We start from the raw sequence: 144179 nt of genomic DNA, 5'->3' as shown, positions 1-144179 counted from the left end.
AAAAATTTATTATCTTTTCTACATTTTTCATATTACTTTATTTTATAATAACTTTTCATTTCTTAATATTCTTAAAAAAAAAACTTAGATTGTTTTATTTAAATTTTATTAATTTTAATTTAATAAAATAATTATCTAATTTTAATGGGATATATTATAAATTTATATATATATTTAATGTAATAATAACATACTTTTTATTTACTATTAACTTCATTTATTTTAAATTTTGTTATTACTTATTTTAAATTTTATTTCCTCTCCATTATAAAATTAATCACATATTCATTAATACGTATTTGAAAATATTCATTACTATATCTTTCAAAGCTCTTTGAATTTTTCAATAACACAATACCACCTCCATCAATCAACAATAATAATTCTTTTGTAGGAGTATTCCTCTTGCTCCAATCTTAGTGGTTGTAATGCTCCTAGCGAAGCGGTAATATTAAGTAAAACAGTAATTTAATTGTGAACCAAAACCCTGTTGGGTAAATTATAATAACTCTGTTGTTATTACTATTAATTACTATGATAATTGATTGTGCTATCACTGTTTAATTAAGTATGTGAATAATTGTTGATTAGCAACTGTTGAGGTAGTTGAAACAAGAGAAAACTTAACTACCTCCATGAGACAGTTGAGACCCCAGATGGAAAAGGGGGAATGCCAAGTCTGGTGGGGATCAGATGGCAAAGTGTGGTTATGCGCTATGTCTGGTAGTGACTAGATAGCCTGTGCCTGGAAGTGAGAGGCTTCCTGAATCCGCTACGTCTGGTTAGGATCAGATAGCGTGACTCTGGTATAACCAGGGGGTTTGCAATCAGTGAAGATCTGCAAGAGTGCTTGGGGGTGGAAGATCGAGGAGGATCTTCCTACGATCGGGAGGTTGACAAGCGCTACGAAAAGGTTTGCTACTGTTCAGGTACGGCTTGCTAAAGCATTTAAGAATTCATTTAAAACTGTGAAATTTTTCTAAGGTCTTTGATATGCAAGTAAAGGTGATGAGAAAAGATTTAAACATTCTTTAAAGAAGGAACCTAGCCTCTGCGCAACCGGCAGAGTTTGGAGCTGGACCTTTCAAACACAAATCAACAGTGCAAACATGTCGGTCAAAATCTCTGTAGCATAAGCTATAGAAAGAACATAAAACAGGAAAGTATTACTGTGTAACCATCTTCTATAATTCCAGATGAAATAGAGCAAGAAACCATCACTGTGCGTAAGCGACATGTAAATATATGTATCGAACCGAGAACAATAGTGAACACCCAGACCTTTTATCAATATAAAGGAAGAAAAACCATTCAACCATTTGCGGAGCAGAGCAAATAGCTCGAAGTAGTAAACCATTATACATTGTAAGCTTCAACTTTTAAATATATATATATATATATATATATATATATATATATATATATATATATATATATATATATATATATATCTATATATCTATATATATATATATATATATATATGTGTGTGCAGAAAGAAAACAAGATAGTCGGACAGATATACCCTAGTCCCCGAGGAATGGAGGAAGGGCCGTGGCCGACATGCATGCACAGCACCTATTATCAGATGCCCCGGCTCTTAAAGGAATCGCCGAAAATGGGCTTAAATATTGATAGCCAACAGGGGCTTAACTGCTAGAACCATTTACATAGAAAGATTAACCGTGGAAACGAGTATATATATATATATATATATATATATATATATATATATATATATATATATATATATATATATATATATATATATATATATATATGGAAACGAAATGAACAGAGACAAGCATTCAAAACTTATATTCATAATAAAAATTGCAGAGAGGGCAGCAAGCCCAGTAGTCAACGATTACACAGCACCGGAGCCAAATAAAGGTCTTTGTACAAACCCAATGTTAACTTTTAAGTTAAGATTAAACCGAGAACGGAATCATTTAAACAAAACATTGATCAATCTGAGGAACTTGTCCGCTTTTACTAACAACAGTCCATAATGAGGAATCAAGTGATACAATACAGGGCATTCCACGCCTCTTAATGGAGGTTCCCGCCTGAGTGCTGGCGGGGAGACCCGACACTTAATAAACAACAGAATACGAAGGGAAACGTGGGTTTTCCCATGGGAAGAAACCCCTGTGTATGGCGGAAGAATTCCGAAGCTTGAGCAGACCCGACATCCTGTTTCAGACGGTCAGCGGCTCAGCCGTTACAACAGAAACGCCAAACGAGCCACGATTCTGATACATAACAAAAAAAAAAGAAAACTCTTACCTGGCCATGGGTTGGCCGGAAGGCGGAAGGGTCTTCCAACGTTGCGGGTGCAACAACCGGCCTTGCCACTGGTTTAACAGCCGGAATTGCCTCCTGTGAATATCACCATATTCTGAAACTCATAAGAATAATATCATCGTAGCTATAAACTCATAAAATGCCGAGGAAAAGACTGTATACAAAGACTGGCAGAATCGCAACTATAACCAAAGACGATAAAGCTCGAAAACCTGTGAAGGCATGAGCATTGAAACCAGAAAAGCGGAAAACTTGAATTAAGGCTATGTCGATACCTGTTCCGGAGCTGGAGGGCAAAGTCATTCCGCAGAACACCCGGTTGCTTGGAGGTGAGAAACTCTATGTAAGCCTGAGCGCATGAAACCGTAAGTGACAGAGGCGCTCGGTAATGAAAAGGAAAACAAAACTTAGAAGTAACCACACAGTAAACATTTAAAGCACCCACTTCCCTATGGTTTGATCACAGCCCTTGATTTGGGCGGGCTCTCTCCCATCGTTCGATCGCCAGTGAATGAACCGGGAAACGGCGGTGAATTGGTAAGTTCGAGACTGCCAGACTGTGCAGAGTACCGAGCACGCGGAGGTCGCATGGCAAGCCGGAGGCCGGCCGTTCATCGTGCCAAATGGACGATGCTACGCAGGCCAGCTGGGTGAGCAGCAGAGCCGGACGGGACTTGCGGCTTCGGCCTACCTCGGTGAAGTAACCAGCACGTATAAACGGAAACTGCCATAAATCATTTAAGACTGAAGTGCCACTCAAAACCCTTACGTACCTACCATTTATTTCCCGAGATTTTATATAAGTCAACTTTGTAATAATCGTCTATGAACCATGGCAGGGACAATGTTAGAATCATAAATCATATGTTGACTTGTATGAGCGGGTTATAGAACCAACCATAACATAGGAACGATTATATATTAAGTTTTCCTCATAATATTGTTTGCCAATGATAAGGTTCATAATATGAATACAATGCGAAGAACTATTGAATGTTTATATAGTCATATGTTTATATGATGGTAAAAAAAAATTTACTTTTGTATTGGTGTGTGACAAGTGGTATCAGAGCCCAGATTACAACTCTGGACCTCGGGCTAATTTTAATAGAGACAGCAATGTAAAGTAGCCTCCTAACAAGCCAGTAAGGAGTATATCGAAATATAAAAAAAATTACATCTGTTAAATGAGCTAATTTTGTTCAGGTGACAGCGGAATGAGGAGAACCAGTAGCGCTCCTCATGGAAATTTGGATCGACCAGATAACGTTGCCCACCCTCAGGGAAATCCTGAGATATGGGTACAACTGGGAGAGGAAGGCCGCAACACTGATTTGGCAATATTGAGGACAGTCCAGGAGCTGAAGGATGAAATGGCCCGTTTGCGTGAGGACAACGCAAGACTAAACATGGAACAAGAGAGGATTCTGAAAAGTTTATCTGATAAGCAACATCAACAGCGGTCTCATCCTAGGCCTGAGGAGACACGAGTATTAGATGAACAAAGCTATCACACTGAACAGGAGGAAGCAAAGGAAAGGGCAGAAGCATGAGGAGAAAAGTCTGTTAACGCTTCTGAATATCAAACTCCAAAGAAACCATGGATAGAACTACAAGGAAAGTTTCGGAAGATTAAACCACCTCATTTCGATGGAGAATCAGAAGAAGCTGCAGAGGCTTGGCTAATCAACATGAACAAGTATTTCCAAGTATACGAGTATGATCACCATCTTAAGGCACGATTGGCCATCTTCCAGCTACAGGCCAAGGCTACATTATGGTGGGAAGAAGTCAAGATGGTGTGGGGAGTGAGTGAGCAAGATGTGACTTGGGAGACTTTTCAAAGATATTTCAAGGAAAAGTACCTGACAGAACGCTTCTATGATGAGAAAGCACGAGAATTTCATGATCTGCGGCTGGGACAGCAGACCATAGATGAGTTCATAACTAAATTTACATCTCTGCTTCACTATGTACCATATATTAGGGAGGAAAAAGCTAAGGTGCAGCGGTTTGTTAGTAGCCTACCTCAGGCTATGCGGGAAAGAATCGAATTTGATAATCCGAAAACGATGGACGAAGCAATTCGGAAGGCTAGAATATGTTATCAGCAGAACAAACAAAAAGGAGAAAATTCTGGAAGACGCTGGGCAGATAAAAAGGGCAGCAGAGTGACCATAGGAGTTAAGGGAACTCGCAGCAATCTTCACAAGGGATTCTCGAAAGGGACCAGCAATAGAAATCCATCAAGAAATCAGATCAGATTTAAGCCACCTGCTGAATCTAAATACAGTGAACAGCCGGTTAGAGCTGATAATGAGGGCACAGTTAGGCCACCGGTTCAGTGCTGGGGTTGTGGCGGACCTCATTATATTAAAAATTGCCCTCACCGAAAGGAAAGCGATCAGGTGTCCCAGATTTACGAAGCCTCCACAGTGGGAGACGTGGCTCGGTCCATACCCAGAATAAATGCCGCACTCGAGGATCGACAAGCAGATTACCAGCCAACAATGATAGAATTTGAAGGTAAGATCCTTGATCGAACTGTTTCCATTTTAGTAGACCCAGGAGCTCCTTTAAGCTACGCAAGTCCCAAAGTTGTGGAAAGTTGTAGTTTGCAAACTGTTAAGTTTAAGAATCCCTGGTTAGTACAGCTTGCCACTGGGGCCAAAAGACGAGTGCTGGCTAAGGTCAGCAACTGTCCATTAAGGTTAGCCGGTCAGACAGTAATAACAGAATTGAATGTACTCCCTCTTGGTTCATATGATGTGCTAATAGGAATGGATTGGCTGGAAAAGTGGTGGTCTGTAATAAACTGCAAGACAAAAACAATCTCTTATCGAGATGAACTGGGAAAAGAAAAAGAAATTCAAGGTATCCAAAAACCAGTGCAGGTCCGACCAATTACGGCCTCACAGCTGGCTAAAAGTGTCCGGAAGAAATGTCAAATATATGCAGTACAAGTGGGGTATGCTAGATCTGAAGACAAAATTACGACCGTGGAAAGTATACCAGTTGTGCGAGATTTTGCAGATGTTTTTCCAGAAGAAATACCAGGGCTGCCGCCCAAAAGAGATTTGGATTTCACCATAGAATTGATACCTGGTTGCGCCCTAGTATCCCGAGCACCATACCAGATGAGTTTGTTGGAATTAACCGAGTTAAAGATGCAACTCCAAGAGTTATTGGACAAAAATTATATTCGTCCCAGCGTATCCCCTTGGGGAGCCCCTGTGTTGTTTGTTAGGAAAAAGGATGGAACTCTCCGTATGTGCATAGATTATAGACAGCTAAATAAATTGACAGTTAAAAACAAATATCCACTACCCCGCATTGATGAACTGTTTGATCAGGTGAAGGGGGCGACAATCTTCTCAAAGATCGACTTGAGGTCGGGCTATCATCAGATCAGAATTAAGGATGAGGACATAGCCAAAACATCTTTTCGAACTCGTTATGGGCACTACGAGTTCGTGGTACTGCCATTTGGGTTGACCAATGCACCTGCGACATTTATGTGCTTGATGAACAAGGTATTTCATCAGTACCTAGACAAATTCGTGTTAATCTTTATTGATGATATACTTATATACTCCCGGAATATTAAAGAGCATGAGGAGCATCTCAGAGTAGTGTTGCAGACACTACGGGAGCATCAGCTATATGGTAAATTTAGCAAATGTGAATTTTATAAAGAACAGATCCAGTATTTGGGACATATCATTACAAAAGAAGGTATAGCTGTGGACCCCGAAAAGATCAAAACTATAATGGAATGGCCAATACCCAAGGATGTGGCAGATATCAGATCTTTCATGGGGCTGGCTGGATATTACTGGCGGTTTGTGGAAGGCTTTTCCAGGGTTGCATACCCCATCACCTCTTTGCAAAAGAAGGGAAAGATATTCAAGTGGACAGCAGATTGTCAACGAAGCTTTGAACAGCTCAAAAACCTGCTCACCACTGCACCTGTGCTGAGTGTTGCAGACCCAGAAAAGGAATATGTTGTTTGCACAGATGCAAGCAAAGAGGGCGTAGGAGGGGTGCTAATGCAAGAGGGGAAAGTGATCGCATACGAATCCAGAAAATTGAAGGAGCATGAGCAGAAGTATTCTGCCTATGATCTGGAATTAACTGCAGTGGTTCATGCGCTGAAGATGTGGCGCCATTATTTGGTGGGAAGAAAATTCTTGCTAATGACCGATCACCACAGTTTAACTAGCTACTTTAGTCAACCAACCTTAAACGCTAGGCAAGCAAGGTGGGTGGACTTTTTGGGGAATTTCGATTTTGAAATTAAGCACCTGAAAGGAAAAGAGAACAGGGTAGCTGATGCACTGAGTCGAAAAGTGCATTGCATTTATGAAATTGGTATTAGTGAAGGACAGTCCACCCTTGACAAAGAAATTAAAGAGGCCGCTGCACAAGATCGAATTTACTTACAAAAGAAGCAGCTGGTGCAGAATTTAAATACCCACATAATACAACAAGGGTACGATTTGAATGCAGCCGGAATTCTGTGTTACCAGAAAAGAATTTACGTACCCAATCAGAGCAGTATCAAGGAAAAGATTCTGGATGAATATCATAAAAGCCCTTATGCAGGACATCCGGGCTATCAAAAATTAATTACCTCGCTTCGGAAGGAGTACCATTGGCCAGGCATGAAAAGAGACATGGTAGAATTTATGGCGTGATGCTTAGAATGTCAACAGGTTAAGGCTGAACATCAACACCCTGCGGGTTTACTACAGCCTTTACCCATACCAGAATGGAAGTGGGAGACTATTACCATGGACTTTATTACAGGGTTGCCAAAGTCCAAAAAGAACAATGACTCTATAATGGTTGTGGTAGACAAGCTCAGTAAATCAGCGCACTTCATACCGGTTCAATCTACATATCGTGCAGCTCAAATCACAAATTTTTTCATGCAGAACGTATTCAAACTCCACGGGCTACCAAAACTATAGTATCTGATCGCGATGTCAAATTCACATCAACCTTTTGGAAGACCTTGTTTGAAGGTCTGGGGACTCAATTGAATTTCAGCACCGCCTATCATCCGCAAACTGACGGGCAGACTGAACGGGTGAATCAGGTGGTGGAGGACATGTTGAGGTCATATGTGATGCAACAACCTACCCGATGGGAGGAGTACTTACACCTTGTGGAGTTTGCCTATAACAATGGATATAATGCATCCTTGCGGATGAGTCCATTCGAGGTACTTTACGGCTGGAAATGTCGTATGCCATCCAGTTGGGGTGGACCAGAAGACAAACTCATGCTGGGCCCAGAAATGTTGGAAGAGATGGAAGCCATGGTCAAGAGAGTCTGAGCTAATTTAAAAACAGCTCAGGAGAGGCAAAAAAAAATTTCAGATCGGAAAAGAACCTTTAAAGAATATCAGGTGGGAGAACATGTATATGTCAGAATCCGAGCAAGGAGAAGTACTCTCCAATGGAATACTTGTGCCAAACTGGCACCTCGCTTTTGTGGGCCCTTCCAGATTTTAGCACGAGTGGGGCCGGTAGCTTATCAACTAGCCCTACCCAGCCATATCCAGGTCCATAATTTTTTCCATGTATCTGTTTTAAAGAAATATTTTTATGACCCTAGACACATAATAAGTTGGCAGGACATTCAGGTGGAACTGGAAGAAGAGTTCCTGGTCGAGCCAGTGAACATATTAGATCGGAGAAGAGTCGAGCTGCGGAAAAAGGTCATCAACCAGGTTAAAGTGCAGTGGCAGCACTTTGGACCAGAGGAGGCCACCTGGGAGGATGAGCAGAGTATGAAAGAAGCTTATCCCAGATTGTTTCTGGGTGAACAGCAACATCGGGACGATGTTGAGCTTCAGGAGGGGGAGATGTAATGCTCCTAGCGAAGCGGTAATATTAAGTAAAACAGTAATTTAATTGTGAACCAAAACCCTGTTGGGTAAATTATAATAACTCTGTTGTTATTACTATTAATTACTATGATAATTGATTGTGCTATCACTGTTTAATTAAGTATGTGATTAATTGTTGATTAGCAACTGTTGAGGTAGTTGAAACAAGAGAAAACCTAACTACCTCCATGAGACAGTTGAGACCCCAGAAGGAAAAGGGGGAATGCCAAGTCTGGTGGGGATCAGATGGCAAAGTGTGGTTATGAGCTATGTCTGGTAGTGACCAGATAGCCTGTGCCTGGAAGTGAGAGGCTTCCTGAATCCGCTACGTCTGGTTAGGATCAGATAGCGTGACTCTGGTATAACCAGGGGGTTTGCAGTCAGTGAAGATCTGCAAGAGTGCTTGGGGGTGGAAGATCGAGGAGGATCTTCCTACGGTCGGGAGGTTGACAAGCACTACGAAAAGGTTTGCTACTGTTCAGGTACGGCTTGCTAAAGCATTTAAGAATTCATTTAAAACTGTGAAATTTTTCTAAGGTCTTTGATATGCAAGTAAAGGTGATGAGAAAAGATTTAAACATTCTTTAAAGAAGGAACCTAGCCTCTGCGCAACCGGCAGAGTTTGGAGTTGGACCTTTCAAACACAAATCAACTGTGCAAACATGTCGGTCAAAATCTCTGTAGCATAAGCTATAGAAAGAACATAAAACAGGAAAGTATTACTGTGTAACCATCTTCTATAATTCCAGATGAAATAGAGCAAGAAACCATCACTGTGCGTAAGCAATATGTAAATATATGTATCAAACCGAGAACAATAGTGAACACCCAGACCTTTTACCAATATAAAGGAAGAAAAACCATTCAACCATTTGCGGAGCAGAGCAAATAGCTCGAAGTAGTAAACCATTATACATTGTAAGCTTCAACTTTTAAATATATATATGTGCAGAAAGAAAACAAGATAGTCGGACAGATATACCCTAGTCCCCGAGGAATGGAGGAAGGGCCATGGTCGACATGCATGCATAGCACCTATTATCAGATGCCCCGGCTCTTAAAGGAATCGCCGAAACGGGCTTAAATATTGATAGCCAGCAGGGGCTTAACTGCTAGAACCATTTACATAGAAAGATTAACCGTGGAAACGAGTATATATATATATATATATATATATATATATATATATATATATATATATATCTGTATCTATATCTGTATCTGTATCTGTATCTGTATCTGTATCTGTATCTGTATCTGTATCTGTATCTATATCTATATCTATATATATATATATATATATACGGAAACAAAATGAACAGAGACAAGTATTCAAACTTATATTCACAATAAAAATTGCAGAGAGGGCAGCAAGCCCAGTAGTCAACGATTACACAGCACCGGAGCCAAATAAAGGTCTCTGTACAAACCCAATGTTAACTTTTAAGTTAAGATTAAACCGAGAACGGAATCATTTAAACAAAACATTGATCAATCTAAGGAACTTGTCCGCTTTTACTAACAACAGTCCATAATGAGGAATCAAGTGATACAATACAGGGCATTCCGCGCCTCTTAATGGAGGTTCCCGCCTGAGTGCTGGCGGGGAGACCCGACACTTAATAAACAACAGAATACGAAGGGAAACGTGGGTTTTCCCATGGGAAGAAACCCCTGTGTATGGCGGAAGAATTCCGAAGCTCGAGCAGACCCGACATCCTGTTTCAGACGGTCAGCGGCTCAGCCGTTACCACAGAAACGCCAAACGAGCCACGATTCCGATACATAACAAAAACAAAAGAAAACTCTTACCTGGACATGGGTTGGCAGGAAGGCGGAAGGGTCTTCCAACGCTGCGGGTGCAACAACCGGCCTTGCCGCTGGTTTAACAGCCGGAATTGCCTCCTGTGAATATCACCATATTCTGAAACTCATAAGAATAATATCATCGTAGCTATAAACTCATAAAATGCCGAGGAAAAGACTGTATACAAAGACTGGCAGAATCGTAACTATAACCAAAGACGATAAAGCTCGAAAACCTGTGAGGGCATGAGTATTGAAACCAGAAAAGCGGAAAACTTGAATTAAGGCTATGCCGATACCTGTTCCGGAGCTGGAGGGCAAAGTCATTCCGCAGAGCACCCGGTTGCTTGGAGGTGAGAAACTCTGTGTAAGCCTGAGCGCCATGAAACCGTAAGTGACAGAGGCGCTCGGCAATGAAAAGGAAAACAAAACTTAGAAGTAACCACACAGTAAACATTTAAAGCACCCACCGCCCTATGGTTTGATCGCAGCCCTTGATTTGGGCGGGCTCTCTCCCATCGTTCGATCGCCAGTGAATGAACCGGGAAACGACGGTGAATTGGTAAGTTCGAGACTGCCAGACTGTGCAGAGTACCGAGCACGCGGAGGTCGCATGGCAAGCCGGAGGTCGGCCGTTCATCGTGCCAAATGGACGATGCTACGCAGGCCAGCTGGGTGAGTAGCAGAGCCGGACGGGACTTGCGGCTTCGGCCTGCCTCGGTGAAGTAACCAGCACGTATAAACGGAAACTGCCCTAAATCATTTAAGACTGAAGTGCCACTCAAAACCCTTACGTACCTACCATTGATTTCCCGAGATTTTATATAAGTCAACTTTGTAATAATCGTCTATGAACCATGGCAGGGACAATGTTAGAATCATAAATCATATGTCGACTTGCATGAGCGGGTTATAGAACCAACCATAACATAGGAACGATTATATATTAAGTTTTCCTCATAATATTGTTTGCCAATGATAAGCTTCATAATATGAATACAATGCGAAGAACTATTGAATGTTTATATAGTCATATGTTTATATGATGGTAAAAAAAAATTTACTTTTGTATTGGTGTGTGACAGTGGTCCAATTGCGTTCTCATTATTTAATAAAAATGTCAAATAATGTTGGAGAATGTAACACTCTTGTTACTTGATCAATATTATTGTTGTCTTCAATATAATTCTTGGTATTAATTTTAGTGTTTTGATTTCAAATTTATATTTATGTAAAATTAATTTTATTCTTATATGTGAGTATAACTATTTTTATCATATGAAAATTTTTATGATAACCATTTTATATGAGCTAAATTTTTTTATTTTATGTTAAAAGTATTATTTTCTTATTTCCTAATTATTATTATTTTTTAATTCATTTAAAAAATATTTTTAAGTTTATTTTTATATTCTTTAAATATATATGTTTTTTTTAATGATGATGATGGTGGTTAAGATCCACTAAAATTAATATAAGAACTTTAAGAAAAAAATTGATTAATTGAAAGTTTTTAATATTTCATTTTTATGATGAAAAAAAGGGAAAGAAGGGGATAAGTGTCTTTTTGTTGATTTAACATGTCAAAAAGACTTAACATGTCAAGAAAGTTGGTAGTGTGACAATTTTTTTGAAAAGGAAATATTTTAAAAAGGAGAACATAAGTGTGTAAAGACTTGACAATCCAAGAGAAAGTGTTTTTCATTTTCAACTCTCTTAGTATGACAATAGGGAGGAGTTATTTTGTCCCAGAGTGTTTTGGGAATATATTAATGCCTGATTTCACTTAGAAGCTCATGAGAAATATTTTTTCTCTTAATAAATTATGTCATTATGTAACAATAATAATCTATAATGTAGAAAACCTTCATCAAAAATATATCATTATGAGTTATATCTCTATACTTAGGATTAGGTCAATTTAAAATGGTGTTGGGTAGATACATATCGGCATTGAAACATTGGGTTTTCTTTCTAATAGAATGAGGTTGCAATCTCTTCTAAATTATATATAATTATAATTTTTGCAGTTTGTTCTTTTTTAGTAAATTATATTATTATATAATATTAATAATTTATAATGTAAAAAAACTTGATCAAAAATATATCATTATGATCTATATCTCTATATTTAGGATTAGATCAATTTAAAATAGTGTTGGGTAGATAAATGTCAAGATTAGAATATTATATTTTCTTTTAATAGAGTGATGTTTCAATCTCTTTTATATATATATATATATATATATATATATAATATTTTCAATTTTAATATCAAAAAATAATTATTATAGTAAAATTTAATTAAAAATAATTAATAATAAATATTTTCTTACCTAATTCATTTATTACAGTGAAAAGCATTTCTTTTGTATTGGTTAAATTTTAAATCAAAATTTTATTTACTTAACTACAATTTAATTTAATTATATTTGTGACTATATAATTTATGTAGTATTATTTATTATTTAAAATATATTTAAATTACAAATATAAATTCTTTTGATATACCATTAATATTTTTATAAAAGTACTTTAATTTTTAACAATTATATAATACTTTTAAAAAATTTATAATTATTTTTAAAATTAAATAAATCTATTGTATATAATTTTAAACCAATTATTTTAAAAATACAAGTAAAATAATTTTAATAATTTTTAAATTTTTTTTATTTAAATAACCAAAATAATATCCTAAATTTTTTTATCTAATTTGAAAGATGTAAGTCCAAATAGAAAGTGAACTAATTTTTTTTAACTTATTTAATGGCCCGATCCCAGAGAAAACCATAATCTTGATATCAGAGTAACACATTACTCAAGTTTCATTAAGAGTAACATATAATTTATTTGAACTTGTGATGATTTCCAATTAGGAAAAAAGGTTGCAAGATCTGAAGGATGGTCCCAATAAAAACTAGTGTGTTCTCTATCAAAACTAGCCTGTTTTTAGCCTGTTTTCAGGGTGAGAAAATTTTATGGGTAACATGAGAAAGAGGTTAGAAAGTTTGAAATAAGATAAACATTTTTTTTTATGAGAGTACTTATAAGAGATTTGACTCTGTGACGTATTGCAACTTTTTAAGTGTATTTATTCATCATTAATTCAAAATTGTATGGATAAGATATACAAATTTTTAGCTAGGTAATTACTAAAAATATAATTTTTTAAATTAAAATAAAAATACATTAATTATTTAGAAAGTTAAATATTATAATTTTTCATGGTTAATGTTAAAATAATAGTGGTAAAAAAAAATTGTTAAACAAATGTTAAAAATTCATTAAAATTAGCTAAATTATAACTTTAGTATGATTAATGAAAAAATAACTAATATATAAGTTAAACATACATATACATTTTGAAAAAACATATAACGAGATCTTTAACAATGGATATTCATTTCTATTTTATTGTGGTGATTCTTAGTCTTTGTTTTAATATCATGGGCCAATACTATGGCTTATCAATATCGCATGCCCAAAAATCATAAGTCGTTTCATATGACACTTGTTACTATGACATTTTTTTAATTAATGAAATTAATTAAAAGTTAAAAAGATGCATGCGTGTTTTCGAAATAAATCCCAATATTTTTTTTGATATATTGCGAAGAATATTATAGAGTATTTTAAGGAGGTGAAATCCCTACCATCCACCTAATTGATGATTAAATTAATATTTTAAAAATCTTATTCCAAAATAAATAAACCTAATTAAATTAATATTTTAGAAGTCTTATTCCAAAATAAATAAACTTATAGAATAAGTAGCTATGTAGGCTATCAATGATATTTGAGGTCATTCAATCAAGTATATGTTTGCATCATTAACGTGGAAGTGTGTGGATTTGATTTTCACTCTTGGTTTGTTATTGCACAATAAAATTTCGAAAAACATCCCAGCGTTATCGACCGACTGTTTTGGGAGGGAATACCTCTTCAGATCCCCCTTTTCCTTTTTGAAGAATTCAACGAAAACGGTAAGTCGACATCCTATGCGGTATCCTAAGTCTATACGACTTACCAAGACAATCGAGGGAGCAGCAAAATTATTTTTGGTCACAACATAGCCTGACTGTATTAAAGGTCTACACAAGTTGCGTTTTGAACTCGTCCAATTCACCGATATGGCATCGCACCGACTATAGGTCACACCCAACTGTGGTCGTATTCATCTTCTCTATTTTCGCCAAACCTCTATGTCGACGAACTCCGCCTTCCAACTACTGACTACACCCACAATGTGAGGTCGGGTTTAGGACGCACTCCGACTTTGAGAACGAAAGGTTTTTTTTTGGTTCCTTGGTCGGAACTGACTTGCAAATTATGGGATCCACTTCCCATTTTGAGTGACAAAGGCTGAAAATCGCACGTGAAATGGTGCTTGTGTCCTCCAAATGGGCTCGTTCTTCACAAATCAGAATCTCAGGCTCTCTTCCTCCAGAGCTTCAACTGACTTCACCTCATATCGTTAGGTTTGTTCTAGCCTCAAGGATCCCCACTATACGATGACTAGAACCAACAAAATAACCATACCAGATTCCCCTCCTTTTGAAATCACCTCTGTATGGGACTTTTACCGTACATAGAGATAAACCGGCCAATCACCTTCAATGGGAATCCGGATAGGAATTGATCATATAGCCACAATTACTTACAACGCAAAAAGAAAACCAATTTTTTTCTTGTCCTCTATCCTTCGGACCCATAAAGCTTCGCAGTATATATATATATACATATATATATATATAACATTAAGCTAAAAATATCGATTAACGGAATAGGGTAATGATGGAAACAATAACCTTTCTAATTTCGACAACAAGCATAGTTTAGAAGCAAAATATTAACAAAAGGAACACTTGTCCCACAAAAGGGACACGTCTGTTAACCGTAAAAGAAACATGTTATCCTAGTTGTCCCTCCGGGGACATATAAACAAAAACCAAGTACGAGATATTTACTTGGTTTTTGATGTCGGAACAAGAAGTGGAGTGATGCTGCTACATCAAACTCCCTTGGAACAAAAAGGTTTTATGGAATCCTATATATGACATCTACAATAATGCTGTCACATTTCAAGATCTCTGATTCATCTATCCAAACTTCCTCTTTAATTCGAATACCCTTCCACTTAACCAAGTATTCATAATATTTTTTGTTTATGGATTTCTTTATGAGCCTTTGGTTAAGAATTATTTCCATATATTCTATATGTAGTTTCTGAGCTATAGGTAACTATTTTTGCTATGGAATATTCTCCTCTTCATTTTGTGCCTTTTCTATAGGTTCCTAATAAGGGTACAAATTTGCGACATTAAATATAAGGGAAATCCCTATATCGAGAGGAAATTCAATCTCATAAGAATTCGCTAAAAACATCTGCAAGATTTTACAAGGGCCAATCTTTTTCAGCTTCAAGTTATTGTACTTGTGCTTTGGGAACCTTTCCTTAAATGACCTAAAACGATATCCCCAACTTCAAAATTCACCTCCCTCCACTTGAGATCAACTCTCTGCTTATATTTAAGAATAAAATCTTTTAGCTTCCCTTTAACTTGTTTGTGGATCATCTACATTGTTGTAGCAAACTCCTATGCATCAGCACTTCATTCTTCTCCTTTTCCCAAATTTTTGAGTTTGTAAATGCCTCTAAGATGCATGCCATACAAAATCTGAAAAGGAATTTTGCTTGTGATCCTATTAGAAGAATCATTATAGACAAATTCAACTTGTATGGTAGCTTGATCCCATTGTTTATTATGCTCATGCGCTAGACATCTTAGTAAATTTACTAGACTTATATTAACCACTTCAGTCTGCCCATTTGTTTGGGATGATAGGGTGAGTTGTAGGTCAAGTTAGTCCCCAATTTGTTCCATAAATTTCTCTAGAATTGTCTAACAAACATGGTGTCTCGATCTGAGATAATGCCCCTAGGCTATTGATGTAGACTCACTACTTCTCAAAAAAAATTATAATATGGGAAGAATCATTTTTTTTCGAATAGGGTATGGAATGTTCCATTTTAGAAAACTTGTCCACTCTTACAAAACTAAATCATGACTCCTCTAGGTTCTTGGAAAACCTAGAACAAAATCCATACTAATGGCTTCCCAAGCCCTGTTTGGTATGGGAAATGCGTGATATAGTCCTGCATTTCACTGTATCCCTTTAGCATGTTGAAAAGTTATGCATCTCTCCATGATCCTCTTAACATATTCCCAATTACCTGACCAATAAGAAAAAGGGATTAATTGTGCATACGTCTTGTAATGGCCAAAATGCATAACAAGCCCTGCACTATGTTTTGCTTTCAACAAATTATCCCTCACTAGTCCTCTTGGGATAGTACAAAATTTGTTTCCGTTGAACAAAATCCATCCTAAACCAAATAATCAAGCCATAGGCTTCAATCTCTGATCACACGGTTTTCATAGGCCTCATAGATTTCGTTAAAATTTGGATCTTGCTTATACAATCTTAGAGATGCTCATATCCGTGAGTGTTAACTTGGAACTCCTAGATAATTAAACATCTCATGCTCAGACCAAAAAACTTTGTTATCACGTCCATTTGTATGTTTTAAAGAAAAAAAAATTATGCATGTACTCAACCCATTTTGCATGTCTTTGGTTTAGCTTGTCTTGTTTGCTTATAAATTGCATTCGTAGTTGTTGGTGTACAGGATGAACTGATTAGGCTTAAGATAATGTCTCCACTTCCTGAGAGACTAAACTATTGCATACAACTCTTTGTCATAAGTATAATACTTTTGTTTGGACTTATTCAATTTCTCACTGAAATATGCATCTAGTTTATTGCCAGGGCTAACGACAACTCCAATCATCATTTTTGTGGCATCACATTGTATCTAGAAAGGCTTATCGAAACTGGGAAAACGTAATATAGGTTTCTCAATCATTTTATTCTTCAACAATTGAAATTCTTCTTCTATTTTTGTTGTCCACCTAAAAGGTTGGTGTTCCCTTTTAATTGTCTCTATCATTGTTGCACAAATGCAGTTGAAATTTCAAATAAATTTGCTGTAAAAGTTGGCCAACCGATTGAAGCTTCTCACTTCATGTATGTTGGTTGGGGAAGGCCATTGTTTAAAGGATTCTACATTATCAAGGTCCATTTTCAGCACTTTAGTATTAATTACAAATCTTAGATAAAACAACACTATCTTTAGAAAAGAACACTTCTTCAAATTTATTAGAAGTTTTTTGCGTGTTGCAAATTATTTAATACTACATTTAAAAATATGAGGTTTTCTTCCTTTGTCTTGTTGTACAAAAGGGTATCATCCAAATAAATAATCACAAACTTGCCGATGAATTCATTCAGAACTTCATTCATGAGCCTTATAAAAGTATTAGGTGCATTGGTCAAGCCAAAATGCATAACCATCAATTCATGGAAACCATCATTGTTTTTTAATGTTGTCTTCCATTCATCCTCTTTCTCATGCGAATTTCATGGTACCATCTCTTTAAATCTATTTTTGAAAGGTATCTTGCACCACTAAGACAATCCATTATATCATCTATGCAAGGTAAAGGAAAGTTTCACCTAACAGTTATTTTGTTAATAGGTCTGAAATCAGTGCATATTCTCTGACCTCCATATTTTTTTGGACTCAAGATAGATCGTATAATACAAGGGATCACACTCTCTCTAACTAGCCTTTTGTCCACAAACTCTTGGACTTGTTTTCTGATTTCTTCATTTTCCTTAGGCGTCATTCTACAAGTTTCCTTGTTAGGTAGACTACATACTGGGATTAAATATATATGATTTCTAATGCTTCTTAGAGGAGGTAACGTATTTGGAAACTCATCAATAATAACCTCAACAAATTAATCTAATAATTACTGAATTTCAACGAGAAACTCATTTAAATTCATGTGTGTAAGGATAGTTCAAGGCTTAACAATTACAACAAAGTTCACCTCCTCCTCTCATTTGACTTATTATAAGATCTCTTTCCCAGTCATCATTAACACACTTGGGCCTGGATCCTCTTTTTCTCTTTTCTCTTCCAATGGTAACAACACGTGTTTGTAGTTGTCCTTCTCGAAATAGCAAGTTTTCCTTCTCCCGTCATGAATAACACCTATGTCATCTACCACATCCTACCTATTTAGACATGAAAAAATTCCATGGGCATATGATGTCACACAATGCCTCGTCCATGTAGCTTCCAATTTGGAATTCCACCTTGCTCTGTTCATTGACTAAAATTTGATGCCCGTTTGGCATCCATGTCACTTGATAAGGAGTGGGATGTGCCATAATTTTCAATCCCAATTTCTCCACCATTTTCTTGAAAACCAAGTTGTTAGTGTCGTCACTATAAATAATTACGTTGCGACACTTTCCTTTACATTTCCAGATTCTTCTAAACATATTTGTTTGCTGGGATGGATCTCTCTTCACCTTCTCTCCTTTAATTAAAATATTCTTTAGGATTGGAGACTCACCAAACTCAGGGGTTTCCTCATTTACTTCTGTTGTTTTTGCCTCATCGCTACCCCCTTCAATGCACACTCCTCTCTAGCCTACTAATTTATTTTTAGGATAGTTGCATCATAGATGACCAGTTTTTCCACATATGTAGCATTTGACTTCCCTAACTCTGCCTCTACCTCTTGCGAAAAATATCTTGCCTCTTGGTTCTCATGCTCTTGGAGATTGACTAATTGAACTCCCTGCTTCTTCTCTAGGAGTTATGGTTCTTCTCCTATTTGGGGTCCCTTTCCCTCTATCTAGACTCCTTCCTCTTATGTGTTCTCTCTTCTTCCTATCCAACTTTTCTTCTACCACTAGTGCTCCTTAATAGGCATCCTCTAGAGTCTTCAATTGTAAGAATATGACTTCATCTTGCATATCAAATATCAGGCCATTTGTATACTCATACATCTTCTCCACATATTCTTCGATGTGACCAACTCTTATATTCAACTATAAAGCTCCTTTATATATTCTTTCATTGTCATGAATTTATGCTTTAGATTTTGAAGCTCACCAAATAGATTCAGTTGGTAATCCTTGGGAATTAATTTTCTCTTTAATTTAGCAACCATCCTATCCTAAATTTAAATCATTTCCTTTCCATTTTTTCTTTGGTCTACTTATAACACATCCCACCATAGTGTTACATGTCCTCTTAATCTTGTCATAGTAAACTTGGCCTTTTGGTCCTCCTCAACATCCTCATAGTCAAAACACTTTTCCTCAATTTTGATCCAATCTAACAACTCCTCCACGTTCATATTGCCTTTATATATTGAAAATTCCATTTTCGGTCTAGATCCAACATTGGTGACAAGTTTAATCAACTACTCATTTGATTCCTCTTTTCCTTGAGTTCTTTTCACCTCTTCCTGAGAACTTGTATCCTAAATCTCATTGTTGTCTCTTGCATCAAGTTATTGTATCTAGGTAGTTTGCACGACCTTCATACTTACTTGGATGTGCCTCAGCTTTAATCTCCAGTCAGCATCCATTCCATGCCCTTTTCGGTTTCGTCTCCCTGGGGGCTTATTAACTGCACCTTCTTAACAACTCCTTTAAATTCTCTAGCAATTACAGGCTTTGTTTTAGAGGAGCATGCTACGATTCTCTAGCAATTACAGGCTTTGTTTTAGAGGAGCATGCTACGATACTATAAATAATGTAAAAGTGTGCGGATTTGATTTTCACTCTTCGTTTATAATCGCATAATAAAATCTTGAAATACTTCTTGGCATTGTCAAATGACTCTTTCAATAGGGGATACCTCTTTGGATCCCCCATTTTTTTATTTTAAATAATTCAATGAAAACGTTAAGGGGACAACCCACTTGCTGTCCCTAGTCTACCTGAATTCCTAAGGTAGTCGAGGGAGCAGCAAAATTAGTTCAAGTCACAACATAGCCTAACCCTGTTAAAGGTCTACATAAGTTGGGTCTCAAACTTGTTCAATTCATTGATATAGAATTGTTTTGACTATGGGTCAGACCTGACTGTGGTCAGAGTCAACTTCTCTCTATTCGCAAAGCTTTTACGTTGTTGAACTTCGCCTTCCTTCTGCCAACTACACCCACAATATGAGGTCAAGGTCGGGACTAGACGTCGACTTCAAGAAAGAAAGGATTTTTTCTTTCTTTGGTCAGAACTCAATTCCAAATTATGGTATCCACTAATCATCTCCTCCACAAGCACTCGTTCTTCAAAAATTAGAGTCCCAAGCTCTTTTCCACTAGAGCTTTGACATGCTTCACCTCATACACTCAGGTTGGTTATAGCATCAATTCTACCCATTCTATGACGGCTGGAACAAAAAAAAATAACTATACCAGATTCAACTCCTTTTGAAATCACCTCAACATGCGACTTTTACAATAAACAAAGATAAACACAAAAATCAACTTTAGTGGGAGTTTCAGCAGAAATTTAACATACAACCAAAATTATTGCAGATGCAAACAAAAAAATATTTTTTCCCTGTCCTCCAACCTTCGTGCCTGCAAAGCCTCTGACAACATATATATATACAATATTATGGAAAAAATATCATTTAACATAACAAAACAACCTTTCTAATTTTAACAATAGTCTTCGTTCTAAAGGTGGAATATCAACAAACAGAACACATGTCCCCATAAAAGGAAATGTCTATTAACAATTAAATAAAAAAAGTAACCTAGTTTTCCCTCTAGGGACACTTAAGCATAACCAACTATGAGATATTTACAGAATTTTTGATGGCGGAATAGGAAGTGGAGTGATTCTCATGGATCAATCGTAATCTCTTACTTGGAGGAGTGTGAGAATGTTTCTCAGAACTTCATTGATAGACGACAATCACTAACGACCTTCGTTTTTTATTTTTTCTTTTACTACTCACACTATACCATTCATCCTTCTTTCTTCTCCACTTTGCATCATTTTTCTTTTCCTTCATAATCTAAAACTCAAAAATATTACAAGTGGTATATTACATTATGATTGATCTTTGCTTGGTTTTTCCTCATCGCATCATTATCATATAGTTTACGAATTGCTATAACTTTTAGTAAATTGCAATTGATATTACCAGACGATACACACAATGTCAAATTCATTTCTCTTAATGGTTTTCATTTCTTCCTCATGCTCCCCTTTTTGTATCATTACCAATGTATCAATAATCTATATCAATATGTGCTACTCAAGCATTTCCTCATATTTCTTGTATATCATCACTAAATATCTTATTAAAATCACCTATCACTAAATATCCTATTACAATCACTTTAACTTGATGCTACTTTTGTTCATCTATCTTTTTTACGTCAACCCTTCCTGCATATAAGTAGTACATCCTTTCTTAATTGTCCATGATACTTTATGTTCCTACAATACACATTTAACTTCACCTACACTAAAGTATCCACAAAAGTATCAACAAAATATTATGGGCATTTGACATCCATACCTTCTTCTTTTCCATTGTATCCACAAAATATTATGGGAATTTGGCATCCATACCTTCTTCTCTTCCATTGTTACATTAATAATGTCATCATCTCCTTGATATCACACTACTACATCACCACTCTCTTATGCAACCCCCTATTATGTTGTAGAACCACTCATTGTTACAATAATACGTTTGGCCTACATAAACATTCTCAGGAAAATTTCTACCCATGAATGATTTTTGAGTTTTCTAAAAAACGTATTGTAGTGAAAATCCTTATTTTACACTCCCCTTTGACATATTATCCAAAATATTTACTTCACAAACACTTTCATCATCGTTGTCCTTAAAAAAATTCACCCAAGTTTCCCAATCCATACTCTCCACAACCATATTTGAAAAGGATTTATAATTTTTTTTCCTTCTCTTACTACCTATAATTATGAGTAATGTACATACTTATCTTCCTAATTGTTTTGAAATGGATATGAACAAAATTGACTAATTCTAATACTAAAAAGATAACTAAAATAAAATGAAAAAAAATAAATGAACATGTAAAAAAGGTGAATTGAAAAAGATATAAAAGTTAAGAGATAGGAAATGATAGGACAAGGATATTTGGCCTTCCCATTCCACAACTCTCTTATTTCTTCCTATATCGAGACTCACAAACGATATTTTCTCGGCAAGATTGGATGATTCAAAAAATAATTCTTTATGTGATTTTTTGAATGATTAATGAGAATACAACCTACATTATTTAATGTTAGATCACATAATTGAGAAATTTGCAATTCTTCTTGATTGGTTTCCTCATTGTCGCCCTTCAAGGTAAACATGGTATCCGTTATGTTTATATTTTATTTTAGATATCTCTATTGTGGTTTTGAGGTAGAGTTTCATTTGTGATGTTGTTTCTATTCATTTATGATTAGTTGTTGATATTAGTTACAATTATGGTTATAATGGAGGTTCTCATATTATAATTCTACTAACTTCAAACCAGTTTCCATTACGAAATTGTGGGGCATAACAACTCTTGGATGGAAACTATTCCTTACACTTAGAGTTTTGAGATAAATACATAGTATATGGTGACCATTCCAAGTATTTGATTACTTTTTTAGTTTTGGCACTATTGTATGGTGTTTTGGATAACAATGACACTACTAAAAAGTTAGCATAGCATATATATATCATTTACATGAAGGCCACATGAACTTTTAATAGTTACTTACAAAATCATATGTTGGCACTTATTAATGGTACCTCTACAACCCATATGTCGATTGTATGACTCAACTAATGTCCTCACTCTATGCAAATCATGGTATGTTTACATTATGGGTACATATTTTGCTTTGTTATAGGTAGTCATAGAATAAACATTTAAGCTCTAAGTTGTCTACTTCTGCCAGTACACCATATTTTTGAGAAATTTTGGATACTTTTGTCTATATTCATTAATTATTATATCTATTCAATAATATATATGCATATAACTTGTAATGCTAAATCATTATAATGGTAGAAATTGTGACATGTATTGGATCATTATTGATGCTTTTAGATTGGGAAAATTGAACGAATCAAGTTCTAGGAGAAGTTTTATTGGTGGGACCCAGTTTGGAGAATTGAGGTTTGAAATCTTCAAGGGCTAGTTTGAGGCCTTATATGACATTGTTTTGGGGAAGAAAAGTATTTCTTAACAACGGTCTCCTATATTTCCTACACTCAAGGTGGTGTAATAATAATTTCAATCAATATTTGAATGTAAAAGTTATGCCTCTTGGAACTTCAATTGATTGTGGTTAGCTGCCATAATTTGAGATCATGGCATGTCAGCCCCCGTTATTGATGAAAAATGGGATAAAGATATGGAAAATATAAATAAGACACTAGATGATTCAAGTTAGAACTCATGTGGAAGGTTGAATGGGTCAAATACAACCCCTAGTTGGCTATTAGATTATGTTATAATTGAGCCACAGAGAGGAAGATGTGTTCCATTATGTTTGATGGAATTTTTTTTCCATAGTAGAGAAGAGTAGTTGATTGTGGATAAATAAATAGAATAAAAAAGGGGGGTTTGTGTTCTGTAGCATCTCATGGGCCACAAGTTCTAAGAAACAACATTGAGAATGTGCTCTTCTTTGTAGTTACATCTTTCCAATTTTAGACAAAGGTGAGTAGAGAAACCTCACGTTTTAGGTTTTTTCCTCTAAAACCAATTTCACAAAGCATATTTTGGTGTTCATTATGGTTTGTGAGTGATTATATTTAATTTTTCTATACAACTCATATTATATTTTATAAGCATTAACAACAAATCAATAATAACATATCTAGAATATATAGGAATTAACCCTATGTCATATAAATTTCAATTCATTTTCATAGACCTATAGAGATGAATTGTCTAGTGGAATACACATGGAATTTTACCAATAATATTGGTGTAAAAATTAGGATTGTTTAGGTATTTTGTGATAATTTGTAAGGGAACAAATATGTTTAAGAAGAAAGTCATAAAACCTTGTCCATGGTTGATTAATCAATTTATGATAACCATCAACATGTGACAAAAGAGATCTTTTCATGGCTAGAAGTGCAAGCCATAGATATAAACCATAATGTGAACCACCTCTTGGAGGCTTTAAGCAATAATATTAGATATTTGGAGAAGACACGGGCTCCAATTCAAATGATAAATTGAACGGGGGATAAGGGTTTGAGGAAGAACTAGAGAAGGAGTCAAGGAAACCTAAAAGTGAGCAACCAAGCTCCAACATCATGAATGATTCACACTGTCTCTTCAAGATGCAAGTGAGGGTGGATATCAATTGATATCAAGGTGAAATAGATTACATTAAATTGAGTCATTGGTTGCAATGGTTTGATGTTTATTTTCATCATCACCATATAGAGGGGAAATATAAAATTTCATTTTCTTATTGAAAATAGATATCCATGGCATGATCAGGTGGGAAATCCACATGGAGACACGTAGGGTAGATGAGGATCGTCTAGTAACTAAGAAGGCACATTTTAGAACTCTCATAATGTCCCAATTCTACTGTATTGGATATGTAGAAGACAAGTAGATTATGTGGTATTACCTAATGAAGAGACATGGGTAGAGTTTATAGGAGTAGACTATGGAATTCAAGAAGATGGCAATAAAGTTGTATATCTCTCTCAGCAACCCAAATGTACTCCTCAAGGATTTATGTGGTTTACATAACCATTTACGAAAGTAGGAGATGTTGGTCAAACATTAAATAGTGGACGAGGCTTGTGTATATGCATAATACCTAGAAAACATAAGCTAGAAGAAAGGGTTGTTAAGTGGATCCACAAAAAAGGAACAATAAAAGTTTGTAAGGAGGGTAAGAAGGAGCAAAAAGGGGAAATTGATAAGAAAACAATATAAACAATACATAAGTACAAAGGTCCTAGCAACCACTACAACTAGTATGATATTAATAGTTACATAGAAGACAACGATTGGAAATTGCATCCAAAGCTAAAACTAAAGAATCATAAGAAGGATATGAAGAACAAAAACATCATAGTCATATATTATATAAATTAGGTGGAAATATACGCAAACATGGACGATAAAATTACTTTCACGTCACTATCTAAGGAGGTGAATCTCATTAGCTTTGATCAATAGGAAGAGAAGAACATTGCTAAACTGCTCCACATAAATATGTAGGTAAAGAGGGAAAGATTAGATGTTTCGTTTGACTCACGATGACATGAGAATCTCATAGTGGTATATTTTGTCAGCAAACTAGGACTGGAGTTTCATGACTATCCTAGACCATATCCATAGGGATGGGTCTACAAGGTGGTAGAGATAAAGGTAACCAAATAGTGTGAAATGAAATTTGCAATACTAATTTTATTATTGAAGAAGAATTCAATATCGTTCCACTTGATGTATGTGCATTTTTTTTACAGAGTTCCTATATACACATTTGCGATGAGATCTTCCTACAGAGAAATATTATATCTTCAAGCATAGAAAATATTTCATCATCGAGCAAAAGATAGAGATTTGAGTAGTAATAATGAAAGAAACTAAACAAATTAATGAATTCTAATAACAAATATCTTTTGTTATTCTTAATAGAAACTAAATTTATAGAAGTGTCAAAGAGAACAAAATAATCCTTAGGAGGGGTGCACTAAGGATTCGTCCATGAAATAGTGTTACAGATTAGTGAATGGATGAAATAGTGTTACGGATTACTGAATGGTGTTTTGTCTGTTCTGTGTTCAATTATACTCCATTTCTATAAATAAACCCTAAAATATCATGGTAAGCACATATGTTTGGCCATAGAGTTCGTTTGTCATGTCCATCTAACCCACGAAACATATATTATGGGTTGTACCTGTCAATGGTTCTGATAATTTCTATTCGAATAAGGTAAAAGTGAGTCTCTACAAATATAAAATTTGAGCCTTGTTAATGTGTCTTGTTAAATTCGGATACGGTCCATTGGCCCAGATTATGTAGCCACGCAGCCGATAAAGATTCTACAATATGACTTTTGGCAATAATGAAAGATACGGGAGATGGCAGGGGCTCCCACCACCCATGTTGCAACGCCTGTCTGTAATGCACAATGTGCATTAAATTGTCCTGCCCCCTTACGCCTCCTCGATGCATATCCTGTCCAGAAGCAGGGCGAGGCGGCCCCTTCATATATAGAGAGATTACTAGGGTTTGGTCATATACAACCGTAGGAGGTCCGGAAGCATCTGTTTTTCTGCACAATCAACTGGCTTGTTTCGACAGATGACCTAATTAGGTTTCATTCCGCGTGCAGCACGGTGGGAGGTGCGGAAGCATCTCTTGATCTTTTCCAGCACAATCGCTTCGTTCTGTTTCGACAGATGCCCTAATCAGGTTTCATTCTGCGGGCACCAATCACATTACTATTCTGTTTGATTAGCCCTTGTGATTTTGTAACATTCATAACGTTACTCTTATCAGGGGGGCAATTCAACTCTCTTCGAGCCCTTGTGTTTTTGTATCTGAAGAAGATGGGCATAAGGAGGTGTTCGTGTCGATAACAGAAGATAGAGAGCACAACCGCTCACATGCCGGCACTCTGCGTTTGAGGTGTATGTGCTCTCCATGATTTTGTCATCAAATTAAACCTTCAGCTTGGTAAGTATTTCGTATCTGAAGTTCCTTATGTAGATCTCTATATTCACATATTATTATTGGCACATAAAAATCTACTTCCCTTTGCAAGTTTTACCCCTTCTCCACCCACACTGAAACAGAGCAACAATACTTCGAAATATTTTATCTGTGTCGTAAAAGGAAAATGCCTGAATCGCGCCATTTACTTCCGGATTCGAAATATTTTATCTGTGTCGTAAAAGGAAAATGCCTGAATCGCGCCATTTACTTCCGGATTGTCCTTTCACGACTTAGTGTTCCTTTCTTTTAATTTTCAAAACCATTTTATTGTAACTATTACTAGTTAAACCAGTTGATTTTTATTTTTATTTTTACTTTTTAGGGTGCTTTCGATTTGCCGCTCCTTGTTTAGATGTCATTCTTCATGCATCATACTCTTTATGTACATGTTGATATGTTTATTTAGGTACATGCTTTTTTTAAATGTAAACTTTATTTAGTAAAGTGATGTTTAGTTGAAAGTAAAGTAGATTACTCTTATTACTTCTAATTGAAAATTAGTCCGATAGGAATATCACAGGGTTTTTAACTAACGGATAAAAATTACTCAGATAGGACAATCATAGGGTTTTTAACCCATGGAAATTATGAAAGTACCTTGCACGGTCGATTTCTTTTTTCCCCCAATATTATTGTGACTGTGCATGAAAATTTTATTGTGAATTTGGGTAGATATAATGGAAAAAATACCTTTTTCCCTTTAAAGCCTTTCCAAGGTTTTGATATTAACTTGTTTTTATCAATGATGTATAACAGAATTCTACCTGTTCTCTTCCCAATTTCTTGGATCTGAATGCCCATAACGAAGGACAGGATAGACTCTTTAGAATTAATAGACAGCCTGGGAAGAAATATACAAAATTTAACTAGTTAAGAAAATGGAACGAAGTTACCAGCAACACGATGTATTGTAGACGAAAACTGAACTCCGGAATTTTAATCTTACAAAATAAATTGAAAAACTAGTTACAATCCATTGATGAGGAATGAGTCGGTATTACTTCTCTGGACGGGATAGAGACTACAGACAACAAAAAATTGTTACCGACTCCTTTCCGAAACAAACCAAGTTGTCCAGTAAACACAAAGGTGTAGATCAAACCTATCTACCATTTAGGATTCTGTTACTCATCGTTCACGAAGTTGAGTGATTTAGTTCTTGCAAAACATCCACCCTAGCTATTGAAAACTAGACAGCATCTGTACCAGCATGTGAACCATTTAATTAGCTTTCCTCTAAACAGAAAACGACCATCTTCTGAGGCATATAGATTGCCTACATGGCATCAATGACTATGTAGAATGACTTTGTAGAAAATATAATTAGGAAAATGCTAATATAACCAAGAAAATGCTACTCAATCAAAATTTATATTTTAAATATAATTTTTATTAAATTTAGTAAATATAATTTTTATTAAATTTAGTTTGTTAGCCTAGCTATATAAATTAAATAGTTATATAAATTAAATGGTTAGTAAGCATATTTATTTATCAGAATCAATATGTAATAAACATTACAACACTTAACCCATAAATAGATATGTTATTTCTCATATTAAAAGAAATCATAAAAATCAACTATAATATAACTTTGAAAATCAACTATAATATGACATTTTCTTTAATTAATTTTTTTAAGATGAATTAGTTAAATAAATCTAACTTGAAGAAAAACCTTAACCCTTATATATATATAGATATACTACACCATCTCTATTACTTTATTTTATCATAACTTTTAAATACTTAATATTAAAAAACAAAAATTTACATGTTTTGTTATTTTATTTAAATTTTATTAATTCTAATTTAGTAAATTTTAATAAAATTCTCTGATTTTAATTACATATATTATAAATTTATTATTTTTTATTGAATAATAACATATTTTTTAATTTACAATTAACTTCTGATTATTTTAAATTTCATGTTTTATTTATTTTAAATTTTATTCTCTTAATTATAAAAATAAATCGCATGACAGTCTACTAATATGTCTTTGAAAGCTCCTGACTTTTTGAATAACACAATATCACCTTCATCAGTCAACAATAATTACTTTCTAAGAGTGTTCCACTTGCTCCAATCCTAAGGTTCTAATTGCGTTCTCATTATTCCATAAATATGTCAAATAATGTGCAGAATGGAAGATTCATTTTACTTGCTCAATATTATACTTGGTTTTGATTTTAGAGTTTTGATTTTTATTATAAATGAGTACAATTAACTTTACTATTATACGTGAGTATAACCATTTTTGCGAAAATCTTTTCATATAAGCGAAATTTCTTATTTTCATTTGCTTTTATATATATATATATATATATATATATATATATATATATTATATATATATATATATATATATATATTTATTTATTTATTTATTTATTTATTTATTTATTTATTTAAGAAATAACTTTAAAATTTTAATTTTTTTCTATATATATAAAATAATCTAAAATTTATGATGATGGTTAATTTCCACTAAGAACAATATAATTTATTGAACTTTAAAAAAGATATATAAATTTATTTAAGAAATAACTTTAAAATTTTAATTTTTTTCTATATATATATAAAATAATCTAAAATTTATGATGATGGTTAATTTCCACTAAGAGCAATATAATTTATTGAACTTTAAGAAAGAAGGAAATTCAATTAGACTTTTTAATATTTTTTTTTGTGATAAAAAAAGGGAGAGAAGCTTTTTGAGAACATTGTAGTTTTCTTGACTTGACAAGTTAAGAACGTTGGTAGTGTGGCAAATGTTTTGAAAATGAGAATCTATGTGAATAAGGTTTAAGTGAAAGTGTTTTTCAACTTCATAGGTATTTTTTTTGTTCCGCCTTATTTTGGAAAGAAAGAAACCCCAAATTTCATTTCAAAATTCATGAAAAGTATTTCTTATTTAAAAAAATAAATTATTATATAATATTAATAATTTATAATATAAAAAACCTTAATAAAAATCATTATAAACTTTATCAGTGTGTTTATGATTATATCAATTTGTTTATGATTATATCAATTTGAAATGGTGTTTGGGTGTATATATAAAAGCATTGGAACATCGGCTTTTGTTTTTAATGAAATATTGGTTTTTCTTTTTAATAAAGTGAAATGGCAATCCCTCATCAATATATTATATATATAATAGGAAAAAGATCATTATTATAATTTAATTTAATTTAAAACTATTAAAAAGATATTTATATAATAAATATTTTTTTACATAATTTTTTATGATACTATTTTAAATAGTAATTTATTAATTTACATTATTTTAATTATATTTGTAATTATTAATTTTGGTAATATTATTTACCCTTTAAGATAGATTTAAATGTAAAATATAAAATAAATAATTATTTTAAGATATCATTATGAAATGTTTAACCATATTTTTATAAAACTGTTTTAATTTTTATAAAATTTATAACTTTTCTAAAACGTGTAACCTTTTTCCATTAAATAATAACATATTTTTTAATTTACAATTAACTTCTAATTATTTTAAATTCCATTTTCTATTTATTTTATATTTTATTCTCTTAATTATAAAAAAAACCACAGGCCGGTCTATTAATATGTCTTTGAAAGCTCCTGACTTTTTCAATAACACAATATCACCTTCGGTCAACAATAATTCTTTTCTAAGAGTATTCCTCTTGTTCCAATCTTAATGATCTAATTGCATTCTCATTATTCCATAAATATGTCAAATAATGTTGCAGAATGGAACATTCATGTTACTTGCTCAATATTATTCTTCGTTTTGATTTTTATTATAAGTGAGTACAATTAACTTTACTATCATACGTGTGTATGACCATTTTTGCGATAATAAGTTTTCGATAATCTTTTCGTATAAGCTAAATTTTTTATTTTCATATATATATATATATATTAATTTATATAAGAAACGAATTTCAAATTTTATTTTTATTTTTGATGATGATGGTTAATATCCATTGGGACCAAACTTTGGTCTACTGGACCTAAAAAAAACAAATTATGTAGTTTGATTTAAGATTTTATTTCTATGCTTAAAAAACTTGGAGAGAAGCCTCCCAAGCTCACTATAATTTTGACTTCCTAAAAGGCTAGGAAGGTCAGTGTATTGCGACAAAGATTATGAAACTCATATCTAATGTGGTCATAGGCTGGCAATCTAAGAGGAACTAGTTTTCATCCTTAATGTTCTTATTATCACAGAAATGGTAGATTCTTTCCATCCATGGTGTTTTAGGAACTGTCTAACGACCTGTTTCACTATGGAGTTCATGAGAGTTCGTTCTAAACTTTGCTAAATTAATTTTCTTCTTTAAGCTAGCTAAAAAGAGAGATACTTTTGATCTTCTAAGGTGGGGTTGATGACCTTCTTATAATAATTTAATTTTCTTTTAGCTGTTAAATCTTTCTCACACCACATTTTTTCTTTGAACTTAGAAGTAACAATATTTTAATTTTATTAATGTTTTGTCGTGCATCGTTCTAGTTGATCTCCCAATAGTTTATCCAGGCCCTCGTGTCTTTATAACAGCCCCGTTTGAGCCTTAGATGGTTTTGGCTGGAATTTAAAGCTAGCTTGGGAAGTTTATGATCTCCTATGTTATTGAGCTTGTGCTTGTACAACAGAAGCCTAGTCATAGCTAGGCTTTGGGGAAAGACCTACTTCTATAAGGAGAATAGGGTAGGGTGTATTGCTTTTAATTTTCAGGTTATACGTTATACTTTAGCCGCTATATACATCAGTATTATTTTCTAAAATTCACGATGATTGTTAACCCCTATTAAGATCAATATAGTTTATTGGACTTTAAGAAAGAAATAAATTAAATTGTACTTTTTAATATTTTATTTTTGTGATAAAGAAGAAGGGATAAAAGCCTTTTGAGATCATTGTGGTTTTTTTTAACTTAACAAGTTAAGAAGGTTGATAATGTGGCAAATGTTTTGAAAATAAAAACATATGTGAATAAGGATCAAGAGAAAGTGTTTTTTATTTTCATGAGCAATTTTTTTCGTTACATAGTGTTTTGGCAATAAAGAATCACCCAATTTCATTTCAAAAGTCATGAAAAATACTTTTTTACTCTAAACAATTAAATTATTATATAATATTAATAATTTATAATGTAGAAAAACATGATAAAGAATAATGAGTGTATTTATGATTAGCTATGGTGTTTGGGTGCATATATGTAAGCATTGGAACATTAGCTTTTGTTTTTAATGATTTTTATTTCTAATAGAGTGAAATGATATATATACAAATAATTTTAATAAGAAAGAGATAATAATTATAGTATCATTTAAGTTAAAATTATTAAAAATATATTTATATAATAAATATTTTTTTACATCATTTATTTATGATACTCTTTTAAATAGTATCATGGGACTCCCCAGCTCAAGCTCTGATTCTTCTAATAAATCCGCGCGTGAAAATGGATTATGCTTACACCGATAGCTCTAAGCCGACACACAAATTTGAATGTTTTAAGACTTTTTGTGTGTTAAAGAATTTTTATGCTGTATATGGTTGTTATTTATATTGATCAGTACTCTTTAGTGGTATAGAGGTGGTTGGGTTTGAATTTTATTTGAAATCCGAATTTTTTTTGTAACATAGGTATATAAATTAAATGGTTGGATGATCAGTACTCTTTAGTGGTATAGAGGTGGTTGGGTTTGAATTTTATTTGAAATCTGAATTTTTTTTGTAACATAGGTATATAAATTAAATGGTTGGATAAACATTAATATGTAGTGTAGTCCCTTCGAATGTCATTGATAGTTGTTGTTTATATAATGCTTAGCACAATCCATAAGCATAAAGCATTAGGACATTAGGACATTGATTGCGATATTCAAATTTTGAATTGTGTTAGATAAATTATTATAAGTTTTGATTTTATTTTTGTTATATTTTTATATTAATTTTGTTTGAAATATAGTGACGTATTTTGGGAACGGTAAATTTGAATTTTTTAATTTATATAATAAATGTTTAATTTTTTTGAAAGAAGTTAAATTCATTTAAGTACATAATATTTAAAAAAAATATTGACTCGTTTCAAACCAGAAAAGAAAACATTTCTAAAAGAAATAAAACTATTTCTATCATATAAAAATTGGCAACACTAACCTCAACACGGGTGTATGAATGGGGAGTAGGGAGCTCGGCTCATGGAGGGAAATGTTATGTCACATGACACATCCACTGATGTGGACGGGCTTCCAAGCCAAATCTTGTCGGCGAGAGTGAAGCCTCGAGAAGACGAAGGCTCGTTATATAGCAGGGAAGCTCAGAGGTTTCATCTGTTTTTTTACTCTTGGCATGAGCGATAGGGAGTGCGGCTTCTTTAAAGTTGAATGTGCACAAGCTGTTTACCTGTGCATGCCATTTGTGCAAGAATTTCTGCAGCGAGGGATGTTGGTGGTGAGGGTTATGCTTACAGTTCTAAGTTTCCTTGAGTGACTCTCATGGTGGTGTGGGATCCAAGTGAGAGGGTACATGGGTGAACGCAGCGTGCTCCTGGAACATGGACTGAGGGTTTTACATTGCGATCTCATTTTGCAAAGCTCTACCTTGAGGAAAAACTTCAAGCCCTCGATAGAAAATTAGTAAGCTGGGTATTACCTGTCTGGTCAATTACCTTCATATTTATGTGCTATGTAAGTGTTTAGTTGTTTCATCTCAGTTCCTTTCTAAGGAGAGTGAAATTATGTGGAAAAGCATTGTTCTATGGAGCTAAAGCAACAAAATTGGGTGGCCCTATTGTCTCGGAGGCTCTGCAGAGAACCATCTCTACTCGTGTCAGTGTTAACTTGAACCACAACTCATGCGTTGGAAGTAACAGTGGGCATTGGACTTATAGTGTGGCTGTGCTCCTTCTAGAGGGATATAATAGAAGGGATTATGGTAATGGGATGTTTGACTATTCCTCTTTGGCACCTCCTCCCTACTTTTTAGTAGGCCTAGTTGCTATTTTATGCCAGCATAATCGCACCTGGTGAAAAGCAGGGCCTTGTGGCTAGCCTGAGCAGCTTGCCAACCGGGCAAAGCCGATAAATGAGAATGCAATGAGAGGCGTATACATGGAGGGGGAAGTTTCTTAAGCATGAGCTCAATCACTAGGGCATGTCGAGCATCCACCCACATTAGATTCTATAGCACCCAACTGAGAATTATCTTAGACACCTTGGAACTTATTCATCAACAAAGGTATGCAGATAGGAATGAGATCATTGCATACATAAATTATATTCAATACAGTCAGGGGGACATTTTGGATGATCTAGTTTCTATACGTTTGGGTCAATGTCTGCCAACGAACAACTAGATGACATGGAATCACATTTCACCCATATTGGTTTTCACGTTCATGAAGGTCCTGACCCGAGTGCTTCTCAAGCATCATATCCTTATCCTTGACTTTTGTTTACTGGTAGTTGGCTTTTGGTTCTCCAAGTGTTATGGGCTATCTTGCTTGTTTTTCTATGGGGTTAATGTAAAAAATGGCACTTTCTTCTCAATTTTTGCAGTGCTCTCCTGCCTAACAAATATGGTCAGAATGAAGTTGGGATAGTAAGAGACTTCTATATTATCTATTGTGTCTTTTTTATGAATTAATTAAAATATTTTTGCTAAAAAAAAGAATGGCAACACTATTTATATCCTCGGGGAAGGATTCTATTTCTTGGCGATACACTTTTAAGAAAATATGTGCAAATATTAGAAATTCTTCAACTCTCACCCGAAGGTTAATTGGTTTGTAGTTCACATAAAAATTGGTTCAATGTATACAAATATTAGAAATTCTTATTCAATCTGAACATCCACTAGTTTAGTCCCTCACATCATGATCCATTATTGTAATAGTCATTAAATTACAACAATACAACACTAGTAGCAAGAAACTATCCTAATATCCATTGTGATTTATGATGGCAGTAACCATGAAGTTATTAAATATCATATTCTTATTTGATAAAAGATGTTGAGTGCAAATAATATAGAAATAAAAATAAATGAGTTTCCATTTTTATATTTAAACCTGTGGAGAATCGCATTCATATATAAGACATTATGAAAAAAAATGTATTCGAAGAAAACATGGTTCTATAATAAAAATAATTTGTATATGGACCATGTGCAATCAGGTAATTGACATATATCATATTATATATTTCCATATTATGTACTATCAATCATCTAGAACATAATGCCTGAGTAATCTATTACTCATCCATTCACGAGGACTTCAAATTCATACTAAATTTTTTTCACGAAGAAGCATGCTAGTTGTTCCATACATTTGATCTTTTAGATTTTCAAACCATCTCCCTCTCGTAAGCTTCAACAATGTTATATGTCAATGGGAAAAGTGTCGGCCTGGAAAAATACAGTAAATTGTTAGATATAATTGTCAAAAAGGATTGTGTATCAACATGACAAATCATTAAGATTTCATGAAATATCCCCTTGAGTCATAGAAGTTTGTCAAGTAGTTACCTTAACCATATTTCTCATGGGAAGACATGATTTTCACAAAATATTGTCCCATCATTCTCTTATGGGTGATAATATCATTTAGATTACGGATGCATGCAAAATTTTCCTCTCTATTAACAGATGTGTTGCCAATAGAATCGAAGGCTGAATTGGCTTGTAAGTGTAAATAATTGAGACTTCCGACTAAAAATACCATTGCAAGAATCTGGAGAAGCACTCAAAAAGAAAATATAATACTGCAAAGAATTCTCCTTATGTGGAAATAAAAGTTATATTGGGTAATAATCAATAAGGTATGAAAAGCTACACTAAGTAGCATCATTTTTCAGCAAATGAGTTGTTCCTTATTTCAGTCTCTTCCATCCTTATCCAAATGTCATTTCATTGAACGGTCACAAGATTTGGTTCTTCATCGTATATAGATGATGATTTCAAATTAGAAAAGACTTATATATATATATATATATTAAATTGTATCAATTTGTTTAATCAGGTTACACGATCCCAAGTATGATCTCTGTGAAAACTGACAAGTTTTTAGGGTGAGAAAATTCCATGATTTGCGTGGGACACATGTCAGGAACCCTAAATTAAGAGATACAATTTTTTATCCAATCAATCATTGTCAATTTTTTTTTAAATTAAAACAAATACCTTAATTATTTATAAAGTTAAACATTATAGCTTTTCATGGTTAATGCTAAACTAAGAATTGTCAATAGGTAAATCGATTATTAAAATATGTCTTCGGCAGGGACTAATAATCTGTAGTAAAATACCCACTTCATACATATCAAGTTGCTAAAATTAAATAAATTATTAAGAATAACTAAATTACAACTATATTATGATTACTCATAAAAACAATTAATTTATAAGTTAAATGCGTGCACACACACACACACACATATATTGAAAAAACATAGAAGAAGATATTTAATTATGGAGATTCACCCTCACTTTTATATTGTTATTCTTATTTTTTAAGTTGTACTTGTTACAACTTCATGGGCCAATACCATGGCGTATCAATACCACATGCCCAAAAAATCATAATTCATTTCATATAACACTTGTTCATTTGACACTCTTTCTAACTAACAAAATTAATTAGAAAGAAAAAATAAGCATAACTACTTTGGAAATAAATCTCTACATTTTCTATGTATATTCTACTAAGAATATTCATGAATATTCTATAGAGGTGAAATCCCTACCATCCACATAATAATTACTGATAATTAAATTTAAATTCTATAAATCCTATTATAAAATAGACATGCCTATTGACATAACTACCTGTTCCAGCTACTTAATAAATTTGATATATGCCTCCTAGTTGTATTAATGATTTAGAAGTGGAATTTTAGTATCCTATGGTATTCGAGATTGTATTTGAGATAATTCAATCAATATACTTATACATCATACTTTCTTAGTTGGAGAAGTATAAGAATATTTCTCACAAATTCATTGATAAACAACAATCATGAAATACCTTAATTTTTTTTATTATTATTCATAGATCACATTATACCACTCATCTTTCTTTATTCTGCACTTCTCATCCTTTTTCTTGTCCTTCGTAATCCACAACTCCAAAATCCTCCATTATAGGTGATATATCAGGCATATGCTTGATCTTGTTGTCTTCTTTACTTGGATTTTCTTTATCACCATCACCATCATTTACTTTCTCAGTTGCTATAACTTGTTTTAAATTTATACTAATATTACCTAATGAGTCACACAATGTCAAATTGAATTCTCCTAATGGTGCTCATTTCCTCCTCATGCTCACCCTTTTGCATCATTACCACTATCTCAATAATCCCCACCAATATGTGCTACTTAAGCATTTCCTCTTCTTTCTTGTATTTTGCAACAAAAGATCCTATTATAATAACCTTTAACTTGATTTTACTTTTCTACATCTATGTTCTTTTGCATCAACTCTTCCTACCTATAACTAGTGTGTCCTTTCTTTTGTCAATGCTACTTTCCATTCCTTCAATAGAGATTCAACTTTACCAACAATAACATTTCCACAAAATATTATGGGAATTTGGCATCCATGCCTTCTTCTCTTCCATTGTTACATTAATAATAACATCATCCCCTGATATCTCACTACTACAACACTACTCTCTTTTGCAACATCCTATTATGTTGTAAAACTACTAATTGTTATTGTAAAAACTTTGATTGACATAAACCTTCTTAGGAAAATTTCTACCCTCTATTGCTTTTTGAGTTTTCTGTACAAAGTCTTGTTCCACATATCCTTATTTTGCACTCCATTTTGACACATTATCCAAAACATTCACTTCAAAAACACATTCATCGTCATTTTTCTTAAAATCTCGCACCTAAGTTTCACAATCCTTACGCTCCACAAGCATATTTTAAAATAATTTAGAAGATATTTTTCTCATTCTCCCACTAACTATGTTTATGAGTTATATTCATACCTATCTTCCTAATTGATTTAAAATGGATATGAACAAAGATGGCTGATTCAAATACTAAAAAAACTAAAATAAAATGAAAAAAATAAACAACCATTTGAAAAAGAAATTGAAAAAGGAGATAAAAATTAAGAGCTGGAAAATGAAAGGAAAAGAATATTTGGCCTTCACATTCCCCAACTCTCTTATATCTTCCTATAATGAGACCCACAAGCAATTTTTTCTGGATAAGATTGGATGATACAAAAGACAATTCTTTATGTGATTTGTTGAATGGAAAATGAGAATACAACGTACATTATTCAATGTGAGATCACATAATTGAGAAATGAGCAATTCTTCCTTGTTGGTTTCCTCATTGTTGTTTTGAAGGTAAACATGGTATCCATTATGTTTAGATTTTCTTTGATATTTCTCTATGGTTTTGGGGTAGAGTTCCATTTGTGCTCTTGTTTCTACTCATTTATGATTAATGGATTCTTTTAGTTACATTTATGGTTATAATGGAGAATCTCGTATTATAATCCTATTAACTTCAAACCAGTTTCCATTACAAAATTGTGGATTATAATAACTCTTGGATGAAAGTTATCTCTTCTAATTAAAATTTTGAGATCAATGGATAACATATTGTGACCATTGCATATATTTTAATACATTTTAAGTTTTGTCATTGTTGTATGGTGTTTAGGATAATAGTGATGCCATTGGAAAGGTAACATAGCCTATAGCTATCACTTACGTGAAGGCCATATATACTTTTAATACTTACTTACAAAGTCCATATTTCGATCATTCCTAATGATAACTCTACAACGCATATGTAGACTGTCTGACTCAACTAGTATCCTCTCTACGCAAATCATGGTATATATACATCATGAGTGCATAGGTTGGTTGGTTATAGGTAGCAATAGAATAAACATTTAAACGAAGTTGTTTGCCTTTTCCCTTGCAACTCAACTTTCTAAGAAATTTGGGATATTATTCTCAATATTCATTAACGATTATAACTATTTAATAATATATATATATATATATATATATATATATATATATTATTATTATTATATTGGTGTCAATTGTGACATGTATTGGGTCATTATTGATGCTCTTATAGTGTGAAAATAGAAGGAATTAGGTTATCGGAGAAGCTTTATTGGTGGGACCCAATTTGGAGAATTGAGGTTTGAAATATTTAAGGGCTAGTTTGAGGCCTTAGATGCCATTTTTGTTGGCAAAAAGGTTATTTCTTAACAATTTTCTCCAACATATGCTACACTCATGGACCTTTCCAATGGTTTAAGAGTCACGTCAATCAATGTTTGGATGTAAAAGTTTAGCCTCTTTGTACTTGGATTATTTTTGCTAACTGCCATAAATTAAGATCGTGGCATGTCAACCCCCGTTACTAATGAAAAATGGGATAGAAATGTGGAAAATATGAATAATACACTAGAGGAGTCAATTTATAACTCGGCTTGAAGGTTGAATGGGTCAAATATAACTCCTACTTGGTTGTTAGATTGTGTTATAATTGGGAAACTGAAACGAAAATGGTTTCCATTATGTTTGATTGCATTTTCTTCTATAGTCGAGAAGAGTAGTTGATTATGGATAAAGAGAGAGAATACAAAATGTTGTTTCTATAACATACCATCGGCTACAAGTCTCAAGCAACTTTGAAGAGAGTGTGTTCCTCTTTGTACTTACATATTTTCCATTTTAGAAAAAGGAGAGGAGAGAAACCTCATGTTTTAGGTGTTTTCCTCCTAAAATAGTTTCAGAAATAATATTTTGGTGTTCATTATGGTTTATGAGTGATTACATTTACCATTTTTGTATACTATGCATATTATCTATTATAAGAATAAAAAACAAATCAATAATCATATATCTAGAATCTATATGAATTAAGCCTCCGTAGTATATATTTCAATTCATTTTCATAGATTTATAGAGATGAACTATCTTGTGGAATACCCACAGAAATTTACCAATAATATTGGTATGAGAGTAGGATTCTTTGAGCATTTTGTGGGAATTTGTAAATGAAAAAACATATTTGAGTAGAAATCCATAAAACCCCATCCATGGTTGATTAATAAATTTATCATAACCCCTAGCATATGACAAAAGCAAAATTTTCATGGCTATAAGTGCAAGTCATAGATATAAATCATGATGTGAACCTCCTCATGGAAGTGCTAAGCAATAATCTTGGATATTTGGAGAATATGTAGGCCCCAATTCAAAGGATAAATTGAAGGGAAAATTAGGGTATCGGGAAGAAGTAGAGAAGGATTCCAGGAAACCTAAAATTGAGCAACCACATTTAAGCATTGTGAATCATTCATTGTCTCTCCTAAAGATACAAGTGAGCATGGATATCAATTCATATCAAGGCGAGATATAATAGTTTAAATTAACTCATTGGTCATAATGGTGTCATGTTTATTTTAGTTATCACCATATATAGGAGAAATAGAAAATTTCATTTTCTTGTTTGAAATTAGATGTTCATGACATGACAAGGAGGGAAATCCACACAAAAACCCTTAGGATAGATGTGTATCCTTTAGTAACTATGTGGGAGCACTTTATAACTCTCATAATGCCCCAGTTCTATTGTATTGGATATGTTGAAGACAAGTGGATTAGGCAGAGATAGAGTCTATAGGAGTAGACCTTCAAATTCAAGAAGATGGCAATATATTTTATATATATCCCATCAACCCAAATGCACTCCTCAAGTATTCATGTGGCTTACATAGCCATCTATGAAAAGCGGTGATGTTTGTGAAACCTAAGCGGTGATGTTTGTGAAAACTAAAACAGTGGATGAGGCTTGTGTATATGCAAAATACTTGGAAAACATAAAATTAAAAAAAATAATTTTTAATTGGGTCAAACAAAAAGGAATAACGAAAGCTTTCAAAGAGGGGGAAAGGGGGAAATTGGGAAACCATAAGAAGACAATATAAACAACACATAAGTACAAAGATCCTAGCAACCACTACAACCAAATATTGATGGTCACAAAGAAGACAAATGTTGGAAATCACGTCTAAAGCTAAACCTAAATAATCATAAAAAGAAAACGAAGAGTATTAAAACATCATAGCCATATAGTCTAACAATTAGGTAGAAATTTGTTCAATCATGGATGAAAACATTATTTTCACATCACTATATAAAGAGGTGAATCTTATTAACCTTGATTAATAGGAAGATAAGAACATTAATGAACTCTTCCATATACATATTTAGGTAAAGAGAGAAAAAATAAATGTTTTGTTTGACTCAAGATTGCATGAGAATCTGATAATAGTATATGTCATCAGCAAACTGGAATGTATGTTCGGAGGTTCATGATGATCCTAGACAACATCTGTTGGGATTGGTCAACAAGGATGCAAAATAATGGTAACCAAATTGTGTCAAAATAAAATTGCAGTGTTATTTTTATTGTTGAAGAGGAATTCGATGTCTTTTCACTTGATGTGTGTGGATCGATTTGAGGGAGTTCCCATGTACACATTTGGGATGAAATATTCATCCAGAGATTGAGGCAATGTTATCATTAAGCATTGAAAATATTTTAGCGTCAACATGCACAAAGAAGAGATAAAGATAAAGATTTGAGTAGTAAAAATCAACGAAGCTATGAAATTTATTAGTTGTAATAACAAATATGTTTTGTTATTCTTAATAGAAAAGTAATCTATGGAAGAGTCAATGAATCTTTTGAAGGGTGCACTAAGGACGTGCTATGAATTAAGGAATGGTGTTTTTTTCTATTTTGTGTGCAATCATACTCTTTTTCTATAAATGAACCCTAAAATATCATGGTAAGCACATATGTTTGACCATATTCGTTTCTCACTTCCTTCCAAAACAATGAATATATATTATGGGTTGTAGCTATCGATGGTGCTGAGAATTTCAAATATTTCTATTCGATTGACAAAAAAACCAAAAGTGAGTCTCTAAAAATACAAAATTTGAGCCTTGTTAATGTGCTTGTTAAAGCCAAATACGCTCTATTGGCCCAAATTTTGTAGCCACAAAGCCGATAAAGATTCTATAATATCACCTTTGGAAGTAATGAAAGATACGATAGGCGACGGGGGATCCCAGATATTGCAATGCATGTCTGTAATGCACAATGTGCATTAAATTGGGCCGTACCCTTACAACTCCTCGATGCATATCCTGTCTGGAAGGAGGGTGAGACAGCGCCTTCAGATATAGAGATATTACTAGGTACTTTCCCAATATACAACGGTAGGAGGTCCGAAAGCATCTCTTGATTTTTTTCTGCACCATCGCTTGGTTCACTTTCAACAAATGACCTAATTAGGTTTCATTATGCACGCACCAATCAATTAGCCCTTGTGATTTTGTAACATACATAAGATTACGCTTATATGTATTCAATAGCCCTTGCAATTTTATGCTTTTCCCCAGGAGGGAAATTAAACTCTATTGGAGTATCTGAAAATGATGGGCAGATTGAAAAACATATGGAGGTGTTGTTGTCGATGACAAAAGATAGAGAGCACAAGATAGAGAGCACATATGCTGACATGCCGGGACTCTACGTTTTAGATGCATGTGATCTCCATGATTATGTCATAAAATTAAGCCTTCAGCTTTCTAAAGCTCGGTAAGTCTTCCATATCTGAACTATCAAAAATTAAAAAATTATTTTATATCGGAAGTTCCTTACCTAGATCTCTATATTGACATATTTTTTGGAGAGATACAGAAGACAAAACAAATAATTCACACACAAATCCACAAGATGCGACTCTTCTATTGATCACACAAAACATGATAATTACATTGAACGCAATGAAGGGTATCTAACCTTTTCCAAATAACGACTTGCCATATCTTGACATGCAACCACACACTAAAATTCGTCTATCACTTAACTCGACTTGACTCAACAATCAAACACTCAACCCTCAACACTCAGTCAACCATTCTGTTGCGGTGTGTACCTGTTTGTAAATTGTCTTCTAATTTCATGTTGTTTACAATAATCATGGAATGCCTTTGAACCATATTCTCCATCATGATCTGACCTCAATGCCTTGATCTGTCGGTCACTTTGGTTCTCTACTAAGGCTTTGAATTCCCTAAACTTTGCAAAAGTTTCAGACTTGTGCTTCAAGAAGTAAACCCAAGTCGTTTTGCTATAGTCATCAATGAAAGTAAAGAAGTAACAACTTCTACTAATCAACTGTGTCCTCATAGGTCCACACAAGTTTGTATGCACTAGCTCAAGAGGTTTCTTTGCTTTGTATTCAACTCCCTTTGGAAAACTTTCACGGTGTTGCTTTCCCAAGATGCGACACTAACAAGTAGTAGTAGATTCTTTGATGGGAGGTAATCCTCTGACCATCTGTTTCTGCTGCAACAATCTTAAACTAGAAAAGTGCAAGTGTCCAAACTAAAAGTGCCATAACCAATAATCATCAGAGCATGCAACTGTAAAATAACTGACCTGATCATTGTAATTCATAATTAGAGGAAAGAGTTTGTTCCTCGTTATCTATGGATTTGCTATCAGTTGCTTGCTAGGGATATTTTCATATATAACACATTCTTGACGTTAAAAGATAGCTCTATATCCTTTCTGTGTCTATTTACCAACACTTATCAAACTATGTTTGAGACTAGAAACATAATATACATATGAGATTGTCTTTGGCTTCCCATGCTTGGTCAAAATGTTGACCACTCCTTTTCCATCTACTTCCATACTCTTGTCGGTCTGCAACTTTACCTCTGTTTTCATAGATTGACCGAAATTTGCAACCAAATTCTTGTTTCTTATCATGTGGTTATTGCAACCACTCTTTGACAACTACACACTAGAAGAAGGTTCATGCATGGTATGGCAAGCTAGGAACATGGAGTTAGTACTCTCTGTAATGACATTAGGTCTCGGGTTCCCTTGATAAGCTATCTTCTTCCTGTAATCATGAGCATAATGACCAAATTTATTGCAATAATAACATCTCACATTTGATTTATCAACTCTTTGATTATTGTCAAGGCTTCTATAGTTGCTTCCACTTTCATGTTCATGCTCTTCTCGGCGATCTCTCTGACCACCATATTTTCCGCTTCATCCTCTTCGTCTCTATCTACTTCTGCCTCGACCTCTATCTCTTGAAATATAAACCCCACTTTTGAAGGCGGTCTCTAAAGTTGAATCCTTATTTCTCTCTATCCTTGCCTCATGCGATACAAGTGATCCCATCAACTCATCAACTATTAATGATGCCAAATCCTTGGCTTCTTCTATGGTTGCTACCACAACATCAAATTTGGTAGACAATGATCTCAGGACCTTCTCAACCACTGTTTAATCTTTAATTTCTTCACCATAAATATTTAACTGATTTACGACGGTTATGAATTGATTCATGAAAGAATTGATATCCTCTATCTCCTTCATCTGCAGACTTTCAAAATCTCTCCTAGTATTCTGCAACTTAACAATATTGACTTTGGCCATACCTTTATAATTCGTCGCCAAATTATTCCATGTTTCCTTTGCTAAAGACTTTATCATAATCTTCTGGAGCACTGCTCAGTCCACTACCTGCTAGATAAGCTGCAAGGCTTGTGCACTATTTTTCTTGTCTTTCTTCCATTGTTCCCTCTTTGTATTAATGAGAGCTCATTCTGCTGCTTCATCATTATGCTCTGAAAACCCAAGCCAAACATAATCTCAAACATCATGTGACTGCAACGTGGTCACCATCTTAATGGCCCACACATCATAATCTTTCCCAAATTGGACAAAACCATGTTTCTCCAAAAATTTCTCTTTAAAAAACACAAAAAATTATCTTTCTATAAACTTTGGAAAACTTTCTTTTTAAAATAAAATCAATAAAACCCTAAATTTTTATTTCATATTAAAAAAACTTAAAAAAATTCTTTCATAATTTTTTTTTATATATAAAATCTTTTAAAAAAAACAATCACAACTCTTTTCCCATAAAACAAAGGATGGTCACCTATTGAAAAAAGAAATTTTAATATAAGTTCTAAAATTAACTTTTAAACCTTTGACTATGCCGATTTTCGTTTTGAAGGTTTGACTTTGCCGACGTTTGTTTGACGACTTTAATAAACGGAGGCATGCTGGTTTTATCTCACAGTTCTCTTAACAACGAGCTACAACTAGACTTGAGATATAACCACAAAGTATCAATCTTTTTTTTAATCTTTCGGCTGTGTGTGGACACAGCTCTTTAAAAAAAAAAAATTCCAAACCTTGCCCACGGACTGTCTTCGGAGAGTCGGCTGGGGAGGCGAGCTAATTTTGCGACGAGAAAAAAATTCAAAGTCGAGCTTGTGGCTGTGGCTTTTGCTTCTGAAAAAAGGGAACGGCGAAGGTATTTAAGTTTTTTTTAACGGGCCATTTGTGTAAATTTTGACATGCAACCACACTATAAAATTCGTTTATCACTTAATTAGACTTAACTCAAACGCTCAATACTAAATTAATTCTATAGCTTTAAGCAACTCGTCTTACCTAAATAATTATATCAACCAGATTTTATTTTTAAAAGTTTTACACCCTTATTCACGGACACAACAGAGTAACGATACTTGTCTAGGTCCGTAAATCGAAATATTTTATTTATGTCGAATCCCTGAACCGCCCCCATTTACTTCCGGATTGTCTTTTCATTACGTAGACTCGTCAAATTTTATATTTTTTTAACGTACATATTTGTGGGGCTGAACATTTTTCGCCTGAGTCTTATAATATGATTAAAAAATAAATACCTAGGCCAGCGTGATATAACTTTAATATAAAGTAGATTAGTCTCATAGTTTCTAATTGAAAATTGGACAGATCGGGCACTCATATGGTTTTGAACACAGTCAATTATGAAAGAAGTATCTTGCACAGTATTCCCTTCTTTCCCTGGATATCATTGTTACTGTGCATGGAGATTTTATTGTTATTTTGTCTAAATCTGATGGATAGGATAGCTTTTTTCTCTTTAAAATATTTCCAAGGTTGATTTATTAACTTGTTTTCATCAATTATGCATAACGCAAGTCTACCTCTTCGATTCCCAATTTATTGGATCTGAATGCCCATAACGAATTACAGGATAGACTCTCTAGAATTAATAGAAAGTCTGGGAAGAAATATGCAAAATTAACTAGTCAAGAAAACGGAACAAAGTTACAAACAACACAAATAAAAACTGAACTCTGAAATTTTAAATAAATTGAAAAACTTCTTACAATCCATTCATCAGGAATGAGTCAGTATTACTCCTCCTGGACAGGATAGAGTGTACAGATAACAAAAAGTTGTTGCAGACTTCATTGCAAAACAAACCAAGTTGTCCAATAAACACAAAGGTGTAGATCAAACATATCTATCATTTAGGGTTCTGTTACGTTTCGTTCTTGCAAAACATCCATCCTAGCTCTTGAAAGGTATGATGACAGCATGGGTACCATTTAGTTTTCCTCTAAACAGATAACGATGGTCTTCGGAGCCACATAGATTGCCTAGCTGGCATCAACGAGGCTGCAGAAAATATAACCGGGAAAATGCTTCTGAATACATTGTTTAGCTAAAAACCAAACCGATGCCCTAGCTTAAAGAAAGTTCTGTAAGTCGAATTCGTTGAAGGGAATGTATTCATATTTTGTTGGTTTTTTAAAACATTCTTAATATAATTATTTATTGGTATTGCTGGCTGATAAAAGGATATAGGTCATTTAATTTATTCATAATGAGAATTTAATTGAAATTGATAAATCATATATTTTTTCAGATCGGAAATTTATATTTAAAAAAGTCATTATCTTTTCAGTATCATAATCAGAATTTAATTTAAATTGATAAATTATATATTTTTTCAGATCACAAATTTATATTTTAAAAACTCATTATCTTTTGAGTATCATAATCAGAATTCAATTTACATTGATAAATTTTATATTTTATAGAGAGAAAATTTCTATTTGAAATATTGTTTCTCATTAAAATTAATAAATTATATATTTTTATGAAGACTATTTTTATATTTGAAATATTGTTTTTTAATAAATTTATTTTATTAGCTCAATTATATAAATTAAACAATTAGTAAACATTTATAAGAAATATTGATAGGAATCAATCTTTAAAAAGAATCATTATTAATATTAACTATAAGGATAATATAATATATAAGTTTAGTTTTTAATGAGATTTTTTTGACTATACTGTGGACATTATTAATTATTAGATAATTTGTGTTACAATACAATGGGCTCAATATCATGGTTTATGATATCACATTTCCTTTAATTAATTAATTTGAGATAAATTAATTAAAAGAATATAACTAACTTATATATAAATCTCAATACTTGATTTACCAATATTACTATGAATATTCATGTGTTGTCCATGAAGGTCAAATATTTACCATCCACATCCACTTAATAATTTTTGAGAATTAATTTAAAATCATGGAAAGTCTATTTATCCACTTAATAATTATTGATAATTAAATCACACACACTTTTCTACACTTTTTCTCTTACCTTATTTAATAATAACTTTTAAATTTTTAATATTCTAAAAAACATTTTTCTTATTTTATAATTTTAATTAAAGTTTATTAATTTTAATTATATATATTATAATTTAATACAATAACATTTTTTTATTTTACATATATATATATATATATAACTTTTATTTATTTTGAATAATTTTTTTAAATTTAAAAAATAATTTAATGCATCAATAGGTTTTTGGAAGGTTTTCACTTTGCCAATAACACAATATCACCTCCATCAATCAACAATAATCTTTTTCTTAAGAGTATTTTTCTTGCCCTAATGTTAATGATGTAATTACCTTCTCATTTTCCCATAACTAGCAATTGGACCACATGTTGCAATGGAAACACCGTAAGGCAGTAGCATACGAAAGAGTAGCATAGAAAAAAGAAGATGTCGCACCAAAGGAGCCATCATGAAGGAATGAGAGGTGAATTTTTCTTCCATGGAAGCAGATCATGGAAGTTTCAAATATATTTATGACAAGTGTGATCAATAGGTAGACAGTCCAAAATTGCTAGGAAGAGGCAGTTCAAGGGATGAACCCTCATGTATCACTAAATTGGCATATATATATATATATATATATATATATATATATATATATATATATATAACCAACATAATATGTTCACATATATAAAAAACATAATATGTTCACATATATATAAAAAAAAATTGTTGAAAATCATTTGGTGATTGATATGAGATGGAAAATACTGGTGGAAACTGATTGTTCACAAAAAATACCTCCATTCAACTTGCCTGCATGGTGTATACAGGAAGCTTCATGTTATAAAAGTTGCACTAATTTGGAAACACTACATTAATCTCTTTTGTGATACAACTTAAAATGGTCAAACATATTTAGTTCACTAAATAATCCTCTTTAGATTCAAACTTGGTACTTCTGAGCCACTCAACAAATGGATTAACATTTTTCCACATTGAAGAGTTATCTCCATGGGAAACCAAAGTATGGTTATCATACCAATAAAAAATAACATTTTCTAATATGTCATCGTCATATAAAGTTTTCAGAACCAAAGCAACTTCCTTGATCACATTTGCACTAGCATTCTTTCAAAAAGAATCAATTGAATTCCACAAAAACAACTGGGAATCTTCATTATGAAGAGTTTTGGACAAGTAAATATTTCTCTTTGCATCCTCCTTGGAAAATCCTTTCATAAAACTTTCTTAAGGCCCTCAAAAAATGCAGTCATCACTTCCTGAGTAGAACCACTGAGAGATTGTATGTACTCTACCAACTGATTAGTAGATTTTCTCCTTTGAAGAAAATCATGAAAATCAACATGAAGATTAGCCTTAATGCTTAACCTTTTAATTCTCTTCAAGCTTGTGTCATCAACATCACTCTCTTCTTCCTTATCACCACTCTCTAGCATAAGTTCTATGGATTTCCTACCATTCTAAGTAGCAGGCATGCTCTCAGGCTCAACCATTTTGTTCTCTAAAATCGTCTTCCTTACAGCCTTCATTCTTGTATATTGCTTTGTACCTTTTCAGGTATAATTAACATCACCATTTCACTCGTAGCAAGAGTTGTTTTCTCCTTGACTCTCTTCTGAGTAGCCTCAATAGAGGTGTTAGTTTTCCATTCCACTTTGCCATCATGGCCGTCATTGCTCCCTCGAGGAGAATGATCATACTCATCAAAATATTTCTTCTATGTTACTCTTCCCTAGGCTACTTCCTTACGACATTTCCTTTGTAACATGTGGTGCAATTTATAGTCATACAATTTATAGATGTAGCTGTTAATGTATAAGAATAATATATATATATATATATATATATATATATATATATATAACACAAGTATGAAAAATTCCCAATGACTTTGTTATGATGTACTAAGTAAATCATGATATTCAATGTTCAAATCCTATGTGTCAAACAAAAAAAATCATAAATATTAAAAATATGATATTTATTTACTGTGAATAGAATAAAGGAGTAAAAATATGCTTGTTAAAGTTCTAAGTTTTAAATCCTGTAGTTACACATCCAACTATATTAAAGATTGTTAACTTAAAAATAAAAGAAATAGGAAAACACTATAAATTTATTATTGTGGCCGAGGTGAGATACAATCCCAACATTGTAAATTCATTGTTTCATTCTAACAAAATCAAAATCGATAGATCCCCATTTGAAAATGATCATCATACTATTTGATAGATGAATTCACTCTGTGCACGATTTTTTCATTCATCTAGATGTAAAGTGCCTCCATTAAAATCTTATTTCCAAAGAGATTAGGGTACTATTTCCAAACTGCGGATGCTTTCATATCTTGAAGTTGCCTCAATATTTTCCATTTTGGCTCATAAAAAAAATTGACTTGTTTTCAAACTCTGCAGACATATAACCTTGGATATAGACTATAATGTGGGGTATGGTAGATTGTCTTTGCGTTGATATGTGATCAATTATCAATGTAGAATGTGAGCTCCACTAGGCCTTACGTTGGTGTCATCCTAGGTCGTGTATCTAACATAATAAAGAATGCACAATTTACATCATATGGGAAAACATACCATGTTCCCCAGTATGATGGCAAGCACAATGGCTCTCCAAAACATTTGTGCGATCAACTGTGATGATGCTTTCTATAGATATAAGATGTCAAGACTGCTTACTAAAATAGAAATACGAGGAAATGTCATCCAAACCAATATTATTAATATGGTAGATGTGGAAAAAGCTCTTGGAAGGAAACCTTCTTACACAATGAAGTTCTTTGGATGTGAATTGGGTGATGAGTCAAAGATTGACGAGAAGACTAGAACTTTTACTGTTAATGGCTCCCATGCCAATGCAAAGATGGTTGCTTTGCTAGAAGTTTTTATAAAAAAATACATGTTCAGTGCTATGGATGTGGAAATCCAGAGACAAAGATTCTAATATCAAAGACAAAAATGCTATCGTTATGATGTGTTGCATGTGGGTACATTACTGATGTAGATATGAGGGATAAGCTAACTACTTTTATTTTGAAAAATCTTGCAGAACAAAATAAGGGAGGAAAATATAAGTAGTCACTGAAGAGGGAAAACATAATAAAGAATAAAGAACACAATAGTTTACATCATATGGAAAAACATACCATGTGCCAAAAAATGATGGCTAGCATAATGGCTCTCCAAAACATTGGCACAATCAACTATGACGATGCTTTCTATGTTTATAAGATGCCGAAATTTCTTACAAAAATAGGATGACGAGGCAAGACCATTAATGTTAATATGGTAGTTATCGTAAAGTCTCTTGGAAGGAAACCCTGTTACATGACAAAGGTGATTGGATGTGAATTGGTTTTCGAGTCAAAGTTTGATAAGAAGAGTGGAAATTCTATTGTTAATGTCTCCCATCGAAATGCAAATATAGTTTCTTTGTTGGAAGTTTTTATAAAAAGATATGGTCCAGTGCTATCGATGTGGAAATCGAGAGACAAATATTCTAATATCAAATACACAAATGAGATCCTTGGAATGTGTTCCATGTGGATACATTAATAGTCTCGATATGAGGGATAAGCTTACTACTTTTATTTTGAAAAATCCTCTGGAACAAAAGAAGGGAAGAAAAGATAGAAGGACATTGAGGAGGGCTAAAAGGGAACACATTAAACAGTGGAAAGCTTTAGATGAAAGACATAAGAAAATCAAGAAATATTCAAACTAGAAGAAAAACAATGATGTAAATTGAACAGTGTCAAAGAAAATTGACTTACTATGAGAGGATAAAGAAATATGAAACAAACTTGTGTGGAAGGAAATCAAACTTTTTCCACTTTTTCGCAATAGAGTATGCTTTCTAAGGCATAAAAATCCTTTTGCCTTATTTATAGGCCCATTCTTGGTCAAATAAATAGCCAAGTCTCGTAGAATATCATGTTGACTAAAGGAAATTTTGTGGTTGCTACCATAAGAGTTTTCCATGGTACCAATGAATAGTGAACTAAAGTTCTTATGATAGCTAAAAGAGTTATTTAATCAATTTTCAACAAAAGATCCACTTATCTCCCATCAAACATTGTGAATTTGTTATGTGAGTGACTAGATTTATTGATATATCTATTTTGTAGCTTTGCTTTAAACTGGTTCATCCAATGGCAAATTTTGAATTTGTCATTTTGGAAAAAAGAACTTTGAATATAATCCTCCTATGTCACAAACCAATCCAAATGCCTAAAAGAAGTTAAGAAAGGATAAGAAAAGGAAAATGGTATCACCTTAAGATAAAGTGGTAAAATATTATAAGCTTTTGATCAAGTGAGATAATTTAATATTAAAAAGAGCACCCTTTTGATCAAATATTTGTTATTGGAAATTGAAAGAGCATATTTGAAGATTGAGAGAAAAAACTATGTTGGAAAGGTTATAGAATCTGTAAAATTTGACATAATTTAAGTGATTTCTCTTTAACTTCTGGCCACCTTTTTTTGACCTGGGAGTTGAGATGAAAATTTTAGGCCTAGGAGTGGGAAAATTAGGGATTGCGCTTGTAACAGTGGTGCTCGGATTTAGCTTAAAATACAACAACATTCAAAACAATATATAACTCACAGACTTTTGAATTGGAAGACCAAAATAGGAGCAAATTCTAGTAATTTAGTAGAAAACAAGAATTTCATAATCCTGTGTTAAAATGCTATTGTTGTCGTCCCATATATCATGTGGATTGAAGTTTATGGAACAAAATCGTACTCACACCCATCATGGCCTGCAATGCAATGACCAAATGGCCATCCCAAATCAAAGTCATAATCAAATGAAATATTAGATGATTTTACTGTGCAGAGATACAATCAAGAAAAATTATAGAGAAACCACTTACTTGGATCACTTTCAGAGATGAAAGTTACAAAACTGAAATAGAAGGAAGCCCCATTATGCTTATAGTAGCTGTTGAGCACAATGGAGGCATGGGAGACCATAGTATCTCACTATAAGCACTCTCGGTTGTGTTATATTTTTACTACAGTCTGCTCCTCCATAACCGCATAACCAATCTAATGCACTTTGGAACATGTCATGAGGTGCATTTGGATCTATTATACACCATCATGCTACAACTCCCTCTACTCAACACTCAACATACCAAAATACTAATTCATTATTCTAGAAGGGGAAATGACTGTGTAACTAATACAGGACAGATTTTCCTTCCACCTGAATTCACAAGTACCATTTATAGTTTCTTTGGGGAAAAGGAAGAAAATTAATGGCCATAGAAAAGACAAACTGAATCTTACCCAAACCCATGGGAATCAAATTATTAATTCAATTCCGAAGAAGAGAAGAAAATCAAGATTCAGACCTATGAGAGTTTGTGCTGAGACAAATATCATGACTACCAGCAACAGAGGGCCAGGCAATAGACTCATTGTTGTACTCTTTACCATGTGAGTGATATGATGCCGATGATTCCCAATGGCTTCCAAGGAGCTAGCAAAAACTTTACCAATTGGGTAGATGTTTTTAATAGTATAATTATGGAAGATGTCATAAAATTTAATGGTATCAAAAAAACGGTTTAGCAAGAAGTAGTTGTTTGATTATTTGTTGAAAGTGCCAATTACGTGTTTTACCTATTAGTTTTTTTCTTAACTATTTACTTGATAATGTTATGATATGTATAGAATATCCCATGTCATAATTTATGATATTGTTTGTTACATCCTAAAATTTATGTGGTAAGTTTAAATAAATTGAATTAATTTGTTTAATTAAAAATATTTAATTAAAGGTGGTGTACTTTCAGTAGTACATACTTTTATTTATGAAGTGATATTACTTTATCATAATTTAATTATTAATAATCAAAATGATAACTATTATTTTCTTACAAATTAATATGAATTCATTTTTTATCTTTATAAAATAAAGATAATAGATTTAAAATAAATTTATGATCATTTTTAAGTAAATATATTTTTACTTTATTAAATATAAAGAAAAAGCTAATCCTCTAATTAATTATAAGGTTATTACACTCATAGAATTATTAGAAAATTATAAACATAATGTAAGTGATTTCTCTTTATCTTTTGGCCACATTTTTCTTTGACCTGAGAGCTGAGTTGAAAAATTAAGGCGTGGCAGTGGGAAAATTAGGGATTGTGCTTGTAATGGTGGTGCTGGGAGCTAGCTCAAAATACAATGGCATTCAAAAAAATATAACTCACAGACTTTTGAACTAGAAGACCAAAATAGGAGCAAATTCTGGCAATTTAGAAGAAACCAAGAATTTCATAATCGTGTGTTAAAATGCTATTGTTGTCATCGCATATATCATGTGGATTGACGTTTATGAACAAAATTTTACTCACACACATCGTGGCCTGAAATGCAATGACCAAATTCCCATCCCAAATTAAAGTCAGAATCAAATGAAATATAAGATGATTTTACTATGCAGAGACGCGATTAAAAAAATTTGTAGAGAAACCACTTGGATTGCTTTCAGAGATGAGATCTGTAGAACTGAAATAGCAGGAAGCCCCCTTATGCTGCCAGTAACTGTTTGAACGCAATGGAGGCATGGGAGGCTAGAGTTTCTGGCCAGAATCACTCCTAGTTGGGCTACATTTTTCTACAGTCCACTCCTCCATAACCTCATACCAAATACAATGTGCTTTGTAACATGTCATGAGGTGCATGTGGATCTATTATACAACATCGTGCCACAACTCCCTCTACTCAACGCTGAACATATCCAAATACTAAGTCATTATTCCATAAAGGGAAATGACTGTTAACTAATATAGGATAGATTTTCCTTCTTGCCTGAATTCAAAGGTACCACCCATAAATTATTCAGGGCAAAGAAAGAACATTAATGGCCATATAAAAGACAAATTGAATTTTACCCAAATCTATGGGAATCAAATTATTAATTCAATGTCAAAGAAAAGAATAAAATCAAGATTCATAATTGTGAGAGTTGATGTTGAATCAAATATGATGAGTAAAAACAGCAAAGGGCGAGGTGAGAGACTCATTGTTGTACTCTTTGCCATGTGGGTGATATGATGCCAAAGATTCCCAATGGATTCTTCACAATGGCTTCGAAGGAGCTAGTAACAACTTTACCTATTGGGTAGATGTTTTTAATAGTATAGTTTCATTGAATGTTAATGGAATGGAAATCATAACTATGTGTAATAGGAAATGATTGAGTGATAAAAGATTTGAGATACTTGGAATTTTCTACTTTATTAGGTAATATAGTACCAAAAAAATTACGGTATAATGGAAGTATGTTAGGGAGATTTGGGATGAGGAAATTAACAACTCAAAAATTTATGGAAGAATTCAAGGAAATTATTTTTACATACTATAGAGAATCAAGATTTCTATATAAGTATAGGAAATTCAACCATGCCACATGTAGAAACCTAGTTTTACACAATTTAGAATGCAATATATGGAAGATAAGAAGTATGTATCTCTTTAATCAATCTGAGGAAATAAACTTCAAGCAAAAGTCCTTCTCCAAGAGCAACTTGCATCATAAAATCACATTGCGATCAAGTAAGAAAATAACAAAGAGTTCATGTGCACTTCCAAAGAGAGAGAAGAAGTGAATAATGCTATATTCTATTTATATGTTGGTAAAAAAGCCTTATTTCATTAATTTTACAGGTAAAACCAGTCAAAGGATGTAAGATGAATTGGAAATAGATTTAAAACCTAATAAAATGTGAAAAATAACTAACACATGTGGGAGAAAAATGGTGGACACCATGACCTCATCCTTCTAAATATGCAATAAGGCATCAAGGAACTCATACAAGTGTCAAAGCGTGATTCTCACTCCAAGAATGTCCCAAAGTGTATGTGTACTTCTCCAAAAGTTACCTTGTCCACCATCACGTCATCCAAGATAAATTGTACATCACTATTTTCAAGAAAATGGGAGTGGCATGGCATATTTAATCATGAAAATTTGAATCAAAGTGGGATGTGATAGCACTACCAAGTCATCTCACTGATAACCATCTATATCTAGGCTCTAGTTTAGGTATCATCCATAAAACAAGGTCAAGAATAACCCAAGGGTATCTTGGGTCCATCTATATGCATCATCAAATAGTACCATGCCCAATCTTTTCGGCTCATTTTTTCATCATCTGGAGGATCATAAATAGATTTAATATCATGTGAAAACTACTTGATGCCCAATTCTCTTCCCTATAGGGAAAACATTGAGGCCTCAAGGTTAGTAATTCTCTTAAAAAAGGACCAAAGTACCTCTTGGTAGGTGTTTAAAAAGATTCAAGTTGTCCCTCAAGGTATATCTGTTACAATGTGAAATCACCTAATAACACCTATCAAGATATAGTGATATAAATTCATTACGGACATCTAATCATTAAAGAATCATAGTGAACCATATATAATGTTAAGGACATATAAATACTTAAAAAAAAACTCACATTTAATTGTATAACTAGATTATAATTTGTAAAAATTTTAAACTCACTTATGTTAGGGATGATTGCAAACACGAGGCAAATTCTATAGCCCAGTATGAGGGTGATTTTTATTTTCTTCTGTGCTCGATTTAGAGTTAACACATGATCAATAATGTTGGACTAGAAAACATTTAATCAATACAAAATAATTTCAGCCTTAAAAAATGAAAATAACCATACAAATAAAAAAGATAATAATGAAACAATACAATAATTACAATTCATTGTTGGATTAACTTGATTTATTCAGCTCATATTTTCTAAAATTATTCATACTTGCTCGATTTTTTTATGAAAATTATGTAGAGAAGGATATTCTCAGTGAAATCAAGTTTATTGAGATGGATCTAATAAATGCAAAACTTGAAGAAAGCTTTTCACCTTGAGAGATTTGATCCCTCTCGATGCTTGAGAGATTTGAGGTTAATATGGAACTAGCCCAGTTAGGTCAACAACCCTATTTGGTGCTTCCATTGCCCATGGGGACTTACATACCCAAGACAAGCCATCAATTCGTTGGTGTGTGTGATCATACTTATCATGGAGTTAGAAATACTTTGGACAAGGCTCCACAAGAATAAGGCTACCTAATGGGTATCCAACATCCTAGGTGTAACAATGTAAGGAGAGAAAAGATGGGGTGGCATGAGTTACCACTTTTCTGAACATGCTTTTTCCACCCCTTTTCTACTCCCTTTTATTTAATTATGTTCCCTTATTTGTTGCATATTGTAGGAGTTGAAGATTGCATTATGTTTTTCCAACACCCCTTTAAGAGTTATTAGTTTCTTTCTCATTAGGGCCAAGACATTCAAGGCCTCCTTTATTTAGATAAAGAATTGAATATTTGAGGAACTAGGTGATTGCTAATGAAGGGGGAAAACCTCATACTAGGATGTTTTTTCCAATTCATTAACTATTGTCCCAACCATATTTTACATTTAAATTTTATTTCATTTTGGATTCATATTATTTTATCTTTCTTTTATTTTTTTTAGCCATTGTAGGCATTGACTCAATAACAAGGATATAGGGTTCCAATCAGAATGACTAATGAATACTTACCTGTTGTGGTAAAAACGAAAACCCCCTTTTTTCACTAATTCTCACTATGGGGACCCTTTAATTGAATGGTTGGTCATATTTGTTGGGCATGGAATCCCCCCCCCCCCCCCCAGGGTGGGTTTTGGGGCTTAAAGCCCGTGTTTTGACCCAATCTTGTTGTAAAGCTCTATGAATTGCGGGCGCAGGGCGCGAAAAGTATGATAAAGTCATAGGGTTGTCCACCCTAGTTTTGTAATGTAATGTCGACTGGATAAACCTACCCATGGTTCACGGACCATGGGATTGTATAAATAGAGTGAGGCTCTAAGTGTAAAAGAAGAAGTAGGGAGAGAGGAAGAGAGGCTAAGGCAGTAAGGTGAAGTGTGTCTTTAGGGTCGTAGAATAGGAGATGGCTCTGTAGTTGATTGCGCAGAGGCCTAGTAGTTCGCAGCTGAGTGTGAGGACCCCTGTAGCTGAGTGTGCAAGGCGGAGTCGAGTTTGTAACCAAAGAAGGAATTAATAAAGAGATGTTTATCATAATTTTGTGTATCTATTCTTGGGTTAATGCATGTTTCATATAATTTGCAAATATATTGTTTATTTACTGTGCACACATGTATGAATGGTTTATGTTCTTAAGTATAACTTAAAAGCACACAAGTAGGCTAAAATAATCAACTAACACTGGAATACCAGTAAGGTCTTGGGTAATAATGCATAAGCATAGCATTCGGCCCCCGAGTAGGACTGCGTGAAGGTAGTATACCAGGATGCGAGGTATGGGAAAGTGCGTGAAGCGACTTATGCACAAGGTCAAACCACAGACCACTTGAACTCATCAGACATCTCCAACATCTGGAAACCTGGTTCTACCACCCTCCCATACTACTTCGGGTGAGACCTCAGTTTGCGCTCCATGGACTGTTTCCAAAATGGCTAGTAGTATTGAGATTTGTTTGGCTAACTTAACTCTGAACATGGGTCAGGCCCTAATAAGCCAACAAATGGTTCCATTATCAGGACCGAGATCTACATAGAGATGTCTGATGTTGTATCATTGGAATCTGACAAAGAAAGGAATTGAAGAGTGGTTGGACAAAAAGATTCACAAGTTCGCAGCGCAGGAAAAGAAGAATCCATGATTATCAAAGGAAGAGTGGTTATATTACTACTTATATATGGAAATCCATGAAATATTATTTTCATCCTTCCCCTTTGATTTGTATGAGTGGATCATGAAGCTAACAAACAGTCAAGGAAGGTGTAGGCTCGATAAACCTAATGTGTGGACTGCCGAGTTGGTATGCAGAGCGGGAGCATCAGAAGATAAGATTGTGTGCATTGTGGACCATTGGATTGATTGAATTATTGGGGGATTTATCACTGAGTTCACGGTAGATACTTCAATCAGCTATAGTGAGGAAAAACTACACTTCCTCAAAGGACCGCGAGGTAAGTACGTCAAATCTTTGAATACTTGGATTAAAATGCTACTGTGTAAAAAGTGGGTTATTTGAATAAATTGATTTTTGGGGCTATGTGGAGTGGGAGGATCTACATAAACGAAGGTATCAAAGAACTAGAATATAGCCCCTTGATTTCACCTCCGTGGGAAAGCTAGGAAGAGCTCGCAAAGGTTTCACCAAAAAGTGTGATCAGTCTGATAAAGCAGAGAATTCCATGCATACCACCCCCACCTACACCACCACCAGTTTCACCATCTTCACCCACACCACCTCCGCCACAACCACAATTCAATATGGTGAGTGCGATAATGTTGCCAGTGTTCAAAGGAGTATGGAACGAAGATCCAAACTAGTTTCGGTTCGTGGTAAGGGCTGTACAGGAAGCACATGGAGTCACAGATGACAATATAAAGAAAGCAACGCTGGTCAGTGCTTTGTAGGATCACGCACTGACGTGGTACATTAAGCATCTAATGACAATCTGAACACAGGGATCCTGGATATCCAAGTTGTGCTAAACAAGGAATTTAGCAAGCCAAAATTAGAGACACAGTCAATCAATGGATTTAAGGAAATTGCGATGCTTCCACAAAACCCCCTGGGAGTTGGATCAGAAACTGAAGTGTATGATTCATGAAGCCAACATGACCTTGACGGATGGGCAACACCACGCATGATTTGTAGCATTGCTAATGCTACATCTAAGGAATGCACTGTCATAGCAGAAGCTATCCACTCATGCCGAGGCCTTGGAGATCACAATGAGACTGCATGAGACCCCGATACAAGATCCTAACGTGGGATTTCAAAAAATATACACACTGTTGAAAAACTTGTGCCTTGAGATGCAGAGTTTGAAACAAGACAGGACAGCTTGCCCAAAAGCACGTGAGGAGGAGTGGTGCATAAAGTGCAAATGCCAGGGATATGACAAGGACCATTGTACAGTCTTCGCGAACTACCTGGCGGGAGGAGGACCAATGCCATTGAGACCAGAGGCACAAGTAGGACTAAGCATGATGCCTGCATTATGGTGCGTGATTTGTTAGATATGAGGAAAACATGCTACAGATAACTACCATCTATTACAGTAATATACACAAAATTCCCAGTAGTTGTTCTGTAATTTCTGCAAGTCAGTAGGCCACGATGAGCACACCTATAGAAGTTATGAACTGATGATGAATCAGAATCCTACCTACAGAGTTCAGACCAAAATTGTTGGATGTGGAGCCTGATTATCTTCTGTATTCAAAGGTCTCAGCTGGATGTATACCCCAGGAAAACTATACACCCCTTGTAAAAGCCTAGTAATTTATAGTCAATCTGGGCCTTCATTAGGCGAATGATCTGACGGTAGAAGTTATGTTTAATTTAGGGTTTTTTTTCCCTAGAAGGAAACCCCTCACTATGTATGAGGGAATTGTATTGCGTCTATGTATATCTTTATTCTAAGTGAGGAAGAGAGAGGAGATTGAGAGAGAAGAGGGAGTTACAGCGAATCTGTTGTAGGTTGTCTCTCTTCAATTTGCTGGATAATATAATAAAAGAAGGACTTTTTGTTTCTCTATGGATGTAGCCCAAACTAGGTGAACCACGTATATTTGTGTCTCTCTTTTTTTATGTGTTTTCTATGTTTATATTTCTGCAATATTTTATGTGTTCCATTGCTCTGTAATATATAATTTTCTAACAATTGGTATCAGAGATAGGTTTATTTTGTTGATAAACTCGCAGTAGAGAAGTGCTCTTGGTTCGAGTGGGAGAAATAGCAGAAGATGGTAGGTTTAGGGTCGAAAAATTGAACGACCAAAACTACCAGCTGTGGAAGATGCAGATAGAAGATTATCTGTATCAGAGAGATCTGTACCTACCATTGAGCGAAAATACAAAGAAGCCGAAAAGTATGACAGACACGGAATGGGATATTCTCGACAGAAAGGCACTTGGAACAATACGGCTGTGCCTAGTGGTGTCGGTAGCATTTAATATTTCAAAGGAAATGACAACAGAGGGTGTAAAGTCAGCATTGGGACAACTATATGAAAAACCCTCGGCCTCAAATAAGGTATTTCTTATGAAGCGTTTACTTAATATGAACATGTCAGAAGGTGGATCTGTTGCAGACCATTTAAATGATTTTAATACAGTTACAAGTCAGTTAAGTTCTATAGGGGTAAATTTTGATTATGAAGTTAGGGCTCTGTTACTTCTATGCTCATTGCCAGAAAGTTGGAATGGTTTAGTTATGGCCATTAGTAACTCTCTCTCTCTGGATCTAGTACTTTAAAATTTGATGATGTTGTCGGTGCTATCCTTAGCGAGGAAATGCAACGGAAAAGCTCTGGTGAGACATCAGGTAATGCTTTAACTGCAGAGACTAAGGGAAGAAAAATGGAAAGAGGAAAGAGCCTAGGATATCGCAGTAAGTCAAGAAAAGTTAGATCCAAGTCTAGATCGGGAATAGTGTGCTAGAAATGTGGGTGGAAACGACACTTGAAGAAAGACTGCAAGTCTCGGAAGGGAAGAGAAGGAGACGCGCAGTAAGAAACTAATCATGAAGCGAATGTAACAGGTGATGCGTTGCAAGATGCTTTGATTCTTTCATTAGAAAATATTATTGATGCCTGGGTGGTAGATTCAGGGACCTCATTCCATGCCACACCTGATAAGAAACATTTTCATGATTATGTTCAAGGAGATTTTGGACAGGTTTGATTGGGTGATGATAAACCCTGTAAAATCGTTGGAATGGGTACAATTTTCCTAAAATAATAGAATGGAAATCAATGGATATTGAAGGAAGTAAGGCATGTTCCAAATCTGAGGAAAAATCTGATCTCAACAGGGCAGTTGGTAGGTGAAGTTTGCATAACCACTTTCACAGATAAAACTTGGAAGGTCACTAAAGGATCCCTGGTAATAGCGAAAGGAGGAAAGGTTGGTACATTGTATTTATGCAATGGTATTTCTAATTCTGTTAATGCTTTAACCTCTACAGGAGAAGATACAACATTGTGGCATCATAGGCTCAGGCACATGAGTGAGAAGGGGATGCAAATTCTCCACTCAAGAAATTTGTTACCGGGTTTGAAGCATGTTGATTTAAAATTCTGTGAGAATTGTGTTTATGGAAAACAGAAGAGAGTCAAATTCCTTAGAGTTGGGAAAGAAAAGAAGAGTGAAAAATTAGAGCTTTTTCACACAGATGTATGGGGGCCTGCTTAGGTATCATATCTTGGTGGCTCTCATTATTATGTTACTTTTATTGATGATGCAACCAAAAAAACCTGGATTTATTGTATTCGAAATAAATTTGATGTATTTGATAGTTTCAAGAAATGGAAATCTTTGGTTGAAAATGAGAGGAAAAAAGTTGAAGTGTCTCATATCAGATAATGGAGGCGAATATTGTAGCAAAGAGTTTGATAGGTACTATTCAGATAATGGAATTTGTAGAGAGAAGAAATTTCCAGGAACACCACAGGAAAATGGCGTGTTAGGAAGGATGAGCAGGACAATCATGGAGCGTGCAAGGTGCGTGAGATTTCATGCAGGATTGCCTTTACAATTCTGGGCGGATGCTGTAGATACTGCTGTTTATCTAATAAATAGAGGGCCTTCAAGTTCCTTGGATGGTGGTAATTTGGAGAAGGCATGGATAGGCAAAAAGGTAAACTACTCTTTTTTAAAGACTTTTGGTTGTGAAGCCTTTGTCCACATTAATAAAGAAAATAGAACAAAGATTGATGCAAAATCAAAGAAATGTACATTTATTGGATATGGTGTTAATGATTTTGGTTATCGCTTATATGATTATGAAAATCAAAAAATAATTAGGAGCAGAGATGTAATATTCAATGAAAAGGTCTGTATAAGAATCAGTTGCAGGAAAAGAAACAGGAAAAAGAAAAGAGAGAATACACAGTGCTTGATGATATCACAAAAAAAGTGATGGTGCCTGAAAATCATAATGATCAACAGCCAAAACAACAACCACAACAGCAACAAGCAACTAAAACCCCTGAAAGTGGTGTTAGAAGATCTGCCAGGATAGGTAGACCTCCTTAACGATACTCTCCTTCATTATATTATGTATTGTTGACTGATTCTAGTGAACTGGAATGTTATGAAGAAGCAATGCACGTAGAAACCAGGAAGAAGTGGGAGCAAGCCATGAAAGAAGAGATGGACTCCTTAGCACATAACCAGACTTGGCGCTTAGTCAGATTGCCTATAGGTAAAGCAACATTACAAAATAAATGGGTTTTTAGGTTGAAGGAAGAAGATGGAGGTAGAAAAAGGTATAAAGCTAGAATTGTGGTGAAAGTGTTTGCATAGAAAAAGGGTATAGACTTTGATGAGATATTTTCTCGTGTTGTGAAAATGACTTCAATTAGAACTATTATAAGTCTAGTAGTAGCTGAAGATTTGCATCTTGAGCAATTAGATGTAAAGACAACCTTTCTCCATGGGGATTTGGAGGAAGAGATATATATGCAGTAGCCAAAAGGATATGAGGTAAAAGGGAAGGAGAAACTTGTGTGCAGGTTGAAGAAGAGTTTGTATGGCTTAAAACAGGGTCCAAGGTAGTGGTATCTAAGATTTGACAGGTTTATGTCTGAACAAGGTTGTACTAGATGTCACTCTGATCATTGTGTTTATCTCAAAGGGCAAAATGATGGAAGCTATATTATATTGTTATTGTATGTAGATGACATGCTTGTTGTAGGTTCTAACATGCAAGAAATAAATGTGCTCAAAATGAAATTGGCAAACTCATTTGCAATGAAGGATTTGAGTGCTTCAAAACAAATCCTTGGTATGAGAATAACTAGAGATAGGAAGAATCACAAATTAACATTGTCTCAAAGTGAGTACATAGAAAAGGTGTTGAAAAGGTTTAATATGCAGAATGCAGAACTAGTTAGTATACATTTGGCTAGCCATTTCAAATTAAGTAAGGAGGTCTGTCCCATGACTTAGGAAGAAATGGCTCATATGTCTAAAGTTCCATATGCATCAACAGTTGGAAGCTTAATGTATGCAATGGTCTGCACAAGGCCTGATATAGCACATGCAGTGGGACTTGTAAGCAAGTACATGAACAATCTAGGAAATGGACATTGGATGGCAGTGAAGTGGATTCTCTGGTATTTGAGAGGTACCACAAATCAAGCGTTATGCTTTGGTGGTTCAAACATTTCCATACAGGGATATGTTGATGCAGATATGGCGGGTGACAGAGATAATAGGAGGAGCACTACAGGAAATGTATTTACTGTAGGTGGAACATCTGTCAGTTGGGTTTCAAAAGTCCATAGTGTTATTGTACTTTCAATAACAGAAGCAGAGTATGTTGCTGCTATAGAGGCTAGTAAAGAAATGATTTGGTTACAAAGGTTTCTGGATGAATTGGGTATGAAGCAGGAGTTGGACAGGTTATACAGTGACAGCCAAAGTGCCATACATCTTGCAAATAACTTTGCATTTCATTCCAAGACTAAACATATACATCTCAAGTACCATTTCATACGGTGAGCATTGGAAGATGGACAGTTGAAGCTGGAAAAGATACACACTAGCCAGAATCCTGTAGATATGTTAACAAAAGTTGTAACCAGGGAGAAACTGAGAATCTACTCAATTTCAATTGGTCTTCAAGTATGATGAAGAAGACGAGAAACGGCCCGGTCCAAAGCGGAGTTATTATCTAGCAAATGAAGCAGTGGTGAAGTTGCTATAATCAGTCTCCAAGTGCGAGATTGTTGGGTGTGGAGCCTGATTATCTTCTGTAATCAGAGGTCTCAACCGGATGTATACCCCAGGAAGAGTGTACAACCCTCCATGTGGGGGGGGGGTTGCCAGGGGGCTTGTCCCCCCCCGTGGGGGTTCAGGGGGTTTGATGCCCCCCAGCTGGGGGGTCCGGGGGCCAACAGTCCCTCGGCGGGGGTTCGGGGGTAACGCCCCCAAAGCTAAAAATAGATGTAAAATTTCCTTGTAAAAGTCTAGTAATTTCTAGTAAATCTGGGCCATTCATTAGGAGGATGATTTGACGATAGAAGTTATGTCTAATTTAGGGTTTCTTGCTCTAGCAGGCAATCCCTCACTATTTATGAGGGAGTTTTATTGCGTCTATCTATATCTGTATTTTGAGTGAGGAAGAGAGAGGAGATTGAGATAGAAGAGAGAATTACAACGGATCTACTGTAGGTTGTATCTCTTCAGTTTGCTGGATAATATAATAAAAGAAGGACTGGCTATTTCTCCGTGGACGTAGCCCAAACTGGGTGAACCACGTATATTTGTGTCTCTCTTGTCTTATGCATTTTTTGTGTTTATATTTCTACAATATTTCATGTGTTCCATTGCTCTGTAATATATAATTTTCTAACAGAAACACAGGCCCTTGATCAAAATACAGCGATGGTGCGCACTGGATTTTAGGGGTGCGGAGGATGTTGATGAGGAATGGGACCAAGAAAGGGTTGCAGACAACTGATTTGTTACAATTACAGAGGGCCAGTGCATTATGCCCATGATTGTACAAATCCGACGAGACCATCATGCTTATATTTTACCTAGTTCAATCATAAGATGGAGAACTGTCCCACGCTGATAGCGAGGTTTCATGATAAAGGAGCACTTCAACCTCCCCTGAGTCAAAACCTACAAATGATGAGGTCTGAGCCACGCGAGGAAGAATCAAATGTAAATATCATGCTCCCAAGTGGTATCAAGATAGGAGATGACACATGAAAGCAGCCCGAAGAGAGTGCCTGGGTTTGCAAGGCTCCAACAAAGGAACCAAAATTTGATTTAGAGCTCCCTAAGGAGACATTCATGGAAGCTAAGAAGAGTTTTGTGGATGCCTCCACTTTAGGAAGTAAAGACAAACTAGAATCGAAAATGGACCCATCAATGCTCACTATATTTTTGGAGACATGCATGAAGCTATTGTGTGACAGCAAAGCGGTGAAGGGACTGCAAGAACTCATCACTAGATGTATTGGACTAGGAGAACTGCGCATAGTCTGAAATCTCGGGAAGCACACAATGCAAAAAAGAAGGGAGATGAGATTGACTGCACAGATCGGGGAATATGAAATGGATCAATTGATTTTGGATCTAGGATCAAACACGAACATCATGCCAAATCAAACATGGGAGCGAATGGGCAAGGTTCTGTTGCAATAGTCTCTTGTTCAGTTGCGAATGGTGAACCAGCAAAAGATCCTACCTATGGGAAGATTGCAGGGAATAACAGTAGATATTGAAGGTGTGAGCGCACTTGCAGATTTCGAACTGATAGAGATTTTTGATGATAGCAGTCCCTATCCCATGCTACTGGGAATAGATTGGGCCACTGACATGAATGGAGTGATAAATATAAAGAAGCGCAAGATGATTTTTGAGAAAAAGTCAGTGCGCATAGTGATACCTTTAGACCTTGTGGAAGGATCGCGCTGCATAGAGCTAGTGCGCAACTATGACAACAACGATGATCTAGACTGTATCTACAAGATAACTACGCAAGAGTAGGATTGGGTGAATCTAACAGCGAATGGTAGGATTTTGTGGGAGCGCGAAAGCTCCTGCACTTCAGATTCAGAAGAGGAGATAAAATGATGGTAGAAATGATTACACGAGGTAACCACGCTCAATTGCAACATGATGATAAGGTCATTGTGCTGCGTGGCAATAGAGGTAAGATATCTACCTGTGTATGACAGATTGACTGAGGTGGATGATTTCCTAAACCAATTTGAAAGAGAAGTACCAGAACAATAGCGTTTTGATGCTCTGAAATGGGTACTATGCACTATGCCCGCAAGATGGTGGGGTACGCATCAAAGAAGTTTTAAGGATTGGCGCGAATGTAGAAGGATGATGTTCATGCAGTTTGGAAAGCCTCAGATACTGCTAACGGACAAGTATGACAAACAGAATGGTCCACATGCACACCTCGCGAAATGGACCAAGGCCTACAGAGAAGAGCCACAACCTGAGTTGGTGCACCTGTTCTGTCATACACTAGATATCATACCCATGAATTGGTATATTAAGACGGAGCTCTACCATGGCGCGAGCGAATGACATATCTTACGCGAAGGATTCCTGTTAACCTTCATGTTTTGGGATTGTTGGTGGGATACTATTGATGATGCGCTGCAAGCAGTAAAAGAAACTATCTTCAAAATACCTCGGGAGCTAATGGAAGTGTTGCAGCCGGAATGCGCAACCTAGTTGAGCTGCATGCTGGAGTGTTACAATCTAAACATTGAGGAGGAGGAGGAAGATCCATGAAAAGTTAACATTCCAGAAATTGAAGGCTATCTTGAGGTTCAAGAACCATCGATTGAAGATCCTGACATCACCGTGGCAGTAAAAACGAAGCAAGTAAACATTGGGACGGAGGCTGAACCGAAATATGAAATGCTTGGTGACTATTTGGATGATGCCATGTTGGATAAGGTCGTTGAGTTACTCCATGAGTACCAAGACTTATTCCTGACCAAGATTACAAAATTAAAGGGGATAGTTGGCGATTTAGGGATAATGAATATCACCCTAAAACCTAACACAAAGCTAGTTAAGCAGAGGCCTTACCGCTTGAATCCAAAGTACAAGGAAAAGGTCCTCGTAGAACTAGACAAAATGCTCGCAGCCAGAATTACTGAGCCGATGGAAGAATCTGACTGGGTAAGCTCTATGGTAGTGCAGGAGAAAAAGCAGAAGGGAGAGATAAGAATATTCATGGACCTTATGAAGTTGAATGACACCTGCATACATGACCCATTCCCAACCCTGTTCACATATGAAGTATTATAAAATGTTGGCGGGCAAGAAGCATATTCTTTCACTGATGGGTTATCAGGGTACCAAGAGATCAAAATCGTGCCAGAAGATAGGAGCAAGGCCACCTTCACCACTGAATGGGGTTGCTTTCAATACACCATCATGCCGTTTGGGTTAAAAAACACGTCAGCCCTCCTTCCACGCATAGTTGTTGCCGCCTTCAAAGAATATATCCACAAATTCCTGGAGGTCTATCTCAATGATTAGACTATCTTTGGCTTGCTTAAGCACCGCATAGCAAGATTACGCTTGATGTTGGATACTTGCCGACGACACTAGATTTCACTGAACCTTAAAAAATGTACATTCCTCATTCCCTTTGGGAACCTACTAGGACATGTGGTCTGCAAACAGGGACTAATGGTAGACCCCACAAATATTGCAGCAATTCTGAATTTGGAAGCACCGCGAAGTGTTAAATAGTTGCGCACTACCTTGGGACACACGGGACACTATAGGAAGTTCATCAAAAGCTATGCCCAGATCACCACGTCGATGGAGAAATTATTGAAAAAGGATGTAACATTCTGCTAGAACGATTATTGCATGAAGAGCCTAGATGTCCAAAATGGGAAATTGGCCTCCACCCCAATCCTGCTCTTCCCAAAATGGGATGTGGAGTTTCATGTCCATGTTGATGTGTCATGCATAGAACTAGGAGTGGTGCTAACACAAAAGGGTGGAGAGGGCCTGGATCACCCTATCACATTCGCAAGTTTCCAAATGTCCAAAGCAAAAAAGAACTATTCCACAACCAAACACGAGGGGTTGGCTATGGTGTACGTACTCCAAAAATATTGACACTATTTAATGGGAGGAGATTTCAATATGTATACAAACCATTCCACGCTAAAATACTTGGTCAATAAGCCTGTGTTGGGGGGCCGCATCTGTAGATGGCTCTTATTGTTCCAAGAATATGACTTTCAAATCATGGTAAAGCTTGGATGGCTGAATGTAGGACCAAATCACTTGTCGTGTATTAAGACGGGCGAGGAACCTACTAGGTTGCAGGAAGGATTACCCGATGCAAAACTCTTTGTTGTGCGTGTCGTGGACGGACACTCCAAAGATATAATCCACTTTCTGACAACACAAACTGTGATGAAGGAATACTCTGTTCAACAGAGGAAGGCATTGGTAGTGTGCACGACAGATTTTTCTGTCATCGCAGGGTACCTAATACAAAATGGGAAATGATGAGATATTGTGAAGGTACGTACCTGAATTTGAACAAATTCAGATCCTCATGGAAGCACATGGGGACACTATGCACAACGAGCAACAACATAAAAGATACTATGTGTAGGGTTGTGGTGGCCAAGCCTTCATTAGGATTCAAAAGTGCACTGTACGGCCTGCGTTATATGTCGAAGGACTGTAAACCATCGTGAAGGGACAAAATGACTTTGAATCCACATATGATGCTATAGCCCTTTGAAAAGTGGGCAATCAACTTTGTGGGACCTGTCAAACCCCAGAGAAAAATAGGCACACGATACATCATCACCATGACGGAGTACCTGAAGCATTGGGCAGAAGTGTAGCTGGTCAAAGACTGCACAGCCGCTACAACTGCGAAGTTTTTGTTTGAACACATGTTGACCCGATTTGGCAATCCAAAAATCTTAATGAGTGATTGCTGTACACATTTCCTGAATGAGACCATCAGTGCGCTCACGGAAACGTTCCAGGTGTATCATCATAAAAGCACACCTTATCACCCACAAGCCAATGAGACAGTAGAAGTGTTCAACAAAATACCAGAGATTGTGCTAACCAAAGTATGCAACGTGCAGCGAACCAATTGGGACCTACACATACCTGCAGTACTATAGGCTTATAGGACAACGTGCAAGAAAATGATGGGACAAACGCCTTTCCGATTAGTTTATGGTGTGGAAGCTGTCATTTCGACGGAGTATATTGTACCTAGTCTGCACATAACAACGCTCACAGGTATGACAGACTGCGAAGCTCTGGAAGAAAGGCTTGTGCAATTGGAAGAACTTGAGAGGAATGGTTCTTGGCTGATTTTAATCAGTAGCTACAAAAGCAATGTGAAAAAGCTTAGCACGATCGCCATATTAAGTTGCGCACCTTGAAGGTAAATGACTTAGTTTTGCTGTATGACAATAAGTTTGAAAAATTCTTGGGAAAGTTTAGAATGCATTGGCTGGGACCATACATGGTTAAGGAGGTCACAGACAGAGGTGCAATACAGCTAGTCAAACTAAATGGTGAGCCTTTCCCAGGAAAGGTGAATGGCAGCCACTTGAAGCCCTACACGAGTAGCTCGGCTATCTGACTAACCAGCAGAATCACAGTCTTCACGCTCCAAGGATCCAGACAAAGGTGCGAGACTATAAACATATGCAGCAGATACTGGTATAGATGTAGAAAAGCAGTTTGGACATAGAGGTCTCGAAATAGCACTTGCAGCAAATCTAGTAAGCAATAGCTCAATGCGCTGCTGACCTTCCCGCAGTTCGAGAACAACTGGAGGGACATGCATAGATCACTGTTCCGACAAAGTGACTCGAGGGCGCATCATGATGTTTGTGTAGGGGGGCTGTTGGGCATGGAATGATCCCCAAGGTAGGTTTTGGGGCTTAAAGCACAAGTTTTGACCTAATCTTGTTGTAAAGCTCCACAAATTGCGGGCGCGTGGCACGAAAAGTATGATAGAGTCACACGGTTTTCCGCCCTAGTTTTGTAATGTAATGTTGGCTAGATAGACCTACCCATGGTCTGTGGCCCATGGGATTGTATAAATAGAGCAAGGCTCTAAGTGTAAAAGAAGAAGTAGGGAGATTGGAAGAGAGGCTAAGGAAGTAAGGTGAAGTGTGTCTTTAGGGTTGTAGAATAGGAGAAGGCTCTGCAGTTGAGTGCACAGAGGCCTAGTAGTCCACAGCTGAGTGCATATATCCCTACAGCTAAGTGTGCATGGCAGAGTCGAGTCTGTAACCAAAGAAGGAATTAATAAACAGAAGTTTTATCATAATTCTGTGTATCATTCTTGGGTTAATGCATGTTTGATATAATTCGAAAATATACAGTTTATTTACTGCACGCACCTATATGAATGGTTTATATTGTTAATTATAACTTAAAGCACACAAGTAAGCTAAAATAATTAATTAACATTAGAATACTAGTAAGGTCTTGGGTGATAACACAGAAGTGTAGTGTTCGGGCCCTGAGTAGGGCTGCGTGAAGGTAGTATATCAGGTTGCGAGGTACTGGAAACTGCGTGAAGCGACTTGCATACAAGGTCGAACTACGTACCACTTGAACTCATTAGACATCTCCAGGGTGCAGAAACCTGGTTCTAGCACCCTCCGATTGTACTTCGAGTGAAACCTCACTTTGCACTCTACGGACTATTGCCAAAAGGGCCAGTAGTACCGAGATTTGTTTGGCTATCTTAACTCTGAACCTAGGTCTGGCCCCAATAAGCCAATAATATTACTATTCAATTTTGAGAGTTTAGATTGCTTCAATGAGTTTGATATGTTCTTATCTTCCTATTATAACTTATTTGATCTCATTTGGATATTTAGTTTGTATATGGAGTCTAATTGTTGATTGAATGTTTTTCAGTGCCTTGGTCTAATGATATGTATATAATGTATTTTAACATTTTGTATTGTATATTTGGTTTCTTTATTTTTACTTTTATTTTAAAAATATTTATTTATGTTTGTAAATAGTATTTTTATTTTTATCCCTTATACAGCCCCCGACACCAAGAATCATACCTAGGTTCTAAGCCTAAATCTTTAAACAAGTGACACATATATTAATACCATATATCAAAGCTATGGGTGATCAACATTTTGATATTTGAAGAATCCCTTTGAGAATCCTTGAAATCAAAGTGTGGGCCATTTGATATGAGGGTTTAATACAACAAATCACCAAATTCTAAACCATATAAAAATTGAAATTATTTAACGGTTTGAACTTCATATAAACCAAAGCATGACCATATTATAATATAGCTGAAGGGAACACCCACCTGCCACATCATTACTTCCACCCCTGACTATCAGTAATCAAATATTTTCAACTCAGTAATATTTTAAAAGCTTTGATCTCCAATAAGAAATATCCATATCTCGCTAATATTCTAATATGGCATTCCGTCGATTTTCTGATATCCAATCCTTCCAACCTCCGATAATCATCTCCCTTCGATCTCTGATCTTTGATAATCATACCCCTTTGACTTCCGAATTCTGATAATCCACTCACCTCCAATATCGAGACCTGATACACTATTTAAAGGGAGTTCAATAGGATATCACATCGACTACATATCGTAGCCTCCCAATATCAACGAACCAAAGTTTTTTGTTTATGTTCATTATAAAAAGTTTTGATGGGCTTACCTCTGATACCAGTCAGCTCTTCGCACATGTATCATCCTTCGGCCACTGTTATAGCCACTGAATTAAAATTAAGAGGGCTTGGGGCATAATTAAAAGGCATATGTGCATTGAGTCTTCTGTCATTTTAAATGGCTAATTTTGATTTCTCTCTTATAGGGAAGTTCTTGGGCTGAATCAAATATATCATTTGGTCAACAAGTACTCAACCACGTGTCGAGATCCAAAACAAAATAGATAAAAGCGATTAAAACAAAATCTTAAACGAGGACTAATACTATGAAGAACATGATCTTATCAACAATCTTCTTAGACGTAATCAATATAAAATAAATTGAACTCAACAAGAAGCTAAACTAGTCACTTTATCAAACAAAGGAGATCTACATTTGTCTTGTGAGTCAACGAAATAAAAAATCACCTGATTTAGTTCTTTAATTATGTCGGTTGTTGAGAGATACATGGAGCTATTGTTATTTTCACGATCTCACCTTAATCTTTGTACAAATACAATCTCCTCGAGAGAGACTAGGAAAAATGGAAAAAGAGGCATGAGATAGAGTAGAGAGTAGAATAGAGATGCATTATTAGAATAGGAAATTCCTTCACAGATCTGTAATTTATGTGATTGGAGTTTGGTATCTTTCAATTCTGATTTGTGTAAAGAGGAGCAAGATTTGCACTATTGTAATTGTTGTTTCTATCAGCAGAGTTTGTGACTTGGAGGAGGCTTATTGAGGATAAAATCTTGTATTGAGCAGGAGAGGAGGTTTGATTAGTTTGTATAAATATACTATTATTTTTAATAACAAATTTCATTCCTTTTTGGTAACATAAAAATATCTACGGAATTTATATTATGCACTATTGTCAATATTAATTCTTATATTGTAGATTAGATATCTAATCTTCACTACATAAATATGTTGAAAAATGTGTGGAATGACCTGTTAAATACTTTCTAAACCCAACGTTTTGGACTTCAAAGTGAGTCCATCATCAGGGGAACACCTAATATCTTGAGAAGATTTAATGAAAAGGAGATAATGATTTATATGTATATGTATTTAAGTGAATATTTTTTTGGGGAAATGACTTGGCTAAATATTATTATGAATATTATATTAATTAATCTAATATGTAATAATGTATATAACCTTTATTTAAATATTTAGTATTTAATCTAATATGCTTTCATATTAGCTTATGTAGTCTATGTAGTTTATTGATGCATATAATATGTAATGGGAGGAATTTAATTATCATATTTCAAGAAAGTTATAATTATAAATATTTACGTATCATGATAAAGGCTATGCTAATCAATTTTAATTAAATGTTTTTTAATAAATAATGAAACCTATAAATATTTAAATTGTAATTAATTGAAAATAGGAAGAATTAGTTAGTTTTATGTTATCATTTATCTCTTTCCATTACTTATTAAGATCATATTTTTGAGTAACTATTTACTTAGAAATATCCTATCTTATCCTGATTTAATAACCATGTTATGTGAACTAATTCCTAATGTTATTTGTTTCATTAATTGTTGTTTTCATTAACATTATGTGAACTACTTCCTAATGTTAGCGATCCAACAATTCTAATTAATTGATCTCTTAAACATAGCATGATAAGTAATTACAAGGTTAGTTAAATGAACGATTTCTTTAACCACATATTCATCATACACTTTTCATAATGAAACCCCAATTATTATTAGTCTTGCTCTTGATTGCATATAGGACTAATCTTTCATCCAATCGGGATAGTCTAAGTTAATGTAGAGTTAGATCTGCATTTAGTTTAGAGACTGCATTTCTAGAAGTCCTATTTTTAAAGAGGAAAAGCATTAGAAGTGGTTTAGTTGAGCTCCAAATCAGATTAAAGGATCACTTTCTTGCCAAGCTAGAAGCGAGAGAGTCATGTTGATTTCTCTTCTTGTGTTGGTGAGTGAATAGAGATAGTATAAGCCAACAACGATATATAGAAAGGGTAACTAGACCCAATAGAACTAGTTGTAACCACCATTCAATGGATATTGATCTAACTTATAGATATTGATCGTGTGGTATCCTTAAAATGTTGATTATGAAATTTTTTACAATCAACAAACTAAAGAATGGAAATGGATAATCACTAGAGATGGAAACTGGTAATTATGGATTACTGGCAATATGCTATATAATTAGTGTCTCCATAGATGTGCATTCATAAACCCTAATGTCTGATAGCATGTCCCATAGTACTAGAGTCAAATATTAACCTCCCAAATGAAGTGTGGGAACAATAATATAATTGTGATTGTCCAATCATCCAGCTTCCCAATGATCCATAGCAATATGTCCATAACATTTTATGAAAGCACACAATTGTAAAAATGTTTCAAATACTTGTCTATAGATAACACACATTATTTCAAGAATCATTTCCCAATGGGAGAGAGATATGTACATAGAAATGGGTGGATAATTTTAGCATAATGCTATGTGCTAACCATCTTAGAGATAGTAGCTAGTTGGCTATCTAGTGAGGAGAAAATATTTCTCCCATGGGTTACACACATTTTATGGGTAACATCAAGATCCAATATGGAGACATTTTTTCACTATAGATCACACAATTAATGTTCTCAATTGAGGAGTGCTGGGGAATTAAAAAACTCCTTGCTACTCTTAGATATATTACTTGGACACTCATAATAGCTTGTTAATAGCAAATGAGAAAGGTGTTGGTCATCACCCTTGCAATAAAGAACTAAAATAGTACCTTTATTTTGTTATATTATCCCATGGTGGATTTGAACATTTAATCTCATGATTTACATTATACTTCATAACACGATGATCACCAATAGAGCTACACCCAATGGGATAAGAACAAAAATAGTACTAAATTAAAATATTAGCTAAAGTAAATCACATTATCTAAGTATTATGCAAGAAAAAAAACATGAAAAATATCAAAGTGGTGATGAACACATCAACGCAACACATACAACCCTATGCTAACTACCTATGACTAATCAAATCAAGAGACACTAGGAAGGAAATGTTTTAGGAGTTTTTCATTCACCACCAGAGCAGGGTATTTTCCTTTAATGTTTTCTAATTAGTAAGACTTAATTCAAACTTCGTTTGAAATTTTGTATTGTCCTTGACAAAACTTATCAAACTTTGTGTTGATCCATGGCTTTCTTTCCTCTTGTCCCATAACACGACTATAATTCCCTCTTCAATTTCCCAAAACCTATCATTTTAATAAAATGCATCCTTAATATTTTCCATGTTCTTGCTTATTTGATTAATGGAAAGACAACTAGACTCATCTATCTCAATCAACTTATCAATATTGGCTTTTCTGGAATTCCTTTCATCAAAATTTTATTGAAATAATTGTAATATTGCCAATTGAAAATGTATCAAGAGATTTACATATATTCCATATACAATATCAAAAGGAATTTTTCTAGTATATGCTTTAACATTTTTGTATCCTTCCCGAAGAGCATACTTTATCTTGTTTTCCAATATATTCTCTTTCTCCTCAACCATCCTTTTGATTATTTTTGTGAGTTACGATTCTTGGACTTGGCCAAGTTGTTCCCTTATGGATAATAATTAGAGGAATGTTCTAATATTGTCCCATATTACAATAGAGGTAAGAAACATTTATGGAACTAAATGCCTTTTCATTATCAATTACAATCTTATATGAGGTTTCAAACCTATTAATAATACTACCTTCAAAGAAACTTATCAAAACATCCTGTTAGCCTTCTTTATTGGTATGGCTTCCACATACTCAGTGAAATAGCCATTGGCAGCTATAATCCTCTTGTGCATGTGATGAAAATTGATTTATAGGGATTACAAATTTCATCCCTATATGGCTTCATTGTAGAATCCTATGGGTTATGAGCCACTGATAAATGGATAACTCTTTCCTTTCTCTACAACAATGAACTCATTCTCCTCTAAAACTAGAAATAAAACATGGTGTGCATGATTTCTTTCCCTTATGGTCTACACAAGACATAATGTTTTCTGCTTTGATTCATCTAAACCAGGAACCAACTTTGTGCTTCCCACCATAAGGTATGGAGTCAAGTCCCGGATATCTTATCCAATGCTTAGTGTGCTTAGGGCCTGACTAGTTCCTACCTCAACTTTCCCTCAACCTCATAAATTCACTACGGCATTTATTTATGGGTCCCATAAATATTTGGGGCTCAACTCTCAGTCAAAATTAGACATGGGTTGGATATTCTCCATGCCCTTTCTTTATACCTTGGCTTTACTAGGTTCCTCCCTTCTCGGTTGGAGCTTCCTTTGACCTAGGTTACGCGTTTACTTTCATGGTTGGATTCTATCATTCTCATCTCCGTGGAGATGGTTGTCAAAGACTCTTGATATAAATATCATTCATTATTTAATACATAATAATACATGACAATAATGATAATACCCATAATTCGCACCTACAAAAGAATACAACACAAATAAAATAAAAAATGAAAGTTTCTTATATATTCCAAATAAGGACAATTACATATATGGCCTCTTTGGTTTTGGAACCATTTGACATGTTTTTTTAATGGATTGGAAACCTTACTTGACATCTAGCAAGAACTCCCCTATATAAACACGAACCTAACAAAATGATGGAATATTTCCCTCACCAACTCGTGCCTTCTAGAGGCTTCAAACAATTAAAAATTACATGAAAATAGAGGAAATGGTGTCCTCTCACCAAGGTTGGCACACTTCCTTTGTGTAATCTTTATAAAATAAGATTTGATATGGGGTGGGGTCTATGCCCTTACATAATACTCCTACACTTAAAAAATTTCATGATCTCCTCATCATGGTCTGTCACGTTGCATCTCATTTATCTTCTTCTTCTTTGATATTCTCCCTTCTCTTTTAGAATCTTGCTTATTTCACTGAGTTTTGTCCCTAATTCATCTATTTCCTTATCAAGCTCTTCTTAGCTTAATTTCCTCTTAATGCCATTTCTCGCAGTATCCTTCTCTCATATCTTGTGGCTTTTACTCAAACATTCATCATGACCATCAATGGTCATATCCTTCCTCCTTTGTACGAGCTCCTCCATTCTCATCATAAGTTACAAACTAGCTTCCATATGACACCTCAACAAGTTCTCTCCTCTAGGATTTGGTCTTATGGTATCATAGATTCTCCTTCTATGGAATGTCTCGAGCATCCTCACCTCTTTTGGATGTTGCTCCTCTACTCACCTCCTGAGAAATTTTCTTGTTCTCATCTCCTTGAGGAGTTCCTTTGTCCTCTCGTTAGTTGGAATTATTTATGTGTATAATCTTTGCTACATGGTTCTCTTCCACAATTATGTTCACCTCAAATCTATATAAAATCCTCGTTGTGAGAAAAAATTGGCATGCTCATCTTCCTCTTGCACAACACCTCTCGTTGTATATTTTGCTACCAACACATCATAAATTTCTTAGTTAGTTTTAAAACACAAAAATAATTACCTATCAGTCTCTTCACCTATGAGATGCCATAAACTCATTTGTGCCATTAGATCTATTCTAATTCCCCATGATCCTAGTTCTAATGTTTCCTCTTTGAGTAATATTACTTTCCTCTATGTTATCATAGCTTCAAATCCTCCTATATTTTTTGTCTTCAAAAATTATTAGTTGTGGGATGAAATCTCCCTTTATATGTCAATGTTAAACGAGGGAATTTGGGCTCTGATACCACTTGAAAAAAACCAATTCAGGTGGTACACCAATTTCAGCACTAGATGGCTTCATTCTAGAAGCCCATGAGTCATGGGCCCAAGAAAACTAGATAATTCTTTACTTTCTCTATAATAATTAACTCATGCTCTCTAAAACCCCAAATAAAACACACTATACAGTAGGTTTTCGTTCTCCTTTGGTATGGAAAAAAACAATGTGCACTCCTTTCTCCAGCCCATCTAAATCAGCACCCAACCTTGTGCTTCCCCATGTGACTTTTGGAGACGTGTCTCGACTATATTCTCCAATGTGTAGTGAACCTAGGTACCCTATTTGTCCCTTCCCAAACATTCCCTCAGCATCATAATTTCACTCAAGCTCCAACTTGTGAGTCCCATACCAAGTTGGGGGTTGACTCTGCATCAACATTCGGCTTGGTCAAGGAATTATTGACATCCTTCCTTTTGACCTTCTATTCATGAGGTTCAACCCTTGTCAGTTTGAAATCCATTCAACCTAGGTTTTGTGTTATCCTTTGGGCTTGTATGTTGGCATCCTCGTCTCCATGGTGATAATTTTGATAGACTCTTGATGCACTCTTATTTTGCATTTAACACTTAATAATACATGGCTCTAATGATAATAATAGATATTTGTTTGAACAAAAGAAAATAACATAGAGTCAAATCGAGCATAGGATTCTTGTATATTCAAAATAAAGATAATTACAGAGATGGCCTCTTTGGGCCTGGTGACATTCAGCCCAATTTTTCAATCGAGTGGTTACCTTACCTAAAATCTCACGAGCTAACCCTTTTAAAAACACAAACCTTAAGGAAATGATGGAATCATTCCCTCACCATCTCATGCCTTCTAGGGGCTTCAAATAATTAAAAATTACATGAAAATAGGGTAAATGGTGTCCTCTCTCGAAGATTGGCACGTCGAATTTCGGGAAGCTTCAAAAAAATAGACTTGATTAGGGGTTGGGTCTATCACACTGGATAAACATGTTACTTTAGTTATGTTTTAAATTCTTGTTGCAGTAAAGACTCCATTAGTGAAATGATTTGTCAAATAGCATGGACATCAGAGGGGAAGGAAGTTGCTTCTCTCTAGTGAAACATTTACATGGTTGGCATTCCCCTGAATGTTCATATGTATTGCGAAGTATTGTATTCCACTAATATCTATCCCTTAGGATTTTTTAGGTTTTTTCCCTGGCCAAAAAATATCCTCCATGAAATACCGCATGAACTTTTGTGATCATCATTTTTACATCTTTCTTGTTTACACCCCTAGAAATGACCCCATCTAGGATATCCCAATAAACAACATATTGTGTTAGGAAATGCTTCATGGCTTTGTTTCTTAAATCCCTTCTCTTATGTTCAACCATATTGGTAGATAATATAGGTTAATTACGTAAAATATTATATTATAATACCAATCATTAAATTCTATTTCATTGGTAGTATCCCATATTTGATAGCTTTGTCACAACATGCATGCCTTTGTATTTTCCTTGGTTAACATCTCAAGCAGCTATTGGTGTTTTACTATTCTATTTGGTCTAATGTCTATGTCATGTTCATAAATAATATATACATATTTTCCCCTACATCTAAGGGCATTAAGCTATGTTAAAAGATCAATGGATATAGTATAGGGGACATATGTAGTACTTTTATTGTATCCCACATGGGTCTTGAGTTGCTTAAGGAACTTGACTAAGGCACAAGAATTATTTTTAGTAATATTATATATAACATCATCTTCCCTAAGGGCCTTGATCATGAATGGAAGGGGTCATTCATTCCCCTCTTCATATTTTTTCATAAGGATTCTTATTATCCTATCCTTGGATGCAAAAATGTAAATAATCAAATATTTTGGATAATCAAGAGTAATAAAAATAGGGGTTTTTACTATTATTTCCTTTATTTAATCAAAAGGTTGTATTATCCTTTGATCATGTATGGAATATTTTTTTAAGGAGTCATTCATTCATTTGAATATTTTAGAAAACTTCAAGACAAACCTTCTTATGAAATTTATTTTTAGAAACAAGGACAACAAGGATTTCTTGTCCTTTAGGTGAGAAAAGGCCTCAAATTATTTTATTCTTTAGAATTAATTATGATTCACTCCTTCATGGCCACATTCCCAATTATATTTTCTTAGTCAACTTCAATGATTAAATTATTTTGGTGCAAAGAGATTCCATATTTCTTGCATCACTCAAACACTTTATATAGGTGTTATAAATGATATTTTCTTTCCCTGGATGCAATATTTAGGTCACCATGGCCCATTTACATGGTATTTGTGATCATGTCTTTAAAGGGAAATTCCATGAATATTTGGAAGGTAGATCCATAATTAAGGAGACCAAATGGTATTTTTAAATACTTGTAAGTTACCTAAGTGATGATAGTGGTTCTAAATTGATATTATACCTTAACCAATACTTGATCGTAGCCAAGAAATCCATCCAACATACACATCATTCTTTTCCATATTTCAATATGTTTTCCATGATAGATAAGAATCAATTACCATTAAGAGATGTTTGGCTTAGTTCTGTAAAGCCCAGACACATTCTAATATTTCTAGTATTTTTCCTAGTAATTATGAGATTATAAAACCATGAGGAATGCCTTATTGGGGATATGATATTTTCATCAATCATATTTTGCAACTCTTGATTAAATGAAGGGTTCAAATTCATGTTTATGTTTCTCAACTATTTCCTAATAGATTTGGACCCATTCTTCAATGGAATGGTTTGTTGGATCTCATACTCATTATAATATTCCAACTCCTAATATTACCATGTAAAATACATCCTTAAGTTGATACAATAGCTTCTCAAGCATAGCACTTTCACCTTAGGTTGTTCCCTTTCCCACTTTCATCTTTTGGGGATTATCTTTTTATCCTATGCTTATCAAGATAATATTATGTGATTCATTAGTTATCATGACAGTTTGGCAACCATCATCTCTAACAAAGGAATTTCCCAGGGAAAATGTTTTTTACCTTAGATACCTCATGCATATCCGATATCATTTCATTCTTATCATTTGGAAAATTAGATTTATTATTCTTTTGTAGTAAATATGGGATATGGACATAATCCTCAAGGACCTACTAATGCTCCTAGTTATTTGGGTACGGATGATTTGAATCTGACCCCCATGGTAAGTTCTCCTAAACGAATGGTAGCCTAATCAGTTGGTTGCAATATAGTGGTTGAGACAACCAAAAAATCAACCAATTCATTACTTTCTCTAGGGTCAACATATGTATTGAGTTTTTCAAATCACTCTATGGCATGACAGAAAAGATATTTTTATTTTCTAAGATTGCCATTCATATCATTAAAAGTGTCTTTAATTTGAGACACAATTAGGTAAAATTTCCCTATAATTTTCAAATGTATTATCCATTTGACAATAATTATATCCAGTCCTAAAGAGAGGGCTTCATACTCAGTGATGTTGTTAGTGAATTTGAAATAAGTCTTATAAGAAAACATAAAATATCTATTGGAAGGTGAAATTAAAGTGATCTCTATCCTAGAACTATATTTGGAACAAACCCCATCGATGTACGTTGTCCAAACCTTGTACACATACTAATAAAAGTGTGATACCTTGGCTGAGATACTCTAATACGGAAATCCATGATATCCCTCTTCATCTTCATTAAACACAACAAGTTTTTTTCCACTATAGCTTGTGCATGCTATTTCTAAGATCAACGCATGGGATTCTTCTCCCATAAGAAGTTGGATATACAAAATATCCACCTATATTGTTACATGTAATTTTTCTTCCCATTCCTTATATAACATGTCTCATGAATTTTGAATAACTATGACATTGGAATTCAACATGATTCTTCTCCTTATATGTACATGCAAAATGGTATTTAAGGTTTCAATGATATTATACACTTCAGTGGTCATCAAATCAGTTCCACATACATCTCTATATGGTTTACTGACTTCTATTCCAATTTGTTTCATCATCCTCTTTGGAATCACATTAGTTGAGGCTCCTGAATCAAGAATGAAGTTATGTAACATGAAGATGAAGTCAATTATTTCAAGGGTTATAAAGAATATAGGATGTTCTGCATTAGCTTTCCAAGTGTATAGGATAATTTGTGAATTAGTTTTATTATTTTCATTTACAACTTTGTTTCCTACATTTCCAAGAGGGTGCTATTTCTCCCCTTTTGTACCTTATTTAATTTTGTTGATATGGTTAGCTATGAAATTATAATTTTTAACTAATTTAGGCATCCATTCCATAAATATATATTTAGAATCCTTGGAAAAATCAATTGATGAGACAAACATCATATCATCATCGAGGGTTTCTAATCCCATATTATCATATATCTTGATAGAAATATCATCATCTTATTCAATATTTATGGGATATTTATGCCTAAAGTGATATGAAATTTCTCCGAATGCTTGGCATATGTGAAGATTATCAATTCATTAAGAGGTTTTTACCATTTTAGGGATAATTGATATCATTTTCTTAAAACTTTGGTTGAACTACCTAACACCCTTAGTCATTTCCTTCTTCATTAAAAGGAACATTTTGTATAAACCTACAATGTCCCTTTCTTTTATCAATCTAAATGAGAAACCATTGATCAAATCTTCCAAGGAATGCATGCACTTGTCTCAAAGGATTTGAAACCATTCCTTAAATTTATTTATTTTTCATGGAATATCAATATAGGTGTTCTCAAAGTAACTGCACCACCCAACCAAATTATCCCAAGCCTAACCCCAAGGGCATCAAGGATAATTGAACATGTGACGTCCCAATGGAAAGGTGCTTTAACAACAAGACCTCGACCAATTGATCTAGGTTGCACGGCTTCCATTCCTTATAAGTCTTGTCCACACACCATCCTCTATATCCCCACCCGAATGAGAGGCACAAGCGATTGTAAAGGTAATTAATTGTTTCTTGGAATTATCAAAATCATCACCATAGTATATAGGCAACCGCTTAGGATAACTAGGCATAGGGTGTGGATAATCTACTATACCATCAATTTCAAGGGGAAATATGATATATTGAGCCAAATGTGTCACAATTTCAACCATATTAAGTAAATAAAGGACATCATCCTTGAAAGTAAATTTAGCTCATCTTTTATAGGTTATAATTATTCCAATCTCTTTAAGCTTCATAATTAGGAATCTCCTTATGATAAATTATAGCTTTGGCTTCTGGATGTTCTCATCAATAAATATTTAAGCGTAAAATTTGTATCGAGACTTAACTCCTCTCTAGAAATGGTGCCAAAAATGTTACTACAGATTTTATCAAGCCCAGTGCAAAGCCTCACTAGGCAGATCCAGACTTCATTGAAACAAGAGATTGACCACCACTATCAATGCAACCTTTGCCTAGCTATTTCATAATAAGTAGACCACTAGGGAGGCTTTCATATATATCCATATACCTAAATAATATTCAATTAGGAGTGTTCAATGAGATATATATGTCTAATAATTGGGATAAGGTACTAACATACCAAGGAGAGACAACATGTCCTTTCCAAAGTGTGTGTGGGTGTGTATCTCTCTCTCTCTCTCTCTCTCTCTCTCTATATATATATATATATATATAAATATATCACCTAAATGATATTCAATAAGGAGTGTTTAATGTGATATATAGGTCTAATAATTGGGATAAGGTCACGGAAAATTTTAGGGGTTAATATTCGCCCAATGGGCTAATTTTCCATGATTTTTCCACAAAAAATATTCGTTAATTTCCAATTTTTATAGAAGATGACTCACCCAAATTTTAGAATATAAAATTATTTTACCTTAAAAATCGCCAACATTATATAGAGGCTATATATAAAATCATTATAAATTTGAATAATTTTACAACTATATCAATAAAAAATTTATAATTTTCATATTACAGATTAGTGAGATTCACCAATGTTTTTAAACTTCAAGAAAACTTTCCATCCTTAAAATTTTCCTTGGATAAGGTACTAGCCTACCAAGGGGAGACAACATGTTCATTTGCAAAGTTCAAGTACTCTATCTTATAACAATTAGACATTCTTTACCAGTTAGGTTTTTATGGAATTTCAATGACAAAACATTGAATACCATATAACAAGTAGAGGAAATAGTATTGCAATGATAAATTAATAAAGGGTCAGGACTATCAATTAGGTATGTAAGGTATAAGGTTTTAAATTAAATTTTCATGGTTGAAACAGGCATAAAAAAAACATAATGATAATGTCAGACCTTTAATTAGGGTATTATAATGCAAAAAATGCTAGCTTTTATATATATATATATATATATATATATATATATATATATATATATATATATATATATATATATATATATATATATATATATATATATATATATATAGAGAGAGAGAGAGAGAGAGAGAGAGAGAGAGAGAGAGAGAGAGAGATAACACATCAAGTTGAATTGCGACTTTAACAATATTTCATATAATCCCCATCCCTACCTTTACATATCTACAATTTTGTAGAGAGAAGAGAGAAAATAGTTAGTGTAGAGAGATTGATTACTAACATCTAAGATGATGCCTCAATTTAAATGGGAAATGGAGTTACTCAGTGATAACTTCATGGAGAAAACCTTAATGAATATAGTGAGAGTACTAGCCCCTTCTTAAAAACGCTATCAACTTCTTTAAGAGGGACATTTTAATATCAATGGATGCACAATTCAAAGTTGTATTTGATTCAAGGATTTTTTTTTCATAGCATAAATAATTACTATTTCTAGTTTAATGTAGCAAATTCAACCATGACACATTCAAAAACCCTAATTTACACAAATACGCATGAAAAATGTAGAATATAATTGAAAACATTACAAAACTTCCACAAAAATATCTTCCTTCTATCACAAGGACCCAACTTCAAGCACAAATCCTTCTCTAGGAGAACCTCACACCAAAGAATCACATTGCAACAAAGTATAGAAGAGATGAAATGGTATCATGCACTTCCAAGGGGAGAGAAGTTTGATGATTACTGATGATGAATAATTGAATAAGGATACCCTTTATTTATATGAGGGCGACCAAGTCTTATTCTACTAGTATTACAAAAAAAATCACCCTTAAAATGGTTTAGTTGAGCATTCAGTGGGGTCAAAGGTGAGAGGTTGACCTTGAAATAGATTTAAAACATAACAAAATTCTTAAAACAACCCACATGTGTGGGAAAAAATGGTCTCCACAATGACATCATGCTCTAAAATGGGTAGTAAGGTATTACGGTACTAATCTGATGGTCCTTGAGTGATCCTCACTCAAATAAATTCCCAAAGTGCATGTGTACATCTTCAAAAGGTGCCTCCACTCTTACATCATCCAATATAAGCCCTATGTCACCCTTTTCAATCACGTGAGGGTTATATGACATCAATAAGTGTTAGCTTTAACTTTAAACATGGTTGTGCTAGCCTTCCTAAGTCATCTCAATGAACACCATCCTCATTTGGCCTTTGAACAAAGGAAAGCCAATGTCAACCTAAATGGTGGGGCCACAAGCTTGACAATGCTCTAGGAATGTAGTAAAGTACCACCCTAGAAGGTGTTGAATACATGCCAAGATATCCCTCAAGGGATCTCTACTGTAATGTGGAACCATCTAAACAAATCCTATGAATATCAAGTGAGATAAACTTCATTAGGGACATCAAACTATTAAAGCATCACAGTTAACCATGTATAATGTTAATGGCATAGATATAGTTCATAGAAAACCAACCTTGAAATGTCTAAAAATATTAATAATTACAAACAGATTGCCTCACTTATATTACAAAAAATCGTATTAACAAACCTATTAGGTTCTTCAAGCTCACAAGGGGAGTGGCATGCCCCAAGGCATCCCATGAATTTGTAGGTGTGTGTGATGATGGTAGTCATAGAGTTTTAAAGACTTCATGGAAGGTTTTGTATCTATAATACTATCTAATAGTGGTCCAACATATCGAGTTTAAATATGTGAGGAGTAATCATGGTAGCATGGGTTACCCTTCCTTCTATTTACTTCCTCCACTACTCTAATGCACCTTTTCTCAAATGATTTGACTTTATTTAGTGGATAGCTTAAGAGACCAATGTTACTTTTTTTTCCAATATGTGTTTATTATGTAGTAGTTTCTTTCTCATTAGGGTTTGAACATTCAACAACTCCTTTATTTACATGAAGTATTGGATGCTTGACGAACTAGGTGGTGGTTAATGATGGGGATAAAGCTCATGCTAGGATTTTATCCAAGCACTAAGTATCATCCCTAGAATTTTTTTCATTTTTCATTTTATTTAATTGTGGATTCTTATTATCTTAAATTTCATTAGTTACATCAAACTATAGGACAATGCTTTTGAGCATGACTCAAGGATGTCAATATAGGGTGCCAATCCTAATGACTAATGACTACAAACATAAAAAATGGATATGTATAATTAGGAGCGATGGAACGTGGTGAGTATCAATTACCTTAGACACACTATATCAATTATGCATCCCTATTATTTCCCTTCCTAAACCCTAATTCCTCATATGGAGATCCAACCCGACTACGGTCAATGAATAACCTCCCATGCAAAGTGTGGGAACAAGGATATAGTTAAGATTGGTCAAGCATCTAGTCTTCCCTGTCATCCTTAAAAATATTACCATTACATTAAATGAAAGAACATGTTTGTAGGAATGGTTAGAGTACATGCGCAAAGATGGTCCCCCTTACTTCAAGAATCATGTAGGATGGGAGAGATATGTGAGAAGAGAAATATGTGGAGAATTATAGCATAATGATATATACTAACCATAATGGAGTGATTTTTAGCTAGTTTTCATGTGAGGATAATATTTTTCTCTTAGGGGATATCCAATTTTGGTGTACAAAAATAACAATTCTTAAATCATCATATCTTTGGATGTCTAAGCTTATATTCTTCTAATTGGGCCATGGGTGAAAATTGATTATACATACCTAGATGGTTGACACATAAATTTGAATTTGTGCTATGAATTTTGTTATTGAATATAGTCATATTGGGAGCCTTATTCACCTACCAAGGAACCTGATGGGTGGTATAGAGGCCATTATTTTTTATTTTGGTTTAAAATCCAATGCCCTCTATACCAAGTAGCACATACTTAGTAATAGGGTCGATAATCAAATGCCTAATTGTGAGAAGGGAAAATTTTAGTACCCTATTGTATTTAAGGTCATTCGATCAATGATAATGATATTTCATACACTCCTAAATAGATGAATGTGAGCTTCTTTCTCACAAGGTCATTGATAAAGAACAACTAAATACCTTTATTTTTTATTTTTTTCCTATTCGTATTCGTCCTAGAGCACACTTTGTAGCACTCATTATTCTTTTCTCTCCATTTTTCATCATTTTTATTGTCTTTCAACCACAAAATCATCTAGTATAGGTAATATATCAAGCTTATGATTCATGATGCCATCTTCTTTAGATGAAATTTTCTTTACCACCAATATAGATCCATTTTAACCATGGACCTAGCAAGCACCAACAGGGATCAAAACCATTGACATGAAAACTCATTTTAGAGTGCAAACCTTAAAATGAGGTTTGAAACATGAGTGGTCTGGTCCCCTTGCCACTTGATAGATCGAGAGATAATACACACACACCACTTGCAACAAATATTTGTAAGATCTCACACAAAATTAATAGGAAAATCCCTGAAATGGAGTCAAAATGTAAAATAGTGAGACCAATTGAAATGGTTCAACCATAGAGTTTGAAGTTTTACCATTTCTTTATATAACATATACATAGTTTTCATTATTTAATTATATAGTTGAAGTTGCAATATATTTATTTAACATGGGCATTGAAATATTATATCTATAAGTAACATTGAATTTTTTTATAGTTATTAATATTTTTTAGAAGCCCCGTATTAATTTTATAAGAAAAAATGAATGAATTATGTATGCATGGCCTTTTTGTTATTCTTATTAGAATGTAATTGATTTTTTTTAGTTTGAATTGTATTTTTTCATAATTAAAATAATTTATTACTAGCAACATTAAAAGATATATATTTTCTAACTATATTGAAATAGTGTGTTTAAATGTTGTATTGAAATATTTTTAAAACTTATAAGAATTATGGGACTGGTTCATAATAAAAACTAAAAATACATATTTTTAGTTACTGATTTTTTCTAAAGTTAATATAAAATTTGCTGCTGCAAATGGATATAAAACTATTTTAATATCAAATCAAGTTTTTATATTTTTTTTGTTTTTTAATATATATATAGATATATAACTCTCATACTCAACTATAAAATATCTACTCCTCTAAGCACAACCATAATCATCTAGTTTGACATTTGCTATAACTTGTCCACTCTGTAATCTGTTTTAATTGCTATTAGGCTTACCTAATAAAACACATAATCTCAAGTTACTCGCTATGAATAAGACTCGGACTCTCTTCTCCTTTTTTGCACCATTACTATTATGTCAACCAACTCCATTACTATTATCTCAAGAAACTCCACCAATACTCGGTGCTAAATCATTTCCACTAAATCAGAAGCATTTCCATAAGCTTCTCTTGATCTTTTTGTGCACAGCGACTTGGCTTTGCTTCGAAATTAGGTTGCGTTACATGTGCACCTTTGATCGGCCCTTGTGTTTTTGTAACATACATAATTACTCTTATTTGTGCTCTGTGCCTTATTCTGTTTTTCCAGCAGACAAATTCAACTCTATGGGCAGAATGTGAGGATGAAGCATTGATAGAAAAGCAATATTCGGAGTATGTGAAGATGAAGGGGATTGATAGAAAGGAAAAACGAGTTGTTGATGTAGATGACAGAGGATAGGGGAAAATGTGGTCACATGCCAATAATCTTAGAGTTGAATGTGTGATGAGCCCCAATTTTGGTACAATTTGGGCTCATTTTGGCCTATTCTACTTGCTCAAACCATTCATTTTTTACTGCTTATGCATGCATTTCTTAGTTTATTCATGTTGTTTGTAGGAAGAAGGGTAGGCACTCTATCTACGTGACTAATGCATTGTGATTCCAGGTTTTGGCATTAAAAGGGAGCAAAAGACAACGAAAAAGGAGACAAGGAGACAATGAGGTGGCACTGCTGACTTTTAGGAGAGGATGTCCACGGTCTTGGGGACATTCCTCGTGATTCCCACCAAGAACTCCGAGCTCCAATCCATCTCCCCTCCGAGCTTAGAAGCAGCCAGATGTTCTACAGGAACAGCAGTTATAAACTGCTCTACAGGAACAACAGTTATGACCGTCCTACAGGATCAGCAGTTAAACTCTAGTTGGACAGCCGAGCTCCTAAAATCAAGGACACTTGTTGGATCATCATTTTTGTATAAGTGTATAGGCCTTAGCCTTGGATAGGTTGTTGAAACTCTCGTATTTCTATCGTAATTTTCGAGCACAGCTCAGTTTTTGTTCCTTTTTGTAAGCCAATTTGGCATGATATCGGATTATGAATAAAGAAGGTAGATTCTGATCTAGTTCTGAGTTTTCTTAAGTAGACTATAGCTCTCAGGTTAGGGCCCAACCTGAGAGCCATAGATCCCCTCTGCTGTAGTGTTGTTTCCATTTCATTTCAGCACTTTGAGCTTTTCATTTGCACATGCAATTCGAATTACAGGTTGTTAAGTTGGTCTTTTTCATGAGTTAGATAGGAGTTGCTTATGGTGAATTTGTTTCGACTTGCTTAGCATAGCAGAGGATAGATATAATCGATTGGAGCTCCAACAAAAAGGTTGTTAAGGCTCACTGCCACCTCATCTGGGATTGGAGTGAAGTCCATGACTAACCACCAAAAATACGCATTTCTTTATTCCATGATTGCTGCAAACACAGTCACGTTATGTTAGATGCTGTCACATGATTCACACCTGCACCACACTCCTTTACCACGGCTTCATGCACATTCTCCTTCGCGTTTAGATTGCTATTCATTGAATTTATAAGCACAGTTAGTCTAAGTTAATGCATTTTCGGTTTGGTGATAGTCACAAGCATTTGTTCCATTTACACTGCTTTCTCTCGTTCCATTACTTCGTCCTCCATCTTGATCACGCATACAAACACATCTTTGACCCCTGCTCTACTCTGTCATCTCCCAAAGTCTGTCACTCCTCACGTACTTCCATTCTCTAGCCCTTTCGTTGACATAGCCCTTTACCTCCCAACCTACTCCCTACACTCACTTCCCATCCTATTCTTCCACTTCTACAGCCATCACCAGCCTCATTCCTACCTTACACATCTCCCTCTACCATTTCATCATCCCTCCATCACGCCAAACACTCACGGTAGGTCATCCTGTAGCCATTTGTAGACATCCTGTAGAAACCAGAGTATCCTGTAGGATCCCCTGCAGCCATCCTGTAGGAGGCCACTCTCTCGGTTGCTGAGCATCTGAATGCGAGGAACCTCTGTGGATGGATGTTAAGGATCCCTAGGGACCTCTCCTAGCCCTCCCAACCTGTCCCACGCTTTCCCTCCTTCCCCATCCCATCTGCACAATCAAACCCTAGTTAGCACAAAATCACAATCATTCCACACACTTAAGGGAAAAATAAAAAAACATATCTTTCATGATGCAAGTAGTTTAGATCCATGCATTTGCACTTATTAGAGGTAACAGCAGCATTGGTAGAAGTTTCATTCACATGTTTTGCATTGTAGAGGTTAGACTAGTTAAATTAGGGTTTCCTAGGTTTACATGCTTTGATTTGCTTTCAGTCCATTTTGTCATGTAGAGTAGTTTTCCTTTGAGAATAGCTTTCGTCCATCAATTAGCAAGCTTCTTCTGAGAGCCTATAGAAGTTGGCTTGAGCCCTAGCGGACTTGTGCCAGCTGACCAAGTGACAGCTGCGACAAGAGCTAGTACTTGTGCATACAGCACCGTCGCTTCCAAGTTTGTACGAACTACCGGGTTGATAAAATGAGAGACAGGAAGCCCCAGGAGTTGTAGCATTATTGCTACAATACTGGAGCTCACCATCTTTTTGGCGCCGTTGCCGGGGAAGCGTCAAAGTATTAGTAATTGTTGCTTTTCTTCTACTTTCGTACTCTTACTTCTGCTCAGTAGTTTATTTCATTTCCATTCTGCAAAAGTAGCTTAGCATTTCCTGCTTTACTAGATTAGCATTTCCTGCTTTCCTAGACTAGCATTTCTTGCTTTCCTAGACTAATATTTCTTGCTTTCCTAGATTAGCTTTCCAATTCTGCGATTTCATTTGAGCAATATAGTTAGTTGTAGATCACTTTGTCTCAGTTTTGCAGGTACAAAGAAAAAGCAAAAGCACTCAAAAAAAAGAAAAGTCCTTTCCATTTCATGCCTCGTAGGAACCGAGATAGATCAGGAAAATTCCTACCAAACACCCCCACCACATCACTGAGTCACCCTTCTCTCTTCTTTGGTGACAGTGACCCAGAGGAACCTATAGGTGAACATCCTGAGATATACCAAGACCCTATAGAAGAAGAAGAGTTAGAAACCACTCCATCTGAAGCCATGGCTGATAATAGGAAAGAAGATGAGAGAATAGAAGGAGCTTTCCCCATCCGAGAGACCAATGGAGATATGAAAATGAAAAACATTAGCCCCTCCGCCTTGCCTCACTTCCATGGACTGACCACTGAGGATCCTGATACCTTCTTGTTTGAGTTTGGTGTCCTTTGTAGAACCTATGACTATACTGAAGATGAGCAAAAGCTGAAGCTTTTCCCTTCCACTCTTAAGGATGCAGCACTACGCTGGTTCATGGGATTACCTGGGAATAGCATCACTACTTGGGCTCAGATGCAGCAAGCCTTCAATACCAAGTATAGGGATTATTTTAGGTCCAAGGAAACCAAGGGAGAGATATTTCGAATGACCATGGGGAATGATGAGTCTTTAGAGGATTATGAGGAGAGGTTCCAACTTAGCTATAAACGGGCCAGGTGCACACTTGACCCTAAATCCCTCAAGTTGGTTCTACTCCGAGGAGTCCCTGAAGATCTCTTAGACACCCTTCACATGTTAGCTGGGGGGGACATTTACCAACTGCCTTATGAGGACATCAAGACTGTGTTTCGAAATCATTCCAGGGCAGCTAGAAAACGAGGTAGAGGAAATCTCCTCTCCACCGGTGTCCCTTTCTCCAAACATGAGTTTACAAACCAATTAGAAGATCTTAAGAGTGAGGTGAGACAGACCATTGCCATGCAGCTGGACACATTCAGGATCCAGCAGAAGAAAGAAGAAGCTGAGAGAGCCTTGGCTGTCTTCTATCCTAGGTGCACCAGAAGACACCCTAAGAAAGAATGTCCATTGCATTCGGTTGAAGTGTGTTTCGTTTGTGAGGAGGACCACCCAACAAATCAGTGTCCAACCTTACCTGGGTTTAAAGCCATGTGCCAAGGAACCGAAGCCCCCACTGAACCTCTCTACTTCATCAACCAAAGGAGGCCTCAAGGATCTAGACCTTATCAGCAGGGGATGCAAGGGGCATCTCAAGCTTATTACAACCCCAACCACTCGACTCCCATGCCTTCCTGGGGTCCCCCTGCTCATCCTTCTTGGTCCATGCCTCCTCCATGGTCTTATCCACCTCAGTACCCTACTCAACCTACTTCTCATCCATATCACTCACATACCCAGTCGCAGCCTCAATGGAGTGCTCCTCAGTCGGGGTGGAGGCCCCAATACAACACTCCTCCTGCCATTTTGCCTCCACCACCAGTTCAACCTCAGCCTTTACCTCCTGCTCCTCCAAGGCAACCTCAGATGCCTGCTCAACCGAACCCGAACCCCAACAATAGACAGGCTCAGCAGGTATATACTGGGGAGACCTCATGCCCTACCTATGCTGTGGAGATCCAGGAGATCAATCTTAGATCTGGAAAGACTCTTCCAGATCGCCAACCTCCTCCCCCAGAGGATGAGGAAAACCATTAGGAGAGTGAACCAAAGCCTATTCCACCCTTTCCTGAGAGACTAACAGCCACCACACAACCTAACCCAGAAGAAGATGAGCTTTTGGGTGAGCTCAAGCAGTTGTGTGTAAAAATCCCACTTCTCCAAGCCATCAAGGATGTGCCAATATATAACAAGCTGGTTAAGGAGAAGTGTTTCAAACACCCAGGCAGACGGAAGAAAGATGCCTCAACTATCAATGTCATAGGACAGCTGTCTGACCTTATGCTAGGACAAGTCATCTGCCCAAAGTACCTAGATCCTGGAAGTCCTGTAGTAGATGTTCACATCAATGGCACCATTATCCCCCACACCTTGATTGATCTGGGGGCGGCCATCAATGTGATGACCAGGGATACCATGCTTAAACTCAATCTTCAGGGTTCCTTGAGGAAGACCTCGACAGTACTGCAATTAGCAGATCGCTCCACCGTGACTCCCGAAGGGATTGTGGAGGATGTCTTGGTCTCTATTGATTCTTGGGAATACCCTGCAGACTTCCTGGTTCTGCAACCAAAGGCCAAGCTTACTGGATATCCCCTCATCTTGGGAAGGCCTTGGTTAGCTACTGCAGATGCTTACATAAGTTGTCGGGCAGGAAACATGACCATCAAAAATGGTCCCATGTCCAAGCAGCTAGTCCTATACCCTCCTGCCCAACCTTCTTTAGAGCATGATTTACCACTCTGGTTGGAGGACAGAGAGGAAGACAAGGTGTAATCTGCCCCTCTGTGCACCCTAGATACCACTAGAAGAAATTCTCCTACCGAGGATGATTTGATTGAGACCCTGATCCAGAATCCACCTTCCAGTGCACTATCTTTAGAGAAGTTGGTGGAGGATGCCCAAGCTAGCACCTTAGTGGACCTTTGTACAACCAGCCCTGTCACTCCCAGAGTCAAAAGTGTGGAGTTCGGCCCTGAGAGAGCATTAAATATCAGCTCCTCCCTATCTCCTTCCCAGGAGAAGGAGTTGTGTAGCCTATTGGCCAGCCACTTAGATGCTTTTGCTTGGAGCTATAAGGAGATGAAAGGCGTCCATCCCTCGGTCTGTACCCGTCATATATACATCAAAGAGGATTGTAAACCAGTTAGGCAACCCCAGAGGAGAATGAATCCAGCCCTTAAGGACATTGTCAAGGAAGAGTTGCAAAAACTGTTGGATGCCGGATTCATCTACCCCATCTCAGATAGTGAATGGGTGTCCCCTCTAGTGTTGGTTCCCAAGAAGAATGGGAAGTGGAGGATCTGTGTAGATTACCATGAGCTGAACAAAGCTACCAAGAAAGACCATTTCCCTCTACCTTTCATAGATCAAGTGTTGGATGGACTGGCAGGAAAGAAGTTCTTCTCTTTCCTGGATGGGTTTAGCGGGTACAATCAAATCCAAATCAGCCCGGAAGACCAAGATAAGACCACCTTCACTTGTCCTTGGGGTACCTTTGCCTACCGAGTCCTTCCCTTTGGGCTATGCAATGCTCCTGCTACTTTTCAGAGAGCTTTCTTGAGCATCTTCTCGGAGTTGGTCCATGATGCAGTGGAAATATACATGGATGACTTTACTCCTTATGGGGCCAACTTCCAGGAAGCATTGTTCAACTTGGGAAAGGTCCTAACCAAGTGCATCGAGATGAACTTGTCCCTTAGCCCTGAGAAATGTGAATTCCTAATGACTGAAGGGACCGTGCTAGGCCATACCATTTCTTCCCAAGGATTGCAGGTGGATCCTAACAAAATTGCTCTCATCAAGAGGGTTCCACCTCCTCAAAAAGTAAGGGATGTCCGGAGTTTCTTGGGATTAGCAGGATACTACCGGAGATTCATTAAGGACTTTAGCAAGTTAGCCTCACCATTGTTTGGTCTGTTGGCAAAAGATGTGGATTTTAATTGGACTGACGATTGTCAGAAGAGTTTGAATGAATTAAAAGACAAGTTAGTGTCAGCTCCAATCCTGAGAGGTCCAAACTGGGCCCTACCTTTCCACATCCACACTGATGCCTCGAACAAAGCCATAGGTGCAGCCTTAGGACAAGTTGAGCAAAAACTTCCATATGCCATTTACTTCGTTAGCAAAAACTTGTCCAAAGCAGAGCTGAATTACACTGTAACCGAGAAGGAATTCTTAGCTGTGGTTCATGCACTGAACAAGTTCCGACATTATATTACTGGTTACCAGACTTTTGTACATACTGACCATGCTGCTATTAGATATTTGATGAATAAACCAGATGTGAATGCTCGTATTATTAGATGGTTACTTTTATTGCAGCAGTTTGATCTAACCATTGTTGATAAACCAGGGAGAGAAAATGTTGTTGCTGACTTCTTGTCTAGATTGGATTTGTCTGCAGATGAAGATGGGACGGTGGATGACCAGATGCCTGATGAGCATCTGTTTGCTATCTCAGTACTCTCTCCATGGTTTGCTGATATAGCAAACTACCTTGTTTCAGCTCAGTTCCCTCCGCACCTCTCTTCAAAAGAGAAGAGCAAAATCATCAGAAAGAGTGCCTCATTTACATGGATTGGGGGCAATCTGTTCAAGCTTGGCCCCGATCAGATCTTAAGGCATTGTGTAAGGGAGGAGGAAGTCTTTGAAATCCTCCTCACCTGTCATGATGGGCCTTGTGGAGGACATTTTGCAGCAAAGAGAACTTCCTTCAAGATCCTGCAGGCAGGCTACTATTGGCCCACACTTCATCAAGATGTCAGAAGATATGTCAGCCAGTGTGACCAATGCCAAAGAATGGGGAAACCAACCCAAAGGGATGAGATGCCTCTCCAACCTCAAGTGACTCTCGAGCCATTTGAGAAGTGGGGCATGGACTTTGTGGGTCCAATCAATCCCTCTTTGAGGCAGAGATCCTACATCATTGTGTGTACTGACTACTTGACAAAGTGGGCAGAGACTAAAGCAATCAAAGCAACAACAGAAGAGAAGGTGGTCGAGTTCTTAAGAGAGAACATCTTCTACAAGTTTGGCTACCCAAGAGAGCTAGTGACCGATCAAGGGAGCCAGTTCACCTCCAACTTGGTTGAAGATCTACTAGCTCATCACAAGATCAAGCATAGGACTTCCACCCCCTATCATCCTCAAGCAAATGGGCAGGTGGAAGTCACCAATAGAGCATTAGAAGGGATCTTGACTAAAGTGGTGAGCAGCAGCAGAAAGGACTGGGCAGATCGCCTGGTTGAAGCCACATGGTCTTACAACACCACTTGGAAGACCACCACCGGCTTCACACCTTATGAGCTGGTCTATGGGAAGAAAGCTTTGCTGTCCATTGACTTTGAGTATAACACTTTGAGGATGGCAGCTCAGCTGGACCTAGATCTCAGCCATGCACAACAAGAAAGGTTATTGCAGCTGAATGGACTGGATGAGCACCGCATGCAGGCCCTCCTTCACTCAGAAGTGGTTCAACTTCAGAGGAAGGTGTGGCATGACCAACATCTCCATGACAAGCAATTTCAGCCGGGAGATTGGGCTTTGTTGTATGATTCCAGATACAAAGATTTCAAGGGGAAGTTGAGAACCAGATGGCTGGGACCATATTCAGTGGAAAAGTGTCATGACAATGGATCTGTCCTCATTCAAACCATTGATGAGGAAGCCATTCCCATGCTTGTCAATGGGCATCGATTGAAGATCTACAGGAAGCCTCCCTCAAGACAAGAGTTCATCAAAACAATGGAGAAGGCAGTATTGGTCATAGAGAAGGGTCCTGCCCCTGCTTTGGGCACACCCTGAAGCATCTAAAAAAAAAATATAAATAAATAATAAAGATCCTTGGGTGAAAACCTCTCTGAGGCGCCCAAGGCAGGTGGTAGGGGTGAAAACCTCATTGACGCGCCCCTGTTATCTTCCAAAAAAAAAAAAAGAGAGAGATAAAGATCATTGAGTGAAAACCTCTCTGAGGCGCTTAAGGCAGGTGGTAGGGGTGAAAACCTCATTGAGGCGCCCCTGCTATCTTTCGAAAAAAAAGAGAAAAAACAAAAAGAAAAAACAAGATCAATAAGTCATTATGTGAAATTTGCATGCAGATTGCAGGTGTTCTATGGAGGAGAGGAAGCCTCTCAAGTCAAAGTCAAAGGTCCTTCTCATGCAGCCAAGACACCTCACAAACTCCTCCAAGAACGCTTATGTTTTTCAAGGTATGTGCAATTTTATCATGGTTTGAATCTTCTACAGGAAACTGTTGTCTTTCTACAGGAAGGCACAGTTTTTCTACAGGAAGGTGCAAATTTCTACAGGAAGAGCTGCCTGTCTACAGGAAGCTCTGTACTTCTACAGGAAACTTCCTGTAGAAGCTCAGAACGAGCCAGAATGCGTTTCATGAGCAGATCTGATGACTACGGGTTGGTGTGGACGCATGCAAGCCTCTTTTGGGCCCATGCACGACGCTGATACCTTGCTCCACCATCCTCGTCGCCATGCAACTAAGATCCCTGCACCAGCAAACCAGATCAATGAGTTCTCGTGGAAAAATCAGTTGTCAGAGAAAAATGAACACCGAGAGCTCATACCACGTCCATGTCGAGCATCAGAAGCTTCGGGAGCGCGATTAGCAGGTCATCTCCATTGTCAAGTAGCATGCACCCAAGGAGGTGAGACTGTTACAAGGCACCCCGCGGGAATCCTGTAGCAGTCAAACCTGCAAGAGTGGATACCATTCATCGCCCAGCCATCTGCAAACAACACACGGGCACATGCAACCAGAGCGTCCACTACAGCGCCAGCATCCTGTAACCACGAGCCTCCGGGACTGTGTAAGCCACATGCAGCAGGTAGATCCGTCGTCCAAAAACTGGAAATCATGTGCAGACGCGCGCAGGTAAGTGTTCTAATCCTTCCTTCCATAAAATCGCATGAGTATCACTTTGATTTGTTTGCATGGCGTAGAAATGAATGGTTGAGCGGCCGTAAGGCCAGTTGACTGGCCACGTTGGCTAGTGAAGGGATAGTCAGATGATGGGTGGCAGCCACAACAAAGAGAACACGCAGCATGCACGTGAAGATCAGTCCCGTCAACCGAGAAACGAGTTTAACCGAAAAGGGCGGTGGCAGATCTGTGGGAATGAATGCGGCAGCAAGCGAATGTGCAGGCGGATGATGGGTGACGTCACCCAACGGTCCGGCGGGGACAGCTCACCCTCCGCGCCACGAGCTGCGCCGATTCAAAATCTAATCGGCTAGATTGTGCACGTATATCCATCCACCTCCACTTCAAAACTTGAGTAACTCTTCTGAATACCTCTGCATGTTGATACGCCAAGCTTTCGGTCGACTGAACACCAGTGAAGCGCACCTCAACCGCAGTCCAACTACCGTTCTCCCCGAAGCCTGCACACTGCTCCTACAGGAACAGTTTCTACAGGAACGCAGTCCTACAGGAAGCAGTTTCTACAGGAACGCAGCTCTACAGGAAGGTGATTCTTCACGTAAGAAAAGGTGGCAGAAAAGAGGTAACCCTGAAACTCCTTCCGCAATTGGCTTTCAAAGGTGGCAAGGTCATTATTCACAGTCTGGTCATAAAAAAATATTGGATTGTCGTGCCTATACTATCGCTTCTACAGGATAGCAGTATAATTAGACTGTGCTCTGTGAATTCATTGCATGCTCTGTCTATAAGACCGAATTTCCTTTGTATCTACCGCCTTTGGTCAAAACCACTGTGTTCATCATGCCTGGTCGGTTTATCAGGCGAGAGCCCACTGATTCAAATACATTAAGGAGAAACCCGACAGTGGTTGAGCTCTTCACTAGAGCACAATGGATGCCTTTTTGTGATAAACTACAGGGCTACGATGATGAAGTAGCCGAGGAATTCTTGCAGGCATTGAAGCCTAAATCCCAGACACTGGCCACAGTAAGCTTCAGAGGTCTCAGCCTCCAACTCACCCCAGAGCATATAAGTCGAATCACAGAACTGCCCATGGGTCTGCCGTGGGATAAAGAAGAGCGGAAGCAGAGCCAGCAAGCAAAGAAGGAGTTCTTCCCACCTGAAGAATCATTCACAGAGGACAAAAATGGGGTGAAAAGGACAAGCCTGTTGCCACCATGGAACGAAGTCAGTTTGCAAATTATGAAATATATCACCTGTGAGGGTCGTTACAGCATCGTATATGCGTATCACTTCAAGCTGCTCAATGAACTAAGACACCAGATTGACCTCCCTGCAGCACAGAGGCTGAGCATTCCTTACTTTTTACTGCAGTCCTTGATGGAGTGCTCCACAAAGCTCAAGGACGGAATTCCGGATTAGGTAGCCCACCATGGGCTAGTCAAGCTTCTTGTGGAGGATGCTCTCCACTCATATAAAGTCCCCCTCGCTTGGGAATCATTTAGGAATTTAACAAGAGAAGGGAACATAAAAATGTTGCTTGAAGAAACGGAATCCTCTAGCGGTGAAGAAGAAGAGCCAGTAACCGAGAGTAAGAAAGGGAAAAGCCAAAAGGTCCCGACTCCAACACAGAAGAAAGAACGAAAGGAGAAGGAGGAGGGAAAGGATGACAGAGCAAAAGAGGACACCCCCATCCTGTCAGCAAGGGAAAAGAGGTTGAAAAGCAGGGCAGTCAAAACTGAGGTGGTCCCTGCCAGCCCAAGCACCTCGTCAGCTCCTGCAGTCAAAGCCAAAAGCAAAATCCATGCAACCAAGCAAGAAAAGGTGGTGAGAGTTGCATCTGCAGGAACGCAAACACAGGCTTCTACAGGAAGCCCGAAAACACAAACACAGGCTTCTACAGGAAGCCCGAAAACAAAGACAAAGGCTTGTACAGGAAGCCCGAAGATCAGTAAGGAGCAGGCTTCTACAGGAAGCCCAAGAGCAACGACCAAGGCTTCTACAGGAAGCCCGAAAATCGTTGGAGAACAGGCTTCTACAGGAGGCCCAAAAACGGAGACAAAGGCTTCTACAGGAAGCCCGAAAGTGCAACCACAGGCTTCTACAGGAAGCCCGAAGACAGAGACGGGGGCTTCTACAAGAAGCCCGAGATTGGAAAGAGGGGCTTCTACAAGAGGCCCGAAGGTCATTGAGAAACAGCCTCCTGTAGAGAGTCCGAAGACAAAGAAAGAATCTTCTACAGGAGGCCCGGAAGCGGGCAAAGCAGGGTCTTCCACAGGAAGCCCAAAATCTAAAAAGGAGGGACCCTCTACAAGGAGCTCCGAGAGAGCAAAACACAAGAAAGAGAAGGCTGGCATTCTCGAAAAGGAGGCAGCAGCGGCACTGGATGCCCTCAGCACACCTCCAAAACCGAAAGAGAAAAGGGAGAGGGAGACCCCTCTACCACCTGAAGCCAGGAGAAGCAAGAGGATGACCGCGGGCAAGCCACAGCCTCCACCCAGCAGCCAAACCACTTCAGGGGATGTCCCTACTTCACCCAGTGCAAGGACCCCCTCTAAAACATCAGCTACCCCCGAAAAGGGGAGCCCAAAAATAACTTCCTGGACACGAAAGATAGGCCAGTCGCCTTCCGAAGCCCGACTCAAGGAAATAGAAAAAGGGAAGGAAGCATCACCCTCGTCACCACCAGGGGCAGAGAAGGCAGGGCCATCAAAAGCAGAAAAGAAAGAGCCTGTTCCGGTCCCGAGTCCTCGGCCAAGGACAAGGAGCAGGAGCAAGGTTGCTCAAGGATGAGCAAATGGTTCAGCTGGGGGGTGATGATGAGCCCCAATTTTGGTACAATTTGGGCTCATTTTGGCCTATTCTACTTGCTCAAACCATTCATTTTTTACTGCTTATGCATGCATTTCTTAGTTTATTCATGTTGTTTGTAGGAAGAAGGGTAGGCACTCTATCTACATGACTAATGCATTGTGATTCCAGGTTTTGGCATTAAAAGGGAGCAAAAGACAACGAAAAAGGAGACAAGGAGACAATGAGGTGGCACTGCTGACTTTTAGGAGAGGATGTCCACGGTCTTGGGGACATTCCTCGTGATTCCCACCAAGAACTCCGATCTCCAATCCTTCTCCCCTCCGAGCTTAGAAGCAGCCAGCTGTTCTACAGGAACAGCAGTTATAAACTGCTCTACAGGAACAACATTTATGACCGTCCTACAGGATCAGCAGTTAAACTCTAGTTGGACAGCCGAGCTCCTAAAATCAAGGACACTTGTTGGATCATCGTTTTTGTATAAGTGTAGAGGCCTTAGCCTTGGATAGGTTGTTGAAACTCTCGTATTGCTATTGTAATTTTCGAGCACAGCTCAGTTTTTGTTCCTTTTTGTAAGCCAATTTGGCATGATATCAGATTATGAATAAAGAAGGCAGATTCTGATCTAGTTCTGAGTTTTCTTAAGGAGACTATAGCTCTCAGGTTAGGGCCCAACCTGAGAGCCATAGATCCCCTCTGCTGTAGTGTTGTTTCCATTTCATTTCAGCACTTTGAGCTTTTCATTTGCACATGCAATTCGGATTATAGGTTGTTAAGTTGGTCTTTTTCATGAGTTAGATAGGAGTTGCTTATGGTGAATTTGTTTCAACTTGCTTAGCGTAGCAGAGGATAGATATAATCGATTGGAGCTCCAACAAAAAGGTTGTTAAGGCTCACTGCCACCTCATCTGGGATTGGAGTGAAGTCCATGACTAACCACCAAAAATACGCATTTCTTTATTCCATGATTGCTGCAAACACAGTCACGTTATGTTAGATGTTGTCACATGATTCACACCTGCACCACACTACTTTACCACGGCTTCATGCACATTCTCCTTCACGTTTAGATTACTGTTCATTGAATTTATAAGCACAGGTAGTCTAAGTTAATGCATTTTCGGTTTGGTGATAGTCACAAGCATTTGTTCCATTTACACTGCTTTCTCTCGTTCCATTACTTCGTCCTCCATCTTGATCACGCATGCAAACACATCTTTGACCCCTGCTCTACTCTGTCATCTCCCAAAGTCTGTCACTCCTCACTTACTTCCATTCTCTAGCCCTTTCGTTGGCATAGCCCTTTACCTTCCAACCTACTCCCTACACTCACTTCCCATCCTATTCTTCCACTTCTACAGCCATCACCAGCCTCATTCCTACCTTACACATCTCCCTCTACCATTTCATCATCCCTCCATCACGCCAAACACTCACGGTAGGTCATCCTGTAGTCATTTGTAGACATCCTGTAGAAACCAGAGTATCCTGTAGGATCCCCTGCAGCCATCCTGTAGGAGGCCACTCTCTCGGTTGCTGAGCATCTGAATGTGAGGAACCTCTGTGGATGGATGTTAAGGATCCCTAGGGACCTCTCCTAGCCTTCCCAACCTGTCCCACGCTTTCCTTCCTTCTCCATCCCATCTGCACAATCAAACCCTAGTTAGCACAAAATCACAATCATTCCACACACTTAAGGGAAAAATACAAAAACATATCTTTCATGATGCAAGTAGTTTAGATCCATGCATTTGCACTTATTAGAGGTAACAACAGCATTGGTAGAAGTTTCATTCACATGTTTTGCATTGTAGAGGTTAGACTAGTTAAATTAGGGTTTCCTAGGTTTACATGCTTTGATTTGCTTTCAATCCATTTTGTCAAGTAGAGTAGTTTTCCTTTGAGAATAGCTTTCGTCCATCAATTAGCAAGGTTCTTCTGAGAGCCTATAGAAGTTGGCTTGAGCCCTAGCGGACTTGTGCCAGCTGACCAAGTGACAACTGCGACAAGAGCTAGTACTTGTGCATACAACACCGTCGCTTCCAAGTTTGTACGAACTACCGGGTTGATAAAATGAGAGACAGGAAGCCCCAGGAGTTGTAGCATTATTGCTACAATACTGGAGCTCACCAATGTGCTCTCTAATTCTTTTTTTCCAGCAGGCAAATTCAACTCTATGGGAAGAATGTGAGGATGAAGCATTGATAGAAAAGCAATATTGGGAGTATGTGAAGATGAAGGGGGTTGATAGAAAGGAAAAACGAGTTGTTGATGTAGATGGCAGAGGATAGGGGAAAATGTGGTCACATGCCAATAATCTTAGAGTTGAATGTGCTCTCTATTTTTCTCTCTATCAAATTGAGCCTTCACTTGGGTAGTACCTAAATCGCTATATTCACATATTATTATATGCACATAGAAATTTACTTCGCTTCGCAATTTCTATCTATCAGTTTCCTTTCACAATTTCTATATTTCTAAGTCATAATATGAGTTTCCATCCCTGATGGCGAGGAACACGACAGACCACCCCACCACACTACCTACACTGCTCTTCTCCACTTCTCCTCATCATTATTGTGATTGTGCATTTAATTTATCCACCTTACTCTTCTCCACTTCTCCTCATCATTATTGTGATTGTGCATTTAATTTATCCACCTTACTCTTCTCCACTTCTCCTCATCATTATTGTGATTGTGCATTTAATTTATCCACCTTACTGGGATTTTAGAGAGAAAAAAATATTATATACTGAGATGTAAACAAAATAACAATTAAATCTGATTGCTACTTTGTTTAGATCTTAGGGATAAAAATTATTTTGTTTACATCTGAGTGATAAAATACATTTCTCTCTCTAAAATCCCTGTAAGGTTGATAAATTAACATGTTTTTATCAATGATGTATAACGCACGTCTACCTTTTCGATTCCCAATTCCTTGTATCTGAACGCCAACGACAAATTACAGGATAGACTATGGAAATAATAGACAGTCCGGGGAGAAATACATAAAATGAACTAGTTAAGAAAATGGAACGAAGTTACAGGCAACACAATGCATTGTAGGTGAAAACCGAACTCTGAAATTTCATTGTGAGAAAATAAACTGAAAAACTTGTTAAAATCTATCGATTAGGCATGAGTCAATATTACTCCACATAGCGCCTGTTGTCTTCGCAATTTAGCACCCTGTGGTCTTTGTTGTGTCTTCATGTTTTAGGGTACAGCCGTGTAGTCTTTGCTCTGTATGTTTTAGGGTATTGTAAATCGATATCTAAGTCATACAATATTCTAAGATGAAATATTGTCAACCGACTAGATACATGTAGGCGAGATAGCAGAAATAACAGAAACTGAATATAAACATATGTGCAGGATAGCTACTTAGACCAGGGATGTTCTTGCATCGCTCATTGAAAAATGGTGGTTCATATTGCAGCAAGAGGTTGATTTTGAAAACCAACCAGACTCATTATCTGGCAAGGTGGTAAGTCAAGCTCGAATTTATAATTTGTGATAGCTCTATTTCGATCAGGTATGCTCCTCCATACCCTTCAAACAAGGCTGGTTTATATTACGGCAAGAGGTTTAAACTTAAAACCGAAAAACGGATGCACTCCCTAACAATGTGGCAAGTCGAGTTTGAACGCATTATTTTTTACTTCCAATCAAGCTTGAACGCATCTACTTGTTATTGCCAATGCTAGTGCAATTCTGACCAAACTCCGCCGGACCTAGAAGGAATGTAACCCATGTTCTATGCTAATTCATGAGTAGAATGTAGGCGGTTGGATACACACAACATCGAAAGGGAAGTCCTTCAGAAATCAAACAGGTCGGGAAAGGACTGTGTTCAATCGATCTATGACGTGCATGGTTATAAGAGATAGATTGATTCTTGAGACAGATTTCTAACTCATGTCATCGAGGTGTTGAGGATAAATCTTTCAACAGGTTTAATTTGCTTCTATTTGCCCACCAATAATTTACTTTTATTTGGACATCAATCTATTTGAGGAAGGCTGTGTCCATCAATCTATTGGAGGAACTAACCACTACCAATAAACCCGGCAGATAAGCCTTGGGACGCGTTCTGGCACTATCAATTAGGGAAATCCAGAGTTTACACATGAATGAATCCACGGAAACAAAATCAAGCATATTCCTCATGTCTACAAAATACAATCGAATAAGTAAATATATAGAAGATTTCCAATTTTCGAACACTTTTGAAAGTGACATTGAAAAATGCAATTACCAAAACAACTTTATTCAGGTTAGCCTACTTGGACATCCAATTTGGCATTTGAAAAAATACACAAACATGCAAGGGAGATAGAGATGAATGAATTGATTAGAAAATATATGGGTATTGCATACTGCGTGACATGTTGTTATAGTATGTGCTACATATTATTCTTCTGCGGAAGATATTGAGACAAAGAAATTTTGTACCTAAAATGAAAAGAATATTCAAAAGTTTTTTTTTCTATCATCAATACTATTGGAAAAATCACTATCTATGTACCTTGTAAGCATGTTGTTTTCAGAACTTGTGTATTGGAATCTATAATTAGTTGTACCCACAATATATCTCAAAATTATTTTTCCATATTTCTAGTGAGATTTCTTTAGAGACCCTACAAGTATTGAAACGTAACTAATTACATACACAACAACAAGGTTAGTTGTAGTGATGTACAAGAGAATACATATAAGCCTCTCATACAATGTTGAATCAACTATGGGTCCATTGTCCTACTTAGTTAACTTTGTTCATGTTGTAAAAGGTGTATCTATTCCTTTGTATTAGTCCAATCTGAACATCTTTAAGATATCTATAGCATACTTTTGTTCAAATATGAATATTTCTTGAGTAGATTGAATTCCCCAAAAGTATTTCGTAAGGCAAGTTTTATCATTTCAAATTCTCTTTGCAATGCATCTTTGAACTCACCTAACATCAATTTTTCTATACATATATCATGTAATGAACATAAATACAAACCATAGAAATTTTACCTTGATCTAATTTGATATAGAGAATGGGCTCATGGTGAACCCATTTCCAAGAAATATGATTCAATCCAATAATACTAAGCTCTTGCAGTTTCCTTAAAGCCATATAAGAATTGTTTCTCAACATGTACAATTTGTACTCTTAGCCTTTTACTATAAACCATAGTGGTTTATCTACATATTGTCTTCTAGTTTTCCATTAAAGGAAGCTAACTTCATGCCCATCCGGTCAAATGGCCATTTACTTTAGGATGCAATGGATAACTGTACTCAAATATTATCCAACCTTGCTACTAGATCAAAGGTTTCACCATAATCAATACCTATTTGTTGATCAAATCCTTTAGCAGCTAGGCTTACCTTACATTTCTCTACTCTTCCTTTCTTATCCAATTTTTTTTTGGTTTAGTAGGATATTTGTTGATATCATGCCTCATTCCTTTCAATAACTTCAATATCTTCATTCATGGCATGTAACTAATTCTCTTCATTCATTCCCTCTTCAAAATATGTAGGAAAATAAGATAATAGGGAAAATTTAGCTTGTTGATCTATCTCATCACACTAATGATATATTTTTCTTAAGCTCCTTGTTCTCTGATTTATTTCTCCAGATGCACACAACAACATTCCCTATGTCCTTCGAATGATGGTAATTTTCTAGAGTAATTTTATATTGAAGAGAATGATCAACAATAGAAAATAAATTTGTATTTCATGGCACGAGATTCTTTTAACCATTGTCCAACAACCAAATATCATTTGTTAGGTACCTATAATACTAGTGTATTCTCTCATTTTTATTGTCAGTGTAGACCTTTATGGTTATTGTTGTGCCCATGTAGTACACATATTGTTATTATTGTGCCCCATAGAAGCCCACTATTGTTGTTGTTGTTTCATTACATTATTATTGTTATGTTGCCTCTGATTATATCATAACCCCTTAGACTCCTATATATAGAAAGGATGTTTTGTAATTTGAATAATCCAACCCGGATGTAGGTGATTACTATGGAAATTAATATGATAAGATGGGCAGCCGGAGGACAGGATGACCACATGGCCACCTGCGACGTCCCCCATGCCAACCTCCGGCGCATTAAAACCAACTTTCAAGAGCCATTAATTGTGTCCAAAGGCCGAGACACCTCCACCACCTTCATTGTCATGGAACCTGCAGAGCATCATGCAATTCTTCCCCCCTTGCTCCATTGTTCACTTGCCCTCTGCAGGCCGCAATACCCTGCTCTCACACTGTGACAGGAAGCCGATGCTGGTTGCTGAGTTGTCTTGATCTGGGCAATGGATTTCACTACTCTCATTCCAGTCTCTGCAACTTAAACCAGGCTCAGACCTCCCCTGTTCATTCTCTGCATCGAAATTCCACCAACCCCTCTGCTACCAACCTTGCTCTCAACCCTGCCATGGCTTGCATTAGACATCGAATGCGAAGCAGACGTGGAGGTGCTCGCAGAGGTATCATTTTCCCCCAAGCATCGTCTAGCTCTACCACTGCCTCCCCTGACTCCTCCGTTGATAATCCCAATCCTTTCAGCTCTCTCTGTGGTCGTTACCCAAACACCCGAAGTGGAAAGGGTCGCACTAGGCTCTAAGGCACAGGAAGGAGGGACGTTGTAGTTAACTCAGCGGATTTCCCCCTTCCTCCGCTTCCAGCTCCCCATGTCACTCAACTTTGGTTTCGCAGCACTTTAACCCAGCCTGTAATTACTGCCATGGTGACCATTTATTTCTCGGAAGAAATTGAGCCTCAGGCACCTCCGCCTGAACACAAGGACGAGCGGAACAGAGCAGCTCCAAGAAACCGCGGTATTAGCATCCCTGGTAATCACCAGCATGAAAATGGTAAAGCAGCCCTGCATGGCAAAGCGGTAGCTGCCGGTCACCCAACTGCGGATAGCAAACATGGCAACACAAGGACCCCAGGAAGTCAACAAGGCGACACGTCTACAATGCCAGTGGGCGCAGGTAGCACTATGGCCAATCACGCTGGTTCTGAGGATTATGGATGGTGTCCGGTCGTAGAGGAAGAGCCAACAAAAGACATTGTGCAACTGCTGGCCAGGTTACGTGGTGAGCATTGAATCTGTTTCTTACTAGTTTTGTTACTTATCATTTTAAATCTTGTTTCATGTCGGGTCTTTGTCTGGTTTTTTCCCCAACTCGAGCAATGAAAATTTTGAATTTTGTTCCCAATTGTCAATTTACAGTGGAAATTTCTGAGCTAAGTTTTGGAATTTACAGTTTTTTGGTTAGAATTTTTGAATTATGGAACTATAGCCCCTGCGAGGGTAACTTGAATTGTCCTAATTTTTGTACTCGGACTGGTTTCCCCATCTAGGGCAGTCACGAATTCAAGGTTTGATGCTCAGGCTGGTCATACAACTAACCCAATGCCGCTGAGGCCGGTGCCCCTCTGTACATAATGTCTTTATAAATAGATCAGTTTTACTTAGAAAAAAAGAATTGAATAATCCAATAATTGTTAATTTGTGTAATATAAACGAGGTTCCCCCCTCGAAGATGCTAATTTTCAAGTCGTTGATCTGTTTCTTCTTCTATTTTGTGAGTTGGTTGCATAGCATTTCGTATCAAAGCCGACATAATAATAATAATGTAAGGGCACAACAATAACAATAAGGTAAAAAGGTTTTTCATCACAATATCATTTTCATAAAAAGATCTAGACAAGTGAATTCTTGATTGCAAATTGAGATTGATTGAAATCAAAATCAAGAATATAGAAAAGTGAAGGAAGAATAGGTGGTTCATTCTCTTCCTTGCGAATTGAAATTTAAATTAAAATCAGGAATACATATTTACCTCAATTGAACTTCTTTCTTTATTATTAAAAGAAATTAAAATTAAGATCAACCCATCCCATAAACAACCGAACATAAAAATTTCAACAACACCATGCAATAACTATCAGCTTCCCCAACCAACCAACCGCTTCATTCGGGTAAAATATTTTTCCCAAAATTCTATTTGGTTAAGTAAAAAATACTTTTATGTTACTCTCTTACTCTAACATACATCTACATCCTAAAGCCCTATTAATTGCTATTGAGCCTATAGAATCTACTCATTTTATAGAAGTAACTATTAAACATATAACCATTTTAAAAGAGATATTGTGATGTGTAATATTTGCATTCCTATATTTCTAGTGGTAGAAGATATATCATTTTGCATTTAGAATACAGAGTATTTTTAATGCGAGAAGAAATAATTATGTATCACTTATTTTGTGCATTTTTTTTATCAAACTGATAAATTTATCTTACTTGAAGTGCACATAAGGCTATTGACAGTGAGCACCTATGGCAGATTCAGGCCCCAATTGCTTCTTACTTTCTTTTTTTTATGCATACAGTATACACCTTTTTTGACAAGCTTAAGAATGATGCCAAGAAGAAAGCACCTGTATCTTGAATCACCTAAAGCGTGTTGGTTGACAATGTTATATAATAAATCTAGCTGAGTTGTGGCGTTGATTTATCTTTGGGATCTGGCTTTCTGGAGAGGGCCATTTTCAAAGTGCTTGTCATATGCAGAACCTTGGTCATGACAGTCTTCATTTGCATTAAACACTGTTGTTTTAATATTTATGGATCTCAGTTAACAATTTTTTAGTATACATGTGTTGTTTTCGCATGAGTCAAGCATTGATGTTCGCAAACGAACCGCTCTCTGTAAGACAATTGCAAGGATGACTCATGACAAGTTGAAATAACGTGCTGGCAATGGACGTGGGTGTTAGCTTTCCCAAAGGAGGGTTGGCGCCTGCTAAGTTGTTTGGTGCATAAGGGTAGTGTATAAAAGGTTACATGTTTGTACCTTATTCACTACACCAAAGTGCCTGAAGGTAATGATTGCACCCAAAGGTGTTTCATTACTGAATGGTGTTTTGGCTAAAGTTTTAATGGAGAAAATAGTTTTACACATGCCTTTAGATAGATTTTAGAATTATGATTAAGGATCAAATCGTGACGCATCATATCTAAATTATTTCCTTGTTCTTGAATTTTTCAGATCCAAACATAATGTCAAGTCTAAGTCAGATTAAGCCCCTCATGGGGAACAATTTCAAACAGTGGGAGGAAAAGCTGAAATTAGTCTTAGGGATCATGCAATTGGACACAGCACTGAGATTTGATCGCCCCAAGCCTAATAAAGAGAGTGAGGTAACTCCTCAAGAGAAGGCTGATATTACTAGATGGGAGCATTCAGATCGCATGTGCATAATGGTGATGAAGCAAACGATCCATGAGACATTTCGAGGCATCATACCTGATACAGAGACAGGCGCTATTGAATACCTTAAGGCCCTTGAAGAAAAATTCACAAAGAGTAAAAAGACTGATGTTAGTACACTCTTTGTGAAGTTGGCAACAATAAAATACAAGGGAAAAGAAGGGGTTAGAGAGCATGTTATTGAGATGACAAGACTTCAACGTGCCTTGAAAGGGCATAATTATGACATATCTGATGAGGTTCTCATTGAGTTCATTTTTCTGTCTCTCCCGTCTAACTTTAGTCAATTCAAGATGACTTATAATTGTCAAAAAGAGACGTGGACATTACCTGAGTTTGAGGCTCGGTTGGTGCAGGAGGAAGAGAGACAGAAAATGACTAAGGGAGAAAGTGCTCATGTAGTAACATCTAATCCTAAGGGTAAAGGCAAGAAGCGCAAGTTTACTGCCAAGGAAAAGGGACCTACCAAGGTAGCTGCAAACAATGCCGCGCAGAAAAGCAAGAAGGAAGATACTTCTGCGAAAGCAGGAGAAAGGAACTGTTTTTTCTGCAAAGCGCCAGGACATACAAAGAAATTCTGCACCAACTATCATGCATGGTTGGCAAAGAAAGGTATGTCTCTTGCTTTGGTTTGTTCCGAAGTTAATTTAAGTTCTGTGTCTAGATATACTTGGTGGATAGATTCAGGTGCAACGACTAACATCAGTATGTCGATGCAGGGTTGCCTAAGCCATCGCAAGACAAGTGAGGCAGAGCGCTACGTTTACGTAGGAAATGGCAATAAAGTAGAAGTGGAAAGCATAGGAAAATTTAGATTATTATGTAAGACAGGATTTTATTTAAGTTTTGATGCTTTAGTGGTTCCATCTTTCAGAAGGAACCTAATTTCTATATCTTATTTGGACAAAAATGGTTATGTATGTTCATTTGGTAATGGAAATTTCAGTTTGTGTCAAGATTCTAAGCTTCTTGCTTCTGGTATCCTGTCTTCTTATGATAATCTTTATTTTCTAGATATAGACACTTCACATTCAGAGGCACTGCATATAGATAATAGAAAACGTAAATTAACTTGTGAGAAATCTGCAACATTATGGCACAAGCGATTAGGACATATCTCTATGAAAAGGATAGAACGTCTTGTGTCTAATGATATTCTCCAACCTTTAGATTTTACAAACTTAAGTGATTGTGTAAATTGTATAAAGGGAAAACAAACTAATAAACGTAAGTATGATGCAAAAAGGTGTAATGATGTCTTAGAATTAATTCATACGGATATCTGTGGTCCTTTTGGTGACCGTTACTTTATCACATTCATAGATGATTATTCAAGATATGGTCATATTTACTTAATAAAAGAAAAGGCGGAAGCATTAGACGTGTTCATAAAGTTCAAAACGGAAGTTGAGTTACAACTTAACAAACGTATAAAGTCCATTCGTTCTGATCGTGGTGGTGAATACTACGGTCGTTATGATGGATCAGGAGAACAGCGTCAAGGTCCCTTTGCAAAATACTTAGAGGAATGCGGAATTGTGCCTCAGTATACGTTGCCAGGTTCGCCTGCAATGAATGGTGTTGCTGAGCGACGAAATCGCACCCTTAAAGACATGGTGAGAAGTATGATTGCTCGTACAACTCTACCTGAGAATTTGTGGGGAGAAGCCTTAAAGACTGCAGCATACATACTTAATAGAGTGCCTACTAAAGCAGCTAACAAGACCCCTTACGAGTTATGGGTTGGGCGCAAGCCTAGCTTGAATCATTTGAGAGTTTGGGGATGTCCATGTAAAGCTAGGCCTTATAAGCCAAGCAAAAAGAAACTGGACGAAAGAACCGTTAGTTGTTACTTTATAGGCTATTCTGAACGATCTAGGGGGTTCAAATTCTATAATCCAATAGAACATACAGTTTTCGAGTCAGGAAGTGCAAAATTTTTTGAGGATAATGAGTTTGTGGGGGGAGATATGACAAAAGATAGTATTTTTGAAGAAGAAGAGACGAATGCGAATGAGACTATGGACCAAAGTCCTAGTTTTGTTCAAATTCCGATTGCGTTTAGAAATACATCTTTTGACAATGTACAAACTTCATCATCCCAAACAACTCAGTTAGAAACTCAACAAGGAATAGAGAACACAAATGGACCTGAACCCAACCCAAACCCTCACATTGACATGACAAATGTTGATGGCCTAGGGCCTGTGGGAGATTCAGAAGTTGGTAATGATGTTCTTCCTCCTGTTGAAGATCAAGTTGTAAATGAACCTCAAGAAAATCTAGAGCCTGTGCCAATTAGGAGATCTACTAGAGAGAAAAGATCTACACAATCAAAGGATTATGCATATCTTCAAGAACATGAGTTTGACATTGGCATGTTTGAAAATCATCCTGTTAATATCAAACAAGTTGTGGAAAGCTCTAACTCTCAAATGTGGATTAATGCCATGAATGAAGAGATGAAATCTATGTATGACAATGACGTTTGGGATATCGTTCCGTTGCCTAAAGACAAGAAACCCGTTGGTTGCAAATGGATATTTAAGACTAAGCGGGATTCTAAAGGCAATGTTGAAAAATACAAGGCACGTCTTGTTGCGAAAGGTTTCACACAGAAAGAAGGCATTGATTATAAAGAGACTTTCTCTCCAGTTTCATCGAAAGACTCTTTAAGGATTATATTGGCGCTTGTAGCACATTATGATTTAGAACTTCATCAGATGGATGTAAAGACGGCGTTTCTCAATGGTGACATTGATGAAACGATCTATATGAAGCAGCCAGAAAACTTTGTATCAGGTGATGCAGGGTCTATGGTTTGCAGACTTAAGAAATCTATCTATGGGCTAAAACAAGCATCTCGACAATGGTATTATAAGTTTCACCAAGTTATTAGCTCATTTGGTTTTGAGTCTAACATAGTAGATGAATGTATATACCTTAAGTTATGTGGGAGTAAATTTATTTTCTTGGTTTTATATGTAGATGACATATTGCTTTCCAGTAACGATAAGGACATGTTGCATCAAACTAAGAATTTTTTATTTAAGAACTTTGAAATGAAAGATCTTGGTGATGCATCATTTGTTCTAGGGATTGAAATACTTAGAGATAGATCTCAAGGTATTCTGAGGTTATCCCAGAGGAACTATATCGATAAGATTCTAACAAGATTTGGCATGCAAAACAGCAAACCAGGAGATACCCCTATATCAAAAGGAGATAAGTTTAGTCTGAAACAATGTCCCCAAACTGACTCAGATAAAAACCTCATGAAAGATATTCCCTATGCCTCAGCCGTGGGTAGCATCATGTATGCACAAGTATGCACGTGTTCGGATATTGCGTTCATTACCAGAATGCTAGGGAGATATTTGAGTAACCCAGGTATGGAACACTGGAAGGCAGCCAAGCGAGTGTTGAGATACCTAAAGAGAACAAGGGACTATATGCTCACGTATCGGAGATCGGAACAGCTCGAGGTCATTGGATACACCGATTCTGATTTTGGAGGATGTGTCGACAGCATGAAGTCAACATCAAGATACATCTTTATGATGGCAGGTGGTGCTGTGTCATGGAAGAGCGCTAAACAGTCATTGGTAGCCTCCTCCACTATGGCAGCTGAATTTGTTGCATGTTTTGAAGCATCTAATCATGGCGTATGGCTGAAGAACTTCGTCACAAGTCTGAAAATTGTGGATTCTATTCAGAAACCACTCAAATTATTATGTGACAACAATTCAGCAGTGTTATACGCAACCAACAACCGAAGTTCGTCAAAGTCGAAGTACATTGACATTAAGTTTTTGGTTGTAAAAGAGAGAGTGTAGAATAATGAATTATGTATAAAACACATAGGTACAGACTCCATGATTGCGGATCCTCTTACTAAAGGATTACCACCCAAGAAGTTTCACCAACATGTTGCTTGTATGGGTGTAATATCTGTTTAGGATAATTAGAAAAATGTGGGAGTCTGAATATGTTTTAAGTTCTGTTTTTGATGTTCTACGTAATGCAATTGTAAACAATTTTGATGATATATACAAGTTGCATTCAGTTTCAGTTTCATTATTTCTTTCTTTAAAGTTTAAATTTTTGGCCTCATAAAGTAAAGTAAAGGTGACTCAATTAGAAATAGGCACGTCTAATCACACTTGCGTGAAATTTCTAAACTATATGTCCAAATCAGATTCATGTCATTCAGTTATGTTGGCAGCGTGATTTATGTCAGTTTAGTTGCGAATAAATGTGACAAATGCCGCTTAAGTCCTTTGCTAGCATAATTGATGGACGGAATTGTTTAAGAAATACGATAAGTAAAGACAGAAAAGTTGCATGCAATAAAGTTAAGGATATATAATCAAAAGGTTGCACTTGTCCATGTGGGAGATTGTTGGATTTAGAGACGTCTAATTACAATAATTAAGTTGGACATACGTGCATTGTGATTATGATGTCAAATACTGTCAGCAAGATTACATTTATGTAATGATTAAAATATGCCAAATAATGTGATTAATGAAGTCATGGAATTATACGTATTTAAATAAGGATTTGGATACAAATACATATAGAATAATGTTAAACAATTATAATTGTTAATGGACCGATTATAATTGATTAAAATAATAGCAGTAATAAATTTGAGCTGAATAAGGAAATCAGAATCTATTCTGATTGATTGATTGATTGATTGATTTCAAAATCTGAAATTTCAGATTTCTTGACAGACTTGTTTCAGCTAAATTTCAGCTGCCCTAGGATTGGGGTTTTGCACTGCTATAAAAGGGCTGAGTCTCCAAGGCTTGCAATCATCTCAGAAAGATAGTCTGCTCCATTGAAGACTGGATACTCTGTCATTTAGGATAGCCAGAGAAAAGGATTGCAAGTTCTTGGAAGGATTCAAGAGCCAATAACTCAAGTCAAGACCAGGAGCCTTTGAAGATGGAAAGTAAGTTCCGTTGTGCATTAACTTTAATTTCTTACAAAGGAGTAGATCTTGGTTGGGGTTTAAAGTAATTAGGAAAACCCACAAAATAAATCCATCAATTGGTATCAGAGCACCCTTATGTAAGAATCCGTGCTTGTTTTTTGAAGATTAACTGATTTTTTGAAGATTAACTGATTTTTAAATTTCGTTTTGAGTTTGAGCTGCCAAAGATCAGGGCCAACTGTAACTTCATGTTATTAGGCACTTACGGACGTACTGTTTCAATTACTGGCGGACGGACTTGCTTAATCGTATTTTTTATTTCAATGAGACAGAACCAGGTTTCAATTTCAAAATGTCAAGTAAATAGTGGACTTCCAATAGCAAATGTGCAGAACCTGGGTTGGTTGTGGTAGACTACCTCTAGCCTAACACGAATGCAACGTTTAACTTTTATTCAATAAATGATTGAAAGCGGCCTGTTATTTTCTGAAATGTTTGAAGTACACAAGTGCATGCATTGAAATAAAATAAAATTTCACTTGTTTTATTTTTAATTTTTTTTTAAAAAAATAAAAAAATAAAAAAATTAAAGATTCATATGAATCTTGTCAAACTCCGCCAACTTATAATCCAGAGTTTGATCCAGTTGAATTCAGAAATATATGTGCTAAAGTAAATCTTTTCAATGCATTGCTCTGGAATGCTCAGTTACCGTGAAGGTCATTGTAATACCCTGTTCATAACATATCAGCAGAAAAGTAAACAAGGTCAGATCATAGAACTATTTGCGTTTGGCTTTGCAGAATTCATTCCTTATAATACATGAAGAGAATAGTAGTATCATGATGCATGTCGAATGATGAGGGCTGTGGGGGATTATTTCAATTGGTAACATTTGTTCATGTTGCCCTACTACCTTTGGTGTTTTACAGTTGCATGGCAAATTAGAAATCAAGTATTACTGAAGACATCAAATTCTTCTAGCGATACGAATTGTCAATGTGTAGGACATCTCAATGATCTGATTTTGCTCTTTATCGTGCTAAACTTGGCACTGATAAGATTAAATACAATAAACTTGACAGTAATTGTGCATTCCTAAATCAATGCTTTGAAAGTAAAGACCAGTACTCAAATGCTGTATTTCCTGTATTGTATCAAATTAGTGGGTAATATTTATGTGTCCGGTTGAAAACTTGAAAGTCATTACCTGCACACAAGATATAAAATCCAACTGAAACAGTAATTATCAGTCACCAGGAGAGCTTGATTTATTGTGTTTTCAGTCATTTTTTACAATTAGCCAGCGACCCCTCTGGCAAATTGTTCTCCGGTGTGAGAGCTGTGGCCTCAATCATCAACGGATTTTGGCTACCCAAAGTTGATTCGTGCTCTGTGTCAAATTTATACACGTCCCAAAGTGCCCCTGTTTTTCGTTGCATCGATGGCCATATAGTTTGACTTTTTTCTTTGCTGATTGTCTATGGCCTATTTACGTCGCTGTCTGCAGCGGTGGAACTGCACATAAGGCTATTGACAGTGAGCACCTATGGCAGATTCAGGCCCCAATTGCTTCTTACTTTCTTTTTTTTATGCATACAGTATACACCTTTTTTGACAAGCTTAAGAATGATGCCAAGAAGAAAGCACCTGTATCTTGAATCACCTAAAGCGTGTTGGTTGACAATGTTATATAATAAATCTAGCTGAGTTGTGGCGTTGATTTATCTTTGGGATCTGGCTTTCTGGAGAGGGCCATTTTCAAAGTGCTTGTCATATGCAGAACCTTGGTCATGACAGTCTTCATTTGCATTAAACACTGTTGTTTTAATATTTATGGATCTCAGTTAACAATTTTTTAGTATACATGTGTTGTTTTCGCATGAGTCAAGCATTGATGTTCGCAAACGAACCGCTCTCTGTAAGACAATTGCAAGGATGACTCATGACAAGTTGAAATAACGTGCTGGCAATGGATGTGGGTGTTAGCTTTCCCAAAGGAGGGTTGGCGCCTGCTAAGTTGTTTGGTGCATAAGGGTAGTGTATAAAAGGTTGCATGTTTGTACCTTATTCACTACACCAAAGTGCCTGAAGGTAATGATTGCACCCAAAGGTGTTTCATTACTGAATGGTGTTTTGGCTAAAGTTTTAATGGAGCAAATAGTTTTACACATGCCTTTAGATAGATTTTAGAATTATGATTAAGGATCAAATCGTGACGCATCATATCTAAATTATTTCCTTGTTCTTGAATTTTTCAGATCCAAACATAATGTCAAGTCTAAGTCAGATTAAGCCCCTCATGGGGAACAATTTCAAACAGTGGGAGGAAAAGCTGAAATTAGTCTTAGGGATCATGCAATTGGACACAGCACTGAGATTTGATCGCCCCAAGCCTAATAAAGAGAGTGAGGTAACTCCTCAAGAGAAGGCTGATATTACTAGATGGGAGCATTCAGATCGCATGTGCATAATGGTGATGAAGCAAACGATCCATGAGACTTTTCGAGGCATCATACCTAATACAGAGACAGGCGCTATTGAATACCTTAAGGCCCTTGAAGAAAAATTCACAAAGAGTAAAAAGACTGATGTTAGTACACTCTTTGTGAAGTTGGCAACGATAAAATACAAGGGAAAAGAAGGGGTTAGAGAGCATGTTATTGAGATGACAAGACTTCAACGTGCCTTGAAAGGGCATAATTATGACATCTCTGATGAGGTTCTCATTGAGTTCATTTTTCTGTCTCTCCCGTCTAACTTTAGTCAATTCAAGATGACTTATAATTGTCAAAAAGAGACGTGGACATTACCTGAGTTTGAGGCTCGGTTGGTGCAGGAGGAAGAGAGACAGAAAATGACTAAGGGAGAAAGTGCTCATGTAGTAACATCTAATCCTAAGGGTAAAGGCAAGAAGCGCAAGTTTACTGCCAAGGAAAAGGGACCTACCAAGGTAGCTGCAAACAATGCCGCGCAGAAAAGCAAGAAGGAAGATACTTCTGCGAAAGCAGGAGAAAGGAACTGTTTTTTCTGCAAAGCACCAGGACATACAAAGAAATTCTGCACCAACTATCATGCATGGTTGGCAAAGAAAGGTATGTCTCTTGCTTTGGTTTGTTCTGAAGTTAATTTAAGTTCTGTATCTAGATATACTTGGTGGATAGATTCAGGTGCAACGACTAACATCAGTATGTCGATGCAGGGTTGCCTAAGCCATCGCAAGCCAAGTGAGGCAGAGCGCTACGTTTACGTAGGAAATGGCAATAAAGTAGAAGTGGAAAGCATAGGAAAATTTAGATTATTATGTAAGACAGGATTTTATTTAAGTTTTGATGCTTTAGTGGTTCCATCTTTCAGAAGGAACCTAATTTCTATATCTTATTTGGACAAAAATGGTTATGTATGTTCATTTGGTAATGGAAATTTCAGTTTGTGTCAAGATTCTAAGCTTCTTGCTTCTGGTATCCTGTCTTCTTATGATAATCTTTATTTTCTAGATATAGACACTTCACATTCAGAGGCACTGCATATATATAATAGAAAACGTAAATTAACTTGTGAGAAATGTGCAACATTATGGCACAAGAGATTAGGACATATCTCTATGAAAAGGATAGAATGTCTTGTGTCTAATGATATTCACCAACCTTTAGATTTTACAAACTTAAGTGATTGTGTAAATTGTATAAAGGGAAAACAAACTAATAAACGTAAGTATGATGCAAAAAGGTGTAATGATGTCTTAGAATTAATTCATACAGATATATGTGGTCCTTTTCCAAAGGCTACAAGAAATGGTGACCGTTACTTTATCACATTCATAGATGATTATTCAAGATATGGTCATATTTACTTAATAAAAGAAAAGGCGGAAGCATTAGACGTGTTCATAAAGTTCAAAACGGAAGTTGAGTTACAACTTAACAAACGTATAAAGTCCATTCGTTCTGATCGTGGTGGTGAATACTACGGTCGTTATGATGGATCAGGAGAACAGCGTCAAGGTCCCTTTGCAAAATACTTAGAGGAATGCGGAATTGTGCCTCAGTATACATTGCCAGGTTCGCCTGCAATGAATGGTGTTGCTGAATGGTGAGAAGTATGATTGCTCGTACAACTCTACCTGAGAATTTGTGGGGAGAAGCCTTAAAGACTGCAGCATACATACTTAATAGAGTGCCTACTAAAGCAGCTAACAAGACCCATTACGAGTTATGGGTTGGGCGCAAGCCTAGCTTGAATCATTTGAGAGTTTGGGGATGTCCATGTGAAGCTAGGCCTTATAAGCCAAGCAAAAAGAAACTGGACGAAAGAACCGTTAGTTGTTACTTTATAGGCTATTCTGAACGATCTAGGGGGTTCAAATTCTATAATCCAACAGAACATACAGTTTTCGAGTCAGGAAGTGCAAATTTTTTTGAGGATAATGAGTTTGTGGGGGGAGATATGACAAAAGATAGTATTTTTGAAGAAGAGGAGACGAATGCGAATGAGACTATGGACCAAAGTCCTAGTTTTGTTCAAATTCCGATTGCGTTTAGAAATACATCTTTTGACAATGTGCAAACTTCATCATCCCAAACAACTCAGTTAGAAACTCAACAGGGAATAGAGAACACAAATGGACCTGAACCCAACCCAAACCCTCACATTGACATGACAAATGTTGATGGCCTAGGGCCTGTGGGAGATTCAGAAGTTGGTAATGATGTTCTTCCTCCTGTTGAAGATCAAGTTGTAAATGAACCTCAAGAAAATCTAGAGCCTGTGCCAATTAGGAGATCTACTAGAGAGAAAAGATCTACACAATCAAAGGATTATGCATATCTTCAAGAACATGAGTTTGACATTGGCATGTTTGAAAATGATCCTGTTAATATCAAACAAGCTGTGGAAAGCTCTAACTCTCAAATGTGGATTAATGCCATGAATGAAGAGATGAAATCTATGTATGACAATGACGTTTGGGATATCGTTCCGTTGCCTAAAGACAAGAAACCCGTTGGTTGCAAATGGATATTTAAGACTAAGCTGGATTCTAAAGGCAATGTTGAAAAATACAAGGCACGTCTTGTTGCGAAAGGTTTCACACAGAAAGAAGGCATTGATTATAAAGAGACTTTCTCTCCAGTTTCATCGAAAGACTCTTTAAGGATTATATTGGCGCTTGTAGCACATTATGATTTAGAACTTCATCAGATGGATGTAAAGACGACGTTTCTCAATGGTGACATTGATGAAACGATCTATATGAAGCAGCCAGAAAACTTTGTATTAGGTGATGCAGGGTCTATGGTTTGCAGACTTAAGAAATCTATCTATGGGCTAAAACAAGCATCTCGACAATGGTATTATAAGTTTCACCAAGTTATTAGCTCATTTGGTTTTGAGTCTAACATAGTAGATGAATGTATATCCCTTAAGTTCTGTGGGAGTAAATTTATTTTCTTGGTTTTATATGTAGATGACATATTGCTTGCCAGTAACGATAAGGACATGTTGCATCAAACTAAGAATTTTTTATTTAAGAACTTTGAAATGAAAGATCTTGGTGATGCATCATTTGTTCTAGGGATTGAAATACTTAGAGATAGATCTCAAGGTATTCTGAGGTTATCCCAGAGGAACTATATCGATAAGATTCTAACAAGATTTGGCATGCAAAACAACAAACCAGGAGAGACCCCTATATCAAAAGGAGATAAGTTTAGTCTGAAACAATGTCCCCAAACTGACTCAGATAAAAACCTCATGAAAGATATTCCCTATGCCTCAGCCGTGGGTAGCATCATGTATGCACAAGTATGCACGCGTCCGGATATTGCGTTCATTACCGGAATGCTAGGGAGATATTTGAGTAACCCAGGTATGGAACACTGGAAGGCAGCCAAGCGAGTGTTGAGATACCTAAAGAGAATAAGGGACTATATGCTCACGTATCGGAGATCGGAACAGCTCGAGGTCATTGGATACACCGATTCTGATTTTGGAGGATGTGTCGACAGCATGAAGTCAACATCAGGATACATCTTTATGATGGCAGGTGGTGATGTGTCATGGAAGAGCGCTAAACAGTCATTGGTAGCCTCCTCCACTATGGCAGCTGAATTTGTTGCATGTTTTAAAGCATCTAATCATGGCGTATGGCTGAAGAACTTCGTCACAAGTCTGAAAATTGTGGATTCTATTCAGAAACCACTCAAATTATTATGTGACAACAATTCAGCAGTGTTATACGCAACCAACAACCGAAGTTCGTCAAAGTCGAAGTACATTGACATTAAGTTTTTGGTTGTAAAAGAGAGAGTGCAGAATAATGAATTATGTATAAAACACATAGGTATAGACTCCATGATTGCGGATCCTCTTACTAAAGGATTACCACCCAAGAAGTTTCACCAACATGTTGCTTGTATGGGTGTAATATCTGTTTAGGATAATTAGAAAAATGTGGGAGTCTGAATATGTTTTAAGTTCTGTTTTTGATGTTCTACGTAATGCAATTGTAAACAATTTTGATGATATATACAAGTTGCATTCAGTTTCAGTTTCATTATTTCTTTCCTTAAAGTTTAAATTTTTGGCCTCATAAAGTAAAGTAAAGGTGACTCAATTAGAAATAGGCACGTCTAATCACACTTGCGTGAAATTTCTAAACTATATGTCCAAATCAGATTCATGTCATTCAGTTATGTTGGCAGCGTGATTTATGTCAGTTTAGTTGCGAATAAATGTGACAAATGCCGCTTAAGTCCTTTGTTACCATAATTGATGGACGGAATTGTTTAAGAAATACGATAAGTAAAGACAGAAAAGTTGCATGCAATAAAGTTAAGGATATATAATCAAAAGGTTGCACTTGTCCATGTGGGAGATTGTTGGATTTAGAGACGTCTGATTACAATAATTAAGTTGGACATACGTGCATTGTGATTATGATGTCAAATACTGTCAGCAAGATTACATTTATGTAATGATTAAAATATGCCAAATAATGTGATTAATCAAGTCATGGCATTATACGTATTTAAATAAGGATTTGGATACAAATACATATAGAATAATGTTAAACAATTATAATTGTTAATGGACCGATTATAATTGATTAAAATAATAGCAGTAATAAATTTGAGCTGAATAAGGAAATCAGAATCTATTCTGATTGATTGATTGATTGATTGATTGATTGATTGATTGATTGATTTCAAAATCTGAAATTTCAGATTTCTTGACAGACTTGTTTCAGCTAAATTTCAGCTGCCCTAGGATTGGGGTTTTGCACTGCTATAAAAGGGCTGAGTCTCCAAGGCTTGCAATCATCTCAGAAAGATAGTCTGCTCCATTGAAGACTGGATACTTTGTCATTTAGGATAGCCAGAGAAAAGGATTGCAAGTTCTTGGAAGGATTCAAGAGCCAATAACTCAAGTCAAGACCAGATGCCTTTGAAGATGGAAAGTAAGTTCCGTTGTGCATTAACTTTAATTTCTTACAAAGGAGTAGATCTTGGTTGGAGTTTAAAGTAATTAGGAAAACCCACAAAATAAATCCATCAGTGCTTTAAAAAAATCCCAAAATCCTCATAGGTGTTCTCCATCACAATATATTCTTTTGTAGAATGAAGAACCTTAAAGGCATATTATTATTATCTACATTTTTTACAATTTCCAAAAGGTTATTTCACAATACGTAGACTTTCTACTTGATATTCTACTTCTACAGGTTACAAGGTTTATTTTGACTTAGATAAAGAAATTTGTTTGAAAGGTGTTTCTACCGCCTCATGGTATAATCCAACACGATTTGATTTATTTTTCTTTGGATCCATAATTGGCTAATGCGAAATCACACTTGAAGAATGTGGGAGCAGGAGGGGATGGGCCCTATTAATAAGGTTTGATCACAGCGATGAGCCATTCTATTTTATATAATAAGTAAGGGGGTAAACGCCAAGGAAAAATAAACAGCAGTTAACAGATAAAGTCAATAATATGAATCAGTTATAATGTCACTAAGTTAAATTTAAAATAGTCATGGGTATTCGTTATCTTGAATATTAGAATCAAGCCTTTATTCCTTACTCAAGGGTCCCTCGAGGAAATAAGAAAAAGTGGCAGAAAACACCTATGTAGTATCACAACCAAATACATGAGTTGTAGACCAACCAATTCTGGGCAAAAGTAACAAGTAACCATATTTTGGAAGGTTGTGTCCTAGCTGAAAATCTTCCTACACTAAATGAATCGAGTGGGATGGGTACACATTTCTCTGCAATTAATTTTTTCCTTTCTCCCTTTCTTGTAATTCCTCTATATTTGGTGCAAGTGGTTTCATGGTATCCACTACTTTACTGATTGTTTATTAATTTACCAGCAACTGTTGAACCCACTGTTATTTCTACTAGTTTGACCATTTAATTTACTCGTTCAACAATGTCTTTTATAATATGTAGAAGAAAGATATGTTTAATCCATCGAATAGTATCATATCACTGTTGTTCCCTTTTTGTTACCTAGAAAAAAATTCCCCTATTGCAGCACCTGTTACAGAAGTTTGACCTGAATAATGCTTCTAATGTTGTTGTTGTTTCCACTCTTGGTTGTTCTCATAATATTGCTAGATATTGCCATGATTTCACTTTAATATAATAGAAAGGACCATTCTCCAGCTCTGTCCCCCTTGACGGTTTCCTATACCACTGTATATCCCAATTCCAGGTCATTGTTGATCCATGTAATTGTGAAATTTGGAAGATTGTAAGTTGAAACGTCTTTACTCTGGAGCATTATGCCACCACATGTTGCGAGTAATCATGCGAGCTAACAACTCCATTATATACATGTCATTTTAATACAATATTTAATCGCATGTTTAATATATATGGTGCTACATGACATTTTCCACTTTCATATTTAACACTAGCTTTTCTTTTTATTATAAAATCATACGATAGATTAATAAAATTAATTTAATTAAATTGTTAATTTAAATGTCAATCACCGCAATTTATTTGGTAAACCCTATTATAAGTGGATTTATTCCATGTAACCAAAGGAACAGAAACTTGGCTTAAAAAAATCATGTAGAAAGTTCTCAGGTAAATGAATATTTGATCGAAGGAGTCATTAAAAATAAATATAAATAAAAATACAGTCCACTCTATTGCGACAAATACATACAAATGGATTTGTAAACTCATACAAGAGTCTGCAATTATTCTAATCCATTTTGTAAGTTCAGTCATATCCACTCTCTTAAATAAAATAATTTAAGAATTTTTTACAATGATATATGATGACACGTATGTTAAATGGTATTGTTATGGGCACTGAGTAAAATGTTTGTACAGGTCGTTGTAGATCAACCCTGCTTGGATCTGAAAATGGTTGATATGATCACCAATAACATAGCTACTCACAAATATAAATTCAACATTAACAACAAATTAGAGGAGAAAACATCCTTGATATTTTAAATTCATCTCTTTATGGATGGGGCATTCCATGTTATTTAAAAAAAATATTGTTGAAAAATGTACTTTTATTCTGAGTTATCATTTGGATAGAAATCATGTAGTCATTTCGTAGTTTCTATCTTTAATAATAAGAGATTCACATGATGATGTATTTGGTCATTATATGAATTCACATTTCCATTCACTTTAACATAAACCATATTATTTATATTCTCTTTAAACCATATTATTTATATTCACTTTATTAGACGCTTTTCAATGTCCTATAGAATATGAAAAAAACCTTAAATATTTATCCATTATCACAATTAAATGTAGATGAAGAACACAATTATATATCACAACTTATACGGTATTTATTGCATTAATATAATAGACTGAGATGGAGATGAAGATATGAATTTAACTATGGATATTGTTTACCCACCCTCTCCTTAAGCTAAATGGAAAAGAATGAAAAATGGAAAAGCGGAGCAGAGATTGCTTTTCTCAATATTCAAAATAACTAAATAGATTACATTGTAAACATGAATAATAAATTACTTGAGTAGAAGTCGACACCTATGAAGTAGAACTTAAGTAAAAATGAACTATCTATGACACCTAGCACACAACAGAACCAAATGTGACGACACCTAAAAGGCAATGAGATTAATATCTCAACGTCCCCTCCTAATCTCAATTGCTACAAGTAGAGACACTTACAATGCTTAATTTCTTTCTTTGAAATACAAATACATTATATCCCAATGGCTTTGTGAAAATATCTACAAGCTGATCTTTTGAACCACAAAAAGAAAGTAGTATGTGCCCATCATTGACAAGATCACAGATGAAATGAAAACGTGTGTAAATATGCTTGCTTTATTTGTGGAAAACATTATTTTTTTATAAGGAAATTGATGAATTCTTGTCACAATAAGTAGGAGTTGACTCCTTTTGAACATTTGATAGATCTTTCAATAATCTTCTCAACCACATTTCTTGACAAGATGCTAGATTTACTGCTACATATTATTCCTTTACGGAAGATATTGAAATGATTGATTGTTTCTTGGATGCCCATGAAATCATATTTGTTCCAAGATGAAAAGCATACCCTCATGTGCTTTTACGATCATCTAAATTCCATGCATAATCGTTGTCTATGTAACTTGAAAGTGAATGATTTTTAGAATGTTTATAGAACAAACCATTTTATATGGTCCCTGCAATATACCTTAAGATTCTTTTTGAAACCTTCTAATGGGAATTGTTAGGTGGATGCATAAACCTGGAGAGAAAACTTGTTGCAAACATGATATCAACTCTAGTTGAAGTGACTTATAATAAATTACCAACTATACTTTTACACAGTGTGGAATCAACTAGTAGTGCTACATCTTCTTTGCTCAATTTGGTGCCTTGATCAATTGGTGTATCAGTAGGTTTGTAGTGGGTCATTCTAAACTTTTGGATGATATTAGTGGCATATTTCTACTGACCAACAAAAATTCCATTGGAATATTGTTGAGCTCCAATGCCTAAGAATTATTTCATGACCCCTAGATCTTTCATATCAAGTTCTGTTTGCATTTCTCCTTTGAAGTATTCTGACATCATATTGCTTGTATAAAGAAGATCATCTAAGTAAAGGCATACAATAAGACTTTTACCTTCATGATTTTTGTTATACAAAGCTGGCTCATGGCTACTTCTGCAAAAACCACTTTTGATTAGATAGGTGTTGATGTGACTGTACCAAGCTCTTGGAGCTTGTTTCAAACCACACATAGCTTTCCTCAATCTATTTACCTTATGCTCTTGTCTTATAACTTCAAACCAGCATGATGCTCTACATAAACTTCTTCCTAGTATATATCATTTAGGACGGCAAGTTTTACATCAAGTTGATAGACTTTCCATTTGTGTTGAGCTGTTGTGGAGAAAATGGTTCTGAATGTGTATAACCTTGCTACTGGAGAAAAGGTTTCACCATAGTCAACACTAAATTGTTGTGAGAAATCTTTGACAACCAGTCTTGCCTTATGTCTCTCAATCTCCCATTTTCCTTTAAGCTTTCTCTTATTACCCATTTTAGACCAATTCTAGTTTTGTCTCTTGGGAGATCAGCTAATTCCCAAGTCCTATTCTTCTCTATGGTAGCAATTTCTTGGTTCATTGCATCAATCCAATGCTTTTCTTTAACTTCTTCTTCAAAATGGGCTGGTTGAGATAAAATAAACGCAAACAGATTATCTTGGTCAAACTCATGCTCTTTCTCATAAATTTGCCTAATGCTTCTTGTTTTCTAAAGATGTTGAATCACTAGTGGATTTATTGCTTGAAGATGTACCATTTGAAGCTTCATCAATATGATGAGATCAAGACTTAGTTTTAAAAAAATTGACATCTCTGCTTATAATAAACTTCTCGGTAATTGGATTGTAAAGTCTGTAGGCCTTTGACTCCTCGTTATAGCCTACACATATACATCTTTCACTCCTATCATCAAGCTTCTTTCTTAGCTGCTAAGGAACATGTGTAAAAGCTATTGATCCAAAAATTATGAAGTGAGATACATTTAACTTTTTACCATCCCATGCTTCTTGAGGTATTGTCTCTTGGAGACTAGTTGTTGGAGATCTATTAAGTACATACATTGTTTTCAAAACTGCTTCAACCTAGTAGTTATTTGACAACTTCTTCTCATGTAGCATACATATGTTCATGTTCATGATTGAATGATTTTTCCTTTTTGCTACTCCATTCTATTATGGAGTATATCTTCTTGTGTTTTGCATTAGTATTCCTTGTTTTCGAAAAAAACATTTGAATTTGTTAGAATTGTACACTCCTCCTCTGTACTTTTATGCTTCTACTTTGAACTCTTTAAATCTTGAGAAAGTATCTAATTTAATTTTGAGAAAATACACCCATATCTTCTTGCTATAATCATTAATGAATGTGATAAAATAATGACTACCACCAATGGATTGTGTCTGCATTATACCACATATATCTTAATGGACCAAATATAAATGTTCTTTTTCTCTAGAAAAAGATGTGGGAAAGATATATCTTTTATGCTTGGATAGAAGACAAATTTCACAATTACAATCTTTTAATTCATAAAAGGGAGACCAATGACAATTGAATGTTTCTAAAGAATACTTAGACTCTTGAATGGGATATGGGCATACCTAGAATGCCATGGATGAGACTCTTCTATTCTTGACACATTGTGGACAAAAGACTCTGATATATTTCAACTTGTAAGAGTCAATGTAAACATCATATTCTTAGTGTTTCCAACCTTTTCTATCAGTCTTCCATTGGGTGATTTGTCATAGATATAATATGTGTTCCCTTGGAATATTACATGATAACCATGTTCCATCAATTGTCTTACACTACTGAGGTTATGCTTTAGATGTCAAACATAATAAACATAAGGTATGTATTTTTGTTGATTATGTTTAGTTAGAATAAGGATAGTAGCTTTTCCTTCATCTTTTATACAAGAACGATCTCCAAGAGTAATTTTTCATATTATGGAAGCATCAAGATAAGAGATCAAAATTTTGTTACATGTCATATGATTGCTTCAGCCACTATCCAGCAACCAAAGGTCGTTGTTGTGAGTGTCTTCAAAAGGATGGAACGAAAGAAACAATGTTTCAAAAGATTCTCCTTCACTGTTGAAGAGATGGGCATTGCCTCTCTTCTGATCACAATGTTTCTTTCTACATTCATGTTCATAATTCCCAAATTTCTTGCAGTAATAACATTGGACATTACATTTTCTCCATGTTCTGCTTCTCTGAGTTTGGTTTTGTAGAGGTCTCCACTGCTCTGTTGCATGATGATGTTCTGATCTTCCTCTACTTCACTTGCCTCCGCCTATATATCCTCTGCCAAATGAGATTTTTTCTTTGGAAGCTTATCCCATGGAGTATTTTGCCAATTTGAGTCTTTTTTCACGTGTTAGAAGTAATCTAGTCAATTATACTACTCAGAAAGTTGTAAAATCTTTGGATTCGAAAATCACTGTTACAATCATGTCATATTTATTGGGTAGGCTTCGACGAACTTTTTCAACAATTTTATGATATGTAATGGTTTCACCAATAAGTTTGATTTGATTGACTATTCCCATGACTCTAGTTGTGAACTTATCCACATTCTTTGTCTCAATCATTTTCAGGGTTTCGAACTCTGCTCTCAATGTCTGCAATTTAACAGTCTTCATTGTATTATTACCTTGACACACGTCTTTCAAAATATCCCAAGCTTCTTTTGTTGGTTATGTGCTGATTATCTTGTTGAAGATAGAATCATCCACTGTGTTTGTATCCAACATTTGGTTATGTGTTCTTTCTTTCTAAGTTTTGCCGCGACATTACTCTGATTATTATTCATGGCAGTTAATTGTTCGGTTCCAGAAGATATCCCAACATTCTTGGGCTTTCAGAAATGTCTTCATTCTTAAAGACCAAAACTTGTAATTTTTGTCAAACAAAATTAAGAATGTGACAAAGATTTAGGAAAAACCATTTCTTTAATAGAGATATAAGCCCCCTTTTACCATCTTTTTTCAAAAAAAAAAAAAATTTATTTTATTTTTTTAACTTTTAACTCAAACATCACCTCCTTATAATAAATTTCTTTCCAATAAAATACACCATTTGTTTCTTTAAGATATTTAAAAATACTTCCCAAAACCTTATAATAAATTTCTTTCCAATAAAATACACCATTTGTTTCTTTAAGATATTTAAAAATACTTCCGAGAAAAGAGCAAGTCCTTAAAATTCTCAAAAAAAACCCTTTCCAAAAAAATGTTTAAACAAACAAAAATAAACATATTTCCAAAAAAAACCTCACGAGTACATTTCTTAAAAACTCGTGAACTTTGACTTTTCAATCCAAATCTGGATCGTTTTGTCTGGTAGCTTTGCCGTATATCACTATAACGCACTACAGCATGTAAGTAATGTGGACTAACAACTCTCGTTTAATTAACGCACTACAACATGTAAGTAATATAGGCTAACAACTCTCGTTTAATTGTTGAGCATTGGTACCTTTGCCGTATATCACTATAACGGACTATGCGTTGTGAGGATGGACAGTGAGGCTGGAAAGCATGTCAGTAATGTAGACTAACGACTCTCGTTTAATTGTTAGCATGAGTAACGCCTTTGCACTAACGGTGAGTTATGAGAAACTCTTATTTCATAGACTATAGAAAAGTAAATGTTGTTTGATATGCAAGGCAGATAGTTTTCGCTTTCTCAGTGATAACACGCCAATCGAGATAGCAACTTGGAGAAAAAGGACGAAAGCTATCGACCTTGCATGTCAGGCAGTATTTACTTTTCTATGATCTATGAAATAAGAGTTTCCGTGCATTATGTATGTGTTAATAACGTTGCTTTAAAGGTCGGAGGGTACGTTAAATCGGCTACTTTTCACAAAAAAAGTCTTTGAATGGAACGCGTTTCTTTCCAGCTTTTTGCTGTTCACTTGCTTGGCCACAGCAGGGTTATTTTTCTCTTTTACAAACTCTCAATTTGTCATGTGATTCAACAAGATTCATAAGCCGCTGACTTCACTTTTCTCAAGTTGCTGTTCTTTTATGGAGTTTTGTGCAAACTTTCCTATCTTATTTTTTTTTTTTCATATACCACGACAGAGAATAAAAAATAAAAAATGGAGCTCCACATTTATGAAATAAAATAAAATTATATATAACCACTTAAAACACAATAAAATCAAATATAATAACACATAATAAATACAGTGAAACTAATATCTCAACATCAAATACATAAACCAATTAATTATTTAAATCTCTCTTATATACCATCTAACGCACAATAGAATCAAATATAATAACACCTGAAAAATAGTGAAATTAATATCTAACATCAAATACATAAATCAACTAATTATTTAAATGTCTCATATATATATATAAATATAACTACGTCAATAATGTCGTCGTGTGTTACCATTCAATTTATCTAGCTTTTGGGTTCTTATACTACGATTTGGTCGGTCGTGTTAGAGGTTGGATCCTAACCTCAATGTCAATTTAACATGATTACCCAGAGAGAATTTTAATTTTAATTTTATTTTTTACCCTTTCTTGTGATTTGTGCGTGTTATCAAGAATCATGCTAATCTTCTGTATTATCTCTGGCGTAAACTAGTTGACTGACTGAACATGGAGCCCATTCTCAGTAGTGGCCACAAAACCAACCGTCTTAATTGTAAACAACGTATTTTTGGTTGCTACTAATACTTTTACTTTCTGCTTGTGTATTCCACAGGTATTCCGCTGCATTGCAACCTTGTTTAGCACCAAATCAAAGTGTCACAATCTATATTCTACTATTTATTTCCTGAGTATTTATTACGATAAGAGCTGTGGAGGTTGAAACTAGAACTATTACACTACGAGCCATATTGCATTGTATTTACTTTCATGGTGAAGCAATTTAGGGTTAAGCAACTTTGTGATATTTATGAAGACATCTTTTAAGAAATTTTGACATCTATTCATCATGCATTATAGGCAACTAGATAACTATCACTGAGTTACATAGGTGTGCATAATATATAAAAAGTAACGGTGATATTGGATAGCACTTTTTAGTAAGAAGAGCCTGAAAAATTTCGTTCCATATCTTTATTTGAATTAATATTTATAATTTCTAAAAATTCCACTAAGTAATTACATATAGATTCTTTAGGAAATGAAAACCAATAAATAGAATTTAAACATAATACTTATTCAATAAAAAGTGAATTAAAAAAAAAGTGTAATAGAATTTAAACATAATACTTATTTGCAACAACTCTAATCTTTATTTGAATTAATATTTATAATTTCTAAAGATTCCACTAAGTAATTTACATATAGATTCTTTATGAAATGAAAACCAATAAATAGAATTTAAACATAATACTTATTCAATAAAAAGTGAATACAAAAAAAAGTGTAATAGAATTTAAACATAATACTTATTCTCAACAACTCTAATCATGTGCAACTCATCATTCCTACAACAGAGAAATTTCATTTATATCTTTATTTAATAGCAAACTACAAATTTCATTTATATCTTTATTTAATAGCAAATTAGAAATTTCATTTATATCTTTATTTAGTAGCAAGCTAGAGTGCCATAATCTATTTTTTATTATTTTTCTCATTGGTTTAACTTATTAAGGATTTAAACTTTGAATCTCATGGGTTATTAATACTTCATATCACAGTGATTGCCAATAAAACTATGGGCGTTATTTCTTACCATTAATATCCTCACACTATTTAATATAATAATATCCTTGGATGTTGACACTATAATTATAATAATATCCAATGGTCCCTTCCCAATTTTGATATATAACTTCACAATATCTCACTACATGTGTGATTTCAACCTAGTATAAACCATTGCATATAAAAAGTACCAATAGAACTAATATATGGAACATGGGGCATGATCTCTTCTTATTCTTATGCTTTGGGACATTAATATGTAGATAACTTTACAACCATAAGTATAAAGGCTTCGATTAGTTTACATTCCTCCATATTAAATCTCTACAATATTGTGTCACCGTATTCTTTTTAATCAACCAAAGTTTCTCATTTTTCTAATTTCTTTTAATTTCCATGCTCATAGTAAAATTTGTTCCACCAATATTTTTCATGTTGAATTTAGAGGAAAGGTGAGTTTTGACATTGTTGATGATTTCCTTATTGTTTCCAACTAAGAAAGTATCATCGATATTCGAGACCTCATAAATAAAATGATCACCAACTAAATTAAAATACATATGGACTAGCATTACTCCTTGTAAAAAACATGTTCGAATATATAAGTATCAAACTTTTGATACCACATTCTTAGAGACTATTTTAACCCATATGTGTGCTCTTTTATCTTGAAACCCAAAACTTTCTTTAGCTTCACCACAAAAACTTATGTGTATTCCATATATGTATTTCTTCTTCAATATCCCAATATATACTCTACATTAAGATAAAAGGTAGCAAAAATACAAAAATGAAAGAAATTAAATAGAATTTAATTTAGCAATTGGAGAAAAAATGTCACTGAAATCATTTCCATGTGCCTAGCATAATCCTTTGTTATTATGAAGTATTTTTACTTCTCCAATTTATCTTCTACATTCCACTTCTTCTTAAATACCCATCTTCTTCCAGTGACATTTATTTAAATAGTACTTTACTACTGTGCTATTATGAAGTATTTTTACTTCTCTAATTTATCTTCATATTCAACTTCTTCTTAAATACCCATCTTCTTTGACTATGATTTATTCAAATAGTACTTTACTATTAATGGTGCGCATGAGGGTGATGCAAATGTCTAGTTCACAATCTACTAGCTAGAGTGTCATTAAAGTTCTTGTCTACTTATTTTATGATTAACAAAGCTATCAACATCTTGTCAACTATCATAATCATCTTTTCATAACTTCAAAAGCGTGGGACAAGCCAACCTCATTTCTATAGAGAAACTAATATTTTCAAGGATAGTTGTTTCTTAAGTGGGTTCTCCCTCTTCCATTACGGGATGTTGTTATTTTGATGGTCGGGATCTCTTTCTCTCTACTAACCACCAATTCAATTGCATCAGCTATAGAAAATGAAGATGTGTTTTAAATATACATCTACTCCCAACCTTACACATTAGGAGGCAACTATTATCACCTAAAAACCACTTGAGAAACCCTATAGGAGCACACTAGACTACCATCAATACTACATATTAAAATGTTATTAAATGGATATATTGCATTTCCTTTGGCTAGGAAAAAAACGGAAACAAGGATGTTTATTCATTCATTTTATTTATCAATTATAGTTTTCACAATTCACATATATTTTAGGTATTTTGATAAATTGTCCTTGATTATTTGATGAAGGGTATATATTTGGACTTCAGTTGGAAGTAAGTTGGTTTATTTTTTTGTTATAAATATAATTGGACCAACGAGATTAAATATGGGTGAATATGTCATGAATATGCTTAGTCGGAGTCACATATCGACGACTCTGCTACGAGGGAGTGTGGAGCGACGAGAAAAGATATGTTACGTGTTATTCCTTTTAAATAAAATTGGGTCAGGGTTATGACTCCCTGCCTAGGGTGAAGCAGGGACTATAGCGATCGAAAGATAGTTGACCGCCTATTAATTCAAGTGTCGACATCTCAAAACTATATATGAGGCTATGTATTAACTCAACAAAAATGATTTGGTTGGGCAATAAGATTGAGGTTTTATTGCTGGCTTAAAACTTGTAAGAAAAGTTTTATTGCAATTTAAAATTTTATCCAACCTCTTATTTCAGGTTTAAATGTTTTATCCAAAGTTTTATTGTTGTTTAAAATTATATCCAACCTCTTATTGTAGGCTTTAACATTTTATCCAAAGTTCTATTGCTCATAGTTTTTTTAGGTATTTTCTTATTTTATCCAAAGTTCCTTCACGTCTGTGCCCGCTTACTTAGTTGGGAACACACGGCTTCGTGGCAACTTGCATGTCGATAATAGTTGGCAGAGCTCCTGTGAACTCCTTTGTGTCTTACAAACCCAACCTTTCTTCTCGTCTCCACTTCTTATCTTAGCTTCTCTTTGTTGCTCCCCTACTAGCATGTTCTCCATTTTCCTTTCGTCCACAATTTCACCATCTACTACCTGAAATGTTTCAATACATCCATACCTACTTCACATTCTACTGTCTGAAATGTTTCAATACATCCATACCAGTTCATAACCCTGCAACCCCTGATTCTGAGCACCCCCTTGATTCTCATCACCCCATCAGCATAACCTACAACATCCAACTCCATGGGCACAACTTATAACATCCAACATCGGACATTCCCACCACTACAAAGTTACACCCAATTGCTGCAAGTATACACCCAAATGGTTGAATCACTGTCCCCCAATTGGTGCAAATATACACCCAAATGGTTGAATCAATGTCCCCCTTACAGGTATGCATTCACTTATCTCAGATTGAATGCTTGCTCTCTCCAAATAGAGAAAATATATCAGTTGATTTTGATTCAGACTACTTCTTCAAATTATGACTACCTCGAGCTTCACATCCACTGATGTCTGGGTAATTAACCTTGCATTATGTTTTTTTTTCTTTTATTCATAGGGATTACTGTCAGTAGCGAGGTATTTCTCTATTTTATTCATAGGCATTCTCAGTAGCGAGTTATAGCTCCAGATCCTGAGTAACCAAAAGCCCATTGAATAACACAATTTGAGGGCACGAGTGTAAGGCTGAAAATATCACCCTTCAATGTAGAATGCTTTAGAAATAGCTTAGCACCACCACAATCTACATTCATAGTAATTCATACTAGAACATGGAATTTGTAATAATAAAAACAAAAAGAATATTGATCTATAAGTCGATATCATGTACTGGTCAGGCTAATTGACTTACCCCACCAAGTATGCATCGATATGCTGTGTTGTTTCCCAGAAGGGTCTTGAGTCCTCCATTTCTTGAGTCTGAGTCTCCAATATGCTGTATTGTTTCCCATAAGGGTCTTGAGTCCTCCATTTCTTGAGTTTCCTCCGTTGATAGAGTAACTGTAATTTCGTTTTCATCATTTTTGGATTAAGATTGATAGAGTAACTGTAATTTCTTTTTCATCGTTAAGATTTAAGTTACATTATAAGACTTAAATTCACAAAGGAGCTCAAGTTTATTTTTACATGTAGTCAGATGCTTTTAACAAATTTCTTTATTAATATAAAAGTTGGTGATAGGATTGTTTATTGTACTATATTGGGTGGGTGGTATTGCAGGTAGAATAAAAATGACTGATGAAGGGCCAAATTCACCTACCACCTATCCCTTACCATTGTTCCTTGCCCTGGTATCTAATCTTCTTGATTCGACATTATATGCACCCACTCCCTTACAAAAAATTGTGGAATCCCCATTATAAACACAAGTTGCTTCAACTCTCTCAAAAGTTGAGAGTTTTACTTTTTGCTAAAACCAAATAACTGCATAAAATAACTACATAAAATATCTCATGATGCGGCAAGAAGGGAGGTCACAAAAATGTTGTAACATGGAATCCTCAGAATGGAGGAAGTCACCAAAATAATGGAACATGGAATTATAAGAAAAAGAAAAAGTGGAAAGCATGCATGAAGATTCTAGATAGAAGTTAGCAGACAACTGACAAACAGAGACGAGAACGACATTCGAGTGGGGTGTCAGGTGATATTCCAGAGAATTTATGTTACTAGCAATGCATGAAGATTCTAGATGGATGCTAGTAGACAACTAACAAATAGAGACAAGAACCACATTCGACTGGGATGTTGGGTGATATTCCCTAGAATTTATGTTACTGTCAATGGCGACAAAAATTGCATTAGAGTGGGTTATAGTGTTTATGTTATTGCCACAAGTCATAAATTTATTAGTTTAATGGTAACTGTTCAATTATTAATTATATATTGATACAAATGCATGACAACTATAGTTAAAAATTATTAGATCACCGTTACAAATCAAGATTTCCCACAAAGCTAAATATTAACATTGAAAGCCTGTGTTATTACTTGTACACTTCTTTAATGCATTTCCTGCAACTTGGAGTTCCATCGATTCTCTTCTTGACTCTTAATCTCAACATTTGTTTCAAACTATTTACTTTATTCAGCGGCTTTTCTATTAAAAAGTTTATGAATACTGCTGACTGTTTCCGCATATCATAGTGGAAAAATTCAACCCCGTAAGCTAAGTCATCTTTAAGGTGGTTTCCATCTATCTCTGTATGGTAACAAAGCTTTAGATGAGTATCATAAATTTGTTGGAAGTTTGACAACGAATTATGTAAATATGAGTAATAATTGTATTAGTTACTACTAGTTCATTTTATACGGAAACAACAGTTATGTAATGGAGGAGGCTTCTATAAAACTAGTGAATTCCTGAGAAATGTAATCATGTAGAATCATTGTTGAATTAATAGAAATTCCAATCCCTTTCCCCATGGATGTTTCCTTGACACCCTGTCAAGGTTTTACCACGTAAATCCCATTTGTTTATTTGTGTGTTTGGTTTTAGTTTTCAAGTTAGTTATGAATCTTTCTTGGTCTATGTATAATTGAATGTTTATTTTCTTTCCTCATTTCCCCTATTCGAACTACAATTGGTATCAGAGCCAGATGAGTTGAGTTAGTCTGAGTGCATGAAGACCGTGCCATTTGTTGCGTGTATTCTCTGCAGTCCCATGAAGACCAAAGCCATGTGCCACCTGTGTGTATACTCTAAGGTTTGGTTTGGTTTGTAAACCATGAAGAGAAACCCTCTGCCCTACATAAAGAGGAGGCACTGGCCTGCGTAAAGAGAAAAGAGGACGCAGGAACCTGCATACTCTATGTCCAGAATTGGCTTGGAGCGAGGAGGCACCGGCGTGGAGAGAGGGGTCTTTTGCGTGCATCGAGGAGCCTTGACATCTGTGTCAAGGAATACACCACTGTTGCATGCCCATCTGCTTCCTTTTGTGTTAAGTTACAACTTCGTCAAGGAAGGCATCATTGTTGCATGCCCATCTGCTGCCTTGTGTGTGAAGTTACTGTGTGAAGGGCGTGAGTGCAAGCGTGAACTGCGTGGAGAGGTGCTGTGTGCTGTCCATGTTGTTGTGTGATTTCAAAGCACCACTAAAATGTTGTGCGATGTCCATGTTGTTGCATGTTGCCAGAGCAACACTGAAACATTGTGCATTGTCCATGTTGTTGCGTGCTGCCAGAGCACCACTGAAAAAAAAAAAACTCCTGCCACAGTTGTGAAGGGTTATCTGCGTGTGTGAAGGGTGAATGCAAATGTTGTTGTCCAAGCATTCTGCATGCAATTCACTGTCATATGTTGAACGGTCTGCGTGAAGGAGAGGAGGAGACCTCTCTACGTCTAAAATCAAGCAACCAAACCCACGCTGTTGTCCAAGAGTTCTTGCATGCCAGAGCCATTGAAGGCAGGCAGAGTCACCTGAAGAGGAACCTGCGTGGAGAGGTGCGAGGTTTTGTAGCATGTTTGTTGGGGAAGGCTAAATCAAGTTGTTGTTTTCCAAAATTGCAATTGAATCTGGGTATTCATCAAAGTTTCTAGAACCTTTTTATTTTTAGCAGAAATCTTTTTTGAAACAAAAACAGCAGATTGAAATCAATTCAAGTTTCTTTTTAAGGGTTGGCTTTTATACAAATATTGGAGGAAAGAACTTCAAGAAAATAAAATCTTTGTTTGTTTTTCACGAAAACAAAGGTTTTTTTGTTTGTTTTTCACAAAAAAAAAACAAAGGGGTTTGCAAGAAAGAAAGGGTTTGCAAATAATTTTTTTTGCTGGAAGATTATTTTTTGGAAAAAAATATAAACCCTAGTTGAAAAACTAAAGCCCTAGGAGAAGAACAAAATGGCCAAGATGTTGAATGCGAAATTCGAGGTGGATAAATTCACCGGAAAGAGCAATTTTTCTCTTTGTAAACTGAAGGTTAGGGATCTTCTTGTGCAACAAGGGTTGAACAAGGCATTGGATGGGGAAACTAAGAAACCTGCAACCATGACTGATTCAGACTGGGAGGACTTGGATGCCCGAGCTCCTAGTACCATCAGGTTATGCCTGGCGAACGAGGTTCTCTTCAACATTGTTGAAGAGAGTACAGCTTCAGGATTGTGGGAAATATTGGAAAAACTCTATATGACAAAGTCATTAACCAATAGAATTTATCTGAAAAGAGAGTTGTACAGTCTTCAAATGAAAGAAGGTTCAAAAGTTGCAGAAAAATTTGAATGTTTTTAATACACTCATATGCCAATTTCCAATTAATAGATATCGAAGTTAAGATTCAGGAAGAAGATAAAGCCATGAAATTGCTATGTTCTCTTCTCGAATCATGGGATCGCTTTGGAACTTCAATCAACTTGAGCACTACTGATTCTTTGAAGTTTGAATCAGTTGTGGGAGCTTTCCTGTCTGAAGAAGTACAAAAGAAATCCAGTACTGAAACAGCTACATCAGAAGCCATAGTAGCTAGAGGATGCTCAAAGGAAAGAGGAGAAAAACCAAGGGGGTCTTCCAGATCTAAATTGAAGGGAAAGAAGTGTAAGGCAAAATGTTGGCACTACAATAAAATTGGACACTTGAAGAAAGACAGTTGGAAATGAAAAGAATCTGATAACCCGAAGAAGGAAGCGAATCAGTTTGCTTTAGGTATGATAGATGAAGTTTTACCTACTAAAGAATTATGTATGATAGATGAAACTCCACCTAAATGTAATGTCTCTCAGGGTTCAGAAAGATGGTTGTTAGACTCTGGTGCTTCTCATCACATGTGTCCACACAGAAATTGGTTTACTTCAAATGAAAATGTAAATGGTAGTTCTGTGTTTATGGGTAATAATGTGTCATGTCAAACTATTGGGATGGGAAATATCAGGATTAAGATGTATGATAACACAGTTAGAACATTAACTAGTGTTAGACATGTACCTAATTTGAAGAAAAAATTGATTTCTTTGGGAGTGTTGGATTCAGATGGTTATAAGTTTACAGGTCGGGATGGCGTCTTGAAAGTCTTTAAAGGAGCCCTAGTGGTTATGAAAGAAAAAAAGGTCAGAAATATTTACAAGTTAAAAGGAAGTACTCAAGTCAATGAAGCAGCGGTTGCGTCAGAAAAGGAAGAAGCATGTACTCGTCTATGGCATCAGCGATTAGGTCATATGAGCAAGAAAGGTCTTCAAATATTGATGAAACGTAAATCTCTTCCCGATCTGAAATCCTTGAAGTTAGATTTCTGTAAACATTGTGTGTATGGAAAACAGTGTAAACAGAGATTTAAAGTTGGAAATCATAATAGTAAAGATATTTTAGACTATATTCATTCTAATCTGTGGGGACCATCCCCTGTTGTATCATATGGAGGTGCTCTATATTCTTTAACATTTATAGATGATTTCTCCCATAAAGTTTGGGTCTTTATGCTAAAAAATAAAGCTGATGTATTTAATGTCTTTAAACAATTTAAAGCAACGGTAGAGAAGAGAACATGCAAATCTATTAAATGTTTAAGAACTGAAAATGGTGGTGAGTTCACTTCAATTGAATTTGAACAATACTATAAGGATGAGGGAATTATTAGACACAAAACTGTTGTTTATACTCCTCAGCAAAATGGTGTTGTTAAGCATATGAATCAGACTCTTATGGAAAGAGCCAGAAGAATGATCATAAATGCTAACTTGCAAAAGGAGTTGTGGGCAGAAGCAGTATCTAGTGCTTGTTATTTAGTTAATAGATCACCTTTAGTAGCAATTAATTGTAAAATTCCTGAAGAAATTTGGACAGGTTAGTCTTGTGATTATTCACATTTGAGAATATTTGGCTGTGATGCTTATTCTCTTATTCCTAAAAATTAGCGTTCAAAATTAGATCCAAAATCGAAATTTTATGTCTTTGTTGGGTATGACTATGCAGTGAAAGGATACAGGTTGTGGGATCCTACATTGAGGAAGATAGTTATTAGTAGAGATGTAACAATTGATGAATCTTCTCTTTTAAAATCAAATGTTGAAAGAATTGAACAGGAACATGTATTGCCAAATCAACGAGTTCAGTTGGAGGCTAGATCTTTTGGTGACAGTCAAAAGGAAGGAGAGACTTCTGGAGAAAAAGGTGTTGAAGACACAAAGGAAGTCATTAAAGCTTCTGAACGAGTTTAGCAACCAGTCGCTCTAAGAAGGTCTACAAGGGAAAGAAAATCTCCCCAAAGGTATGAAGATTCTGCTTCATCTTTTGATTTGATTACTGAAGATGGGGAACCTTCTTGTTATCATGAAGCATTAGATGATACAGATAGCAAAAAATGGAAAACGACTATGGAAGAAGAAATGGATTCCTTAGCCAAGAACTATACCTAGGATCTTGTAGAGCTTCCTGAAGGGAGAAGTGTTGATGGATGGAAGTGGGTCTTCAAACTGAAACAGAAAGTTGATGGAAGTATCGAAAGGTATAAGGCGAGACTGGTAGCAAAAGGGTATTCTCAGGTTGAAGGTATAGACTTTCATGAGATTTTTTCTCCAGTTGTAAAACTTGTTTCTATTCGTATTGTTTTGGCATTAACTGAGTTACTTAATCTTGATTTAGAATAGTTAGACGTTAAAACAACTTTTCTACATGGTGATTTGAATGAAGAGATATATATGGAACAACCAAAAGGTTTTGTATAAGGTCGCAACAGAAGATTAGTTTGCAAGCTCAAGAAATCATTGTATGGTCTGAGGCAGTCTCCTAGACAATGGTACAAGAAGTTTGATTCCTTCATGGTTAGCTAGAACTTTATAAGAAGTGAGTATGATCATTGTGTATACTTCAAAAGTTTCAATGTCATGTTCATTATCTTAGCTTTGTATGTTGACGATATGATTATTGGAAGAAAAAGCATGGAAGAGATCAACAGGTTAAAGTCTTAGCTCTCTAGGACATTTGATATGAAGGATCTTGGAGCAGCAAAACATATCTTGGGCATGGAGATACACAGAGACAGGAAAAATGGTAAGCTTTGGTTATCACAACAGAAGTATGTGGAGAAAGTACTTCAAAAGTTCTCTATGAATAATGTGAAACCTGTTAATGTTCCACTAGCTTCCCATTTTAAGCTTTCCTCAGATTTGAGTCCTAGAACTGATGAAGAAAAGAAGTATATGTCTCATGTACCATATGAAAAATTTTGTAGGCAACGTAATGTGTGCGATGGTATCTACAAGACCTGGCATTTCACATGCAGTTGGAGTTGTCAGCAGGTTCATGGCAAATCTAGGTGAATAACATTGGTGAGTGGTGAAATGGGTGCTTCGATAACTAAGAGGCACAAGTGACCATTGCATCATCTTTAGTGGTAGTGAAGGATCAATCTGCGGATATGTAGATGCTGATTATGTAGGTGATTTGGAGAAAATAAGATCTACTACACGTTACGTATTTACTCTTGTAGGTGGAGAAATTAGTTGGATGTCAAAGCTTCAAGAAATATTTGCATTGTCCACTACCAAAGCTGAATATATAGCTGCTTCAGATGTCAGTAAAGAAGCAATCTAGTTAAAGGGTTTGCTTGATGAGATTGGAAGGACGTAGGAGAAAGTGAATTTACTTTGTGACAGTCAAAGTGCTATTCACTTGGCTACAAATCCTACTTATCACAACAGAACCAAGCACATTGATGTAAGGTATCATTTTCTAAGACATGTGATCGATGGCGGAAAAGTAGCTCTTCAAAAGGTCCATATGCGAGAGAATTGTGCAGACATATTCACAAAGCGAGTTACAGTAGAGAAGCTACGATGGTGTTTAGCTTCTCTTGGCTTGTAGAAAAGATGATGAATGGGAATGGGCAAGGGATTAGGAAAATTTTTGTCAAGGTGGAGTTTGTTGGAAGTTTGACAACGAATTATGTAAATATGAGTAATAATCGTATTAGTTACTACTAGTTAGTTTTATACCAAAACAACAGTTATGTAACGGAAGAGGTTTGTATAAAATTAGTGAATGCCTCAGAAATGTAATCATGGAGAATCATTCTTGAATTAATAGAGATTCCAATGCCTTGCCCCGTGGATGTTTCCTTGACACCCTGTCAAGGTTTTACCACGTAAATCCTGTGTGTTTATTTGTGTGTTTGGTTTCAGTTTTCAAGTCAGTTATGAATCTTTCTTGGTCTATGTATAACTGAATGTTTATTTTCTTTCCTCATTTCCCCTATTCGAACTACATTTTCAATGAAATATTTGTTGTTTTTTTTGCATCTGAAATTCGAACTGCACAGGTCACCTGTATAGACATCAATGCATACATAATTAAGGTTTGAATGACATTTTTATATGCAATCTATTTGTAATTCACTAACTATATGTTACTAAAGAATTACATTATTACCATCCATTTCACCATACAAAACATAATAGTGGGAAGCTTGTACCATTGCTGACTGAAGCAGGTGGCATTTGATGTTTGGCACGGTCAAGAACGATATATGGGCAGTTTTAATTATTATGATCCTTAGTGGTATTTGACATTTATGGAAAGTAGTTTTATTATGATCCTTAGTAGTATTTGACATTTATGAAAAGCAGTTTTATTATGATCCTTGGTAGTATTTGACATTTATAGATATATGCATATTATTAACACTAGTTTCTAATACTATTAGATTTGTATAATTTCATATCTAGAATCTTTGGAGAGTTTTGAGTTTTTTAACCAAAGGAATAGTAGTTTGTCTGCTTGTTTAAGAGTTTGATTATTACAATTAAAAAAAAATTGTACTTTTATAATTATGGGAGTATTTTTCCAATATAGATATGAGCATCAAATGATCTACTTGCATCGCAGACCATGTATGCAGAGGGTATCGCTGCTGTCGGCATCATATGGAAATAAATTAACATTTCTTTCTTTCTTAAATGCCAAAAGAAAAGTATCTACCGGCTTAGTAGTAGTATTTGACATTTATGAATATATGCTTATTATGAACAGCAGTCTGTAATAAATTAACATTTCTTTCTTTCTTAAATGCCAAGAGAAAAGTATCTACCGGCTTATTGTAGTATTTGACATTTATGGATATATGCGTATTATGAACAGCAGTTTGTAATAGGATTAGATTTGTATAATTTCATATCTATAATCTTTTTAAGATTTTGATTATTACAATTAAAAAAAAATCATATTATAAACAACAGTTTGTAATAGGATTAGATTTGTATAATTTCATATGTATAATCCTTTTAAGAGTTTGATTATTACAATTAAAAAAAATAATTATAATTATGGGATTTTTTTCCAATATAGATATGAGCATCAAATTATCTTCTTGCATTGCAAATCAAATCATCTTTTTGCATTGCAGACCATGTATGCAGAGGGTATCGCTGTTGTGGGCATCATATGTAAATATATTAAATACGAAAACAAAAGTATCCACCGACAGGGACTCTCGGCAGCATGCAGTCCTTGTTTGAAATGAAATGGTTTAATAAAACACTGCACAATGTTAGGTATCGAAACGGTTCCATTGAATAAGTTTGAGATTATTTCATTGAATGAGCTTTTGTCTGATCGCTTGGCCATCTTCTACCGTTTGAATTTCGGGTCGCCCATGCAGATAACCAGAAAGTAAAAGAGGTGCGGACAACGGAAAATGAAATTTAGACGTTTAGAAATCCATTTGTTCTCCGCGTAGGTGTAGAAGATGAGCTTTGGGCGGCTTTTTTCTGTTTAGAACAGCGATTTCTCCAGGATTTCTATGATCTAGGGATATCGTGGTGTTAAACTGAGCATATTATGGTACCAACAGGAGACACGTTCTACAACATGGATAACTTGGTGAAATAAAGTTTGATACACAGAGACATTCATCGGATCAAGCTACAGATGGTGCAGCAGGCTTTCTAGGATAGAGGGTCATGCAAGGAATATTTGTAAGGCTTCAAATCATGGCAATAAGTTTGTAAACTTGTAAGCCGGCTGCATGTATTTCGATAATGCTATATTTACATTTGCGAGAAATGGATATCATGGTGAAATAAAATTTTGATACACAGAGACATTCATGGGTTGAAGCAACAGATGGTGCAGCAAGATTTCCAGGCTAAAGGGTCATGCAAGGAATATTGTAAGGCTTCAAATCATGGCAATAAATTTGTAAACTTGTAAGTCGGTTGCATGTATTTCGATCATGTTATATTTGCATCTGTGAAAACTGTAATATATGCTATATATTTGTGCGGAATATTTTATTTCCCATGTCGTGGTTTATATTAATCCAACGATAAACATATATTGATTATTAATCCAGAAGTGTATTTATTATGTATGGTATGTGAAAAAGCCTATCCAATACATTGAAATCTTCAATTCTATGGAGCCTTTTAGACTAGCAGATTCAAACTTAAGTCACCCTGATCCACGTCTTTTAATCCGACAGATGCATGCCTAAGTCATCCAATTCCATCCCTCTTAATCTCGCAGATGCACACTTAAAGTCGCCTAGGTCTAGAACTTTTAATGCTATGGACGCATACGTTAAGGTGGCTTGGGTCTTTGGAGCTGTCATGTCTTTAACAATAATCATTCATTTCATAATATTGATTTCAAGAGTAAAAAAATAATATTATATGAAAATATCAAAAACTTTAATTATTTTCTATTATATAATTATTAGGTATAGAAAACAGATGCAAAAGACAATTGAACTTATAAATCTTCCACTAACCAAGCTTGATTGAGTATGGATATCTATATGAAAGCATAAAATGTAACGAAAGAGTAAAACATATAGTTAGGTTTATTTAATTGAAAGCG

At 35.7% G+C, this 144179-nt stretch overlaps 1 long non-coding RNA gene across 5 annotated transcripts; it reads left to right on the top strand.

The window, feature by feature from the left end:
• The first annotated feature begins 25994 nt into the window (after positions 1–25994).
• Positions 25995–143685, top strand: LOC149169914 (uncharacterized). 5 transcript variants are annotated; one of them, XR_016259819.1, is made up of 4 exons: positions 25995–26391; positions 26479–26655; positions 142726–142873; positions 142981–143685. It is a non-coding gene; the product is annotated as an uncharacterized LOC149169914 (long non-coding RNA). The 5 variants fall into 5 exon arrangements; XR_016259820.1 differs by lacking the exons at positions 142726–142873; positions 142981–143685 and adding exons at positions 41037–41118; positions 130076–130379 and having other exon boundaries at positions 25996–26391; XR_016259817.1 differs by having other exon boundaries at positions 26014–26391; positions 142726–143685.
• The last annotated feature ends 494 nt before the right edge of the window (positions 143686–144179 follow it).

The sequence above is a fragment of the Pinus tabuliformis genome, chromosome 4_2 (genome assembly GCF_031772625.1).
Source record: "Pinus tabuliformis cultivar Carrire ecotype Pingquan chromosome 4_2, CPIR1, whole genome shotgun sequence".
Lineage (NCBI taxonomy): Eukaryota > Viridiplantae > Streptophyta > Pinopsida > Pinales > Pinaceae > Pinus > Pinus tabuliformis.
This window is presented reverse-complemented; position numbering and strand designations above follow the sequence as displayed.